Raw genomic sequence first — 129,489 nt, 5'->3', positions numbered from 1 at the left:
TCAAGGCATTTTCGGCAGATTATTCTCTTTTTTTAATATATGAGGGCCACTCTTGTTTTTTTTAAACATGCATGCCTTTATACTTCAAACGGACAAATACATTTAATTAAAACAAATATGACAGTTGCCCAGATGTGGTGTAATTTGTACGACAAACGAACAATTTTATCTCTAATTCATAATTTTTTTTTTTTTTTTTTAAATACCATGTATTTTACATAAATGGATCTCATCCTGTGTTTTATATAGTTGGAAAATAAAGGTACAATTATGATTACGAACTGCTACTAAAGAATAATTAAAAAATGTATCACCATGTAATCATGTAAGCAGCACAACTGTTTATAACACTGATAATAATAAGAAAGGTGTGGATGAAAATTCCGCAAAATTTAATTTAATTTGATAAAATAACAAGTTTGTAAATAAATCAAAACATTAGTTGTGGGAGCAAAGATTTCCTTTTAATAAAAATAATTTAAAAAAGTTAATTTCTGCCCTTGCCTCCACTAAAGCTAAAATGTATAGGACCACTAGGGGGCAATATTGTATTAGCTTTCAATGTAAGTGACCTCACAAACGAGTCATGTGGTTATCAGCCCTAGAGTCAGTGCAAGTTGCTTTCAGTTTAGACAGCTCAAACATTTTAGTCTAGGACTAGGATTTTAGTCTAGGACACAGCCTTGGCTGTGAAACTGGGCAATAGTGATGAAATATAAATAAAATAAAACAGTCATATAACAGTCAATAAAACAGTCAATTTTAATAGAACAGTCAGCAATGAAACACTGACAAACTAAACACTGCAGTCTTCACAGAAGAAGTCTGAAGAATGTTTAACTTTTAAACCACAACTATGCTTTTCTCATGTACACAGACCAATCTCTGGTGAATCCCCACAAATGAACAGTCTGGCTATTCACCATGCAGATCCGCAGGCTCTCTCCAGAACACCATTAGTGTCCTATTTAAGCATTAAAATCATTAGGATTATTTCCTGCTTAAGGGACATTAGAGTGTAATTGCTCTGGTCTGACTGAGCTTGTTAGCTAAATAATATAAGCCTGACTTCCTTCTGGTGCCGCCCGGGGAGAAAATGTTTGAAGAGTGATTTTACATTTACACACATTGCCAGAAGTAGGTCCATTACATCATGCCACATGAGTCACTGAGACGCCACTGACCCAGAACTCCTGGACTGAGGATCAAACCAGCGGTGGGTACTGGGCATTCACATATTATTAATATACAGTTAAATACAAACACACAGTTAATACAAAGCTAGAGGTGTAGAAAGGGTAGAACTCATTGAAATGTATTGATTTTGTATTCCTTATTTGTCTTCAAAACCTGCTGAACAGCCTGATCAAATCCCTAATGACGCCCTAGGTAGGTTATCAGTTTATAAAAGGAGGACAAAATATGTCTTGCGTTGTGGCTACAAGTTGCATACAGTAAATACAGCTTCCTTTAAAGTGTCATGAAAGCCCAGTTTTATCACTGGTTGTTCACACCGTCACTTGTATCTGATGGCATCAAATTTCTCAAACCTTGTTGCTTTCGCTCTTATTTTGGAAAAGCACTTTCAACTTTTATTGTGTCTGACTGGCTCGTGAGCTTTATACTTCTATTTCTGTCCACAGTCTAAAGTGAAAATGATATCTGTAAAAATCAAATAAATCTTTTAAAATTCAGCAAATAATCAAGCAGCACAAAAATGACAATAAATAAATAAAAAATCAGCATGATTGTGTCAGAATGATTTCTGAAGGATCATGTGACACTGAAGACTGAAAATTCTGCTTTTCAATCACAGGAAAAATATATTTAAAAATATATTAAAACAGAAAACAGTTCAGTTTTAAATTGTAATAATAGTTCACAATATTACTGTATTTGTATTGTTGATCAAATAAATCCAGTCTTAGTAAGCATGAGACTCATAAAACATAAAAAATTCTTACCGACCCCTGTATGTGATCTTGATGCATAAATCATTATGCATTAATAGGAAATATTTATACTTATTTATAACTTTTTATTGTATGTATCTGTGTGTTATAATGATGTGTGTCTTCAAATGAACAGATTTCTCACAAAGTTCTTGACATTTTCAGCCCTTTATGAGTTAGCATAACACACTTTTAGCTAACAATACAAGTGTACTCAATTTAACGCTTTTAAATGCATAAATTAATTTCATAGAATGGGAAAAAAATTAGTTTAAAAAAGAGTTTCCGTATAGTTATTCAGCAGCTATAATTATACATCAAATATTGACGTGGCTGACTGAGAAAAGCCCTGTCTTCCTGATGCACAACATGAAATCTGAGGCCACGTCATGTGATCTTGATTTACAAAGGGACTTCCTTTGCGCATGTGAGGATGGATATTGTCACAGTTCCTCCTCTTCTCCACCTCTTCCTCTAGAGCCGTAACATTCCTTTGCTGACGAGCTGAAACTTGCATGACATGACACTAATAGTACTAAGAACTGTGTGGGAGTATATGTGGGTGTCTTGTTTGTTAAACAGATTGGCCCGTATGAAAATGATGTCCTTATCAGGGTTGACGCATTCCCTGGAGAAACATGAGCTAGCCAAAACAAACAGAGAGAAAGTCAAAGGGATTGGTGCATGTTTTGCATATATATAGTAGTTAATTTGATTATAATACTTGGAGACACATGCAAATACTCACTGCAATATGCAAATATGGTCCAATTATCTCTCCTTTCCTGAGCTCTTTTGGCCTTTCGTCACTTTTTTTCCTTTTCTTTTTTCTTTCTTCTAGTCTAAAGTAATGGACTGGAAATCACAGAGAGCATATTTGCACTCTGCTTTTACATTTTAATTCACTGGGACAGAGCAGTTTGTGACTCAGGTTGCTAATAGGGGTGTGAAAGCAAATTTACTTTGTGCTTGTTTCTGGGGAAGTGAAAATCACATGAAGTACGGACAGTCACCTCTGTCCCATTTATGTCCTCATAAAACAGAGTAAGCAAGACAGTGCGATAAATCAGCTATGGTGATCACCAGTGGAAATGAAGAGATGAGACATGGTGATTTAGGGGCAGCGCTGGGCTTTTTTCTCTCCCTGGATGCCAGCCTGGACTCACTTGTGTCAAAACGCATGTAAAGGTAGGATGGCACATCCCTAAATGGGTCATTGAACTGGGACAGTGTGGAATATTTGCATTCGAGATCAACCTAACTACAGATTCACATAAATAAGACTTATGCTTATGAGAGGCTTAATAGTTTGGGGTGCAAACTTTTTGGTTGTTGAATTGTGGAACAAAAAGCTTTTATTGCTGATCCTACACCATGATTAGAAATTGTATTATTCATCAAACGTTTACAGTCGAGAAGGTTTACAGTCAGTGCGATAGCATAAGTAAAAGTTAATTATCGCTAAATAAACAGTGACAGATCAAGAACAAGACAACACAGCAACATTATTACAGTAATATTAATTCTGAAGTGGTGCAAGCTTATTTCCTACACAATCTATAACTGAGAGACAAGATGGTGCCAGTTGCATTGAGTTAATGACGAATCATAAATGTATTGGATTATTATTGGACTATTTGGATTAATACAGGAGAAAATCTGTATTAAATCCATTAATCTGATAAAGGTGTGTTTTATCAACTTTTTCAATGCAATAGCATTCACTCAAAGACATTAACTCTGTCCCCGACAACTTTTTTTTAAAAGTTGCCAGCCACTGCCAGGATTTTTAATCATTTTGATGGCCCCCAGAATAATTGGTAGTAGGCTATGAATATCTGAACATCAAAAAGAGAGATCTGTTTTTTTTTTTGTTTTTTTTTGTGTAAAGCTAGCTGCATGCATTCTTTTTTATCAACACTTGAATGTGGGTAAGTTTCATAAAAAAACTCACTAATGTAATTAACTTTAGCGCCATCTGCTGGACAGGCAGTTCATTTTAATGGAAAATTAAAATTGTGTTAAATGGCTATTACTTGGCAATTATTAGTGATATTTTGAACAAAAGTAGAAAAAAATCGTGTTTTTTCCAAAGGCTGCAACGTTAATAAGTCCTAATGCTTTTGTCGTTGTTTCTGCAAATTTTTTGCCTGTTTTGATCCAGAGATTCTCTAATGTAATATGCGTAATGGCGTCCACTAGGCTATCGTATAACAGGGAAAACACGGAAAGCCGGAAAGTCAAGGTGCGTGTCCACTGGCACGAAGCGAGCGTTTTCAATTCACTCCTTTGGAAGTCGAGCTTCGCGCTCGCGCAGTGCATTGTGGGATTTACAGCGGACCGGAGAAAGCGTTGAGAGCGACCGAGAGCGTCAAAATGATTGGTCAGTTCTCTACTTTATGCATATATCAAGCGAAAAACGCGGTCGCCAGCCAATCGCTGAGCTTTTAAATATGCAGATTGTTTATATTGGATTGTTAAATATTTTATTTTTGGATGTGTTCATTGTGATTATATTGGCTGGGTTTATAAAATTAAAAGGATATCTGCTTGGTGCATTTGGAAACAAATTTATGCTTGTCCATTTCTAAATGTAATCGCGTGATTCTAAATTATATTGTCCGTGTTAAAAAAAACACATAGACAACACACTCGCAACAGATACCCCCCAAAGCGGAGGCGTTAGCGTTGCCAGCAGCACTGATCTGAGTTTTGCCGCTGTAGTGGAAACGCACCGTAATGCTGCGTTCCCACCGAACGCGAATTGAGTGTCTGGAGCGAGTGCTTTCCATGTTAAGTCAATGTAAAGACGCGTTGACGCAGGTCCTGTGGCGCGATGGATGTGATTTCGCCTCATTCGCGCGAAAGAGGCGAATTGAACGTCTTGAGTTATTTGGTACTTTTTGTGCATTTGAAGCGAATTCCCGTCTGACTCCCGAGTTGAAAAATCTGAACTTTGGCGTCTGTTTGCGCCGCGTTAACCAATCAGGAGCCTGCTTGCTGCTGTCACGTGGTGAAGTGACGTGAAACGGGGGCAGGCCCGTCCGGAGTCACTCATTCAACATGGAGGAACGACTGACTCAGAGCGGTATGTGACTCTGGCCCTGTCCCAAATGACACACTTCATGTGCACTTTCGGTCTTGTGGACTTAAAATGGCTGCCGCGTGCGCGTGTCCGTTAAGTCCGTGAGACCGCAGGGCGTCCCATTTGTCATTTTAGCTCTCAGAAGGGTGCTCGCGTGCTGCGGTCGATTTGCGCCCTCGATGCGCACTTTTGCCGAGCCTGCACTAATGCGCACTCCGCAGCAGACTTCTTCCCGACAGTCAAAGTGGTGTTACTTCACGAAAGTGCAGACTCAGAGGAAGACCGCGAGTGCTTAGGGTGCCATTTGGGACAGGGCCTAAGTCAATGAATGCTCGATAAACATCAGCCATCTTGCAAACAGACAACAGCCTAGCACTTGCCCCTCCCACAAGAAGCAAATTTTGCCTCGTACCACCCGTGTGACCTACTGCTGCAGGTTCATTTCGCCGTTGATAGTGTTGCCATTGAAACGCATAAATTGAGTCATGAACCGCTCTGAGTATAACTTCAGGGATTTCCATCTCTTCGAAATTACAGTAGTTGTGTGAACACTGCATAAGCTCACAACAAAACAACTTTGGTGCAGGAGGAACTGTAAAAGGTCAGATGGCTGCTGTTTGTTTGTGGCGCTCGGGTGACTGACTTCTGTCTGGTGACTGTGATGTCTGCGCGAGTACCACGCGTTGAGGTATGGAAATAAATATGCTGACAGGCAGGTAGGACATCGAACCATTGCATTCGGACCAAATGCAGTGATTGGACGAACATTTTATGGTCCTATGCCTTCCACAGATTATATATTTACAAATAAATACATTTAGACCACTTAACTTATGATTGCTATCAGGATGTGAAGAGACTTTCAACCAGCATAAGAAAAAAAAATCTGGAACAAATGACCCATACTCTGCCTTTAAAGTCGGCAAGAAACGGACATTGTGATCGTCTTTTCTTCCTTTTTGTGACGTATACGAGTGATTGTTGCGATCTCACTTGAGTGACAGGTTGCTGGAGAGGTGAGATTATTGTCCTTCCCTCAAACCAATGTACACACAGCCTAATCAGAGAAGAGATGTTGTTGCCAGGGGGAGGAGATCACGGCACATTGATTTTTCAAAAATAATAATGTACACAAATAAATAATTTATTTGTAAACTCCACAATATTCTATAAAAAATAAGAACTGTCCATTTTGATTTCGTGGTCATTAAGTAATAGCCATTTAACTCTAATTTTCCATTAAAATAAACTGCCTGTCCAGCAGATGGCGCTAAAGTTAATTACATTAATGAGCTGTGGAAAGCCTAGTATAGCAAGCTCCATAAAAAAGAAAACGTTGAGCACCACAGGTTTCCATCAACAGGCTTTAATGTGACTATTAAAAATTAGATATTGTTCTAAAACTTATATAACCAAGGATATATACACCCAAAACAATGACAAACTGAGCCTCAACCCCCTTTGAAGTGTAACAAGCCATTGGCTGACAGTAAATGGGCTGAAAAACATTTGAGGCCTGACTCACACTGTGTGTGAATAAATCACCCACTGAGCACAGCAAAACATGGGAATGTTCATTTTAGCGGACAGTACTGTGTGTCTGCCGATAATAATTTCTTTCAGATTTCCAACTTACAATCTAAATCTACAATTTAACCTATAAAAGAATGGGTAGAATTAATAATCCAAATTAATAATATTCAACCCCCATTGCAATTCAGGTTTATTGGCAAAATTTACAGACTTTCAGCTGTTTGCAATGAACAAATCAAACAAAAGTAATTGAAATCGCTCAACACAACAAGTGTTTCAAGTGGTTTTCCCAAATTCAACTGAAAATCTATTTTCAATGACTTCTGTAGTCTCAAAATTATTCGACACCCCTGAATAGAATCTCTCACAAAAACACATCATAAAAGAACACATGAAATATCAGAACTGGCTAGGTTTGTTGAGTGTCACGTTTTACTGCTTGTTATATGACTAAGTCAAAAGAACGGTCCAAAAATTTAAGAGAAGATATAATCGCCCTTTACAAACAAGGAACCGGATACAAAAAGATAGCGAAGGCACTAAATGTTCCCAGAGACACCGTTGAAAACATAGTTCGCAAGTTAAAAGTTAAATGAACAGTGTTACACTTCCTGAACGGGGCAGAACGGCTGCAACCAGTTTTTTGAAAGGTTCAGAAAAACCCATGAGTGACTGCAAAAGACCTGCAGCAGACTTGGTGGCAACAGGCTCTGAGGTTTCAGCTTGCACAGTAAGGAGCGTACTAAAAGTAGATGGTTTTCATGCCAGAACTGCAAGATGTACACCACTACTAGTACTGACCCAAAAGCACAAGAAACGTCAGCTCCAATTTGCTCAAAATCACATATATATAAGCCACAGGAGTCTGGGGATTCTGTTCTGTGGAGTGATGAAACAAAACTGGAACTTTTCGGTCCTGTGAATGAGCGCTATGTCTTCAGTAAGAAGAATGAAGCATATCCCGAAAAGAACAGTCTGTCTACAGTTAAGCATGGTGGTGCTCAGTGATGCTCTGGAGCGGCTTTGCATCCTCTGGCACTGGAAACATGCAGTGTGTGGAAGGCAAGATGGATTAATTTTTGTATTTCAGGAAATCCTAGGAGAAAACATCATGCCGTCAGTGAGGAAGCTGAAGATTGGGCATCATTGGACCTTCCAACAGGACAATGATCCCAAGCATACCTCAAATTCCACCAAGGTTTGGCTGCAGAAGAAATCCTGGAAGATTCTGCAGTGGCGATCGCAGAACCCCATAGAAAATCTCTGGTGGGATTTAAAGAAAGCGGTTGCAGCACGCAAACCCAAGAATATTACGGAACCGCAGGCCATTGCTCATGAGGAATGGGCTAAGGTTCCTCAGAAACGCTGCCAGAAGCTGGTGTCTGGTTATACATCTAATTTGCAGCAGGTTATAACAGCAAAATGGTGATCTACTATAGTACTAAAGATGCTTGCCATGAAGTGGTTGAATAATTTTGAGACTACAGAAGTCATTAAAAGTTGCATTTTCAGTAGAATTTGGGGAAACAACTTGAATGTGTTGTGTTGAGCTATTGTTATTGCTATTGCTTTTGTTTGATTTGTTCATTGCAAACAGCTAAAAGTCTGTATTTTGCCAATAAACCTGATTTGCAATGGGGGGTTGAATAATTTTGATTACAACTGCTGCATTAGGGAATTATTTGCAATCTTTGCAGGTGACATCAACTAATTTGATCCCCTGCTTAACAAAAATTTATGCTTGGTTTATTTAAGCTTTTTATACTCCTTTAAAATGAAAAAAGGGAGTGTTGCTAAATTACATTAAGAAAAATAAAATAAGTAGCCTACAAACCAGATATAAGATGATGACAAAAATAAAATCTATCATATAAAGCTACTTGATGTCATTTTACTTATAGAGTGAAATCATTGGGGAATCATGGATTGGTAACGCATTATTGAATCACATTATAGAATCACCTTTATAGATAGAGTCACAATTCTTCTATTAAACCAGCTAAACTTTGTTATCTTTTCATTTTCTTCAAAAAATATAAAAAGTAGAGGCTCAAGAGGCACTGGGGAGATAGACAAAGCCTGAAAGAATTGCCCAAAGCCTGTTTGAAACCATTGCACTTTAAAACCTTAAATGTCTTCTAGCCATTTTTAATAAGAGCCTCGGTTTGTGAGGAGTGGGATAAAATCCCTGAATACATTTAGGACACTTGTGCATCTCTCTGTCCATTTTCTTTCTGGTGGGGGAAGGGGTAATGTGCTCTTTCCTTTCTTCTTTAATGACATCTTTTACTTGATAATCCCTTTATGCAGAGGAGCTTTTGAAACCCAGTGGAGAAGAGGGTCATGGGGTGGTCCTTTACCATTAGCACAGAATTAATTAATTGACAATCTAAGAAAAAACGGCTTTCTGTTCAGATGTGAAGCGAGACGAATATGATGAGGTCTGATTTCCATGAGCTCACTTTCTTTTTACTTATTTATTTTATTATATTTTTTGGCTCAGAGACATAGCACTCACTGTATGAGGGATCATCTCTGTGTAGTCAAGCAGAAGAGCATCAGATATGCAGGTCAGGGTTATCCCTAGGCCAATAATGTAGAAAAAGACAGACAACAGTAAACATAATGAACATCTGATGGGACAAAACAAACAATTTAGACTGATTAATTTATGCAAATGTCACATTTAAGATACACAAAACAAAGTCTCATGTTAGAGCCAAAAAGTCAATATGTGATCCTGGACCACAAAACCAGCCATAAGTCGCAGGGGTATATTTGTGGCTATAGCCAACAAAACATTGTATGGGTCAAAATTATCGATTTTTCTTATACGTCAGAAATCATTAGGATATTAAGTAAAGATCATGTTCCATGAAGAATTTCCTACCTTAAGTATATAAAAAATATATTGTTTTTTTGAGTGAATGCAGCACAATCGCTAACAGAAATGGACTACTTTAAAGGCTATTTTCTCAATACTTTTTCAAATAGCTTTATCTCTGCCAAATATTGTCCTATCCTAACAATCCATACATCGATGGAAAGCTTATTTATTCAGCTTTCAGGTGATGTATAAATCTCAATAACCCTATTCTGGAGTAAATCTGGAAGATTTTCAAAGGACAAACATGATTTACTCTTTGAAACACCTGATGGTACTGGCACTGCCTTATAAAGAGTTTTTTTTATTATCAAATTAGCCTTTACGTGCAGTCTCTATATCAGATAATATGGCTATCTGAATGAAGCCTCCCACTTGAGAGTAAAAGCATGATATCAGGATGCAATACCCCCTATCTCAGAGGGAAAGGGAAATGTCTATTTTTTTTTTAGATACCCTGCTACTGAATAAACGGGTATTTTTGCCCATCACAGAGACAGAATGACACATAATATAATCAAATATCCTCTCACAGACAGGGCTATGAATGGATGAATCTTCTAACACATGCATGAAGTTCTCACATCTTTTCCATTGCGATTATTATGGATTCCCTTGCTAATGGACAGGCACTTTACTTTACCCCAGTATCCTCATCTGCAGTGATTGCAAAGGTGATTGACTAAAAATGGATGTAATTCCCAATGATTTCGATATCAAGCTCTCAATGCATTATGCAGGAATCAACAGTACGGCAATTTTGGTCGCCTAGATTCTATGAATATATCCATGTACAAAAAGAGGATGAATGTTTTCTACACTAGCTTATTCCAATGCAGTTTCTATTCTGGAAGAAGGTTCATTTTAAGTTTAGCTCTAAAAATAATGAACACCTCATGCAGCTCTCTGTATTTCTGAATTCTTCAAAATGTGTCAAGTATAGCAACAGAGACAGCATTAAGTTCAAAGATTTGATCTATAACGTAGAGACGCAGAGTGACAATGTGAGTAACAGACCCCAGAAATGGTTTTTCCCTTGAGCCTAGTACTGCAAAATTCAGGAACAGAATATTGAAAATAAAGACTATTCATAACCATAAGCATGAAAAGAAGATCACTGACACCAGTGAAGGCTATCCTGAAGCACTGGCAAGTCTGTTCTCATTTAATTGGATATGAATTGTTAATATCATTTTGGTGAAGGTGAGCTTGGGAGCAAAATGGTGAAAGGATTTCGTCAATATTGCATGTCAGGTCTCAAGAGGTTAAAAGAATGAAAGAAACTCAATGAATTAGGGAACAAGTGATGGAGCCCTTCACAACCTCTATATGAAAGGGACAGAACGTATAGTCTGTTTTTGCAAAATACTTGTATTCAACATTTTAAACGGTGAACAATAATAAGTGTGAACAATGCACAATAAATCATGCTTTAGGTGTTATGTGCTAGACATACTCATTAATAAAATGCCATAGGTGAACATGCTAAAACAAGGATAAAACAACAGTTTTGCTCTGGGCAGAGTTACAATGCATGAAATACACTAATTAGTACAGTGCTGAAATTAATTATTACGATATAAGTCAACAGGGCCTTAACATCTATAATTCAAAACTAGAACATTAAAGTCTCCATTTTAATCAAACAAAATACAAATTTGCCTTTTTGCCAAATTTGTTGTCAAAAGTACGATTCAGTAACAGTGGATGTATATATGCATACACGTTTGGAATACTTCATACTGATTGGTCAGTTGCTCGTCTGTGGACGCTCTCTCGTTTCACAGAAACACTGGTGCCATCTTGCCGTTAGTAATTGATTTGTAGTGAAATTGAGATCAGACTTCAGAATTATTGTTACTACAATGTTCAACTAGTTTGCTGATTGCTTTGTACATTTGTAATTAAAAAGAAAGTATACATGTAAAATTATAAAAAATTTAACTCCAATCAATATTTCATGTCCACATATTTATTTATTTGGCAAGTAGACATGTAAGGAGCTGGATAAATGTACAGTCCGTCAGTCAGTCATTATTACAAAATATACTTCAGTGTTTGAATCTACACTGTTATAACTAAATACATAGAAATATACTTTTACACTCAGGTGCATTGTTCCCAAATAACAATAAAAGTGTTTTAATAGGGACATTAATTTCAACCTGAAGAGCTTGATTATTATTTTTAAATGAATTCACAGAATAAGTAGTTTGTAAAGGGTCCCCTGAAGGGAATTATTGGCTGTTGTGATCTGTGTTGCTGCAAATAGCAATGCTTGGGACTGCGGGTAAGAACAGCATGAAAACCTCGATCCTTAGATTTCTGCACCTAATGAAGAATTCATGAATGTAGCCACTGAAGCAGGACAGAAGTCAAGTGTAAGAACACACTGCCATCTCAGAGGCTGAGCACTTATTCTCAGTCTATTATCACACATGGGCTCTGATCTACTTTCTATCGAGCTCAAGTTCCTCATCTCGTATGACTTTGACCCCACTGAATAATGCAGGAGGTTCTTAGTTATAACCAGAGGTGGACACATACTTTGACCCAGAGACTGCTATATTATCTCAACATCTTCAGACCTGACTGTGTTTGTTTGATCATGTGTATTTATGATATCCCTGTTCTCTTTTTGATCCCTCCCGATTTCTCATGTCATGCCTTGGATAAAGACTGACAGAAATACTCGCTCCATTTCCATAATTCCTCCATTTGTGGGAGAACTACGGCTATTTGGTAGAAAATTGATTTTAAAGGTGCCAGTACTCAGAGGGCAGCTCACAATTTTACTTTGATTCTGTAATGGCCCCCACATACACTATTATACAGACACATCCACTAAGGTTTGCACAGTTTCATGTTCACTTACCCCTCTGTCTTCAAAATCAATACCTTGGCATGCGTGGACTAGGGGACCTTGATATTCTGCTGTTACTTTACGTTCGGTTCGCACCTTTTTCTCACAGCTCCTGGGAAGTCTGGTGGAGTCTGATGATGGTTATTATTTCAGTGCTGAGAAAAATGCAGCCAATCTATTCAACTTCAAGGGCTACAGAAAAAACATGGGTCAGTGACAGAGTGAAATCTTATTTCAGATATTTCAGATATTTACGATTTAAAGATTTAAGATTTAAGATATTTTAGATTTAAAACGCGTGCCAAATTCACTTGTGTTCATGTTGATTAAATATGTTTTTGAAATAACATAATTTTCAATAAAAGTTTACATTTATTTAGATGGACCACTTTAGAAATTCTACTAAATAAGTATGTCAACGAACACTCAGAGAATTAGATGTAGGTGCAAAGTAACTTATAATTAGTCCAATGTCTGAAGTGGACCATCAAAATAAAGTGTTAAACATCAAACATTAGACAAATTAAAATTAAAATGTCATATGGTCTACCAAGTAGAAAGCAATAACATGTTTCTTACACCTCAAATATATGTACGTACGTGTACACATCTATATTATTTTCATTTTTCAAAGTTTTAAATATAGATGGACAGACAGACATAGACAGATGAGTAACTTTACGTGACGGCAAAGACACTAATGTTACAAAATATTTCTATTTCAAATAAATGAAAAACAAATATATATTTTCCAATGTTAAGCAGCACTGTTTTCAACATTAATAATAAGAATTGTTTCTTGAGCATCAAATCAGCATATTAGAATGATATAAATGAATTAGGAGTAATGATGCTGAAAATTCAGCTTTGCCATCACAGGAATAAATTACATTTTAAATGATATAAAAATGTATTTATTTTATATTTTATGAATTATTCATTAATAAATGTCCTTCGCCTTTACCACCATTTTACAACTTAAACTAACCTTACATTTCACAGAAGACAAAATATGTATTCAAGTCATTCAATTTTAATAGATCTAATCTAAAAAAGCATGTCATCAACCCATATACTTCTTGCATATATGCTGCCATTTAAAGTAATAAAATGCACACAATCAACCACACAGCAAGTGAAGAGTAGTGAGTGGTGACACTGACACTGATGCTTGTAATGGCTTACATAGTTCAATCCTGTCTATTGACCCTTTGTCTTTGATTAAGTTCATACACTATAAGAAAATCATCCATCCTTGTGTAATTAGAGAAGATATTGCTAAATACTGAATATGTGGTTACTGTACATTCATAATAAACCTATTAATATTTGCATGTTAAAGAGCGCCGACAGAGGAATCAATAGAAGATGCATCTGCACACCCATTGGCTGTCAAATATCAGCTTGTGAATAATAGCAAGAGAGGCCGAGTGCAAAGCACAGAAGAATAAACCAGACATGATCAGGTCAACACAGGCTGTTTGAATGATCTATCTCTGTACACTCATGCAGTAACATGCATTTTCTGGAAATATCAAATTGTCATTACTCAAAAGCTTATTCACACTGGTCAATGGAAATATCACTTTTCTCATTTATTTATATCTTTCTTGGATTCAGCTCATTTCATTGGGCATTTCAGAGCATGTCCAACATGAAAAAGGACACATAATCAATGTTCCTATGAAATCATGTGTTGGACATGGCATAGTGCGCATCAATAGCTGTATGTGATAATGTATTGCTCTTCGAGTAAGTAAAACAACATGGCTGTAAGAAAGAAATCCTGTGTATAGACGGTTCCAGCATACCCCTTTCCACTGGAAATCGAAGCAAACTGCACAAACTCAAAGCATTTTCATTTCAGCCTGAAAAAAACGCTGTGTTCGTCTAATTGTTGTCTGACTAAAAGGCAGAAAATCTCTCCCGAATGTGGAAGTCTCACCGCCTGAGGCAGCTTCACACAGCTCGCATAGCACACAAGTTATTTAGCTTCTATATCTCTGTTACTCTGTCAAGGCTGATAAACATTGAAAAATGAAGCAATGTTGGCACTTTTATGCCCATCCTCACTTTCGTGAAAGTATGTGTGGTCTCTGATGACTGCAGGTACAGCTATATTTAGAGCTGCACAGATAGACCGCAGGCATCCAGCGCAGTCAATCTAAAGACAGATGTGAGAAAAATCACACCAAGCACGTGTTTTTTAATATTTTTTATGAGAGTTTGCTGTTTTTGTGCTGTGCCATGGTTGGATTATTGACCTGGAGAGTCAAGTTGGTCACATTGTTCTTGGATTAACAAGAATAAGACAATAGACCTAAAGCTAAATGTTCCTAATATTAAAATGATAATAAAATAATTGAATAAAAAGTTTAATGCCTGCTCCTTAGAAGACTTATAAAGGACTCACCCACAACGTTTGTACTATTTTTGGAGACATGAGATGTGAGAGGTTTATTCTTGACCTGTGTATGTGTCTAATGAATATACTGATATCAAATATGCTAAATACTGCTTTCATTCATCCATGCGTATTCTTAAATGTAAGACCACATGCACATTTTCTCCATCACATGATACTAATGTCTCTCAGTGCCCCTTCTGTCAGTGATTTAGAGAAGCCGTTTGACATGCCTGAATATCCCAAACCAGTCATGACTAATGAGCACAATTACCAGTGTCAGAGCTCCGAAGCGCACTGAACTGACTGACACTTTAAGGCTTTAAGCCCATGCTGAGATGAGCCCTGCCCTTTGGGGACGGGTCATTATAATACAGGCGGGACATGAAAAGTAGGGGGGGTCACCCTGTATATGGGAGCTGAGGGAATAGCTGAACCTGTGAACCTATGATCAATTTTAATATTAGTAGGTTGTGTTTCCTCCCACAAACCTGCCATCCCTGCTGGAAAATCCACCTTAAGCTGATAGCTGCGTTTTTGTACATTGTTCACTGGTCTAAACTGGTTATTGCTTGGTCCAAGCTGGTCATGAACTGTCTAAACTGTTCATTAGCTGATTATAACTCGGTAGACCATGTTAGAGAAGTAAAGCAACTGCTGGCTGATGATGATACCGATTCTAGATAGTCAAGCTGTCTTTTAAAACATGGTGACTTGGTTATTAGTCTAAACTGGTCATTGGCTGATCACCCAGTCACCATGTTCTAAAAAAACAACAAAAAACAGCCTAACCAGTTGTTTGTTGCCGGTCTAAGGTGATCTGCCAGTTAATGACCACCTTGTAGCACTTTATGACCACCATAGACCATCTAAGGACCAGTTACAATGTTGTTCCAAAACACAGTTAACATTTTAAAACTGGAACTTACAGCGGTATTCTCATTTTCAGAATAATAATAGCAAAATTCTATATTTCAGGATATGAATTAAGACTTTGAAATTGTAATATACAATTTATAATGGCATTTAGAAAATCAGCGCAGTATATTCTTATTATTTATAGTCAATCATATTATTTAAGTTTTATTTTACATTTGAATCCAATTTTAAAGTTTGGTAGAAAAACACCCACATATTGCCTGCTTGACACTTTCCATTTTCCCTATTTAGATGATTCCTAGCAATGAACGGTTTAATTTTCAAGACTTCTAGATAAGATTGATTTTCACAGAAACACTGATTGACACACAATTTACTTCAGTCATAAGTAATGAACCTCTTTGCCTCTCTGACCTTACTCTTCTTCATCACCATTTCATTCTATCCATGGGGTGGTTGCATTCGGTAATTAGAGAAAATGGGGCTATTATTATCGTTACACCTTGATGAGTACGGACGAAGCGTATGTATTCTCCCGTGCTCTTTCTATCACTCCCGCTCTCATCTCGGAGCTGCAGGGATTAATGCCATGCTGTCGGTATTCTGTTTGGTATTTGGACTGCGTCTGCGTTTACCTGACTAGCATGACGATGCATCTGCTTACTAACATGGGGCTTTAAAAAGAGTTTAAGAGGCCAAGCACAAAACAATTGCTTTTCACCATAGCTGATTCTCATAATATGGCCCTTATTTGACACAGATAATCACATTAGCTCACTTCAATGACAAAACAATTATATTTTTAAGTGCAAACAGCACTGATGCTTGTCTTAGGCTTCATGTTCTATATATAAAAAAAAAACAGAAGAGCTGCTTATTCCCTTCTTATCAATTCAATGTCAGCTTTCATCATGTTCTTGTTTGTAGGGTGGTATAAAAAAAATTGCAGCCCGTTCTCATTACTCATTGCCTTAAAGCGACCGCAACACCATCCTGGCAATCAAAACGCCCATAAACAGCTGCCCATGCATATATACATGCACAACTGTAGGAAAGGAGCAACTAAGACCGTTTCCCCGGGTGCACCGAAGCCCAGGATTTGTTACTATACCCCTGGGCAATCAGCATTGCAAATGGTTGGGGGAGTGTCAACAATAGATGATGGCCAATGCGCCGGTAAGGTCGGCAGATCAATATCTCTTCCATTGATTCACGTGTTTGAGAATGCAAAACAGGTGGCAATCATGGGCGGCTCCTATAAAGCTTGGTGAAAAGCACAATTAAAGGCAGTGGAAATGTTTGGTGAGGGGGTTGGGTTATTCAGATTTACTGAGGCTTTTGTACTGACAGAGTGTTACTAATGTGCAAAGCTATCATGTAAATCTCTTTTGACCTGTAGAAGAGAGAAATAGTACCAAGGCGCTCATTACTGACAGAGCTGCAGCGGGGATGTGATGTGACATTATCAATACCCCATCCCCGTTTTTTTGTGTCGCTTTGTCATATTTGTTTGGGGCTAATTTTAAACAGGTACAGAGCTGAGAGGGTCAGAGAAGAAAGGGCTATTGTATACACACAATTGAAGGCTGACTTGATTTTAATCAGAACTGTTACATTTTATGAAAGCCGAAAGGCGAAAGTACAGACATGGCAAGTGAGAAGGCAAGATGGGATTTCAAATCCTGCATTATTGTCAGATTTTTAGAAATGAATTATAAATGATAAACACACAAAAAAAAATAGCTGCTTTTTTAAAGATTTTTTTTACAATTTCTTAATTAAAATGAGTTAACCAACACAGTTGCAATGCATTTTGTCCTAACTTAATTTTATTGTCTTCGATCCACTTAAAATGTTTGAAATTGAAGTTTATTAATTTGTTTGTGTTGGACTATACATTAATGATTTTCTATTTGCACTGTGCTGCAGAAAGTCTTTAGGCGTACTACATAAATACATGTAAAAACTTTTACGGTTCTTTACTCAAAATCACAGACTTAAATATATTGAAATATACTGATATAACAAAACACTAAAATTATGATAAATTAATTTTGTGTAACCACTTGCCTAAATTTATTTAGTAAAAAATAAATAAAATCAGTTAAATAAACAAATTATTAGTTAATAAATTATTAATTTAATAATTAATTATATTATTAATATAATATTATAAAATAATTCAATTATGTATCATAATTATGTTTTACTTTGTCTTTTTTATTAGCTAATTATTGAACATATTTTAAATAGCTTATTAAATCTAATGTTGTGATTGTCATTATTATAATTATATTTATTAAAGCTGAAGTATAATAAATAACAAATATGATAGGCCTATGGATCATCATCATTTTATAAAATAAAAATTATTCTATACATTTGTAATTGTTACTATTATTATTATTATTATTATTATTATCATCATTATAGGGATCACTTTATAGATTTTATTTAATAAAAAAAATCCCCCAGCTTGAAACTGAAGGTGAAAAAACTCTTACTGTGTTTTCCTCTGTAAGTCTTCAAATGTTCTGTGTCTTATATCTAAAAGAGTGCGGATTGATATTCTGCTTTTGTGACCTGCTTCTCGACTGAGGTCATAATTGCTGACTCAGTTGTACTTTGATCTGACAAGTTAGAAGTGAAAATTACCCTAAGTGACCCATACAGTAATGAAGAAGAAGAAGAAATCCAGTCATAGCCAAAGGTGTTTAGATATCCTGGCTAAATTTTAGTTTTTCAGTTTTTACAAGAATATAACTGAAATTTGCAATTCATCGTGTTTTATATACAACTACATGAACAAATTATAAGCCCTAGTTTTTGTAATTCCATAACGCTTACCTTCCATTGGTATAACTCAGATGATTCATTGTAATCACCCAAGGCCAGTCGCTTCATATTTGCTGGTGCTATTCGTCAATGACTGGGTGAAGGGAAGCGATTAGTGAGATTAATCAACCATATGGTGTTTCAAACATATGTTGAGCCGACATTCTGTTTACCGTTCCCCATCGATCACCTCTACAAATGCAGTGCACAAGTCCTATGACAACCTGCAAGTGTGTGTTCATGAAGACGAAGCCAATAACATGTCGAGGAGAAAATGGGGCTTATAGGGATCTGAGGGGCAGATGGAAAGTTAAGTTCTTTACACAAAAAAATGGCTCAAAGTCTGCGAGTCTGTTTCCTCTCAATTATTTTCAACCCTCCAGTGAATTTAAATTATGTATATTTCTCTACAAAATACCATACACACCTCTCACACACCTAAACAGTTAGGCAGGTGCGTCGGGTGCAGGATAGGGATGTCCAATTATTGAACAAACCGTTCTTTTGAGCCGGTTCTCAGGAAGCGACTGGTCAAGCCGATTCACTATATATTTAACTTAATCGAACTTTAGTTCCAGGTTCAACCAATTGGCGAAGTTTGCAGAGGCTTACAGATGAGTGAGATGAGCGAGTCGACGATACTATGCAAGCCTAAGCCTCAGGCATATGGTCTGAGTCTCTTAGCCTCTGGGCCCGTATTCAAGTGTCCTGGGCCAAGGCCATAGAACGATTCTCGTTCCCTAGTTATAAGCACGGCACGATTGGAGTCCCCAATGCATCTAGTGACACAGTACGAGTGAATCGTATCGGATATTAAGTCATCCAGTTTGAAATGTTGACCAGAAAAATAAGTTTTTCAGATTTTCTAACGCTGTGTTCTCTCTGTATTTAAGATTCTTTGCAGCCTTTAGCTACTGCCTACCAGCAGCCATATCACCCTGTAGCCCAAGACTGGTCGCCCAATGAAGCTAAGCAGGGCTGAGCCTGGTCAGTACCTGGATGGGAGACTCCTGGGAAAACCAGGTTGCTGCTGGTAGAGGTGTTAGTGAGGCCAGTAGCTCACCCTGTGGTCTGTGTGGGTCCTAACTCCCCAGTATAGTGACGGGGACACTATACTGCCAAAAGAGCACCGTCCTTCGGATGAGACGTTAAACCGAGGTCCTGACTCTCTGTGGTCATTAAAAATCCCAGGATGTCCTTCGAAAAAGAGTAGGGGTGTAACCCCAGTGTCCTGGCCAAAATATGCCCAGTGGCCTCTGTCCATCATGGCCTCCTAATCATCCCCATACATTGATTGGCTTCTTCACTGTCTCCTCTCCACCAGTAAGCTGGTGTGTGGTGGGCGTTCTGGCGCAATATGGCTGCCGTCGCGTCATCCAAGTGGATTCTGCACATTGGTGGTGGTTGAGGAGATTCCCCCTTCTATATAAAGCGCTTTGAGGTCTCAGAAAAAGCGCTATATAAATGTAACAAATTATTATTATTATTATTACAACGTGGCGGACACTTTACTGGAAAGTGGAAGCCGAAAGTAATTCACTCCCACTAAACGTTTGTTTTTTTAATTATTGAAGAATTAAGAAATGCTAAGAAATATTTCCTACTAAAGCAAGGCGGTATTTGACTCTGGAAAGTGTATCCATAGCAGGCGGGTGGGACAGCAACATGCCCAGAGCATTATGGGTGTTGAAGTTTTCCTTCCTATTTGGCAAAAGGGTAGACAACAGCCCCCTGAAAAACCGTGAAAACCAAGCAGAATAAATATTATAGGTTAAATGTATTGCTTTCGGCAATCATATTAAAGTTAATGTGGAAGTGTGTTATTTCTGCACCAGCGTCATCAATGGAAATAATCATATCCCAACTGGTTTCCCTAAATGCAAGTGTTTCAATAGTGACTGGTGATTCACTAATATAAAATACTGAATACAAAATGCATGCAGCTTTTGATCATCTGAAATACTAAAATACAAGTGGATGTAGTTGGCTCTCAAATTAGTACTTAAAACATTTTATGTTGCTTTACTATATTTGGCTCTAATGATACTTTGTTCAAGACAACTGCATAATTAAGGGCTGTCATTAATCTCTTGCTTTTGGACACACATCTATTGCAGCGGGACACAACAAAAGGGGAAGCAGTAATTGGCAAAGAAACTGTTGGGATAGTGGCAAACACCCTCGCGTTCTGTCTCTCTGGCTTTGTATGATGTGTGATTAAATCCCTCTTTGTCTCTTCATAGCCTCTCACTCACTCACTCACTCACTCACTGACACACACACTTATACACATGGCCCCGTTCCATAGCAACACAAAATTGAATTAGATCTCCAGGACCCAATCTGAAAATGATTAAAGCTATCTCTGGAAGGCCGGAAATAACATTTTATTCTAACGCACCTGGCACAAGCGCATAATCTCTCTCTTGAATCACAGAGTGAGGAACTAACATTCCCCCCCTCTCAATATCTATGCTTTGTATTAATTAATTTATCGTTCACAGTTTTTATACTTTTCTAGATTTTTCAAAGAGCTTTTTGATTTTTTTTATAAACTAAATGTCAAAAAAGCCTTATGTTTATTAATGACTTCAGAGTCTATCATGAGGGAAAAAGATAAGAAAATGTGTTTTTCCAAGTGCCTGCAATTGCAACAATATTACAGTAGCCTGCCTAACATTAATATACAGAAGTCTTCAGTGGTCCTTTACACTACAAGTGCGAGTCCATAGTGTTATTCGAGAGGTAGGCCTAACAGTTCACACCAAAGGACACAAACTATATACCAAAAGTTTTAATAACCATTCTAATTTGATCATAATATCGAAGTGCACACTGCAAAGAATAATGACACAGATTAACAATATTGTTGTAATCAATTTCAAAATAATATTTTCCAGCTGATGAACAATAAAAACCACAGACAACCAGAATCCATCAAGCTTTAAAAAGGGTTCCACTTTATTTTGAAGTAAAGTTGCACCTAAATGTCTACTAACTCTCATTAGATTGTTAGTAGAGTATTAGTAGACTGGTAGGGTTAGGGTTAGACTGTTGACATGAGTGCAAAGGTACTTATAGGGCCCTATCTTGCACCCAGCGCAATTGACTTTGTACACCGACGTATGTATCATTCCTATTTTGCACCCGCGCACGGCGGACTTTTCCCTCCACAGACGCACGTCGGTTAATTAGGGAATGAACTTGCGCTCCCGGGAGCAGTTCAGCGAAAAGAGGAGGCGTGTTCCGGCGCAAAAGTTCCCTGGTGCTATTTTGCAGTTTGAGAAAACAATTCCGCTACTGACCAGGAAAAACCCAGTCTAAAGACAGTGGCGCGTTGCGCGTTAGTCATATGCTATTGTAAGGGCGGGTGCTTGGCCATAGCTTGTGAACAACGTGCATACACTTTGATTCTCTAATCTGAGCAGTTTTCATTTTTGCAAATCATACATTACTACAAGGAAAAATATTAACACACGAGGGAAATCATTGTTGTGTCCATGAAGATGTGAAAAACATAGGCATAAATCTTACACAATACCCAAATTTTGCCTGTTTAACTGAAGCTAATTTGGGTGGGTTTCTCCCATCATCCCCATACAATGTCACTTCTCTGTGTTTTACGGCCCTGACGAGAACGTCGGTCTCCTCGGCTGTGAACCGCTCCTGGCGTGCGCTGGCAAATCCGCCGTTATAATAGCGATCCGCCATGGAACAAGCGTGCCTGCTCTTAAAGGGAATGTGAGATGACGCTCTGATTGGTTTATTTCACTTTACGCCCAAACCACACCTATGAATAATGAAGCGACTTCAGACAAACACATTTTAGATTTGCGTCGGACGCAAGAGTCATACAGTATATCCCGCCGGTATAATAGCAACAGCGCCAGGGATCCGCCCACAAAGTTACTTGCGTTTTGCGTTTGATACTTGCGTTTCAGAGCGTTACAATAGGGCTCATAGTCTTGTCTGTTGGGGGACCATCACAATAAAGAGTTAGCAGATTTTAAGCAGAGTCTACTCATACTCTGAGTGTTAGTTGACATGTATTGCAATGTTTAAAAGGGACCTGTAGTGTTCTCTATGGTGGTTGATTGATCGGTTATCACTAGAGAGAAGTGTAGTCTGGGTCTGTGAGTCAAGTCTGTTCTGTTATGAAAGTGAAGTGCGCTGATCTTGAGTAAACAATAAGCACAAAGTTAAAGAGAACTCTCTGTTTCCTGGTCTTCTGAGAACCATCAAAACAAAGTGTTACCTAAAGCGGCAGATGACGTCTGTAGCATGTGCTTATGATAAACAGCATTATTGTCTATTAATGTGGATGCTAAATAGTTACCATTATAATTATCCTTCTTTGTATGAACTAGCCTTATCCCAGAAAGATGGATGAAAGTAATATTTAAAATGTTCAGCCATTTTAGAAGCTTTGAAGGATATAATACAAAATCCTTCCTTATAGCCATGAAATACATACATTAATAACAGAAAGAGATTGACAACTGAAGAGATGAGGAATGTTTCTTACTAACAGTGTACCTCCAGTGTAATTTAGCAGTCATCTCAGCTTTGAGGAAATAATGTGAGTGTGACACACACAAATATCAGGGAAAAATGAGAAACTATACCAGACTCAATTATCTTTTGAAGCGATACAGCCACTCCAGGGACTCCAGTCTAGTGTTGGAGCCTCTTAGCAAACTGTCTATATCAATATGACGCCCCTGTTTGTTTCCACTAGTCTTCCATGAATAAAAATTACAGATTTTCATGGACTTCATGCATAATCTTTTATTGGTGCCTTTTCCCTCTATGAATACCTGAAGCCATGTACGTCCTCCTCCTGTAGTGGTTCTCTTTTCAAGCCTCCCTCATGTTTTAAATTGTATGCAGGGGCGAGACAGTGCCTCTCATCCTAGTGTGTGTATTATCCCAGAAGGGCATCAGGCATCCATATCATTACACCATGTACGAGACCACTTTTACATTTTATATTCGCACAAATTCTCTCTGGTGCATAGACTGCAGACGGATGCAAATTAAGGGTACATAGTGTATCTGATTCTTGTCCTCAATGACATTGCTAAAGTGTAAAAGGTTTTTAGAGGCAGTGGCTTTTACGTTTATGAGGGTGCAAGCAACATAGTTTCACCGTTTCCTTCACTCTGAGTTCAAATGAGCTCATCCTGTACCAGATACCTTCTCTTCCTCTATTGTCTCTCTCAATCTCGCTTTATGTAGCTGCTGTGTGCTGACCAGTGGCCGTGCTGTATTAATAGTGGCTGACATGACTTCAGCCTCTTTCCCACAATGCTCTATTTCTGTCACAATTGGTGCTTTCATGCATAACATGATTGCTGCTAACTGATCTTCTTTACACTCTGTTCTATTGGGATTCAGACTGCCATAACACACACACACACGCACACACACACACACACACACACACACACACACACACACACACACACACACACACACACACACACACACACACACACACACACACACACACACACACACACACACAAAACAAGTCATTTTGACCAGCAAGTCTTTTCATACAATACAAAAAAATAAAAAGAGCCGATGCCATTAAAGCTAATTTACTTTTGATATGGATATTTGCTGCATTAACAGCCTAAATCTCTTCTGTTATTGCTGATAGCATTTTAATTAGCTTCTATGTTTCAACTCGTTAAGCTCTGTAGATCAATGATGACTCCTGTTTTGGACCATTTAAGTCAGTATTGCAGTATCAATGGTAGTGGTCAATGGCGCTCTGTTTGTTTTACATCCTTTGTTTTGATTTAACTTGAATTTGTATGCCTCCAGCCATACAATCTGTCAGGTAGGATTAATTCAGGTAAATTAGGACACTTTTTGCCATTGAGATGACTGGGGGAAAATGTTATACAATGTAATAAGTTCTTACATTTTTCTGTGTATCTCACATCAGTAAATATTTCTGTAATTGATAGTGTTTTTTTTTTGTTTTTTTAAGTGATAGGCTATACTATCTATCTCTGGGTAAGATGTTTATTTTATTTTTTTTGGAGAAATTAGGCTAATACTTTTATTCAGCAAGGATGCATTAAATTGTCAAAGTGACAGTATAGACTTTTATATCATTACAAAAAGATATTTCAGCAAAAATATCAGCATTGTAGAATGATTTCTGAAAAATCTTGTGACACTGAAAACTGATGAGAGTAATGATGCTGAAAATTCTGTTTTGCTTTTACAGAAATACATTACATTTTAAGATACAGTATATTCAGTCTTGGTGACCATAAGAGACTTTCTTCAAAAACTTTTTATAAAATGATATATGTACGTATAATATGTGTGTATAAATTTTGGGGTGCGTACAATTTTTATTTTTTTTACGTTAAACTACCAGACTAATTGATCCAGTGCTTCAACAAACGTATCTTAGAACAGAAAACCATTTGCCAAATGAATTCATTACCAACTTGTTCAGACATCCATAATGCCAAGTAATGATGGAGTTGATGCCGCAGATAATCCTAGAGTAATCTGGGACATATTGATTTAGCAAGCGCTTGATAAAAACACAATCAAGTGGGCGGTAGAGTGTGTTCTGCTTGGACAGCTGAGATGGATGTCTTTACGCCCTAATGGCAGATCCCCTGCAGAAATATTAGGCTGATACTTTTTCATCATTTTAATGCATTAATATTATTGATGTTATTTTCAGAGCAAGATTGCTAAATAAGCTGTAGATCAGGGGTGCCACTCACTTTGTTGATTTAACTGTAATAGAGTATGGACATTTTAAAGGGTTAGTTCACCCAAAAATGAAAATTCAAAGAGGTAGTTGCATAGCCTGTCAATTGAGGGACAGAAATCTCAGATTTCATTCAAATATATTCATGTGTGTTCCAAAGATGAACAAAAGTCTTACAGGATTGGAACGACATGGGACATATGATGACGCTTCAAAAAGTTCATAAAGAGAATGTAAAATTAATCCATATGAATCGAGTGGTTTAGTCAAAATTGTCTGAAGAGACAATTGTTTTGTTGGATGGACAAATTGAATTTAGGCTTTTATCTACATATAAACATTGATCAGCAAACATAAACAGAAGCTAAACCGTACGAGCGAGAGCAAACCTCATTGGTTCTTGAGGAAGCTCAAACGTGCTGCATAACACACGAGAATGAACCTCATTGGTTCTCACACGTCAAGCAAACATGCTTGAGCTTCCATTTACCATGACTGATGTGTGTGTTGATGAATGTTTAAATATGTGAAAAAAGCCTATATTAAATATGTTCATCATATAAAGTGATAAACTCTTTAGAAAATGTGGACTTAACAACTCAATTTCTATTAGTTTTATGATCTCTTTATTAACTTTTTGAAGCGACAAAGTGGTACTGTTGCGTAGCTGACAACAGAAATATCTTCATTTGTGTTTTGAAGATGAACAAGTGTTTTGGGGTTGGAACAACAGGGTGAGTAAATGAGGAACTAACCCTTTAAGTATTTTCATGGCATTAATGCAATAATTACAAACAAACTGCACAAACTTGACTTCTTAAATGTAATGTTATAATTGGTATTGCTCATTACTTTACCTTCAGGATACCAATAATGCTTAAAAACACTACAGCACCAGGAGAGCTTGATTTATGAAAAGTCGACTCCATATCTGTTCTCTAAAATGTGCTTATATAACCTGTAAAGATATAAGTGCTAAGTCATTTTCAGTGAGAAAATGATAAGAGAAACCTCATCTGTGAGTGCTAGATAGAAATGATCTGCACTGGATTATCTGCGCTGGAAACAGATATTACATGTAAGAAGGTTATGGATGAATGGCTTGTTCTGGTGAAGGATATTAAATATTTAGCGTTCTGAGCCTGGAAAACCTAAACTACTCCATAAAACAAAATGTTGTGTTTTTTATTCTTAATTGTTACCCAGAACGCTTCATCTTGGGTCTGGATTAATGGTTATGAAAAATGAAAAATCAAATAAATCACAGTATGTGCATGTGTTGTATGTGTGCTTCTGCATGAGTGTGAACACTGTATGGTGTAATTTTCCTGGACTATTCTCTTCTGTACACAGTTACATGTGGATATAGGCCCCCTGGTTCCCATTGAGGCAGGTGAGTAATGTTTTAACATTGGCAATGGACCGATCAACTTTATTGCAGCTGTAAGGTGCTTAGCATTTGTGGGCACTTACTGCTTGCAACATGAATAATGCAAACTGGTTATCATTTTAGTAAAACGTTGTGTGGGAGCACTTCAGATGATTCACGTACTGAAAGAATGTGCAGTCATGGCACAAGATCTGACTGCCTGATGAATACTTGAGAAACTGAAAAGAAAATGGATTTGATCTTTTAGGTTGTATTGTGGCCTATATTCAACTTGTAGGGTTAGAATCTAATCACAAAATAGAGATGCATTCTAATGCAGTTCACACGAAGTATGGAGTAATTGGTGCTCTGCTTTGATAACACACATCATATACATCTAAACTAAACTCAGCAAAAAAGAAATGTCCCCTTTTCAGGATAGTGTGTTTTAAAGATCATTTAGTAAAATCCAGCTTTATAGATCTTTCATGCTTGTTCAATGAACCGTAACCAATTATTTCTCATGAACCTGAAGAACGTCCTTAAGACACTAACAGTTTACAGGTGGTAGACATTTTAGGACACTTAAGAGACCTTTCTACTGACTCAACAGGAGAAAGGTGCCCAGGGAAGCCGATCACCTGTGTGAAAATGCCACAGTCCTGCGGCAGGGAGGCACGAGGACTGCAGATGTGGCCACAGCAATAAACTGCAATATCTGGAGTGTAAGACATCTACAGTAAGACAGTGCTACAGGGAGACAGGAAGGACAGCTGATCGTCCTTGCAGTGTCAAACCACGTGTGACCATATGTCCCCAAAGACTTGTTCGAGGAAAAGTGGAGAAACGTCTCACGGCAAGAACTGGCGAATCGGTTGCAGTTCATGAGGATGAGATGCACTGTAGTACGTAACCCAGCTGGTGTCACACCAGATTCTTTTGAAATGGACCCCTCCCTTTGTTCAGGGACACCATTTCTGTTCTTCAAATATCTGTGAAATTTGTTCAGTTTATGTCTCAGTTGTTGAAGAAATGAAATTTGAGAAAAAAGTCACAATTTTTAGTTCTGTGTTCAAAATTAATTGTAATGTTTTAATAATGTATATGTATAGGCCTAGTAAAAGTACAAAATTATAACATTTTATAATTTTATAGATACACTCTATCCAAAAATATTTTTTTTTGTCTGAATAAATTTTTCAGCATCCTATTGTCAGTGTTGTGGTTGTGTTTAGTTTGTTTCTTCATTGGACTTGTCTTTCCATCGTTATCAGTTCAGTTCATTCACCTGTGTCTAATGATCTGTTCCACCTGTGTTTCTGTGTTTAGTGTTCATCAGTGTCTGTATTTAGTTCCCTCAGTTCAGTTTGTCATTGTATGTTCTCGTCTATAGATAGCCATAGTCAGAGTCATAGTTTCATCGAGTTTGGTGTTTGTAACCCTTCCACCTATATTTGCCTATCTAAGTGATTAGTAAAACGTGTGTATTGAAGTCATTGGCCTCATTGTCTTCTTCAACCGACACCTCACCGTGACAACTATTGAAGAAGTGGTTGGCATTGTGTAAATAAATAAAAAGGCAAATGGTAATAAAAAAAACAAAACAAAAAACATTGCATTACCATATTTGGAACTTATATAAGAGTTCCATTGTTTCACCTTAAAATCATGTTTGTGCTGAAATTTGGACTATATAAGAAGCTTTTGAAATAGATTTAATATAGGCTATTTGCCATTTAATGTTATTCACACTGAACAAAAATCCTTATTTTACAACAGCCAAGTGTGATCAGTAGGCATACACCATATCCCAGAGGACTGAATGAATGTATGATCAATATTAAATGCTTAAAAACATCTCTCAGAAATGTCATGGACAGTTTTTGTATCACATCAGATTTTGTGATGGGATATCAGTACAGTGTTACAGAGATAATAATAAAAAAAAGTAAGTTAAAACGCATCTATTCATCCATTTACAGTCTTAAAATAATGATTTAAGAAGAACTGGACCTCCATCAGTCCTCCTTAAATGTATAAAATAAACAACACTACATCATCTTTCTCCTTCTATATTGACTAGATCATCATTTATTTGTGTGCATGTGAAAATCATTTACGGAGACATCTCATTAAATAAAGAAGAAAAAACTCATAGGGGAGCTCTTCAGAGAGAAAGCAAAGCAAGCCTGCACATGGATCAATGAGAACGATTGGAGTGGTGGAGCAGCAGGGAGGTGTCCATCCTGCTGATCTAAGCACTGTCCACACCAGGACCATCCATCTCTGCTCGGCTGCATCCTAACCCCCTGCTGCTCAACGCATCCTCTAGGAGGTCACAAAGTCCAGTTCCAAAGTTCAAATCAAAAAGCTCAATGCATATTTAATTGAATTTATTCATTATGAATAATTGAAATTCATTTAAAAAGGAATGCAACTTTTTTTGAGACCTATGAAAATAAACATTGGCTGAGGGATACAGGACATAGTCTCTACAGGCTTTAATTTACACTGTTACAGGACGTGTTCTAACATGAACAGCTTTTGTTTTCCTGCTATGATTAGCTGGGAGAAATGTTGGATGTTGACCCAGGATCATGTCCTTCTTGGGTAAATCTTAAGGTATACAATTCAAGATCATTAAGGATGCACCAACATTACAATTGAATTCAAAACCAATAACTATTATCAAGTCATGGCTGACAAATGGCAAATATTAAAATTGATATGATATTCTTTTTTTTTTTTTTTACAGATTACATTTAAGAGTTATTCATTATTTATTCATTTAAGATTAAGAGCTGTCATCTAACACTCACTCATATTAATCTAAATATTAGGGGAGGTGAAGTAGAAGGGAAATATGCATGCATAATTAAATGTTCAGTATATAATATCTGATTTTTGGCTGATTATGATGGGGAAAAAAATGAGGGAAAAGGTGCCACTAGCAAAATTTACTTCAGTAGTACAATAGTTTTGAGTTATCCTCTCCTGACTTTGACCTTTCGGCTCCTGAGTTTGGCATTTTGTACTGTTTTCGAAGTCATTTGTGTTACATGTGCAAGCTCTGGGGCCTATAAACAGTGTTCACTCACAGCCTGTCAGGCAGTTTATTCTAAATGGCACTTGCTTGTTCAGGAGCATATGCCCCATAGCAAGAGGAGAACTTTATGAATGACGGTCTTCTTCATGCAGATTCTGAGTGGGCTGCTTCTCTTTCATATAAACAAACGTGAACAATGTTATTGGAATGAAGTAGCATTTTACTAGTCTAATAGTATGCTGGAACAACCCTTTACCCCATTCAGATCACTTACAATGTATTTTAGCCATTTATGGTTTGGCGTTTGCTGTGTCTGTAAATGTTAAAAGCCTCCCAGATGCGTCACGATTCAAGCTTGTTCAAATTTTACAAGCCATAACTGTCAGAGGCTCAGTTTCAGTGGCAGTATTTCAATGGCTCTTCGGGTGTATCCAGATTGTCTTGGTCCATGTTGGACTCTCTCAAAGGGTGAAAAAGCATTATCTGTCCCAATTGTGACAAAGTGTGAAGAAAGTCTGAAGACTCTCTATTTCTTTAATGGATGAGTTAACTTTGCATGAGTTTGGTATTTTTTTTAAAAGACAAAAAAAAGATCCATTCCAATTAGTGAAAATGTTTTTCTAATTACCTATTATTAGGGGAGATGATCTCACTCAGGAGAAGCTCCATTAAAGAATAAGCAATAAGCATTTCAGAGGTTCTCGTCTATATGAGAGATTTCTCTAATTGCCTGCTGAAAGACAAATATATTGAACTCAAATGATAAATGCCACTGCCAGTCCCTTTCAGAGAGGAGGGATAGTGATTTTTTCTGCTGAATGAGTTATTTCTCCACATCTATGTTAATGGATCTTTTAGGTGGGGAAAAAACAGCAGACTTATTTATCATGGAGTGAGGATGTTGCGTGGACTTGAATGGGTCTCTTCTCTCTCTCTCTCTCTCTCTCTCTCTCTCTCTCTCTCTCTCTCTCTCTCTCTCTCTCTCTCTCTCTCTCTCTCTCTCTCTCTCTCTCTCTCTCTCTCTCTCTATATATATTGCTGCCGTGTTTTACACCATTGCATCCTACGGCGCTTTGCATTGCACTTGAAGTAAGGCCTGGATGGAGCTGCTCCGCCATGGACACCCATTCCATGAAGCTCTCTACACACTGTTCTTGAGCTAATCTGAAGGGAAGGCCACACGAGGTCTGTAGCTATTGACTCTGCAAAAAAGTTGGCGACTTCATGCGCACTGTGCGCTTCAGCATGCGCTCCCACTAGTGGCACTACCACTACCACTACCACATAGCCTACCACTTCATGTCTGAGTTGCTGTGTTGCTTCCACTTTGTTATAATACAACTAACAGTTGACCGTTGAATATTTAGTGATGAGGAAATTTCACGAATGGACTTATTGGACAGGTGGCAACCTCATGGTACCACGCTTGAATTCACTGAGCTCCAGAGAGCGACCCATTCTTTCACAAATGTTTGTAGAAGCGTCTGCATGCCTATAGGTGCTTGATTTTATAAAACTGTGGCCATCAAAGTGATTGGAACGCCTGAATTCACATTTGGAGGGGTGTCCCAAAACTGTTTCCAATTTACTATACATAATTTACTATACTATACTATATATAAATATCTTTATATCACAGATATATAAAGATATAAAATAAAATAATTATATAAAATAAGGTTTTTGTTAATATAAAATATTATTACAATTTTCAGATTTCAGAACACATTTTCTTGGCTATTTGACCAGGTCTCGTCAGACTCCCTCCATGGTTGTGCATGGAATAACCCTCATGTTTACAGATTGTTTGGAGCCGGAGGTTGTACTCCCTAGGGTAAAGTATGCACAGTGTGTCACGTCTTTTCTAGCCCTGCGTGTGTCCCGGTGGACCCTACTTCAAGGACACTGCTCCATCAGCCCTGCTCACAGAAACACCAGCACAACACATTAGCATAATTGGGTGTGAAAATTGCAACTCAAATGCCTGCATCTCCTCCCTCACATTCTCCAACACATCAACCATCAGGAATAAGATCTCAATGTAACTAGCGGAGTAAAGCACACTTGAGGAAGAGCAGGATTGAAATGAAAATCTTCTTTGAGATTTATAAGCAAGCCGTTCATAAGCAAGAGTGTGTATCTGTGTCTTCACTTTGTCAGTGTGTCTGCTAGTGTGTCATTCTGTGGCAAAAATCAGCAAACTGTGGGGAATCTGCAGTCCCAGCAGGAGGCTGTTGAACTGAACAAACCCATGGTGTTATGACAGACTGAAATGAATGTGGACTCGCTTCTGTGGTCATTTACAGAAACGTCCTCATCCTGGAGATATATATAAAGGGGGAAAATGGAAGATAATGACTTGATTTATCATTGATCATTTTAACTTAAAAAATAACTGATGTTTTACAAATGAAATGATACACTTTTCAACTTGCTATTTGTAAAATTAGCAAAGTAAAATCTCATAAGCCTAGAGAAGTCATTTACCCCCTTTGATATTTAGAAGGAAAAATATTGATTACTACCTTGATTATCATTAGATACACATGGAAGCAGCAGTGGTCTTTCCTGTACCATTAAAGGTACTATTATTGAAAAGGTACAAAACTGTTCTTTGAGGAACATTTGTACCACCGTGTACCCTTTTTTCTGAGAGTGTGGATTCCAGAATCCACCCCCTTCACTACCTTAAAGGCCACATATTATGCAAAATTCACTTTTACATGGTGTTTGAACATAAATGTGTGTTGGCAGTGAAAAGGGGCATAATAGGTGCCCTTTAAGTGTATTGGTAAGTTAACATTACATAACCTAATGACATTTATAGGCTACTAAGTTGTAAAATAAACATTCTGTAACACCTGAAACATTGTTTATTATTTTATGGTGTAGTTTACAATTCATTAATTTTATGGTGAATTTTGCCACCCCGTAATACCTTAAACATTGTCAGTATATTTTTTAAAGTGATGTAATTCTATGTGTCAATCCTAGATGGTGATGGAGAAGCCAGAATTTCATAATGTATCTTTTAATGACCATTGTGGAAGTCCTGATTATGTAACAATTTCATTCCATTCTCTAAATCAAGTACTTTGCAATTTAGCATCATTATGTAATATCTCTAATGCCCATGCAGTCAATAATTAAATAAAATGAATAAAAAAGCCAAAAGTACAAATTTCATGATTGCAGTAAAATCAATTTAACACCATAAACATGTGAATTAGTTAGTCTATTCTCTGTCCTCCATTTAACAGGGTTAACTTAACACACAAATCCATCTGGAAGTCGGTGTTGTTGCCATTGGTGATCGTAAACTAGCTTTACTGGCATCTATGATGGATGAAATATTAAATGCAAACATGTAGGCTACATTTAATATGTAACTGCATATAAAACGCAGTTAAATAAGGTAAAACGCAGTGTTTAGAGTGGGATTAGTCTGCCATGTCTTTTTACTGCAGCAAGGGGAAACTGCACACCCCATTACTCATGCTGTTCTTCTACAAGACAGGGACATCAGCTCACATCACTCAGGCTGTGGACTAACACTCAGTAACACCTCTGGACGTTTCTAGCGGCAGGTCTCGTCTCGCCGTGGCCTGTGGTTTAGAATGTGAATTTGATTCTCCTCTCTCATAACTTCTGTGTCAGCCTCATTCTTTCTCCGTGTTTCTATAGATTAATTTCTCATTTTCAATTTTACATATGCTCTTCTCATGCAGTTTTCTCAGATTTTATTAAACATGCTCACGTTCATTTCCAGCCTGCATAATTTCCTGACACCATTTCACTTTCTCTCTCCCTCCACTTTTCTTTCAATCTCAACTGTCCTCAGGACCGGAGCTCATGGTACTACTAACAGAAAGAGGGAGGGGGGAAAACTTTACTTTACTGAACTTTGCTCCATTAAGGTACAGTGATTGTAAATGATCTTCCCAAGTCCACCTGAGTAGCTGAAGCCCTTCCATCTTCAAATAAATGTCTGAATCGGCACTTATTCTTAAACATTTATGGGATATCACCCTAAAGTAAAAGTCCTTTACTTCATCATGTTTTAAACTTACACGACTCTCTGAAGAACTAAAAAGGTGATTTTTGTATGAATTTTCCTCTTTTCCATGAAATGACAATAAATTGGGTCTGGAGCTTTCAAGCTTAAAAAAAAAGACACGAAAATACCATAAACATATCATAAATGTGACTTCTGTTCTGTATTTAAGCATATTCGCTAGTACTCATGTTGAGGCATTGCTAATTTAAGCCAATATGAAACTATAACACAGTTTCAGGATGAGGTGCTTAGGTGCTGTGAGAGTAATTTTCTACACAGTTCATGAATTCTGTGAAACTCCAGGAGTCCTATTAAATAAATGCAGTATTCCCCTCAGCTCGAACACAGCTGCACATGATAGGTTTACACAGCAACTGAATGTCAATATGCCCTAAACATTCTTCTCCACACACACACAGCGAACATAAACGCAATGTAACATGTCTCCTGAGAGTGATATTGCCTGCCATTTCAAGTGTTGCCATAAAACTACTGATGCTACAACATAAACACAACATTGTAAAGCCTTAAGTGAATTTACAGCATGAACACGCACCCTGCCGTGCTGTACCAGGTGTTTATAGCAATCAATCAAGATTACTGACACTGTTAAACAGTGTGACTGCTAGTACTGCGTGTGGACTGTTATGCCAACTGCAAGTGGTTAAGAAGAGCATCCTGTCTCTTTACTGCAGGTTACATTTAGTTTAAATATTAAAGATTTCTTATTATTGCCTAAGACTGAGATTCATGAATATTCAAAGGTTGACTGCACACATAGGCCTTTAAACTATTTTAAAGAGTACAACTGCTAATTACTGCCTCTTAGCAAACACAGATCACATCTTATCCTCTGTCTCACACCTTCCAGACACTAATGAAGCCAGTAATGTTTTCCGCGTATACATTACTGTAACAAGAACAGTTAATTGGATTCTGAAATGGAGCAGACAAACTCTTTCATGATGACTTACACAGTATTACATCAACAAAGCACGATGGCATTTACATTTTATGTGGCAGATCTGTGTGGATTTCAAATCTAAAAGTTAACCTTATTACAGTTAACTGAAAGTATAGAATAATCCCTCTTAAATAATTATTCAGCAACCATTTACTTCTCAAAGCACGTTTGCTGTGACTTCCTGACAAATTCCTTTATTCCGTCTTTCAAGCAGTGTGATTGTTTGCTGTCTTTGTGTGCTAAAAAGATAAATGACCTTCAAAGGCATACATAAATGCCAGCTATAAAAAAACAATAAATGAATGAGTTCCCCTGTTGGGTCCACATCCAGGTTTTTAAACAGGATTTGCTGTTGTTCCAATGGACAGATCATTCATAGAGGCATTGTTGTGTGTGTGTGATGCTAATGCCTTGATTTATTTACAGTTGAGAATTATCTGGTTTCTTCTTGAACTTTTCAGCGTTTATTAAAATTTGTATTCATTTCTTTTTGTTGCTTACCCTGAAGACAACATTGTGTTTTTGTCTGGTCAAAGCGTCTTTGACTTATTTCTCACCAAGTTTTATTTAAAGAAACATTCAAATTGATTTTGAGGTCAAGCACAGACTACAATGTTTATTACAGTTTATTACAGGGGAGTGAATATTTAGCCTGATAACATAATCTGTCATTTTCAGAGGAGGGCAAAGTACACAACTTCCTTACTTGAGTGAAAGTACATTTACAAGTAAAAGTTGTAAAGACCGATTTTCACTTAAGTAAAAGTACATTAGTACTTAATCAAAAGTAAAAAGTAATCCAACGCCAGATTGACATTAATCTCCAATGTCAGACAATATTTGTATTGTGGTTGAAAAGAACAACTACGCAAAGCGACGGAGAATATTAAAAAGTCATTATTAAAGATGACTTTAATAATGACTTTGCCCACCTCTGAAAATGACAGATTATGTTATCAGGCTAAATATTCACTCCCCTGTAATAAACTGTAATAAACATTGTAGTCTGTGCTTGACCTCAAATCCAACAAGGAACACGTGCAGGAGATCACAACCACGCAATGTAAACTAAAGACAACACCGAACAATGAAAAGATGGAACTAAGGGCTTAAATACACTAATTCAGATAACATGGAACAGGTGCATAACTCAAATCAGAAAACATGGCTGCATTTAACTCCACTTTCAGACATGCATCTTCTCTAAGCACTTCCCCTCTGGAAAATCCCCGCCGCCATTTTGAGGTGAGTTTTCAACAAAAAACTGAAAACGTTTTAGCCATTTTTATGACAACAACGTTTTGGGGGCCCGAAAATGCAAGCTTTTGAAAACGGGTTTCAAAGTGCACATTTTAGAAAACGATACCGCTAACGTCACTGTGTAAAAAAAAAAAAAATCTAACAGTCTATAGGTGCATATGTTTCTTTATAAAGTGACATCGCCAACTACTGGCCTGGCATGCATAACACAGCACTTTTATATGTTTCACAGATCCGTGTGAACGAGGATCGTTTTCACAACATTGTCGTCTGTATGTAAACGCATAGGCAAAACTTTTCCGGTTTTACATCACTGTCGTGTATATACAGTACCCTCAAACACAATGGAACTAAACATAACCCTGACAAATGACAATATAGATATGTACTGTATGAAAATAACTACTTTGAAGATAAAAAAAAAAAATTAAAATAGGCTACCCTACTTTATTTTATGAGCTTGAACAGAACTATTTATTTCCTCAGCAACCATAACAATCAATTTTGAACTGTTTCTGTAAATAGTTAGACTTCATAGTGATGTATACAGTTTACTGTCAGCGGAGAGGAAACACAGCCGGATGGTGCAATGCAATTAGTATACCGGTCCAGCCAGCAGCAATCAGCACAACCTAACCTCATTACTGTCTGTGGACTGTGCGATCTGTTTCACTGAGAGGGGAATTAATTACACCAAATTAACCTTGCCGGCAATACGAGACAAATACACAGAATATTCCATATCAATGCACACGAATGAGAACCTTTGGACATATTATACTGCATCCAAAAGCGAGAATTGAAACTGACAGGCAAGAAATATTTGCCTTTCCTGTGTAATGTCAAAGTGAGGAGAAAAACCATGTGAACAAAGTAATTAAACATGCCAGTTCCTAGACAGATGCTGATTATCTCGTAACACCATTATACTGGATTCATCAGTGGTAAATCATATTTCCAATGACTGGCTTTGAAGAGACTTGCATGAGAATAGATATTGGCACTACTGTTTAACCCAGGGGTCAGATTTTTTCATACACACACTGCTATAGTTTATAAGAAAGGGGCTTTGATTAGATTCTCCTATCCAATTACTCTCCATGTCATTATCATTACATCATCCTGCTCTGGACTCAATATAAAGCAGCTTAGCATCATGTGGCCTTTCTATTAGAATGAATTAAGCTTTTATGTAAACCATCTATGAAAACTTCACTTAACAATGGTTTAAAAATAAGTTATCTATGTTTCTAAGGATAGTCCAGACCATATAACATAGGATGTTTTAGTAGAGGTTATACGTCCATAAGCTTTATAATGTCCAGAACATTGTGAAAACAAAATCACAATTCATATTCAATGTTATCATCAAATTATGGCTTACTGTATGGAATTATACAGCATTCTGAAACATTCCGAGTGCTGAATAGTGGCAGTAACTTACACCAGCCATCACATTCTATTAACCTCTTCCTCTCCACAAAGAGTCAGTGTGTCACCTCAATTTAACTCTCTTGAGCTAGATGACCAGTGTCATATTGACCACGACACATACATTCCTCCCCCTAAAACTTGAATGTTATCCAGCCATGAAGTCCCAGACTAAAGGAATTAAAGTCAATCAACCCTTAATATAATGGAAATGCATGTGCCGATATCATGTATTTATAAAGAATGTAATTACAGAAGAGCAAGTAAATTGAAGCAAACAAATCAATTCTAGACTTCATTTAGTCTGTAGTAGTCTGACAGTAAATTAAACTGAGTTATGGGCTGTACCTGAGATGAGAGGGAATGTGGACATCATATGTTTGTCTAGGCTATTTTCTAGGTTCCTCTTTTGCCAAATGTGTGTGTATGCACAGTGCCAAAACATTATAGCGCAAATTTGAGGATAAGTAAAATAGAACATTATGAGGAATTAAGTGCTCCGGCAGTCCACAAAATAAGAAAAAAAGTTAACTAAAATGAAATATATACACACATTTCTATAAATTTCAGGCCACTTGATTATAAATATTATTGAATGTAACTTTTTTCTATTAAAAACTAAGCACTTAAGACAGTATAATTTAGCTTTTTGCCATTTTAAGTGTATTTCAATGGGGAAAAAAGAAAAAGTAAAATCAAAACTTTGAATATTGAATAAAGTGAATTATTGATACATTTAAATTAAACACCAGCATCATAAAGTTATCTAGATTTTACTTTTGAATATTTTATCAAAATTGTCTATACATATAACAGGGTTTGTCTACTTTGGCCTCCTACTTACTCCAAATAAAACAAACAATCATAAGTAATATTTACTTTCAAATTTAGTACAACTTTTTGCTGTAATTGTATGAAAAAATATATTTACAGCATGGATTTCTGTGAATACATCATGTTCTACCTCAATTCAAATCCCTGAACTGAATGTAGAAGGCATTCTCCATCCAATTCTGAATGGTGCACAATCCTGGCCCACATTGCAAATTCAATTCAAACCGCACTAACATGTTTTTGTTGCAACATGCTTTCTTAAATATGTTCAGAAACGGGTATGAAAAAGGCTGGATCAATCCTCATACAGAGCTTGTGGGAAGATACATGCCATTCATAATTCAAGCACTCCTAACCTTCCCATGCATCAAAATCGCTTCTGCTTCATATGAACCGACAGGGCATGAAGAAAAGCGATTGAGATTGTGTGAGCTTGTGTCGCCACACTCTGTGTTGTACAATCCTGTACCAAAGCTATGAGTCAAGTACTGCAGTTGTGGATGTGACGTCCACTGGAACCACTCTAAAAGCAAATGCTCTCATTCCAACCATTATGTTATAGCATGTACTGTATATTTCGTAACACCAGTAATGGATCCTCTTGAAAAAAAGCATTTTCTTTGCATGCTCATAACTCAGAATGAAATGAGACATTTTAATACAGTGGCCTCAAAGAGAATTTGTGCACTTAAGTGACACATAGAAAAATGTCTGAATGTCACTGCATTAGAAACAAAATATCAAGCGAGATCTGAAAAAAATGCTAAAGCTTTTCTTAAGTCTTTCCACTTTTTTTGTAAACCTTTACAATTACATCACAAAGTCATTTTGAATGGGTGTGAAGTCAGTAGCCTCTAAAGGTGACCTATTATGCCAAATTCACTTTTATAAAGTTTTTGGACATATTTATGTGTCCGCCGTGTGTGTACACAGCCACGGTGTAAAAATCCATCCATTGTCTTTTCCCCCATAAATCTGAAATGGTGTCTCAAAATTAATTTTGTAGTAGGTACTGTATTACGCTGCCTTCACTTTAATACACAGATCTAACAAACACATGTGATTTCTTTCCCTGCAGTTCACGTTCACAGATATAACCGACTGTGTTTATGTGAACCTCGTGTTTTTTTGACAGAACCTTGTCAAAAGTGCAATAAGACGTGGAAGAGAACTTAGTTTAATACTCATGGGATTCACCGTCTGAGAGTCAGCTTTCTGTGCGCGTGCCTCAGAAAACCATATATCAGAAGTTTATGCTGAAATGCCTTTAAAACGCATGCAAATAATAAACTTTTGTGATGACGAAGAACAGCAATCTCATGTAAGCTTGACCGTGATAGAGATGATAATCAAAATCAAACAGATGTTTTGTTCGTTTTTGAGTATCTGAGGCACGAGCTGTAAAGGTACAGCATTCTGGATGGGGCAGGGAGCAGCTCATTTGCATTTAAAGATATACACACGAAAAAAGTGTGTTTTGTTGATTGTTTACAGTTTATCGGAAGTTACTCACAGTGTCTTGGGATGTAGGATATAATGCAAATTCTATTTATACATTTGTAATTTTGGTATCAATGTCCAAATACTTTTTGGAGTGACTTTTTGAGGCCACTATACGTCAGAAGCGTATTCATTTCAGGCCCTATAGCTCTCATTGATTCGGATACTGAGAGACCTCAACTGTTTCATTAATTATTTCTCCTTTGCTCTTCAAACCGTTTGCTCATGCTACAGTTGGGCAGCGCATGCAAGACTCACTAAAGCTGTCTTGGCAATTGACAGGCCTGCCCTATGTGAGAGCATGCTGTCTGAGAGACTTGGAGAGCTCAAGGCAGTAGCTGAATCTTTTTAAGGGGAAAGCTGAAAACTCTCTGCTTTTCTCTTCTCTCTTTTCATCGGCACCATCCTCCTTGCAGTGGTTAATTGAGGTGCAGGGGGATGGAGACAGGGGAATCTATTTCAGCACAACATCGGGCAAAAAGGACGGTTGAATGGATCGCCAGCCGTGTCCTGAATGCAAAAGCCTCATGGCTCGGTGGATCGTGGCGGGTAATGGTTGCCTTATCTTCTTAGTCACAGCTCCTATGTGCCCATAAGACTGACTTCTGAGGCAATACAAACGCAAACAAAATGAGACTGGAACTGTTTGGGTCACACTAGTAGGACAGAATCAATGCAGGTACAGCGGCATTTCCACATTGTTCAGGGTCCAGTTGCTTCGACTGACAATGTAAAGATTATAATAAATGCTTCTCGGGATGGATGTCAAAAAGATTGGTAACATGGACCTGGACTAAAGTTTCTTGGCAAAAAACGGGCAAAAAAAGGTCAAATATCACTCACAGCTTCATTGCAAGATACACCCAGTGACCGAGCCATTTACCGGGGATAATGATGACTTAAGAGGAGTCCCAAAATCAATATGGTGTCGAGACAGCCCGAGCGTGAAGGGGACTGAGTGACAGTACACCTATCAGAAGACACAGCTGCTTCAGAAAGCTGTCATTTCTGATCATATATTTACTCGCCCTCATGTCATTTTTGGGTCCTGCACCTTCAAAGTCAGCAACGGTGTACAGGTTCTAATCAAAAACAGCTTCTTGTCATTCAGAGCAGCACTCACAACAGCAAACCTTTATAGATTGTCTTGCTGTGCTAGGCAGCACTAATGCTGTCAGTCTAGAAAATTGCTCATATTGTTACTTTGTTTTTTTAAAGGGGTCATGACTTGGATTTTTTTTATTATTCTATGTTCCTTGAGGTTCACTTATTTGCATTTAATCATTTAGGAGACCCTTTTATCCAAAGCGACTTACAAGTAAGGAGAACAATATAAGCGATCAGGGGTGCGTTTCCCGTACAACTATATAGCTCGCTGCTTAACTACCATAGTATGATGCATCGTTGGAGAAATCAATAGCTTGTCACGACTGTTTCCCCAAACCGTATGTCGCAAAGTATTGTTCAACCACATTGGGTTATGACATCTCGCACGTGGTGGACTAATAACTTATTTTAATGAATCTGTTTGAGATCGAATTAACGCTCGATTTTGTCATATAAGTTACAAACATGGCACCTGAAGACCATTTCAAATTTTTCTCAGTTATTTTGCTTTATTGACAGACTCAAAATTTGGCTCGTTCTTACATAATAGAGCACGTTCGCACATGCGCAGTCTTCAAAAACGGTGCTTTAAATCTCTTGACAAACTAAAAGACGTAAATTACATTTGTATGTATTCTAAATAAATAAACACGGGTTGTACTGAATGTCAGCTTGTTTATTTTGCTAAAGATAAGGATTTATTTAGTCTACATCTCATGTAAACTAGAAACTCTGCTTCTACCACAGCTCGAGAGCTGTCGTTCCAACCACACTAGTTTGCGATGCTGTTTGCGAATGTTAGTTGGAACGATGGTTTCGGGAAACACCAAATCGTTGAACTATGCTGATAACGGCGGAACTTGCGACCATAGTTGGCTAACGATGCTTTCGGGAAACGCACTCCTGACCAGCAAGAGGACAACAGTATAGTTCTGTAACAAGTCTCAGTTAATCTAACACATACACATAGCAAGTTTTTTTTATTTAAATCAGAAAAACTAAACTAAACAAATAGTATTGAATAGAACAGGCAAGTGCTATTAATTGGTCAGGTGCTGACATTTTTTGAAAATGGCTAAAGACATTGAATTGAGATAGGCCGGTCATTCCACCAGTTGGGAACAGTCTAGGAAAAGGTCTGTAATGTTAATAAAGTTAATAAACTTTAAATTATAAATTATTAATGTTAATAAACAAAACAAATATATATGAGGGGAAAAAAAAACTATTTACAGATAAAGCATTACAAAATAATTGACTTACCGTTTGCTATGCTTCTGTCGGATCCAATAGTTGGCTGCTTCATCTTTCAGTTTCTTTGCGAACTCCATTACACTGTTCGGAGCATTTTGTTTGGTAAACGCAAGGGGGTAATCCATCCGCCGGAAACTGAAGCCTCCGCGGGCGCCGCCATTGTAGCAGAACTTCACCTGCTGTTAGCATTCCATTGACTCCCATTCATTTTTGCGTCACTTTGACAGCGAATAACTTTACATCTGAGGCGTCCAAAGACTCCATTTGTCCATTATTTATTTCTAAAGAAACTCGACAATGTATAAAAGGCTCCATTACCTTGTACCTTACGTTATGGCCCCGTAGAAGCCGTTTTTGTAAAAATAGGCTAACGATTGCGTCATAACTCACGCGACTCTCTGTCGCACTGTAGAGAAATTACCGTATAGACCGGCGGAGAAGCTCGCAGGCAATCGGGGGGACGTGGAGGCATTAAGTCTGATAAAGTGAAGGGAGTAGCCCACAGAGAGTGATAAAGTTGATCCTACTGCTAGCTCATGGACAGCTAATGCTCACGCTCTCCGTCTCTGCGAGATTCGGAAGGGAATGATTCAGATTTCTCTCCGCACAGCTACTAGAAGACTGACAGCTGTCAGACACGTTGCTCACGTGTTCAAGCTCAGTTTGAGTCTGCGCAGTTCGCCTGGCGATCAGGAAGTGAGTGCTTCAAATGGGCTTCATTTTTCTCCGTTGAAGTCTATGGGGTCGCTGTGTCCATCTTATATACTGTCTATGGGTAAACGAGGCACAATCGTATAATCCTCCAACGCTACCCAGGACGCCATTAAAATAAACCATCCACTTGTATCCGATACTGGGATCCTTAATTCTTTAGTCTGTACAAAGTTGTAAACAAGTATATTGAACTGTGTGATAAGTGACTAAATGCCAGTGGGTGGGGCCTATGGAGTGATGATGTAAAACTATATGTTGATGTCTTGCTCTGGTCTGGAGGCATTCATATGCATATGCAAATGTATTTGCCTGTGTAATAACAAAACTAGCTGTTTTTGGAGCTTGATTAAATAAATAAAAAAAATTATAATGAGGATGTTTTAAGCTATGAAAATTGCAGGATGTTTAAATGGTTCAAATACCTCTTACTGTACAAAAGATCAAGGCAAATTTGATTCCTCATGTCATTGAAATCAATGGAATGAAAAGTGTAAATACAAACCAAGAATCGAGTGGGAGATAAATGTAAAGTTGTGTATTGTTATTTTTTTTTTAGTAAGTGATGGATTTGTTAACAAATTATCGATTAGCACCAAATATGATTAGGTATGTGTGTGTAACCAGTCCTACTCGACTCGCTCCGAGCGGAGTTGGAACCGAGGTCTCTGGTCTGAGAGGCGGGTGCGCTAACATGAACGCTAAAGACCGCAGCTGCTATCGTGCCTCTTGAGACCAGGGGAGTGAGGTTTACATGCACAGCTCTTACTGGCCTACGTGTGTTACACTGAGTTTTGATACAGCCAATCCGTTCTGTAGGTGAAATAAAGTTAAAGAAAAGCAGTTTAGGGATGCACTCCAAACTAACAAAAGAGCTCATGTCATTGCCAAGGAGGCCAACAACAGAAGAAGAAGAAAATGAGGAAGGAAAAGGCAAATTACTTTCCACATTGTCCTCAACTCCTTTCCTGTCACAGTTTAGCCTTCATTTCCATCTGCCATGTCTTATAAATATAACATGCTTTCAAAGTCTTTGAATAGAAACAAAGACTTCTTTTTGGAAGCAGGAACACGCAGACCCCCTGCAGAGAAAGTTCATTTGAACTTTGGCATGGAAGAGACATTGGACAGCTTCTTAAAACCATAAAACCCTTCTCTCTCTCTCTCTCTTTTTTTTTTTTTTTTTTTACTCATTCCTGGGTTTAGGAGGCTGTGATGCTCTAGACCCTTGGATGGTGACAGACCCTGCAGACTCCTTAGATCCACGGCTCTGTTTGATATCTGAGGCAGAAGTCTGTCTTTTGGCTCCAGGCTCAGAAATTATGCCTTGATTTTATAAAGCCATTACTCCAGGATTTTTGCTAGAATTCTTATTTTAAAGGTGAACTCAGTAGTTTTAAACATAAATAAATGAATACAACTAGATAAAACAACATAAAACGATCCAATCTTTTAGAAAATGTATTCTATTTTACACAGAGCAGGTCAAGGCACTTTACAAAACCAAAAACATGACGTTGAAACAAAATTAGCAATCCTAACTACAGTATATAACAACAAACACAAAATTAAAGACACAATAATTAAAAGACCAAAAATAAAGCCAAGTAATCAGTCCACATGAGCCAGCTGAAACACAAACAAAGCATTTGGGACTGGTAAAGGACGAATGACAACTGAATAAAAAAGAGGATGTGATAAAGAGGAAAGATGAAAAGCAAACGAGATGAACTCGGGACATTCAGCATTCGGATTTGACCTTGTTCTGTCTCACATGGAGCCACGTTTTCCACCTTGAGGATCCCAAGAGCCATTTGAGGGATTTTCTCCCTGCATGTGTCTGTCCAAGCATGTTTATTCCTTGAGGACCCCAGTGGGCTTCAATGTGAGAGCAGCTTTTTCCATTCCAATACGAAAGACATTATCATGGTAAATGGGCTGGAACAAGAAATGGCTCAATGAGGGAATCGTCCGCGGATTTAAAACTGCAAACTCAAAAGCCATCTTCATTTTACAGCAAAGGATGAAGGAAAGCTAAATCAAAGCTGGTGCATGTGCACGTGTTCACGTGTTAAAATATTAATAATGATACATTTGTGTGGATGACACTGCTTCTTTTTTACTTTAATACTATATATTTAAAATAAATGCTGTTCTTTTTAACTTTACGATTCATCACAGAATATTGAATATATATATATATATATATATATATATATATATATATATATATATATATATATATCATGGTTTCCACAAAAAAATATTGAGCAGCACAATAAGAAGAAATTCATTGAGCACAGCATATAAGAAAGGTATCCAAAAAGTAATGCAACACACTATTACGTATTTTTTTCTGTATTTTTGATCAAATAAATGGGCTTGTACGGGTATGAAAACTGGGAAACTTTTCTGCCATGCTTGCCTGTTGCCTGTATTTGCATTGAAGCAACACAAGCTCTTATTGCCATGTTCAGATATGCTGAACATTTCCTTCAGATCTTGACCTGAACGAACTGTACCATTAAAGCAGCTGACAGCTAATTGACACAAACAGTTTGGCAGTGGTCATATGACAAAGTTTAATTAAGATTAAACTTAAAGGGAATCTGCACAAGTACACTGTAAAAAATAATCTGATCAAAAAGTTATGATAACTTATATATGTCATTAACTCAGACATAACATAATGTGTTATGAAATTTCAGCTCAATTGTTTGAGTTTTCAATCTTTCAATTTAGGTTCATAAGTTACTTCAATGAATCACAAATTACAGGTGATTGAATGAACTTGCCATTTTAAATTAAGCGGAGGACAGCTCTTTGCGCATGTGCGGGAGACTACAGACGACGAGGCCACGACAAGCACGTTTTTCGCGCCTGCAAGCAGTCACACTTCAAACTGGTGCCTCATTTTTCCATCAGACAAGACGATCGGGTTGGCGTGAACAACTTCGCTATTGGTAAGTGTTCGTGTTTTGTAGATATTATGAATGTGCGTTGATGAAACCAATAACGCGATTAACGTTACCTTTTGATATGTGCGGCAACTGTGATGTCATTTAAGCGAGGCACATTTCAGCGGCCGTTAATGTTAGCTAGAACACGTTTGCAGTCTTTTAGTTCAGTCAGAGACGGTTGATAAAGCTTCATCTGAGACAATACCAGTTTTCACTGTAAACTGTTGTAGAAAACACCATTTCTGATAGACCGTATGTCAAGGCCAAATAACGTTAAGTTACACTAACGTTACAGTTCAAAAGTTTGGGGTCAGTCAGATTTTTATCTTCTGCTCACCACGGCTGTATTTATTTGATTAAAAATACAAACAAAAACCGTAATATTGTGAAATAGTATTCCAATTTAAAACAGCTGTTTTCTATTTTAATATATTTTAAACTGTAAATTATTCCTGTGATCAAAGCTGAATTTTCAGTCTTCAGTGTCACATGATCCACCAGAAATCCTTCTAATATGATGATTTGATGCTCAAGAAACATTCATGATCATTATCAATGTTGAAAACTGTGTACAATTTTTTTTCAAAATTCTTTGATGAATAGAAAGTTAAAAATAACAGCATTTATCTGAAATCTAAAGCTTTTGTAACATTAAACACCATTCAAAAGTTTGGGGTCATTAAGAATTTTTATTTTATTTTTTGGGGAAATAAATAAATGTATTAATAAAATAAATCAATACTTTTTGACTGTCCAGATCCCCCTGAAGGACTGAGTGATGAAGACATGGAAGAAAAGCGGAGGATGATGGAGGTACATCACACACATGCACATCACACATACCTGTCTAATATTACTGCATACATACCTGCCTATATTATACTAACTACCTACACTTTGCTTTTGTGTCTGTGAAGCCTACTATTTTGTCTTAGTATGTGCCCTTTGTTCTTGTGCAATCAAATTCAGATGGAAGTGCTGAAAAAAGACCCAGATCACCAGCAGATAGATGAGCTGATGTCTGCCACGTTCTCCAAGCGCAGAAAGGAGATCGTAGGGGATCAACCTCTCGTTGGGGATGTCATAGCTAGATGGCCGGCCATGTTCTGTGAGAGACAGGTATAACAATAGACAACACAGCCTAAGATTAATCACTTACCATAATCCAATGACTGGATATCAATGTATGAGATTCTCTCCAGTAAGTACTAGAGAGATGTCTGATACTGTACTGTGGTCCGTTCAGAAATGTTTTTTTTTAGTCCGAATGGTGGCGTGAATGTGCATACAGATAAGTGAGAGGATTGTGTTTAGTTTTACTGAGTGGATGAAAGCCTTTGACAACAGACCACCTTATCTTACTAAATTGTGACTCTATGCTTTGAAAAATATTTTCTCTAATTTCTTAACCTTTTTGTCTTTTTTGTCTCCTCAGGTTCGGGCAGAGTTCAAAAGAGTCGTAAGCACAGACCTTCTTGAGTCGTTCCTCGATGGACTTGATGACCTGACACCAAGACTGCTGGAAGTGTACGAAGCTGCGACCAAGTCGGCAAAGAAGCCTGCACTGAAAGCCATTTTGGACTGTCTGAAGAAAGACGTGAGTAGACGAGCTGAGAATTGTAAAATTGGGCACCAGATGTTCGCAATAAAATCTCAACACTGCTTATTTTTGTCTTGTAGGACACAAACGAAAGGAGAAGGACTGCTGCTCTGCTGGGTCTGCCACACTACCTAAGAGAAGAGCCATCAGACATCATCAGGATGTGTGACGTAAGACCTTTTTCTGTCATGCATAACAGCCCATATACGAACGCACCCACCCACATATACACTTGCGTGCACACACACACCACTCACCTCACTACACCCCACACACACACACACACACACACACACACACACAAACACACACACAACCTTTAACACAGAGCTTGGATTAGATACACTCATGGGTCTTGATAAAGTCCTGTGGCAGCAAAATAGTGATGATGCAGGGAGGGGTGAGGGGCAGAATAGGGATGGGGAGGATGAGGGTTGGGTGGAATAGTGGTGATGGGAGGAGGGAGAGGTAGAACAATGTTGGGGGAGGAGAAAGGGGGGGTAGAATAGGGATGGGGAGAGAACCCAGTGCAACATACACTTAACCCAGATCTGAAAGGACACTGAAGTTTTCACCCTTGCAGTAACCTTGCAACATTGCCCCTACAAACATGCACACTCACAACCAAGACTATTTTATTAGTTTGAAAACAAGGCTTATGATCACTGAGACTTAAGTAGCTTTGCAGAGCATGCACTTCTTGACCCAAACATTCACACAATTTTTTTCTTCTGCTTTTCAAGGCCCATGGTGAGACTCTGACTACAGCCATGGAGGGGATGCAACTTGGCCTGTTGATAGGCTATGAAGGTGAAAACCAGGATGTATTTCCACGTGAGGTCTTCAATGAGGCAGTTGTGGTTGAGGAGACTGTTGTGCTTCACAACTTTAAGGATGTGCCATCCAGCTTTGCCATGCATTTGGGGATCATCTACTGCGTTAACCTTGAGTATCCACGAGCCATGAAGTATTCCTTTGAGTTCCTTCAGAGGGTAGTGATGAAGATCAAACCAGATCAAGCCTCTGCCAGAGTCCACGGCATCCGAAACAAGCTCCTGAGGTACAATTTGTAAACCATGCCCCACCCAAGAATACGATTGGAATTCATTTTTGCTTTGTTTCTGTTGACATGTATCAAGTCTCAAATATTTGAAAACAACCAGCTGCAGTCTGAAGTTTTACACACACACACACACAAACAATCAAACACATACACACACACAAACAAACACACACCACACGCAAAAACAACACAAACACACACACCACACACATACATACATACAAACAAACACACACACAGAAACAGGGTTCATCACAGATTAAGACGATTAATGATTTATAAAAGTATAAATATTGAAATTTAAAATTTAAATGAATCTTTGTGTTGATTAAAATATAACTGATATTAAACTCACCAAAGACAAAGAGTGTTGTGTAAGGAAAAGCTAATGTGTTTAAAGGAAAGTATTTTCTATTGGGTGAATATGAATAGTGTTGTATTGGCTTAACATTGGTTTTAAAAAATTTTTACAAATGTTTTGTACACACACACACACACACACACACACACACACAAAGAAACAAGCACACACAAGCACACCACAAACACACACACCCACATACAAACAAACACCACACATACACATACATACAAACACACACCACAAACAAATACACACAGAAACAGGGTTCATCACAGATTAAGACGATTAATGATTTATAAAAGTAAAATTTAAATGAATCTTTGTGCTGATTAAAATATAAAACAGTTGAAACTGATATTAAACTTACCAGAGACAAAGAGTGTTGTGTAAGGAAAAGCTAATGTGTTTAATGGAAAGTATTTTCTATTGGGTGAATATGAATAGTGTTGTATTGGCTGTATTGGCTTAACATTGGTTTTAATAAAAAAAAAGTTTTGTACACAAGTGTGTGTGTTTATAATTAATTAAGTTAAAACAAGAAATTATTTTAGATCATCTTAACTTGATACCCTAATTCAAAGACATTACTTAATTGAAATTACTAAGTTGAACCCACTAATGGGGATAAGTGAACAGAATGCTCATTAATGAGTTCACTTTATTTTGAACTTGCATAGCAAAGTTGAAACAACAATAATTGTTTAGTCATGTTGACTCGCAGAAGGCAATTCACAGCTTAACAAGACTCAAAATAATGAGTTGAAACAATTCATTAATCCATTTTGTTTTTACTTGAAATTTTGAGGCAGCTGCTTAACTTATGCTTTTAAGTAGAACCAAGTAGATATTTTTTACAGTGTACTCTGTTTGAGGAAGGGAAAACTAAATAGATCGCTCCAGGCTGTCTTCAGAGCAAAGGCTAATTTGCACTGAAATGAGTCAATAAACACATTTCATTTGAGCTGGCAAGGCACGCCAAACAATAAAAATGATATATAGTCTTCTCTCCTGGGATGAGAAAATGTCTATTTCAAACTGTAAAGGCACAAACAGCTTTCTGTGATCTATATGCATCATGTAATCGACCTTTCTGATAGTGAGATATTTTGAGTTTATTGTACAATATTGTTCTTTTGCAGGGTGCTTATAAAGTAGCCCATTTTACTCAGTATATAGTTACTGGCAGCCTAAAAGATCTCTTATTTCACAAAGTGATATACATGTAAAATGAATGGAAATATCCAAGCCCAATCCACACCTCAACTAAAAATTTATTTAAAAACTATTACCACAGGCTAGGCAAGGCTATTCTTAAGTGGGAGCCACGGCAACCGTTGCCATGTATTTGATGGGCACATGCTGCCTCTGATGGGTTTAATGCAATAGGCGTGACAGGCGGCACATTGGCTCCTTACAACAAGGAGCAATTAACCCCGCTACTATTCACCCTTACATTTCAATGTGCCAGTAAAAGAAAGATACCTCACCCTGTCACTGCTATGTGCCAATCAAACTGTATTCACCAATGCATACTCACAGTTTGTACTGTCACTGCAGGAAATAAGCCGTGTTCATTGCAAATGACTTCCCATTGCTTGGTTCACCGCTTCAGCTCCCCAATCAAGTGTCAAGGCGAACTCAATCATCATAGAAGGCAATGCTTTGAGAACGAGCATTCTCGCTGTCCAAAAGATAAATGCATGCAGGAAATATAAGCAACATTAAAATGCGAAACAATACAAAGAAAAGAAAAGAAAAAAAAGAAAAAACAATGGTTATTTGGTTGTGGAAATTAATATAATACATATAATTTCTTCACATTACATAAAAACAGCAGAATTAAAATCCCGTTGAGCCGAAATAGTTAGAATAAACTAGGAGTTTGTTGTTTGTACATTGGCTTTTTTTATTATTCAGTGCATTAATACCAGTTTCACAAATATGCACACTTGGTTATGGTGTGGTTTATATCACCGTTGTCCTGATTTGTCATGCATTCTGTCATGCATTTCAAAGTATTTTCCCATTTATGGTAGTTTTCAATATAAATGAAAGAAGTAGCATTGTGACAGAGGATGGAATTGAAATAGCACGGACTCCACCTCCATTTTGTCCGTTTCCGTTGCACATATTCAGAGGGTGACAGAGAACTCAATCACATTCAGAGCCTGGGGGTTGGACTGTCTGCTTTTGAACCTGCCTTCCCCCATCCATGTATGTAATGAACAGAGAGAGGCAGATACAGAAAGACATGCATAGAAGGTTCTTACTGTAGGAGACCAACAATTGGGGGAACTTTAGGAATGATGGGTGATCAAATTCTCCTGAGATTTCCACGGGGACAGATTCTGTGTGTTCCTAGTCAGCCAATTTGACAGGGTCACTTGGTGACTCTCAGTGACACATTATGACATAAATGACTAGATGTCTTCAGAGAGACTGATTAAAACATCTGGATGAGACCATCTGCTGAGGAGAACAGGAGAGAGCAGGTGGAATAACCCGCCAATGGAATTACTCATAAAGGGAATTTACCCTGTTGGCCTTTAAAGCTATCAGGTCTCTTCGGCGTGGCTAATGATATTCTGTAGACTCACATTGCCCGAGAGCATAAATGAATCACTAAACCCAGTATACCATCATTTATAGTGCTGGAAACCTGACGGAGCTCAATCTGTGGTATGATTAAATTCTCAAATTTGTTTCGGCTCCAGCCATCTGTGTAGAAGCATCTCTTCATCTGCCCTCTTGTGACCAGTAACAATTTAACAAGTCCACAGTGAACGACTGCTTTAATGTCGAGCCGTCATTACTTTACAAAAGTTTGAGGGCGGTAAGATTTGTGTACGTTTTTTGAAAGAACTCTCTTATGCTCACCAATCATTAATATGATTAAAAATAGAGTAAACATTTCACTCATATTGTGGAATATTTAAAATACATTTTCAAATAGAAAACACTTTACTCCTGTGATGGCAAAGCTGAATTTTCAGCATCATTACTCCAGTGTCACATGATCCTTCAGAAATCATATAATATGCTGATTTGGTGTTCTTGAAACATTATTATTATCAATATTTGTATTATTATCAGTGTTAAAAACAATAGTTTTACCATCAACCTTTCCCTCATCTTTCCTTTATATGTACTATCGAACAAAAGGTTTAAACCTTACAATCCGAAATTAAATTTGGAAAATTCATTCCGACTGAGGTGGTTAAATGTGACTTTTTTTATACCGACTGTGCTAATATCTGATTACAAATGGATTATTAGAGTCCATGTAAACACAGTGGCTGCTTAATAATTTTGAGGAAACGGTGATAAAACAATTCCCAGGATTCTTTGATGAATGGAAAGGTCAAAAGAACAGCATTTATTTGAAATAGAAAATCTTTGGAACAAGGTCTTTGATGTGTCCTTGGCAAATAAAAGTATTCATTTCTTTAGACAAAAAATCTTACTTGCCTCAAATGTTTGAATGTTAGTGTTTATTTTCCTATTGAAAATACGAGCTCTGACTAGGTAAACTTGGTAACATGCAACAAATATGTGGAAGCACATACTTTAAAAGTCATCATTTGTTTAGAATGTGTGTTTATTATGTTATTAATTTATAATTAATTAATTTCCCTGTGCAAAATATTTACTTGACCTCTGGACTTTATCAGGAAAAAAACTCAATGATCTTTCAAAAGAAAATACTTTTAAATAAATCAGTAGACAAATGAAATAGCCACATTGCACAAAGAATTATAAAGATGAGACATTCTTTTTATTCATAATTTTATGTTAATGCAAACTAAGGAGTCTATACATGATTTTTAAAAAGGATAAAAAACTGTACAATATAAAGCAGGAACACTGATAAAATGTCATAGACATTAAAAAAAGTCTAAATGCTTGGCAAATCTGTTAAACATAAACTATTAGTAGAAATCACAGACTAACTTATAAAACGAAGAGGAAAAAATTCATTCATTTTACAAAGAACAAATAAAAGATGTCATGCAGCAACTTGGAAAAAAAAAAAGCCTGAGTCTTTTTTCACTCTTTTAAATAAAGAATCATTCAACAGCAACAACAAAAAGAACTCTGTAAAAAAATAGCCACAAATTCTACTTAAAAACTTTTGCAAATCCAAATAATCTCTTCTATTTGTTTCTTTATGAGAAACAGCAGTCACACTTCTCTGCAGAGACACTTTGAGGATTAACATGACAAAAGAAATCATCAAACATCAGAGGCTGAAGAGAAATCACTGGACACAGTGAGGAGAAAGTCCTGTGCTGTGAAGTTGTCAACAGATGATAGCCATTTGTATATTCAAAGTTCATTTTCAGCGAAGAAAGGCATAATCTTTTGAAGTTCAGGTAGATACAGTGGATTTGTTTCGTTAAAAGAAACCAGCTTAATGCTGGATGTTGCATGATCAGAGAAGAACAGACACATGAATACATTACAGTATGATGCATACAGCACACACTGAAATTACAAAGCACAAACTCACTTCGGTTCCATGTCCTGAGAAGTGTTTGAGACGAGCTCTGATTTCTGATCTACCGCCTGCAACGATCAGTTAAAGTAGTAGATCTGGATCCAGGGACAATGACATGTGGTCCGAGAGCCAGTCATTATGCAGAGCAACTGTAACTAAATGAGATAGACGACAATGCCACATCTTCAGCATCTTTATCCAATCAAGTGACGTCACGTCTGTCAGGGGCAAGCACAGTTTTGCATGATGCTGAAGAAACCTTGCATGTTAAAGTCGAACAGGTCTAATCGTGCTAATTTAGATATTAGAAAAGGCAAAAGTATGGGGAGTTTTTTTTCTCAACTTTTTTGTGTTTTTACCTAAAACTATATTTTTTACACACTTTAGCTCTTATAAATACACTATACACCGCACTGCATTGTAAAATACTTTGTTTTTCAAAGTGTACTTGGGAAAGTTGCTCTCAATGCTAGCACCAATCATAAAACAAAGATAATTTTTTTTTTTGGTTTAAGGCACTTCCTGGTAACGTTAATGAAGATCTCAGGACACAATCTTGTTTTTATTCTATTCTGTCTCTTTGTTTCTCAGCATTTCAGGGAGTTTCTAACTATGCATGTTCAATACCTTCACTTGTTGCATTGCTCAAAGCAGGACAGTCTCAAATCAAAGCTAAACAATGTCCAGTTTTGTTGTCCCTTACACCTCCATTTCTTGTTGTCCACTCTGTCCTGGTATCGCCGGCACTGCGATATCGAAGCAGGTCTCCATCATTACACGAGACTTGCATAGGTTGACACAAAACTCCAGGTCTCCTGTGGCCTGAGCTAGAGCCTCCAGGTAGGTCTGCGACTCCTGGTCCAGATCAGGGTCCACATCAACTAAAGAAAAAAAGGGAGAAAAATGTTAACAAAGTTGATATTTTGAAACTTTCAGATTATTAACTAAGGATATGGATGGATGGATGGATGGATGGATGGGTGGATGGGTGGGTGGATGGATGGATGGATGGATGGATGGATGGATGGATGGATGGATTGGTGGGTGGGTGGTTTGATGGATGGATGGATGGATGGATGGATGGATGCATGGATGGATGGATGGATGGATGGATGGATGGATGGATGGATGGATGGATGGATGGATGGATGGATGGATGGATGGATGGATGGATGGATGGATGGATGGATGGATGGATGGATGGATGGATGGATGGGTGGATGGATGGATGGGTGGATGGATGGATGGGTGGGTGGGTGGGTGGATGGATGGATGGGTGGATGGATATGGACATAAATATACTGAGTTTTTGTCACTTTTTGTAACATTTATTCATTGAGTTACTCGTATAACTAATGTAATATTTTAAATTATCTTTATTTAAGAGTTTATTCACATTCATGGAAAATGTGATCAATTCATTTTCTTTTAAATTAAGTCGATTGACAGCCCTAATTAAAACATATAAATATAAAAATCAAACCATCTCTAAAATAAATACTCACAAGGAAGCCACATTACTGTATGACACAATAAGGATGTGACTGTGTGTGCATCCCCACTGACACACCTAGATTGATAGTTTTATCACTCAAGACATAAAGAAACATCTATGCAGGTGATAGTTGGTTGATGTAGGAGATGGGCTTGCAGAAACACCATCCTCATTTTACTGGGCTCTGAAGAGGATCTGATTTATACAGCAGGACAGCCCCAATCATAGCTTTACCCAAGACAGAAGTCACGGATGAATAGTAAACATCACCTGGCCAGTGGGCAGGTAGTGATTGCAAAAGAGAAAAATAATACCTTATTGATTCAAGAACACACACAGGCACGGATATACACTCGCTCTCTCCATGCGCCTGCCATTTTCTCTACATTATTCTTTTATGTCCTGTGATTTCTGTTTACAAAAGTGTGTCTTCTAGCAAAGCAGAGACAGATACTTTGCAGTATCAAGGTTCTTGTATTGGTCCTTTGTAATAGTTGTTATTCTTTTTTATAACTGAAACTGAGGGATGAATACAGAATAAAACAATTGTAGAGAATCAGCAGAGCTTTTTTTAGCTGCTGGCTATGTTCTTTTTCATTCTCAGTAAACAATGCTAAAAACATGATTCAGATTTGATACTGAAAGCCTTTGAATGTGTTTGAGAAAATCCTGAATTACAATAATAAACTGTTTGCTGAATAGTATGCTATGGTGATTCTGGTCATTGTTAACCTGCAGGTTAAATGTAGTAAAGTTCAGAGTTCATTCTTACAGCTAACACCATACAACAGCTTGAGGCTGTCTAGTTTCACACCGTCCATTGGCTGAACATGCATAGGGCACAAAAAACGGAAACAGTTCAGGAGTTTCATCGTCTTCATCTGATTGGTTGAATTCTACAGGATTTCCAGGAGACGTGTTTTGCATTCTTTACCGATCCGCCTGGAAACAAGCCCGCTGTAACGGCCAAAAATCTGTCGTGTTTACAACTATGACAATGATCGCTTATCAGGATCAACTAATCGCTGAATTTTCAATATGTGAATTTCAAGGCATAGACTCTTTACAATACTACCAAGAGTTTTACACTCCAGTCTGTTATTGTAGGGACATCGACATTTCGTGCCCCTAAACATGGCGCTGAACAAAGCGAACTGTGATTGGTTGCTTGACATGTTAGTCACACAGCCTCTGGATGGTCCTTAGCCAAAGAAAGCTGTAACCGATCCTACTCAATCCGCTCGGAGCCGGATTCGAACTGTGGTCTCCGGCGTGGGAGGTGTGCGCTCTAATAAGGAGGCAGAGACCACAGCCTTCAGCGTCAGCCTCTTGTGATCAGGGGAGTGAGGTTTACACGCACAGCTCTTATTGGCCTAGGAAAGTTACACTGCTGGACCTGTCGTCAATCTGAACGTCTGGCTACGAGAGACTTAAGGCTGTCTACACTGGATGTGACTAAGCGAATGTTGCAAATCTATTTGTTCTTTGAGTCAGAAGTACTGTGAGGGCTTGGAGTAAAACAGAATGGGGCATCAGTTTACTGTTGGGGATTGGTTGTGTCGAGTCGCGCCGCTTGTGTCTGGTGTAGACACGTGTTAAGCGTTGAAGGCTGCAGTAAAGGAGAATTACTATAAACCTCAACAAACCTTTTTACAGTTTAGGTTTATGGAGAATTATCTGGAAAGCCAATGTCATCCATCCTTGCAATACATTGTCTCAGGCACCAATTCAAAGTAGTCAATGCTCAAGACATTTCTGTGAATACACCATTACCTCAGCATTTTCTTGTAAATCCACTGGCACTAAGTTCAAACACTTAAATTAAAGTCATAAAGGGAGCCATTAGTCTACACCACATCACTGGGAAACACATGTTGTTTAGGATGCAAGGTAAAATGAATCATTCCTGTCATTGATTCATGCTAGAGCATCACAGTAAAACTGCCAAAAGAAAGTCCTTTTGGCTAAAAGGATGTGCAATTGTGTGAACATGGAGAGTTGCTCATGTACACCACACCAGATTTAGTAAAACAAAAATGTACACACTTTTTTTGTACACACATTTGTTTGTGATAATTTTCATCAGAATTGAACAGCACACAAATTTTAAACACACCATGGTATACTTGACTATCTTCAGTGTCAAATAAATCAGTGGGTTTCAAAACGTGCCGCAAAGACATCACAAGAAAATTAGCATAAGTTAGGCATCAAAGATAACTTCAGATATTAAATGCTTAACATAATTTTAAGTACATCATGTTCATTATTTTTTTAAACAGATACGATTGCACATTTTATTCTATTGCCAGCCCTAGTTAAAAAAAAATAAGTGGGTATAAAAAAGACTGGCCAGCTTAATACAAAGTAAATATTCTCCAGATAACGTCTTAATAATTCGCTTTGGTTTTAGTGCAGTCATAGCATGAAATTCAATCATTTAATTTAGAAAACAACATGTTGTGTTTATATCATGCTTAGATGGGTCTTTATACATAAAATATATATTTGCCATAAAACCTTAACAAGGCGGTCTCTCATAAAATCATAATTTTGGGGTCGTTGCATAAAAAACAATAAAAAAATCCCTAACACATACAATAATACACTTGTGAACTTACATTCTCCCATCCATTTGCCGGGGTCCAGCATGAGACGAGACTTGGCGTCCTCCAACTCCTTTTTCAGCTTCTCGTGCTTTGCTCTTAGCTCCCTGATCTCCTGCTGCCTCTTCTCCAGCATCCTAAGGCGGGCGTTGAAGTACTGCAGACCCTGCAAGTGTGGGACAGCAGTGTGAGTTGTGCACAGTGAACCACAAACCTCGTGTACCTATTTCAAGCACCTGCTAGACTACGTGTGGCCCTCCTCAGGGCCGATTTAAAGTGCAGTGGCTTAAGCTGAATTGATTCAATGCTCGCTAACCTGTACAGAGGATTTAGGTCCTCAGCCTTTTGGTCAGATTAATTAGGGCAAAACTGGAAATAAAATTAGTATCCATGTTAAACACTCACTGTTTTCTTAGATGCATGTCTAAGAAGGGACTTTTAGTCTAAGGGACTAAAAAGTGAGATCAAGTTCAAGAGGAACCGGTTACTGAAAGGTTGAACTACAGGATAGATTCCTCCTGTAATGAGCAGTCTGTCATTGACAGGTGGCCATTATAAAGCAAATGAAGTAAACCAAATTAAAATTAAATAACTTTTTCTTATCTGCAAGTATCTCAGTTACGTGAACTACAGTGAAGAAAAACTCATTCAAGCTGTTGTTACTACTGTATGCCCACAGCAAATAGGATTTAATTTCACGAAACATAAATAAACCTAGCAGTTATACAACCTTCTCCAACCCACACACATACATACAGATTCGCATAAAACAAGAGGGTGAACAGCCTAATTCTTCATGAGCAAACTGCCAAACTCTAATATGCGAGCTGAGATTTTTTTCTTAATTGAAAATAAATCAGAGCACCATTCGACTGAGTTAATGTCTTTTGCTCTCGTCTTCTCCACACAATTGACTGTGTGAACAGGGTTAGAAACTCACAGAGAAACGGTTAATGACCCATGGACACGCTGTGTGGAGTGAGCCATAAAGACCGATCAGGCGGGCCACAGATTGTGGAGCCACACCTCATTCATCACAGACACCCATGAACATTCCCCAATGTGCTCTCTCCTTCTATCTCTCTCGCCATCTCTTCCTTCCTTGGCTAATCTTTCCACTTCTTTTTGCAGTACAGCACCCAGTCATCCTAGTCTAACTAAAGATATCAGTGCAATCTAAAATCAATTAGCCAACATAAGTAATTGTCACAGAGATAAGTTTCATTCCTGACAACTGCACTTGTCACAGGATGTAAGAGAGACATCAGAATTGTTGGTAATGCTCTGATGCTTTTGAGTTCAGCATAAATGAAAAATGTATTTTACTCCATCATTCTGGGAATGTGCCACATTATAGTTTTGTTTTACAAAGAAGAAGTATTATTTAAAAAGTCAGATAAAGGGGAAATATCTACTCCACTTCTATTAGCCTCATAATAACACTTATAGTTATTTGTTAACCAATTGCTTAGCATTGCATGACATAAAACACTTGAAAACATTCACAGTTTTTTATTTCTCTAGACTTTTGGTATATACTTCAGAATTAAAGCAGAATGAGATACAAATAGCATACAAATAGCATCTTACCTCTGCCAACCCTTCTTTCCGTCTCTGAAGACGTTCCACATCATCAATCTCGTACACTTTGATCTCAAAGGGTTCCTTTATAGTACCCCCCAGTGGGGGTAGATCAACCCACTGGCCTGCTGCACCAACCTTCCTGCCCAGAGAAGAGGTGTCTGGCAGAGGAGCTGGAATCAGACGCCGTCGCTGCAGGCCTGGAGGGGTCACACAGGGCAATGCTCTTCATGTGGGCCAAAGACGAACAGCAGACTTTGTGGGCATGCTTTTAAATATGCATGAGGATTTAAAAGGTGATTTTTGAGTAACTGCAGATTACAGCATGGGACGAATGCTTATTAAGACAATATTCTAAAGATGGCTGCACGCTTGTTTCTCTGGCGCATAAGGTTATATCAGACTGCATAATGCACATCACAGAATTTGGACCCAATTGTCCTATCATACTGGATGACCGTAATGTACAAGACATTCTATCAAAATTGTGTGAAACTGTTTTGAGGTTGAAAATATTAAAATAATAATTTGTGTTCCTCTGTATCAAATGTCTAGATAGTTAATGGACAGATACATTAAACGTCTTAACTATAGAAACAGTGAATTGCAGAGACTCACCCTTCTAACTTGTAAAGGCCATCTAATAAATTAATATTGAATTGATCACCAGTACATATTGCCCCAATTGCCTTGACAGTAAAACCTACCATTAGATCTCTTCTTGGGAGATTTTGAGGCCTTTGTTCGACTGGACGTGGACACTCCACTCTCACTCATGGAATCATGGGCAGAAGATGCACTGCCTGTGGTTTCACTGTCCCTGATCATGCTCTCATAGCCACTGCTGCCTCCACTGTGATAAAAAAGTGCAGTGCGCCCCATGGCAGGGGGCAGTTCACCACTAAGTACACTACTGTTGTCACTACCGTGGCCACTACTGTAGCGCTGTGGACGGCGAGGGGCAGTGATTTTGCTGTAAGGAGAGGGTAAACAAGTAGCCAATGGCATTTCGCTGGAAGTTCGGGCATCATTGTTGCCATCTGCTTGGTCAGAGCCCCTGAGGTTTTTCTTGGAGCTACCAACTGCTAATTCACTGACCCGACTGTTAGCTGCACGAACCGCTTGCTTCGTGCCCATAATAGTTCCCCTTCCTTGTTTAACATTGGAGCCTGTGACAGAGCGATTTGGAGGTTTTCCAGTTGGAGGTAGGCTGGTGTTCCGAGCAGCTGTGACGGCAAGGAACTTGGTGGATGAGCTAAGGGCCTTTGAACCAGTACTCGACAAGGACTTTCCTTTGTTGCCATTCCCAACAAGGGTTCTAGGAGTTATACTGGCCTTTATCTGTCCAAGCTTACAAATTCCACTTGTAGATGGAGGGGAAGTAGCAGTTGGTGTAGATATCGAACAGGAAGTCCCAAGTTTTGGTACAATTTTAGCAGATTTGCCAGTGCTACTGATACTGACATTACTGTTCTCCCTCGAGGTCACTGGTCTGGAACCCACTGAGGTTAAACTCTCACACCTTTCAAGGGACATAAGACTACCAAAATGCCTTCCATTGTCTCCTTTAGCACTGTGTGATCTGAGACTAGAAGCTGTCTTCAGGCTAGATGATTTAAAGCTAAAGGATTCCCCTCTAACACGTACATCAAAGTCTTCCTCAGAAACCGATGCTTTGGAGGAAGACAATCTTGTTCCATCCTTACCCACAGGCTTTAAGGCACTAGGAGACAACAAAATTCGTGTTTTCTGGTCGAGGCTTGACTTTCGAACAGGTGGAGCAGGGGGTGACATGCTTCCAGACTTAGGGAGCATACTACACTTCTGTCCATTAGCTCTTTTTCCTAAGGATGAGAATTTCAGGCTACCAGTTGTGTGCGAGGCATCATTACCCCATTTCATCTCAGAGGAGCTATGGGGGACTGAAACCATGCCGAGAGTTGTGGCCCCCCTCTTGAGCTGAGGCATCTTGCTTAGGTCCCCTTTCTTAAAACTGGCCTTCTCACAACCATCCACAACCCTTTGAGATGTGGATGACACATGAATTTTAGAAGGGCGAGGTACACTATTGCTATTCCCACTTGTCTTTCTAGATGGAATCCCACTCATGCCATTTTTTGGTGGTTTACCAACAGAGCTAAACTCAGAATTCCTGGCTGATGTTATCCCACTACTAGTGTGGCTCCATTGTTCATCTATTCTGCTACCTTGGCGTTGTAGCTCATGGGTGTAGCTTTTGCTAGAAGATGCAATTTGGGTGCTCTTCCTAGGGAGTGTAGAAATATATGAGATCTGGGCAGACTGTGAAGTCATGAGTCTATTAGATTTAATTGACTTTGAACCACAGAGGGATGCTTTGGCACTGTCATGAGAAAGAGGGCACTTAGATATGGACAATTTGTCAACAGTTGCAGAATCATAGTCTTGTTCTGAAAAGCAAATTCCACTGTCCCCCAATGAACTATTTGTTCTTTGCTGGGAGAAAGACTCAACTTGTAAACCACCAGGTAAATCCATCATAGAGCTGCTGACCGGTCCCTTGCGCACTCCCTTTGATGAGAGGCTCCTTTCAGTCTCATCACTACTCAGGGTACAAATATTTGTCTTGCAAGACCAGGAGCCGATTGAAGAGTGTGCTGTGGCATGTCTATCTGTAGATTCCTCTTGTGAGTTGGAAGCAGCACCTTGGTTCAGCTGGGACCTGTTTATCTGGCATGTGTAAGCATCAAACTCATCGTTGATGCTGCTGATAATGCTAACAGGCCGTGAGTGAGATGCCAGGGCCTGCAAAGAGCAGTCGCTATTGAAGCTAATGATGCTGGAAGGTCTCCCATTGTCTGGAACCAGGCCAGCAGGCAGCTCTTCAACCACTGTAAACACCAGCTCATCCTCTCCATTGAGCTCCACCGGCTGCTGCAGTGTAACTGTAGTCCTGAAAACATCCCTATCAAGGCACCTGTTCCTCAAAGTAGCACGTAGGTGGCTCACCTCTATAGGACTTCTACTGAGGTGATGGAATCTTTCAGTAACTGGGGAGTCATTTCGTTCTCCCTGTCTTAGGGCTTGCTGGCTCATACCCACTGGAGGTGTCCGTGTGGCTAAGCCAAACTCTGTATTAGGAACTGAGGACTTTGAGATGTTCTGTGAGGACGAGGTATGGGGTTTTTGTATAGGCCCTCTACTAAAGACTTTCTCTCTCACAACAGGCTCTGAATCTTGCCTTAAAGTCATGTTAATTTCAGATGAGGCTCCATGTTGCAGGTGTGCAAGCTTTTGAGGAGGGGACTTGGCATTCCTGGATGATACAGAAGCATCTTCTGACATTTTGTCCGCTCCACTTTTGGTGGCCGTCTGTTGACCTTTATCTTCACTGGTGAAAACAGATGTGCTCTCACTGCCATCAATACACTCAAGCCGTTCTTGTAACTCTGCAAAGGTGTTGCATTTGAGGTGGTCCCCATCAGATTTCGGTCCTTCTTTTACACGCTTCTTGTTTAGGGAGGGAATGATGGGAACAAATGCTGGAGGGCCCTCATTGTCGCTGAGTTCACGGTCAGAGATAGGGGCCCCACCAGGCCCCACATAGATCACTGTATCACATGAGTGCTCACTGCTGGAAGAGTAATCTGGATCACTGGATAACATTGCAGGGTGGTCTGGGTCAAGAGCCACAGTCCGAGGGTGGAAGGGTCTTCGTCTGATATGTTCCTCTTCACAGGAGCTCTCCCCTCCAGAGGAACTTGATGCATACTGAACAAAATAAAATACCACACTGTCTTCAATATATCTTTGCAGACAGTTCATTCACAGCATGCAATAAATTCAGAGAGGCGTCTCTTTAAGAAACATGTTAATATCAGCAAAAGTTAAAAGTGAACAGCAAAGAAGAAGCTAAAAAAGTTGCACAAGTTAGGCATGGAAAGGATTTTTTTTTAGATCTATAAAATATTAATATATTCTGTCAAAACAGCTTAATTGTGGTGAAAATTGCCTGTATGATGAGAAAGGTTACATGCTGTTCTTCGTCTGGAGAAAATGCAATGATTACATTTGTTGATTACATGACATAGGTCACTGAGAAAATTTGCAGTTAAATTATTTCCTTAACATTTGTTTCTCTGACAAAAAAACAAATCATTATTTAAATTGTGAAAGCCATAAAGTAATTTAGGAAAATAACAGTCATGATCTATTGTAGACAATATACACAAGCATACACAAATCATCAATATATCAGTTTGAATTACATACCTTGGATTTCTTCTTTCTCATGCGGTGAATACGGGAGGCAAGCTGCACAGTGGTAAGAGATTCAGCATAATTGGCTGGCGAGTCAGAGATGTGGGCGATCATGGTGGTTCTACAGTTGATGTTGCCCAGAGATTCCCTCAGCAGCATGGTAAGCTTGCTGTCTCTGAATTATACATCAAAAAATCTTCTCGTTAGCCAAAAAGGAAGCTAGGCCTTACAACGTTCTGCCTCTCTCTCTCTCTAAGATCACTGAGAGGTTGTCTTAAAATAGAGGATTATGAATCATACTTAATAAAAGAAATCCCTCCTTTTGATGCTCACTTTCTAGTGACCTGATTTAGAGTGTTTATATTTTATTCTGTTGTGGAGGATGTTATTTTCTGAAGCCACATTTAATTTTTATTTTTTTCTGCTCGTGTATTTCCTATCCCACCTTCCGGTGAATATTTATTAAATCTCTTTCAGCATAAATGTGTTACTCCCCAACCCACATTACTTTCAATATTTCCCACCTCAGTGCAATTCACACTGGCTGCATTCTCTCTTTGCAAAGCTGGCTAATTGGCTTTATTGATCTGAGGGAGTGAGAATGAAACCCTTGTAGATGCAGATCAGGAGGTCTCAGTGGGTGAACAGTGACATATTACAACCTTCAACAGAGATCTATCATATCCCACTATTGGTCTATATTGATAATTGAACCACAAAACACATACCTGTATGGCACATGCTTGGCTCCATTGGCCAAAGCTAGGATGACATTTCCAAGGGCACCCAATGACAGACATTGGCCTCTCCCTCCATCTCGTGTATGGCTCAGATCAGACTCACAACTGCCTAAGTCCAAAAGATGCAGACGGCTACGACTTCCAGACACTGCAAAGTTAAACACAGCCTGTCAAAACAGAACTTGACTTCGAATGTCAATGTAAAAAACACATAGTTTGACAGTTTACAGGGCATGTCTTTATTCCAAAACCCTAAACATTCCAGAAATATATAAAAAGCGTAGACATCCATGACAAAAACATGAAAAGCTCAATTTTTACACAAAGTAAGACTTCTGTCCCGTTTAAAAGCCATCAGCATTACCAAAATAAAATAGGCAAACAGCTAATGTTGCTACTGTATGTCCGGCCAGAGCGCAACTGTTTTTAAAAAATGTTAACCTATGAATGATTAGTTGTCTCTTTGCATTAAGCTAAGATAGGAGAAAGTATTTTGTTATCAAAAAGGCCACTGGTCACATTGAGGACCTTATGAGATAGCAGTTGGACATAGCATCTTTGCTAAGTGGTGATTAAATATCCTTGGCAGTCCATCAAACAGCAAGCAATAAAAGTAAGTACAGCTAGTTAGATTACAGTCCCATGTAGGTCACTAGACTAAAATTCATTCAGGATCATTACAGGAGATTCATTTATTTCACACGGAGATTCGAGGTCATTAACCTCACGTCGGCAGGATTTACAAAGCCAGCGCTCGGAACTGAAACCCTCTGTGGAGCAGGAATGCAAACGAGCTTCTCATTTCATGCTGAGCTCTATAAACACCTCTGCAGAAGAGACTCCAACCTCATTACATATTAAAATCTATTCTGGCTAGTGTCAATGGCCAGCACCCAGCCCGCAATGCAGTGACGGGAGAGCAATACTAATGATCATGCTAATGTTGACATGCTGATTTGACAGGATGGCTACGCCCAGTAATGAAAATGTGCTAACCCTTCTTGTTAGCATTCTCGTAGAACCGTTATCAGCGGGGCTAAATTGAGGTAACTGATATTCTCTGTGAACACGGGGAGAATGATAATGGAAAAGTCAGGTATCGTCTGCCCTCGGTAACAGTCTTCTCAAAATACTAATGATGCATTAAGATATATGATATGAAATCTTGGACAGTGATAAGAGGGTAAAACTTAATTTGTGAGGTTGAGGTAAATTACCTTTTAGCTAAACAGCCATACTGTAACACCCAGGCCTTAAAATGCTTTTTCTTCAATGTACTCATAGATGTGAAAATGAACACAGTGAGCCATACTTCCTGCTTTGGTGCTCTTCTCCATACGGTACTGGGAAATATGTAGGGTGAAGAGCATGTGAGAATTCCAGCGGTCCTCTTGCTTGCAGTCAGATCTGCTGGTGCTGCGTGCTGCCAGTGCTGCATCCAAGAAGAAAGCCGCCTTCTCTGCAGAGTACGCCCGTAACTCGCTCTGGTTCTGCAGCTGGACATATTTTAAAGTGAGAGTGAGACAGAGATAAAGACAGACAGAAACAACTTGTGAGTAAATTAAATGACTTGAATTTACTGTGCATTACCGTTCAAATGTTTGGGGTCAGTACGTAATTTTTTGTTGTTGAAAAAGTAGAATTTTAAGCAAGTATTTACTATATTGATCAAAACAGACATTAAAAGGACCTTATAATGTTAAATATGTGCTGCTATTTTGAATGTATTCATCAAAGATTCCTGACCCACAAAAATATTAACCAGCACAACTTTTTTTCAACATTGATAAAAATAAGAAATATTTCATGATCATCAAATCAGCAAATTGGAAAAAAAGAATGATGAAAATTCAGCTTTGCTATCAGGATTATATTTAGTTTTAATTTGTATTAAAATAGAAAACAGTTATGTTGTAATAATTATATATAAACAGTTAAACTATAATGATATTTACAATATTATTGTTTTTACTGGTTTTTTTTAAACAAACAACAGCCACGGTGAGAAAAACTGATTTTTAAAATTATTTTTATTATCAACCCCAATCATGTTTATAAAAAAGACATAATGTGGCAATTAAAATCGTTACATTTACACTTTTTTTTTTTAACGAAATCAACTATGCATTCCCAGGGAATCAAACCCATGACCTTGGCATTGCTAGCACAATGCTTTATTATTTGAGCTACAGGAACATTATGCAGACCTACGCGTGCTAAAAACAAGCTCTAATGCACCTGGGATCCACAGACTGGGTCCTCTTTCAGGGAAATTCCTGCTCCCTGACTGTCCTGGGAAGTCCCTTTGGAAAAGTCAGCCAACAGGTCTCTCAGCACCTCCTCCCTACCACAGATTTCCACAGCGGACACACGGATGGAGAATCGTGTGTTGGACTTCTCTTTTCTTTCCTCAATGAGCTTGAAGAGCCAAGATATAGCACAGGGTGCCACTCCTAAGCTCTGCGTAGAGCTGTCCCTGCCGATCATGGTGTAGCTTTTGCCTGTGAGGTAAACAGGTGAACTAGGGTGAGCTGGCATTGTTGATGTAATCAAATTCAAGATTTAGGCACTGAACGTAAATGTGATCAAGACTATACACTACATCATGTTTTGATTGTCTTTACATGGCTATTATTTAGCTAAAAAAGTAATAAAATAAGTGAGCAGCATTTGTCAACACTGTGACATTGTTACCTGATTAACTTAGCTTGACTTAACTACATAATGATATAAGAGCAGGTCTATAATACGATTTGTGTTAAAAGCAATGTGCATGTAAAATGCCCCTGAGCAAATAAAATTAACCCAACAGGATGTTAGTCATGACTCATGAGAGAATATATCACGCTAAAGCAGAGCAAACGAGTAGCCAAGCTAACTATGGGGGATTTAAGCAGCGCGGCGGGAGGCACACAGTTTCTCACAGTGAGGGGCACAGCAATGAAAGTTGAAGAGAGAGAAACTGAGCGCTTTTCAAACACAGAGTGTAAAACGGGGGCACTTTGTGTTCAACAAACTGCTATTACTGCTCAAACACATATACCCTCTCTGCGGTTTCCTCTTTGCTAGGCAATTTAAAGTGCAGCCAAAACATTTGTGTATTTCGCATCACTTTGCCTTTCGCCTTTTTTTTTGAGTAATGGCTACTCCATCTGAAAATGGATTCTGAACAATGCATTTTCTTTCAAAGCATGATGAGTTGTGACAGAGGGAGGTGGGTTATCATAACAATAAAGTTGATAATTGTAAAAAAAAAAAAAAAAAAAAAAAAAAAAAAAATTGGGTCTACTAGTTTTAAGTAGATGTTTACTAACCGAGGTTGGCTTGGCCAAAACAGAAGATGCAGCCATCTGCCCCGTTGACCACAGATTGGATAACCTCTGCCACTGTCCCTGAGCATACCTCTGCCTGATGATACAAACCCAAGTTTAAACATCACATCAAACCGTTTTTCAACCCAGACAGACAGAATGATAGATAGACCGACAAACAGAACGTTACCTAGAATGACAACAGAGAGAATGACTTACAGACACACATATCAATGGGCATTATGACAAACAGACAGACAGACAAAACGAGACAGATAGAATGACAGACAGACAGACAGAGAGACAGATAGACAGACAGACAGACAGACAGACAGAGAGACAGATAGACAGACAGACAGACAGACAGACAGACAGACAGACAGACAGACAGACAGACAGACAGACAAAACAATGGACAGAATGACAGACAAAACGAGACAGATAGACTGATAGAAAGACAGACAGAACGATAGATAGAATGACAGACAGACAGAATAGATATCATGACAGACAAAACGAGACAGAATAATAGAGCGACAGACAGAATGATAGAACTAAAGATGGATAGACTGATAGACAAAATGATAGAAAGATAGAATGACAGATGAGACAGACAGCCAGAACGATTCCCACATCTTGCTTGTCCTTGCAAACTTTCCAAACAGATGCAGAATACAGTAAGGACACAGATGAAGATTTTAAACCTTGGAATTGTGTGTGTGTATTTCGCAGCTTGAGGAAAGCTTTGACAGAGTTGTTGTAAGAACAACCTCTGATGTGTGCTCGCTCAAAGCCTCTTTTGTTCTGAACAATGTGGGGTAGTCATTGATCATCAGACCTGATGTTTCTAGGACAGGAAACCCAAAGACTCCAAACTCCCAGAGAGTTCAGGAGGAAGCAGAGAAAAGAGCTCTGTTATCTTTCCCTCTGAGATCACTTCAGGCGCTGTGGGCTCAGAATGATAACCCCAACTCTCCAACCCAAAGCTTTTATCTCCCTCACAAACCAAGCAAAGCGGAATCGCTCCCTTACGAATGGCTTTGATCTCAGCATGGATGTCCTGCCAGTTGGAAATCAAATCTATGTATATTTTTGCATAAAATGAAATTATAAGTACAGACAGGACCATTGATGAATTCTCTTTGGTATAACTTGCAAAATGCTCGCTTATATTACTCCGATTGTCAAAAATGTATGTATTTATACCCTTTACTGTACCTGTGAAGCATCTTGAGTGAAGACGGCATCAAAGGTAAACATCTTTGGGGCGGTGGCAGAGGTGGAGCGGGTGCAGGCGGGTGGCTCACAGAAGGTCAGCTGTTTCTTATGGCCATCTACCTTGAGAAAGGACATGGATTCTGAGGTGTCTCGTGATCCTTTGGCAGGGCATATCCGCACCATTACTTTCACCTGCAAAGCACACAATTACATTCAAATCATAGTTATATTATTGCATCATTTTATTTGTGACAATTAGCTTGAATTTGCGGCTATACGGCTATAATTGCAACATCCTACCCGCTAATTCTCGCAATTATTGAGTGGTTTGTTGCTAGAACTCTTGCCAAGGGCTCCCCTCATACTGGCAACTTGGAAAGCATGTAATCAGCAGAAGATGAATGCCGAGATTCCCAAAGCCCTTCTGTTCCCATAAGGGAACATCCTGCTGTAAAGTGTGGCTGGATTCACAAAACAGACCTGCCATGTTCTGATCAGACACTTCGAATCAAGATGTAACGGATCATCCAAGCATACATTTTAAGGAGCACAAATGTTTTTAACATTGATGATAATAAGAAATGTTTCTTACAGCACCAAATCAACATAGAAGGATTTCCATAGGATCATGTGACACTGAAAACTGGAGTAATGGCTGCTGGAAATTCAGCTTCGTCATCACAGGAATAAATTACAGTTTAAACTATAAAATAACTGGTATTTTAAATTGTAATCATATTTTACAATAGTACTGTTTTTACTGTGTTTTTAATACAATACTCTAACCGATTGAACAGAAGTGTACTTTAGAAGCATTTGGAAGTCAAAACCTGGAACATGGCACAAAGAACTTGGACAATGACAAACATTCACGAGTGTCCGTCAAAATCAAATCAAAATCAATGTGGTAAAGCTATGGTTATTGTTATGTTGGCCAGTGTACATTTCCATAGGGATACTGTTATGTACCAGTGTTATTTGCAGTCTAAGATAAATGCTTTTGGCTATTACTGTATAAGAAGTCATCTTCCTTATTAAATCAAAAAAATATATTTAGGGGCCATGTCTAATAAAGTAACATGAACTATCTATAATCACTATGAGACACATGATGGACTTAACACACTAAAGTTTCAGAAGGCAGGGTTACTGAAACTTGCATGCAACATCTATAATTTTTTTGGTCTTAAACACAACCAAGTGAACGATAGCAAAATGAAACAACACATTCTGCACGACTGAGGCAGAGCAGTTTATTATTACACATACTCAATGAAGAAATAATGCACTTGACTGTTAGTGTTTCACGGCTTATTTTATAGCCCTGCCACTAGGGACACTTTTAGAGACAGCAACAAACAGCCCCTGAAGTTTACAGTCCTCCACTGAGATAAAGTATTCAATTGGCAGACAATATGGATCTCTGTTTCCTGATCACACTACAGTATGTTCCATACTCATATGACACGTTTGGCATTAAAAAGAGTAAGCTTTCCCCTCCAAGAAATAGATAGAAGATCAGCGTCCTTTTAAAGTCACTTCCCTTCAAGATAAAACAACACTTTCACAACTACAAAATACTTTTACAACAATAAAACACTTTTTCAAGTTGTTAAGACGTGTTTGTCTAGAACCAAAATTTTCATTTAGCCAGCATGAGAATCCAGGTTCATTTCCAACATTAAAATAAAAACTAAATAAATCAAATACAATAAGTACAGTAATTGCAACTGAACCTGACAGCAAGTGATCGCCATGTGTTTAAAAGGAGCAGCTTTGACATTATGATAGAAATTCCTTTTGTGCTTAAATTACGAGGTTCAAGAAACGATTCAATTCAAAAACTTCTTCTTTTTTTTTTGGAAGTTGCAATAAAAATAGAAAAATGGAAAATCAAACAATTCCCTTGAGTGCAAAAGCACCAGTGATTTGTCATTCAGTCATTTCCACACAGATTAACTTCCATTAGCGCTGCCTTCCCACAATCACCTGTTCCACTCTACCTGCCATCCTCTAAGCACTTTGACATTTCCTTCCTCCAAAAATAAAGCAAATGAGAGTGTTCATAGCGATTTCCTTCAAAAGTGCCTCAAAATCAGCAGGCAACACACTTCAACTCAGCGGGGCTTATTAGCAATCACTTCACTGTCTTTTTCTTGATAAACCTCATTAAAAACTTGCAGCTGCCTGCCTTTGGTGTGACTTTAGAAAACTTTAAATTGCCTATTGAGCACATTTTCTAATGCTGTGTATGCACAATACAACACGATCAGGTGCACAATTAAGGGAAGGAAAATGATTTATTTACACTGCAATGGATTTGATGATGTAATAAACTCCTCTTGAGATTTTGAGGAACAAGTCAGGTGACCTCACTGTTTTTAATGAGCGAATCGCCTCCCTGCAGACATGACGCCATAATAAACCTGCACCACCTGCTGGTGTCTATGAGTCAGCGGTCTATTATAGCCGCTAATGCTAAGAACACACATTATCTTCTTACTTTCCCAAAGAGAAGTCGTCTTAAACCAGACTCTAATGGATCCCTTCTCTTTGAATTTATTTAGAGTGCATCACCTGTGCTGGAGGAGGGTCAAACATGGGTCAGCGCAATCTTCCTTGTCTTTTAGACCTCCAGGGGGTGTTAAGGAAAGGAATGAGTTTGTTACCCAAAATAGCAGCAACATGTTGAGATGCTTATGATGCTCTAGAGAGTCCCATGAGAGAATATATATGGAACTGTCAGTTGCATGGCAAGATACAGCAGCATATGTACAGATGTTTCAGAGAAGACAGACAAAAGACACGACCTCAGCTCATAATGGTTAGCAGGTTAATATTAAACAGATGCTCTTTATACAAAGTGACTCAAAGTACACTAATTGCAGTAACTGTTCCCCTGGAGCGACCGGAGATTAAGTGCTTTGCCTAATGGTGTGCTTTAGCATTACAGTGAATATAACTGTCCAGACACTGGGAATTATTTTGTGTTTTTTTTAGGCAAAACAAATGGTCAACTCAACCCTGTATTGTCTGTGAAACTACATGAGGGAGATATAGGAATTCACAATATATATCGGCACCATAACACTCATTGGCGTTTGCCTACATTAGAATTGTTTAACAATTAGGATTGGTTGATATTTAATACATTTAGATTACGTTTGCAGTCATTTAACGCTCACTTTAAAGTTACAGTACATTTTAGTGTAAAAACACTGTTAAATGTAATCTTAAGCAAATTTCAAAAATAAAATAAATTTTCATACTGTACATTAAATTTGTGGGTATATAAGTTGGGATGTCTAAAATTCACGTGAAGAATTTCAAACAATTTATTTGAGTTTTAAGTGTTTTATCTTTTATAAATTCAGACAAAATTGTACAGAAGTTTAATATCTGCCATTTATCGGTTGTCAGCCATTATAATTATCGGCTTAACGTATCAGACATAATTTGAATACTGTGCATCCCTAAGGAAGATTAGTTTTATTAGTTGAATCTACTTCACTGTAATGCTCACAAACAGACGAGTTTTGATACTAAACTTCAGCATTGATACTAAACAACCAGCATGGGGCAGCAGGGATGTCAGTTTACTAATTTTACCCCTGCTATCTTAAAACGGACTTATTTTCTATTGCCTTACAATCCCAAAAGACATTTGTTTTTCATATATTTATAGGGAATCATCAAACACAATGATCCAAGAATGAGAAATCCCGAAATGGCCACTGGACTATCATAAGCATTTCTATACTCAGACTGTCCAGCACTAATAAACAGCTCTATTCTGAGACAGAAATATGTCTTTTATCCAAATGCCCCCTGATGTCATTCTCTGACACTTCTGTTTTCATGCATTGCTTTTCCCACTCCCACGGCCTCTCAGTCACTCTCAGCGAGGAATGCTGTCTGGCATTCTGAAGGAGCTTCTTGGAATTCCAACAGCCTGGGAATCAAGACAACTGGGCCAACCCATGCTGTCACACACAGTCTGCTTTGATGGTAACCCGAGAACAAGCCAAATCGATAAACCCACTGAGAATTCTTGAGCAGAGGGCAGTCAGAGGTTCATACATGATGTCATTTTAATAAAGAAGAAGAAAAATATTCTACAATTATGAAGTATAAGCTTTCATGTTAACATGACTTCTTATTCACTTTGAGATCACAATAATTTTGACAAAATGTTTGGATCATTTTTTATCAATCAAAACTGGTATAGTTGAATGACTTTACTGTACCTTTCCCATCCCGGGGCTGTCCTTAGCCTTTGACCCTGCCCTGAGGAGACATGGGGGTACAGCAGGGGGCGAGAGCTGCAGGGCAGAGCTGAAGCCATCCGTGTAGAAGAACGGCTCTTCTGGGTCAGGCGGGGAAGGAGGAAGCGGCTGAGGCTTCTTCCGTTTGGAGAGGTTCAGCTTCTGGGCAGCCCTAGGAAACAGTGCAAACTAAAAGTTAGGTCAAGGAGTCATGTCCAGAAGGCTCTTTCTGCATTGCTATACAGCTCCATATCTGTCCTCCAACGATTTGAGATGAACACATTTTGAATGGATGAGTTCTTATGTCTATGACAAACCAGCAGCAAAGAACGGCACAGAAAACTACATTTACACACAAGTACTTAAAAGGCTGCATTTATCAAAAACACAGTCAAAACAATAATACTGTGAAATATTATTCCAATTTAAAATAATTGTTTTCTTTAATATATTTTGTAATGTCATTTATTATTGTGCTGGCAAAGCTGAATTGTCCACAGTCAGTGTCACACTAATAACTTATTATTATTATTATTATTATTATAAATTGTTGTAGGCTACTGCTTAGTTTTTTTTCAGTATTCTCAAATAACAGCATTTATTTGAAATAAAAATCTTTTGTAACAATGTAAACATATTACTGTTATTTTTTACTCAATGTAATTCACTGCCTTGCAGAATAACAGTATTGATTTCTTCAATAAATAAATAACTAATCTTACTGACCCCAAACTAAATAAGCAAATGTAAATAGAGAGTGGGATGCAGAAAAACTTGATAGGAAGAAAAGACTAAAGCGTTCCTAAGCTACATGCGTATGGGCATAAGATTGCGGACAACAGGTAGTTAAAATTTGAAGAAGAAAAAAACTCATAGTTAATGGTTCATAAAGACATAATGTCTTTGTTATTTCTAAAAATGCTACAGTAAATGTTTTATTTTAGGGTTATGGTTAGGATAAAGTAATTATAATTAGCTACATGGCCAAAAGTATGTGGAGACTAGTTTGGCTTTCCAATTAAGTTAAATCTTAATGTTTTACCATGCAATGGCATTCTCCAGAACTGTGTGCTTCCAAAAGATTGTGGAGCGCCCTTCTCCGTATAGAAATGTTTTGAACACATTTGAGATGAATTGGAACAGTGAGTCAGACTCCATCACCCAACAAGTGCATCCATGTTCCAACATCTACTGTAGAAAGCCTTCCTAGAGGAGCAAAACCTTTTAGGAAGGACACGATATTGAAAATTAAGTGTTCAACAAGCATTGGTGTGGAGGTGTTAGGCTGTCCAAGTGTTTTTGGTCATACATGGTAATGGTAAAAAGATGCAGGCAACCTATAGCTGTGTGTTTTCCATCTCACATTCATGTCTTTATGCCTGCTAGCATGAGGCTGAAGGGCTTGAGTAGAAAAGATTGAGCTCATTAAATGCCTCACTCTTCCTCACATCCTTTCTCTCTCTCTCTCTCTCTCTCTCTTCCTCCAGCTCCTTCACCACTGCCTCTTCAGGGGTGAAAAATCACACAGAACACTGTGTAATTACAGTCTCCATGAAGGACACAAGAGGAGGCCCCCACAGGAAATGTGTATGTGCTATGCATTATAAGGTGTGAGTGGATGTGTGTGCAAACCATAGACTGTAAAAAAAGGTGCAAACACATAAATTACAGAAAGAAATTATCACCGAGCATCATCACCCATGTGTTTAAATAGGGAATAAAGCACTATTAAGTAAGCATTTTGGGGGTTTTGGAAAAAATGTAATGCTAATAAATACCTTGACAGCCGTAAAACTTTGCATATATTTTATATTTTAGACTTCTAGACTTCTAAAATTGCTATTTTACTGAATATTTAAAACACAGTATTTAGTCTGGATGTCCTGTAAAGAGCACATTCAGGGCTTTTCGGAGATATCATGTTTCAACATGACAACAACTTCAGCTTGGTCTTTAAAAATGACTGACATTCATTTAGTGATCAAATTTCGCACTCTTATGGAAATGTGATCATATTTTGTAATTATCCTTTAAAACTAACTAATTTTCAAATTGTTTGTCATAAGTCAACATCTCAGGAAAATGTTATGGGGTTTCTAATGTTTTCTCTTGTTTTCATACATGTCCACTGTAATGGACACCAGGACTTAAATCTTGTTCATAAGGCATTTTGAGCAACAAAACAGGTGAATAGGAAAATAAATTATATAAAAATATTCCTATGAAATATTAGATATTATTATGAAATTGTTGCCAAGTATTACTCATTTTTATTACACTTCTTCTTTCATCACATGTTGCCCCAAGCACAAATTAATATGCAAATTAGATACAGTGTAGCCTATAGATACATTGTATTGAATGGGACTACCTATTTACAGCCATTTTACATAATGCATAAAGTAAAATGGTATATCAATTTATTCAGTTATATCTTTCATAACAGTTGAGAATCATCTTTATACAAAGTTTGGTAAAAAAATAATAATAATACTGAAACCTGAAATTCGATTGGTGAATGAAAAAATTCTCATTGTTTTTGCCTATACATGCCATTTTATGTCTTCTTTTTTTTTTTTTTTTTTTTTTTTAAGTCCTGGTGTCCATGACTGTGGACATAGCATAACATATGAATAAAATATAATTTTTCAAAAAAGAAATTTTTCCCTCCATTTGTTTATTATGCTCTAAACAAAATTATTAATAATCAAGAAATGAACAAATGAAAATAGTTTATATAAAATAAAATAAAACATAATATTAATATAAAATAAAAAATATTCACCAAAGCAAATTTTTATTCTCACTTGGCACTTGTCGAGTGTTAATTTTGGACACTGGGTGTGCATGAGGCAGATAGACTGAGAGTGAAAAAGGAGAGCTTGTAATAGGGGGCATAAGAGGTTGGAAAAAAATACTTGAATGAGAGGAGGAGGGTTTTATTAATATTAAACCCATATGGAGACAAAGCCTCTTTTTTTGCCTCCTCCTCCACACACCTCACCTATTCACACACACACTCACACACACACATACAGCGCCTCCTCTAACATAAAGAGGAGACCCACGCCCACACGTAGGGCAGAGAGCCGCATTCACAGCGTCTGGCTGCACGACAAATGCTTTACAAGCTCCTTATGAAGCACAACACAGTCACACACACAAAAGATTGAGATATCAGGAAGCGAACAGAGGTGAGTAACCAGAGTGGGAGAAAAGTATCATGGTAGAGTGAGCTCCGATACGCTAGGCTGGGCTTTATCCAGATGCACCCACCTGTTAAATCTCCCTTTTCTGCCCAGCAGTGAGCAGTCTCCCTCTGGATTTGCTATCGCTGCCAGTTTTACTGCAGGTGAGGTTTTAGGGTTGCAACTGAGAGCAATGCACTGTGGTTACTAAAGCACTTTTACAACCTTAATGATGCATACTTAGGTCTTGAACAATGAAGCAACACATAAGAGGGAAATGTGCCTCCTGTCATTCCAAACCATGTGAATTTCTTTCTTATATAGAATTTTAAAAAATACGTTTTTACTCAGTTGTTTTGGCAATACAGTGAACATCACTGAGGTTTAGTGTTGTTTTGGTATAGATAAAAGCAACTAAAGCATTCTCAAATATTTGTTATTTTGTGTTTTGCAGAAGAAAGAAGGTCATACAGGTTTAAAAAGACAGAAACCCTGGGAATCAAACCCACATCCTTGGGCCAGTTAAACTGCACAACACATGTAACGGTAAACGAACAACTCAAAAGAGTCCATTATACTTACAGTTCTCTCCAATCCATTATCTCAGTTCAGAGGTCATACCAGCACAGCAGTGAGAAAAGCAGCTTTTTAACTTGTTCATTCCAGATCCTGGTAAGAGCACTCCACGGCTCCCGGCACATGTGAGAGCAAGGCGGGGCGGGTGCGGAAGGCGCGCTGGAGACGGGGGGCTAGAGGTGTCTGCTGGAGGACGGGGCAATGTGATTACTGTCACTGTCATCAGGGGTCCATTTCATGCAAATTCCCAGACGAGGAAGTGGGTACAGGTGCGGCGAGATGAGAGTGGCAAGTAGCAGATGTCAGAAACGTTCATGATGACCCCCAAAACTTTTCTGCGGAACGGACGGGTAGGTAGCGCTCCTGCAGTGAAGCATTTTCCACCACACGCTAATTCCACAGAGCGCGTCACCAATGGTTGACTTCTCAAAGTTTAGCTCTTCCGTTCACCTGTCGGAAACTGATGTGTTCGTAACCCAAAACCGATCAACTTTTCATCTGTCTTTTCCACTTCCCTCCAAGGTAGCCCTCACTTCACATCTGCATCGAGGCTGGGCGGGGGCACATCGTCCCTCTCTGCTGCGCTCCTTTCCTCCACTCTTTTGCATTCCTCTCTGCCACTAGCCCATTGACAGAACTCCCAGGGAGGACAGTGGAAAAGGCAAATCCCCTGGGATGAGGGGAAAAAAGAGTCGATTCCTGCTTCTGCTGTTGCTGGGAAACCCTGGCAGAAGTCCAACGGTCCTCTCCGTCTACTCTCCGCGTCTCTCCCTCAATCTGGTGAGTCGCTCTCACCTTCTCCCTCTCGCTTTGCTGCACTCGCTCTCTCCCTCTCCTCTCCTCAGCCCAGCCCCCTTTCCATTCCCCTCCCAGACACAGTGTCAGTACACAGCTGCTGTGCAAAGCGCCACTGATAGGCAGCATGCTCCACACACACTTGTCTGCGCACGCACACACACACATACACATTCTCTCTTTCAATCACACGAACACTCTTCGCTGACGTGCAAACCATGCACTTTCACACACACTGGCATGAATACTTCATGAGTGCCGAGGAGCCCCCTTTCCTCATTCTGCTGGACTTCAAAGAGACTGAGTTAGTGTGTGTGAAACAGAAGCAAGGAAACGGTATAATAAGCGTCTTCCTGCTCTTACACGTGTCAGTCCGTTTCCTATTATTTACATAACAAAAAGAGACCAAAGAGCTTAGATGAAACCTATTACAGATGATACAGAAAATCTGTAATCTAATCTGTACTTCTAAATCCATTTTTGCCATTCAGTGAAAGTCAATGGGGTCCGAAACAACTTGACTAAACTAAACAAAACTAAACAAAATAGAGACATTGTCAAAATATCTACTTTTGTGTCCCACCGAAGAAATAAAATCATATAGATTTGGAATTAAATGAGGGTGACTGAATTGTTATTTTTGGGTGAACTGTTCTTTTTAGGAAGGTGATTAGCAGAATACAAATAAGGGCTGGTTAGATGGATGGATGGCAGCACTGATGGATAAATCAATGGCGCAGGATAAAACAAACAGGTGTGCTGCGAGATGTTAATGAGGACATTAGCCCGCAAGCAAAGCTACAGACCTCCACTGGTTCACTAATAGTCAGAAAACAATACTGTTAACTATTAACTATGCAGGCCCAGCCTTTAGGTGCTTGGGGAAAATAAGAGTGCCAATTAACATGTAATATTTATGTGTGTGTGTGTGTTCGGGATGATGAATTGGTGAATGAGGTGGACTGAAAGAAGAGAGATGTTCTGTTCCAGCAGAGAGTATGACATATGGCCTTGCAGGACTTGGTCTGATAGCTTTGTCCAATAGTAGATTCACCTGCTCGGAGTCGCCATTCCCTCAACAATATGTAATATGGCCATTGGTCAAGCTGACAATGCAATAATAACTCTGTGTTTGTAGGTGGGCCAGAGTTTGTTTTTTGAGTGCTTAATATTTTTTTTGTGGAAACTGTGAAAGTCAAAAGAACAGCATTTTTTTTTAAACAGAAATCTTTTGTACTATTATACATCTTTACTGCCACTTTTGATCACTTCTGCTGAATAAAAGTATTCATTTCTTTCTCAACTGATCCCTAACTTTTGAACAATAGAGTACATGCATTAAAATAGTAAAAAAAGGTCAATTTTGAGTGTCTTCTTGCCCACTGGAGTCTCGTCGATTTACGTCAAACAAAAGCCAACTTTGCAACCTGGTCAATAGCTGAGACAGCCTTTAGGTTACTTAAGGACAATTTGTCACCAACCTCTATAATCCCCTTACAGCCTGTCTTGAAGCTCATTATGTGACTAGACATATAACACATCTTCATTTCCCACACTTCATTCCTCTCCTTTATTCTATTCACTTTAGTCTCCTTGGATCAGTCAACTGACCAAGAAAATCCTAAGCAAACCATGGCAGCAGATTAATCTAAAACTCTGACCACTGAAAAATCAGAGGTGTAAAGCAGTCAGAGGTTTCTGTAAAGCAGTCAGAGGTTTCTGTAAAGCAGTCAGAGACTTCTGTAAAGCAGTCAGAGGCTTCTGTAAAGCAGTCAGAGGTTTCTGCCACTGAACAAGAATAGGCAAGAAGCCTTGTTGACCCTTAGTCTGAGTGGGAAAATCAAGCTTTTTGCTATGAGTTATATTTCAAACATCAAATTCTGTCATGAAACTCTAGATGGCACAGGCTGATGGGTCCTTAACGCAACCTGATGATATTTACATTGTTAACTATATGGCACAAACTGATTGATTCCCGTTGCATCTGCAGCCAATGAGCTTGCTGCTCAACATTTAAATATCTGGTTAGCGTTCACCATAGCAGTTTACAGCGTGCTTTCAAAGTTCCTCTGAGACCCTCCACCTTCCCCAGCTCCACCTTCCCCAGCTCCACCTGTATATATCTGCTATGGGTCATTTTATATATGCTATTTGTGCAAGCAGTGTGTGTTACATGCTCACCGCAGCACAATGGACTATGTATTGGCAGTAGCACGTCCCTGTATTTACTCTGCAGCAGCAATAATATACAATAACACCAATAATAAACAGCAGCAGCGTAGCAGATCTATTTTGCCAAAACCAAAAACATTAACATTGTCATATCCATTACTATGCAAAAAACATATTTTGAGTTGTCATTATAGATGTATGTATAACAAATTCCCACACCGAATCAATGAAAGGCAAGTTGACGTTGAAAAGAAGTTTCAAATGACTGAGAATTTGGGCAGTTGTCACTATATGGACTGAAAAGCTGCTGTTAAACTGAAGAATACTGCTGAAGACCTCCAGCAAAAATGACCCGAGCTCTACAAATTAAAACAGAACAAATTAAATATAGTCACAGACAAGTTATCTTCGTCTTAGTTTGTTCATGTTAATTCAAAATGCATTCACAAATGTTAACATATAACTTGTGATTTTGAATGCATTAGTAAATGTTGATAAATTAATTTGAAAAGAGATCAATAAATGCTGTTCATTATTAGTTCATGTTAACCAATGTTAATGTGACTTTTCTACATTACATTCTACAAAAAAAAGATCAACTTAAAGTACTTTTTTGAATAAAATTAAAAATAAACTGAAAAACCAACATGGTATCTGTAACTCTGTAAAACATGTTGGTGGCATTGGAATTTAACATACGACTTCACGGTGTTTGGTATTTCCTCACAATGCATTTGTTTCCTTTAAATCTCAGTGAATATACTCAATCTCTTAAATTATGAAAACAAAAGTCCTCCTCAGTCATGACATGCAGGTTCTTTTTCATTTCAACTATATTCCCTTGGTTGGAATCAGCATGAAGCCACTGATTCATATATGAAACACCATTGAGAGCTTTCAATGCCTATGGCTAGAAAAAGATCAGCTTAAAGGGCACTGGGGCTCAATAATTGCTGTGAAATCTAAATGGTGTACCCAAAACACCACGACATCACTCAACACATTTTACTTCTTCCCGGCACCTGTGTTACCTGCTGAGCCACCATGTTCTCACTCATTCAGCTCTTTGTCTTAATGTTGTATGGCAGCTGCTTTGAGCTCTTGTCATTATCGACTTCTGCTTCATGAATTGTGCGCTGCGACCTTGTCCTGAGGTACACGAAAACCTTTGTCATGTAGTGCCAGGGGGCATTACCTCCACAAATTATGGGGCAGCTCTTTAACACAATGCTCGCACATCTGGGTTTGTTGGTGACTATTAGCACATACTTATTTTGATTCAGCCTAGCAGAATATATTCTGATTCTGTTTGCTGGCAGAGGATGAATACAACAAAGATAAAGTTGAAGCCACTAGAAACCGATTCCAATCAAACATTTACATTTAATATTGTGGCTAACAACAGGTTGAGCTGTTGGAGACATCAGGAGCTACTGGGGCTCAGCTGCTTCAAGGACATGGCAGCTCTACTGATCGAAACCCTGAATCCCCCGTTTCCCCCTCAGACATAATATGGAGAAGGGGGAGTTCAGTCTGTGGGGTGGAGGCACAACCCCCTTTCATTTTCAAAGGAATACTGCCCGACTGGAAAACATCAAATAGTCCAGCTCAGAGACTCGAGGATCGGCACTGTCAATATCTGCCTGCCATGTGTCCTTTATTGTTTTTCCTCCCGTCTTTTTCTACCCTTTTGAATGACAATGAATAGCTACAGTATGCATGAAAAAAAAAAAACTCTTGAAAGGAGGTTAAAATGCAAAAGAAGAGGTGGTTAAAAATGAAAAGCAGGTAATCTCTAGTGATCTTATTAGCATTCATCTATGATGGCAGGGGGTGTGAAATGAGAGAGGCAGGATTAAGGGGATGCCTCAAAATCATTAGAGGGCATACAAAGTGGGGAGACAGGTAAAGAGTTACAGAGATATAATAGGCTCAATTTAAAAATAATTTTGAGATTTGAAATATAAAACAGAGAGATGAACAATCAGACTGTTGTTTATTTTAAAGGGACTAACGAAAGAAAATTATCAATTTTAATGAAAGTTACATTTTGGACCCCATTGAATTACATTGTGTGAACAAAAATATTCTTTAAATATCTTCTTTTATATATTTTTTTTATAATTTTCTCTCTTTTTTTGTGAACCATAACAACAAATTGTGTCTTCAGACTAAAGCACTGCAATTTTTAGGCAACAAAAATATAAGTACTTAATACTTAATATAGTTATTTAAGATCTAATTATATTTCTTCAGAATGTGTTTTCCTTTATGCACAGACTGTGAAACTGTTTTCCGTGCAAATAAATAAAATCAGAATCGATTCACCAAGTTATTTCAACATGGGCGCCCCCATACAGATTGCTAAAGTCAACAGATTTAACTAATAGACCTACCAATCTCTGTAAAAATAAATTAATAATAATAATACTGCCATCTTTCTAAAATAATTTTTAACCCCCTAAAATATGCCTCCATATCTCAGGTGAAAATTGTCATTTTTGACCCCCTTGACAAAATACTGAATTACTCAATAGATGTACATTCATTACATGTAATATTTTGTCTTTCATCACTATTTATGTTTGTCTTTCTTCAGAAAAAAATATTAACAAAATAAAAAATTTGAGAGGGGAAGTTCCCGAAATGTGGTTGATGGAATGACCCTACGGTGTCCCACTCCATCAAAAACAAAACATATTTTATTAAGTTATTGATATGATTGGAGTCTTCATCTCCTATGAGAGGTCCATGATTTTACTTTTTTTTTTCAAAAGTACTGTTGATTTTTGTCAAAATGTTTTTATGAGGAAAAGTTAAAGGGAGTGTACCTTTAAATAAAACGAAACTACTTAGTGTCTGTCTGTCTGTCTGTCTGTCTGTCTGTCTGTCTGTCTGTCTCTCTCTCCTGTTTCCTGAGTGTCACTGTTCCACACACTTGCAGACTGATGTTTAATTACCACATGCCTTGCCTATACATACAAATACACTCACACACATCTGTGCGAGTACAGCGCTGACAGGCAGCGTTAGTGCTCAAAGCACCTGAGAATATTCTCTCTGTAAATAGCATTTTAAACAGACTTCATGTCATGAGCTACTTACTGTGCTGAAACGAGGGATGAGGAAGGAGTGAGGGAGCCAGACAAAACACGGCTAGAGGAACAAGGATGACAGGGAGTGATTGTAGAGAGAATTGAGCGAATGAGAAACAAAAATAGAGTGATGGGGGAAAAGAGAGAGAGAGAATGCAAGGTCTTTCTCATCAGACTTTTACAATTACTTATTCTGCTCCATCTCTCTGCAAACAAACTGGGTCATGGGCTGAAACTTTGGCACAGAATAATCAACACAGTCAGCCAGACCAGGGACACGGCTGTATGCCAAACAACAAAACACACACAACCTGAGGAACAAAAGCCACCACATGACCTGCACACTGATACTCTATACAAAACGTCCTCGTCAGTAACATTATGAGAGACAAGAATGAGGTGTCTATGTGAGTTCATAAAAGTAATTGCATACTAGTGATGCCAAATCTCTCAGCAAACAGTCCTAGCAGAGTTTCTGTTCTGGTAGGTGGACAGCTTTGAAAAACTGTTATATGCTAATAATAAAATACAGCTAACCACATAATCAAGCACCATTAGGGTAGTAAATAAAATAGGCTTAACCTTTAAAATGAGGGAGAACACTTTAATGTCAAAGGCCACAATGTTAGTGTACATTATTTTACTGCTAATTCATCTGTCACTTGGAAGAAGCTAGCCAAATTAGTCAAAACTACACATGAAAATTTTAAATGTGATATTTGTGATATTTTTTTTGTTGGAAAGTTCATATAAAAGTAATGTAAATAAACATTAATGTTTGATTTTAATATAAATAAAAACAGCTTAGTCCACATAATGGTCCAATAAATAACACAATCAATATACAGTAAAACAAAAATACATGCAACTTGATGCAGACATGTTAGTCTTGTGTGATAGACTGTTCATTTAAATCCCAACCGACTATACACATATTGCAACTTTTTTTTTTAGCAAAATGGCAGCTGACTAACCAGCAATCACTGTGCATTTTTGTACACCATGTGTACTTCCTTTTATTGAGGAAAAAAGTTGAACTTAGACAACTGATGAAAACATATTCGTTAACACTTTATTTTGATGGTGCCTTTTGAACATTCTGTTGACTATAAGTAACTTTGCAACATGTTAACTAACTGTCATTAGAGTATTAGTAGACTGCCTTCTAAATAACTGCTAACTCTTTATTGTGATGCTCCCCCAACACACATTCTACTGACTAGTAACTTTGCAACTAAATGTCAACTTAGTCTAACACTAACCCTACCAGTCTCTACTAACTCTACTAACCAATACTCTACTAACAATCTAATGAGAGTCAGTAAACATGTAGGTGCAACTTTACTTCCCATTCAGTTAGTCACTTTCAACGTTACGTCGATACTGACGTATTGGGGTCTCGGCTGGGAGCGTCTCTGTTCCCTTCTTCTTTTTAAAGGTTCTTGAAAGTTCACTTGGCTCAAAAAACAGATGATAAGCATAATACAAATTGATAAACAAAACAGAAAGAATGAGAAGTGTGGAGACTAGTAGTAAACAATGTCAGTTCATACTACAGACGCTTTGTATTTATACTGCTATGCTGCAGTAAGTCTTGTTACACTGGATTTTGTGTTGAAGCTCCAATGCACCATCAAAAATGTACAAATAAGCTTTTGTTTTTAGGAAGTTTTGCTGGCTATAACTTTTCCTAAACACGATAAGCCGACACATTAGTGCATATAGTATCACACAGAGAGAGGTTATTGTCACACCTAAAAGCTTTTGTTAAAAGCAGGTTACAGGACTTGTTAAAAGCAGAAATGCGTGTTCAGCCACATCAACATGATGCATTCCCAACCCCTGCATTCATTACCAGCACTTTCCTTCAATGCAAACAGGTGTCGTCTCTGTTGTTCCCTGACGATTACGCATTTCAGCACAGCAGTCTGCAGGACAATAATGCGAAGCATGACTTCAGCAGATAATACACACTCAGCGTGCCGATGAAAGCCCATGAAAAAAGCACATGAGAGAGGCCCTCAGTCACAAAGCAACATCAAAGCCGGGGAGAGACGGTCCCCATCTACGCCATGGAGAAGCCACTCTGCTTTTATCTGTAAATCTTTAAAGGCGAGATTACAGCTGGCCTTCAGTCGTAAAAACCCACTTGTTCCTGGTACTTGCTTTTTGCAAACCTCTGCACAATTCAGCATCATGCATGATGTGAAGTATATCACACACAATAAATGACACATATATGTTTGCTATAAAACATAGCACTGATCTGCTTTATCCAGTCGTGATTCTTTAAGGTCACAGGGCTGCTGATTGCAAGAGATAAGTGTAAAAATACCTCCATCACAAAAGCTGAGTGTTTACCTCTTCACTTAAGGTTATGCTGCGCTATATCAGAAAATAAAAAACAACTTTATACCTGAAACCTCCAAGGCAAATGAGTGAGAGTGTGTCTATATATGTTCTTACACCTCCTAGCGTGTTTACTAGACTGAGACTTTTAAAAAGATGAGAGGAAGGGATTCTGTCACAACAGTCCTCCTTGATCTGTATCTGTAAGGGAAACAACTGGGGTTAAAGGTCACTGAAGCTGCAGTATGCCTCTCCAGTGGGCTCTCTTGCTGCATTGAAAACCTTGATCCGCACAGATACAAGGCTTGGATGGCCCAATAGGAGCGCATTAGAAATATATGCTCTATATGGGTCATTCTCAAAAATGTTGCCTTTCCGACTAAATGAATAACTTTTAAATGAATACATTTTAAAAAATGGTGGGAAAAGAAAATTTTTTCTTACTCTGAAATGTGATCTTCAAAGAATTCTTCCCTAACTTTTTGTATTTTTAAAGTTTAACATTGATATCAATGAAATTAAATCAATGCATCACATTGATGGACAAACATTATTTAGATGGATGGATGGATGTCTGGATGGATGTCTGGATGGATGGATGGATGGATGGATGGATGGATGGATGGATGGATGGATGTCTGGATGGATGTCTGGATGGATGTCTGGATGGATGGATGGATGGATGGATGGATGGATGGATGGATGGATGGATGGATGGATGGATGGATGGATGGATGGATGGATCTAGGTTAGTTTAGAGAAATGTTTGTCATCTTATTTTGAGAATGACCCATTTAAAGGAGTATAGTCATGCAAACTTACTGGTTGATGGGTGCTGATCCCATCACATCATTCCTCCCCAAAATGACAACTGAGAATTTGTTTTTCCCCAAGCAGGCATTTCCATGTCATTTTTAACTTCATTTCTTAATATCCATGACACAACTGCCACATTTACAGTTTATATATATATTTATTTTTTTATTATTATTATTTATTTTTTTCATATCATCTATGATCCCATTCTGTTGTAGGCCTAAGTACAAACAATCGGTAAGCTAATAATTCAAAAACGGAACTATATAAATATTCTGCTTCAGTTTTACCAAAACATGCCTTTAATAAAGAAAAAAGCAACAGGGGTTCCTAAATTATATGTTTCTGATCACCTCTCTACCTCCTTTCTCGTAATTATTTCGCCTTTTCTGCCTCTCTTTCATTCACAATTGTGCAACCATGGCAACTTGCTTTTAAAGATGCTGTGCAAGGTGTGAGCTCCAGGTGGAAGTCAAGGCCAGGGAGAGGACACGACTTCTACGCCTGACATTTGAGCTGCTCTGACTCGTATAATTGAGCAAAGCATGAAAAACATTTTGCCATGAATATGCATATTTTGCCACAGGCAGTCTAAGCAATATTCAAAATGTCTATTTGTCAGTCGTTCCTCATTTACATAATGACACGTTCTTTCTTTCACAGGATTTTGGACTGACTGAGTGCACTCACAAATCACTGCCAAAACCTTATTTATCAGCCACTGTGTGCACTGGGCATAAAAAAGACAGACGTGCTTTTGCTGACAGTGCATACTAATTCACTAGATTCGGGTCAACTCAAATGGAAAAAGATTATCAGTAATACCTAATGATGTGCACAGAAGCACAGGTCATACAGTGATCAGTGTCTAAAATCAATGGCATGACTAACTTAATGGCCCCGGCAAACCCCCTGGGGTGATGTCTGTCAGTCATTTACAGAAGGTGGTGAGCTAGGGATGAGGCGCTCCGCTGTCAATAGGCTAATTGTATGCAGTGTCACATAGCTATTAGTGTCTCACACCTCTAAGCATCTCATTCTATTCCCAGACATTCGGCCATGAACACAAATTCCTGTTTGTGTTTATCAGGTGAACCGCTGTCGCTTGTTCCTTTGTCTTTTTTGTTGACCAAAATAATGATGACAAATAGAGACAGAATTCTGTATATCTATATCCTTATTCATGCTCCCCAGTGCACCTAAGAACCTGCCTCTGTGTTTTGTCAATACATTGATGTACATTTAGTGGGGACTGAGAGCAAATTTAATTTAAACCTACTAATAAACAGAACGTTTTCGAATTTTGACACAAAAATGTAAGATTCTGCACTATTTCTACAGCACTAATCCAATAACCAAACTTGACTATGAGAAGTTATTTGTTCATACGGTCAGATGTTCTTGCTTCCATTGAAGTACAAGATGCTCTTTGTATCATTTAAAGAATTAAAAATAATGAATTCAATATTTTAATTCATTCAATAATTAATTAAACTCAAACTGAAATTGAAATAAAAAACTTTCCAAAAAGTTTCTAAATTGTAATTTTAAATTGTACTAAATCAGAAAAAATATGTGTGGACCTCTTTAGAGAGAGAGTTCAATGCACACATTTCTCTAAAACTAATAGAATGTCATCTAAATGTTACACTAAACCATCAATCCTCAAGAACAATTTTGGCAAACAATTTGTCTGCTACACTGCGATTAACTATTATCCCTGCGGATACATGGACAATCCAGCTTTGAGACCTCTGCCATTTGGATTTTGCACTCTCTCTGACTGTTAAGCCTGAGCATTGATCGATGACATTTCAACACATTAGGCCGGACTGCCCTCAACATCACGGCAGTCTCCACGGGTGCTGAGAAAGCATTGCTGTGACGTGACTGCCAGAGGCAATGGAGGATTCTGGGTCCTTGCGAGCGAGGGCCTGATGGGACTAAGACATTGAAACTGGGATCCACCGAGCACGATTAGCTGAATTGATGGCTGTGCACTGCGTACAGGCTTTTCAGCTTACCTGAGGAAGAATGAGGCTGCTGAGCTGGTTTGAGGTGTGGGTGGGATGGCTGGCTGGTCATGCTGGGTCGGTTTATGTCCTGGAGAAACCAAGGGTACAGCACTGGCCTGACTGGACCTGGAGGCTACAGTTGCCAAACTGTCCTTCTCTATGGTAGGACTCTGTTGGGGGGAGGGGAATACTATTAGAATGACAAAACTGTGTAGTAAATGTTGCTTTAAAGTCATCATGGAAAGGAAGTTGAGATTAGTGTTTTCTGCTTTATTGTGACGTATATCCGAGTGAAACAGCTTCACGAATAAGAAAAAATGTAGGGCAGGACTTCCTTTTGTCCAACGATTGGATGGAATTGATTAGATCGTTTGTGAGTGACAGGTTGCCCTGCCGTCGCGCCAGTAACACATCATCAGAGAAGAAATGGCGGCGCAGGAGGAAGGATAACTTATTTTGATTAAAGACTACGAGGGCATATGAAATTTAAAAAAATTATGCGCACAGATAAATAATTTATAATAAATAGTATACTGCAATATTCCCACCCCCCCCAAAAAAACTGTTCCTTTTGATTTCATGGTGACTTTAAAAAAAAAAAATATATATATATATATATATATTATCATTTTCTCACCCTCATGTTGTCCCAAACCATCCCGATCTCATGAAAGTGCGTATCTATGTGACAAATATTATTTATTGTGCCATTTATATGCCAAAAATAGTTTTTGTGTGCATATGATACACACTTTATGGCGTGTAATATGCACTCCCCACCCTTAATCCTACCCAAGGGTTTTCAGTGTGTAGCATACGCACGCAAAAAACATGTTTGCCGTATAACTGGTACGAGAAATGAAATTCGTGGTATAGATACAAACTTTCATGAGATCGTGTTGCCCAAACCTGTATGCAAAAACGTGTAGCCTACACAAAAAACACCACCACATTTTTCAAAATGTCTTATTTTATGTTCCACAGAATAAAAACACAAGTAAATGACTACAGAATATATATTATTATTTTTTTGGGTGAACTATGACAAAATATGAGATAAGGATGAGAAGTATGACAAAAATGATGATCGATCCAAACGAACCATCAAGTAAGGTCTCTGTGGGGAAAACATGAGATATGGAGATATGAGTTATGGAGCAGACCGCAGTAGAAGGAAGTAGAAGGAAGTAGAAGGAAGTAGAATGTTTTGACAACTTTTTATTTGTCAGACTTTTTGAACAATTAACTTCATAACTTTATTCAGAACTTTGTAGATGTTTTACATCCATCCTGAATAGTTTGGTTTGTTCCAAAATTAATCAAAATCAGCCACAATTCTAGTGTGATACGCCGTCATGGAGAATTTGTTTTGAAAATATATTTTTTTCCAATGATAACAAAAAAAGTATTTAGCTACTTATAATCATTCCACTTTCCTGTTGATTGCCACTGCTCTAGTTTCCACCAGATGAACTCTGCAGCCATGGCATGATGCTGTCTGGAGGAGAGTACAGTAGGTTGCTGAAGAGTGTGCTTTTGCTCTACACTCAGTCTTAGGCTAACAGGATTACAAACACATTCCAAAAGATCACAAGCACAGCCTGCTGTAAAGTAATGAAATCCTGTGGGAAACTTCGCAAATACTGGTGTCAAAAATACAAGGCCTACTCGTGCAGAAGTAATATGAAAGCAGCCAAGCAGCCCATGAACTATACATGGGGCCATTTCTCAGTCATACTAATAAATATAACAAAGCCATTTTCTCTTTATAACAGCTAGAACACCTTGCTTTATGGGTATTGGTGTTAGGCTATTGGCTGAGGGAAACCAGTAAGTTCAAATGCCGAAGAAAAACACTAGATATTTGTGCTCATGAGCAAGACACTCCAGGAACTATTCTTGAGGAGTTTAATAAGTATCAAATGCACCTGCTATCGGTTATAATATAAGACTAGCTAGTGAGCTTTCACATAGAGACACATTAATCTTCCCAATTCCTCTTAAGGTACAGGGGCCAAACATACAGACAAGTGTCTTTCAATCCCCCTTATTCTTTTAAGCCCAGTCATTTTAAGATAACTGCAATAAATATTGGTATATTTGCAAAATGCTGTCGTTATCTACACACATTCAAGTTGCTTGAAAGTTGAACTTGTATGATTTTAAACACAAACAGAATTATTATGAAAATGTCAAAGCTGCTCTTTTCATACTGTCACAACTGTGTGGTAGAACAGACACAACGAGGAAGATGAAGATTCAAAACGGTCTTTTATAGCATCCAAACAGGGTAGACGGGTAAACTCAAGAGTAGCATTGACGTGACATAGATGAGAACAAACAACCAAACACTGAAACCCCAAGAACTTAAAGACTAACCAGGTGAACTAATGAAGACACAGCTGAACTAATCATGATCAGTAACCATAGTGGCTAAAGGGTGGCGGGAAACTAGAACAATGGAAGCATGTGACTGAAGATAAACAAACTAAAGGTCCAAACATAAAAAAAACCTGACACATACACAGTCTACAAATCTAAATATATGGCAACTGTTGGCACAAGAAATACACAGTAAAAAAAAAAACTATAACAATGTTTCAGGTTCTCTTACGTAGAGTTCTCTCGTACTGCGTCGAAGAACGCTACGGGAAAGATATTTCTTTGTCGAGATTGAAGCCAGATTGAAAAGCACAGCCTATGCGAGGCCAGGACGCTGACCAATGAGGACGCTTCGCGCCCTTCTGCGTCACCTCCCGCCCAAACAGGCGTGGCCTAGGCCTATAAATACGAGCATAGCTGTCTAACACGCCGATTTTCTTAAATTCACGAAGCTGCACGCATCGCTGGATTGGATTCGAGCCGCCACAGCCGTTTGGAACAAGCACCTCAGCAGGACGCGCCTCTTACCTGAAGCCGCTGGTCATCGCCGCCTTCAGCCGCCGTTCCCTGCTGCGCTTCTCCGGCGTGGAATATCCTTTACATTATGTATGTGTGTTTTGTGTGTGTGTTCGCCGTCGCGTCACACAGTTTTTCCACACTAAAAGAGCCGAGCGTCTTTTTCAAGATGTCTCGCACCTCCTGTGGCTCGTGTAGAGCCCCGCTCAGCGACGGGGACCACGTGCTTGTGTTTCCTGCCTGTGAGTATCACGCAGCTTCAGCTCTCGTCGATGGCGGCTGCCATCACTGTGATTTGATGCCTACGGTGACTCTGCGGACTCGCCTGGCGTTCATTTACTGAAGCTGCACCCTTTTCCGCCCGCTGTAGTGCCGCGCCGTGAAAAGCGCCGTGCTCAGCGGAGCCCGGAACCTCCCTTCACCACGAGATGCTCGCCGCTGCTGCCGCTAGCTTCTCCGCCCGCTTCGCTCGACTCTCTGACCGACGGACAAGGGCCGCTGTGTGCCGCCGCGTCCGTCATGGATGAGGAAGATGAAGCCGTGTCTGTGAAGGACGACTGCTGTTCTCTCCTCGCTTCGGGTAGCGAGGGATGGGCGAGCTCCGAGGATCTCCCCTCCCCCGCCGCTCGTGAGCGTCGACGGAGAAAGACCAGCATCGATGCGCTTACCGGCTGGATGGCTGCTTTTCTGCAGAGGAACGTACGTTACCGTCCTCACGACCCGCGCCTTTTTCTTCCTGTATTCACGAGGAAATCGCGGAGTCCCGGAAAGCCCCGTTTTCAGCCAGGATGCGCATTTCTGCTTCGAGGAAAGCTACAGTGTTAAAATCCCGCCGCGGCCGGATTTCACTAAAATGTCTCGCTCGCACAGTCCCAACATTTGCGACCGTGCCAGTGTATTTTGCAGTCACCAAATCGGCATCAATGCCCGTTTGCCTGCACACAGACGCCGTTTTCACGACGCCCCAGGTAAATCTGAAAATGTATTTACTGGTGTCCCGGCCACGGCCGATGGTGTAATGTGTGTATCCGTAATGCCCACGACCTAGTGCCCATTCGTACACACAAGCACAGCCCTACACAATACAGGGCTTGCACACATAAAATCGACCCGTGTCGGTTGTGCTTCACATGTAAGTTAGTGAACGTGCCCGCTTTTCAGTGCCCACAATCACTACACACTGCATGTCCCGTGGTTTCTGTAAAAACGAAACGAATGCACGGTCAGTCGGTTCTGATAGACAGTACTCTCTGTGCTACACGGTGTCCCGGCCACAGCCGATGATGTAATGTGTGTATCCGTAATGCCCACGACCTAGTGCCCATTCGTACACACAAGCACAGCCCTACACATACAGGGTTTGCACACATAAATCGACTCATTTCGATTGTGCATTATATGTAGTGAGCGTGCCCGTTTTCAAGCGCCCACAATCACTACAAACTACATGTCACACGGTTTCTATGAAACGAAACCAATGCACGGTCAGTCAGTTCTAATAGACAGTACTTCCCAGTGCTATAAATGTACCCGCGTTCACGCACCCACATTTATTCTCAAACATGCCGAGCCGTACGGGGCTCGCACCGCGCGCTCTCTCTTTCACCTGAGAGAGCTGAGAGCGCGCGCGGGCTGCCCGCTCGATTAAGCGCGCCCCCGCATCACGCTGCAATGGCGCCCATGTTACAGCACACGACTGCTCTCGTGTCGCCGCCATTTCGCGACCAGAGCCCGGTTTTTCAACCCGTGCAAGCACAGCCCTGAACAACGCAGGGTCTGCACACATAAAATCGGCTCATGCCGATTGTGTTTTACATGTAGTGAGCGTGACCCACTGCCAAGTGCCCACAACCACTACACACTGCACGTTCCGCGGTTTTCTGTAAAAACGAAACTAACGAACGGTCAGTCAGTACACAAAAACAGTGTTCCCGGTGTTATAAATGTGCCCGCCACCAAGCGCCCACGTTTATTCACAAACATCACGAGCCCTACGGGACTCGTCCCGCGCGCTCTCTCTCGACACAGAGAGCTGAGCGCGCGCGGGATGCATACTATGTTAAACATGCCCCCCGCCTCACACGCCACGGTGTCCATGTCACAGCACACGGTTGCTCTCGTGTCGCCGCCATTTCGCGACCAGGGCCCAGATTACATTCAACCCCTAGTCACACGTGCAGATGCATGGGAATGACTTCCCGGGGTCTCAGAATGGGTGCTAGAGACTATAAAAAGAGGCTATTCGCTACAGTTTCATCGACGCCCTCCCCGTTTCACGGAGAAAGTCGAAACTACGGTGAAAACAGAAGTAGCACATCTACTTCGAGCCGAAATAGCGAAGCTATTGAGCAAAGGGGCCATAGAGCCTTTATCTCAAGCTCAGAGCGAAGGGGGTCTGTATAGCAGATATTTTCTGGAACCGAAAAAGACGGGGGTCTCAGACCCATTTTAGATCTCAGGCATCTGAACAAAGCGCTGACAAAGCGAAAGTTCAGAATGCTCACGACCAGAGCTTTCCTCGCGCAGATTCGCCGAGGAGACTGGTTTATGGCAATAGATCTGAAAGACGCGTATTTTCATACAAATTGCGTCACGTCACAGGCGATTTTTGAGATTCGCCTTCGGGGGCCAGGCATATCAGTACACAGTCCTGCCATTCGGCCTGTCTCTAGCACCTCGTACATTTACAGTGTGCATGGACGCGGCGCTGGCACCTCTGAGACTCCGCGGCATTCGAATTCTGAATTATTTGGACGATTGGCTGATTCTAGCTCAATCACCTTCAGAACGCATCCGCCACAAGACCCTAATTCTCGATCACCTCGAGTGCTTAGGTCTGAGAGTCAATTGGGAGAAAAGTTCACTGTTTCCCAGTCAAAGGATCTCCTTTTTAGGACTGGATCTGAACTCACTGTCTATGACAGCACAGCTGTCATCACAGCGCAGGCAAAATACCCTGCAAATGGCGAAATCCTTCCTCAGCGGCCACATAGTGCCACTCAGGAGATTTCAGAAAATGCTGGGCCTCATGGCCTCAGCCTCAACAGTGCTGCAGTTGGGCCTGCTGCGCATGCGCCCACTACAGTTCTGGTTGAGAGCGCGCGTACCGCGCCGAGCATGGTTACACGGTCGTTATCGCCTCAAGGTCACTCAGGAATGCATTTCAGCCCTGACACCATGGAGAGCGTCAGACTGGTACCGGTCAGGTGTAAGCCTGGGGACTTCCTCGAGCCTGAAGGTGGTGTCCACGGACGCGTCCACCTCAGGCTGGGGAGCACTGCTCGACGGCAGTCCGCTCTTTGGCCAGTGGTCAGAGCGAGCCGAACTACCGCACATAAACTGCCTGGAAATGATGGCAGTGGACTTTGCGCTGAGGCGCTTCTGTCCCCGGATAAAAGGACACCACGTCCTGGTCCGCTCGGACAACATGTCGGTAGTAGCCTACATAAACCGCCAGGGTGGCGTGAGATCCCGGAACCTATTCAGGTTAGCGGAACGCATACTGGTGTGGGCCCAGCACAACCTGCGCTCGTTAAGAGCAATGCACGTGCCAGGCCACTTGAACGTAGGCCCGGACAGACTCTCACGGAACAACGTTCCTACGGGAGAGTGGTCCCTACACACACAGACAGTGCGTCTGCTGTGGAAAACGTTCGGCAGAGCGGAAATAGACCTGTTTGCAAACCAGGAAAACGCTCATTGCCCAGAATTCTTTTCGAAGAGCGCGAACGCGCTGGCCAGAGTCTGGCCCCGCCGCCCGCTCTATGCTTTTCCTCCTGTCTCACTCCTGCCTCAAGTGCTGGAGCGTATCAAGGAGAGCGGATGCTCAGTACTGCTAGTTGCTCCATTCTGGACGAATCAGACCTGGTTCCCAGCTTTGATGCGACTGAAAAGTACTGCCCCGTGGCCGATTCCAGTGAGGAGAGACCTCCTCTCACAGGCCAAGGGCTCGATTCTGCATCCTCACCCCGAGCTTTGGTCCCTACACGTATGGGCCATAATCGGGTACCCGCTAACCTCCCAAGAGGAGTGTTAGACACGATCGAACAAGCTAGGGCTCCGTCTACTAGACGGCTCTACGCTTCCAAATGGTCGGTGTTCTCTGGATGGTGTTCAGATCAAGGTCTGTCACCACTTCAGTGTGGAGAACCGGAGATTCTCTCCTTCTTGCAAGAGCTATTGGATAAGGGAAGAACCCCATCCACGCTCAAAGTCTATGTGGCTGCCATATCAGCGTTCGTTAATCCAACGCTTGGCCGTTCACTAGGCAGGAACGACCTGGTGGTCCGCTTCCTGAGAGGCGCCAGGAGGTTAAACCCTCCAAGGCCTCCTTCAGTCCCCGTTTGGGACCTTTCTACAGTGTTGAACGCTATGAAAGGGGCCCCTTTCGAGCCTATTCACTCAGTTGACATGAAACACCTGTCTCTCAAGACCGTGTTTCTTTTGGCTCTCGCTTCAGTGAAGCGTGTGGGAGACTTGCAAGCGCTCTCAGTGAGAGCTTCTTGTATGGAGTTCGGGCCAAACGACTCTATAGTCGTATTGAAACCGAAGCATGGGTACGTGCCTAAGTCCCTCAACACACCGTTCAGGGCTCAGGTCATCTCCCTGTCGGCCATGCCGGCCTCAGAGGACGGAAATAGCTCCCTTTGCCCGGTCAGGGCATTAAGAGCTTACGTGTCCCGCTCCGCTGTTTTTCGACAGACGGAGCAGCTCTTTGTTTCGTTCAGCGGGCACTCCAAGGGACGAGCCGCAACGAAACAGAGTCTATCTCGATGGGTAGTGGACGCCATTGCGCTAGCCTACGCATCTAGAGGCTTGGAATGCCCTTTGGGCATCAGAGCACATTCCACGAGAGGCATGGCCTCTTCATGGGCTTGGTATAGCGGAATCTCGTTACATGATATCTGTATGGCGGCAGGCTGGGCCTCCCCGTCTACATTTATTAGGTTCTATAACCTAGAGGTTCCTGCGTTGCAGGCTAAACTGCTCTCGGTCTAGAAGACTATGTATAAGTGTTCCTGCCCCGCGCTGCGGCCCAGGTCACTTCAATGGTAATATGTACAAGTGCTCCTGCCCCGCGCTGCGGCCCAGGTCACTTCAATGCCTAATATGTATAAGTGTTCCTGCCCCGCGCTGCGGCCCAGGTCACTTCAATGTTTAAGCATCACTCACTGACAATGTGTCCCATGAGCATGCTATTACCCTTCATATATATCTATATTTACATATATATGCTATTATGCCTTAAGAGGCACTACTATAAGGGATGATGCTATTTTAGCCGCTCTCCCTATACTTCTTGGGGTAGGCGCTTGTATACCAGGGCGCGCGCGCCCTTAGGTGTCTGTGTCGATCCAAGAACACGCACGGCGGTTTGCATAGGGTTCCCGTAGCGTTCTTCGACGCAGTACGAGAGAACTCTACGTAAGAGAACGTACTCGGTTACTAACGTAACCTCGGTTCTCTCTAGGAGAGGGAACGAGTACTGCGTCTCATGCCGTGCGTGTCCACGCTGCGTCGCTTCATTGACGAAAATCGGCGTGTTAGACAGCTATGCTCGTATTTATAGGCCTAGGCCACGCCTGTTTGGGCGGGAGGTGACGCAGAAGGGCGCGAAGCGTCCTCATTGGTCAGCGTCCTGGCCTCGCATAGGCTGTGCTTTTCTGGCAGAGCAGCCAATGGGTGAGCTGTATTGCTCCGCCTAGGTTGTATGCTTCAGAAAAGCGTTTTACAATATTACAAAATTAAGGATTAATTTTTGGCTTCAATCTCGACAAAGAAATATCTTTCCCGTAGCGTTCTTCGACGCAGTACTCGTTCCCTCTCCTAGAGAGAACCGAGGTTACGTTAGTAACCGAGTACGATTTAAGGAATGACATATTGGTGCCTGCATATTTTACAACTTAAGACAAGAACAAAATTATCTATATAAACTTCTGGGAATGTCATTTTACTGTTTTTAACCATGTTAATTCCTTTTTAATGGCAGTATTTTACAGTAAAATTACACATACAGTACAGTAGGCTAATGTCACTTTAAACCATGTCCTTTCACCATATATGGTAAAAATTGTTTTACTGTAGTACATTTTTTAAAGTGTACAATTTGAGTTCCCAGGCATGCTAAATTAAAAACTGTAGCACTTGTCTAACAAATCTTAAACTTTCACGATGAACCAATGAGTTTCTAAATAGTTTCTTTGGTCATGTGTTATTTCGCCTAGGGCACCAACCCACCTATTTTCTTATTTAAAAAAATAAATAAATAAATAAATAGGTGCATGCTGCCCCTGTAACTAATACAGATCTGGCAGCCCCATATATACATGCGTGATGAAGTTTTAATTAGAATTTTTCCAACTAAAAGAAAAGACAGAAAGTAGAATTTGACAGCACAAGCATATACACATGTACTCATGGATTGAGGAAATGAGAAGGCATGAGTAGGAACAACAGAATCTGGGAAACTGGAGTAGCTGTGATCTGCTGACAGCTTGATGTTGAGATAACGAGCACAGAAACATCTCTAGCACACACGTGCAGGATCTTCAGCTCCAGAGAGACCCAGCGTGGCTGTGCTAATCTACCTCCCTTCACTCCAGCCGTAATTACAGTCATGTCAGGGGCCACAATTAGAGCCCGAAGGATGCCGAAAGAGACGCTTGGAGATCAGAATGGACAGGCTATATTCATTTAAACTAACTATACTGTACAAAAAAAGGTGTACAAACTAAAAATAAAAAAATGAGGGCAACATGGTTGCATGATTTTTTTTTTTTTTTTTTTTTTGTCAAATTCAATCATTTAAAGGTGCAATAGGTGATTCTCTACAGAAATATTTTTTGCTATACAGGTTGAAAGTCTCCTCATATCCTGATAGCAATAACTATATTCGTCTAAACGTATTTATTTGTATAAATATATATCATATGTGGAAGGCATAGGACCATAAAATGTTTGTTCAATCATTTAATTCAGTCCGAATGAAATTATACCATGTGTTGTGTATTTTAAACTTTCTAATTATCAAAGAATCCTGAATTTTTTTTATCACGGTTTCCACAAAAATATGAACAATATTAATAATAAAATATTAATATTAATAATAATAATAACAAGAAATGTTTCTTGAGCACCAGCAAATTAGAATGATTTCTGAAGTGCATTCTGGGAAGAAGACAAATAGGATTCAACTAAACCATTGTTGACAGTGTAAGCTATATTGAACTCCAAAATTGTATAAATGACTTTCTTTGCATGTTGGTTCGACTTCGTAATATCGTAATAGAAGAGCTGCGTTTAGATGATTACTTGTGTTGCAGAAAAACAAGTTAATAAAATTTGTTTATTATTTTAGCATTATTTACAGTGCTCGCCTTTAGAATAACTTTAACAGTGCTTGGAGAATTGTTTGGACACTTCAGCCAGCGAGAAAAAAGGAGGCTCATTCATCAAATCATCAACAAATCTGAGTTTTGTATAACAGCCATGACCATCCATTTCAGTTTATATCAAATCAAGGTAAATTAAATAATGACCTTCCCCTGTAGTCAACATTTCAATACAGAGCTTTTTACTTTATTGTGCAACATTGCTCGTTCTCTCTCTCGCTCGTTCCTTCTCTCTCTCTCTCACACACACACACACACACGCACGCACATGCACACGCACATGCACACACACACGCACACAAGTGTGTTGGATGGGCACAGCTGTGTTCCAATAAAACCCAGCAGCAGATGGAGCTCAGTGACAGCAAAGAGGTCACATTGGACTTTAACTTTGACATTTATAGAGCATTCACTAGCACAAGTGGTGACAGGAGAGAGCAGCCCCTCTGAAACGCTATTAATTATCAGTCTATATTAAATGTTGTCAGACGACAGCAATCTGCTAGCCACGAAAACAATTTATAAACCCTTAAACCCCCGCTACCAAATCAAACATAACCAGATCACATTATTATTAAAAGTCACTGTAAGTAATGAGTGTTTCTCCACTGCAGGACAGGACAGGAAAAGAAATGAAATTGTTAAATTTGGTCTGCTGTTTTTAAAAGCTGCAGAGGAGGCCCTTAACGTCCTTCACAGGATGAGACCACTGCCAAGTTAAAACAGGGCAGCAAGTGCAGTCTAGCAGACAACCATCCCAGATGGACGTCAGGTGGCATTTTTTCACACCAGGTGAGACTGCAGTCCCATCTGTTGACAATTTGCACTTTTGGCTCCCTCCACACATTCAAATTCATTCAAAGCGTGTGCGGGGCTCCTCAAGGCCTTAAAAGAGCCCTGCTGCCAGAGAAGGCCCATTAGTGGGCTGCGGGTGGCACTTAGGCCTGAGGACAAGCAATGAGGCCCGTCCTACACTACAGAAACACACGGGCTGGATGCCTCTGGCTCCCTCCAAGCTGATATTATACTAAGTGGGATGTATGGATAAAAGATATGACTTTCCATCCCATTTTCCTGACGCAGCTTTGCGGTTTGCTAAAGGTGTATTATAGGCTATGGTCTGAAAATATACAATACAAAACAGCAGAAATACACCTTTAGGAATAAAAAAAAGGACAAAACACTTTGTCAAAGAAAGTGCTCTATTGAAATTCATGGCACAATGTCTTTGTCTACAAGGGTGGAAATGTTCTCCAGGGTGCTAACAGCCTTGTGTTTCTGTGTGGTTTGGATGTGCTGTGACTTTCAAGGTCTAATTGCTTTTTATACCGTGTGAGATGAGGGGGAAGACAGCATCCATTGTGTTCCTTTGACACAGGGCCAGCCAGCTTTTCTTTACAGCAATATTCTGTATTATGCAGAGGTGTTACAGGAGGACTACCGAATGCACACTTGTTGCCATTGGAATTCATTCCGACAAACACGATGGCGGGGAACCCATCTTCCGTCAAGAACAATTGCATGTTATACTCACAGCTCACTAACAATATTTATTTGTTTTATATTTTTGAAACAATATTTTATATCCAAGATGTTTCAACCTGAGGGTCCAGTCATTGTAATCGTGACTGGATATAAAAACATGAAGGACTTCAGGGGGTTGTAACATTGCTAAGCTTGATAAACTTGCATGCGTCCATAACTTATAAAGCTTTATGATGCATAAAGCTCAGGAAAACACTAACCACCACAACATTGACTATACAGACAACACACTATTTCACACTACAAATAAATACATTTTTTTTTGCTTTTGCATCTCCTTCCCGAGCGCCTATATCACTACACTACAACTGTGACAATGATCACAGTTACAAAACCTGGTTTAGAACTAATCTATTGTGAAATTGACTGGTCAGATTCTATGCTTACATGCAGGCAAGGTTACTCTGTCCAATCAAGACTTTATGACTTGAATGCTGCATTTCCATGGAAACCTTGACATTCCGAGCTATCATTGACGAGAGAAGGATGTGAACTCACCAGCTCATCTGCGTCCTTTTACCATAACTCTCATACATGTTTCCGTCCTTCAGAACGTGCATAAAACTAGGGGTAACTCACATTCACAGAGCTTAAGTTTTTTTAATCTTATTCATCTCTCTAAGCATCAGCCATGACAAATGGCTCATCTGTGACAATGGGGTCACAGCGAGCCATCCAAATGCCCATCAAATTGCATTCCATATCAAGATGACTTAATGCTCAATCTCCTGACGGGAAGGTCAAGTAGAACCAAGAAGGCCAATACGAGACAAGCAGCGGCTAATCTACCTGATAATAATGTCTGGCTAATGCTAAGTCACTCAGCACACAAACATATCAACGGTGACATATTAAAATAATTTCATTTGGAGCTTTAATGAGTATATACTGTAGTATTTTATACTGTAGATGTGGAAGAAATTTTGTCCTTTTTGACTTTCTGATGTGCCACACATTTTTACTGCATGCAAAATCAATTAAGATGTTCATGATAACCTTGAACCAACTCGTAGAAAAGCATTTCATAAGCTGAAAACATCAATAATATATGTTTACAGTTTTACCATTCTGTTTGATTAAGTCACCTTAAGTCAGAACACTACCATCTAGTTGAGACTACCATCAAAAAGTTGATATCTTATTCTCTTTGAGAAGGGTACTTGAGTCTTGTCTTAACAGCCTGATCCTCGGCCCTGAACTGGACATGAGCTCCATAATGGCATATAGTCACATAAACCCTGCGATGAGGGACTCCTTTATATAAGCTAATACATAACTCTGCTCAAGGTAAAACCATAAACCAAATCACTAGGCCATAATCACAAAGATTTGTATATCTGCAATGCAACCATGATGTGTTGTGGCCCCAAAGGGCCTCAGCAGAAACTGTCCTTTGTGAAATGGACACAAGGACCACCAGAGACGTTCTCAGTAAACTTCTTACAGGAGTTTTAGATTGTTCAGTTAATTTTGCTCAGATCATGATATCGAACATAAGTAACAATTTTTTTAAATTAAATAACATTCCTGAAATGTTCCAGAATCCTGATTTTTTTTTTATACATTTAAAAAAATATTAAGCAGCACAACTGTTTTCAATATTAATACCGGTAGTAGTAAGAAGTGTTTTTGAGCACCAAATCAGCATATTATAATGATTTTTAAAGGATCATGTGACTGAAAACTAGAGTAAAGACTGCTGTTTTTTTTTTTTACAATATTGCTGTTTTTACTGTATTTTTGTTCAAAATAGCATTGACTTCTTCAACATTTAAAAATCTTACCAACCTACGAAGTATGAAGGGTAAAAAAAAGTCAAAGTAAGAATTTTAAGAAGCCTCTGCCAAATACTTGCATTATAGCAAATCAGACAGAACTAAAGGGACTATTGAATAATTTTTAGGCCTACATCATTGATGCTACATAATTAATATTCATGAGCCTGTTTCATTGATTTAAAAATCCCACTTTTCAGATTATTTCAACACTCACGGGGCCTCATTTATAACCGTTGCGTACGCACAAAACAGGCCCTGAAAGAGGCGTACGCCCGAACATGACGGGAAAATGTGCTCACCTGCACGCAAACTCTGACCCATGCGTACAAATGTTTTGGAGACGGAGCAGTTTGGCGACACCGATGGAGTGAAATGGCTTTTTGGTCACTTTTAGACAGGACATTTTAAGAAAATTACACATATACAGCAAGATAATTTCACTCTAGCATATCACTTGAACCAAACATCCATCCCTTCTTAAATGTCCGCGCAAGCGAGCGTGTTAGGCCGTTTGGTGAAGCTGACTGCTGTAGCATATCTAACGGCAGATGAAGGAAAACTGTAAATCTTCATTATGAGTCCTAATCATAAATGCTTTTGCACACTTTACCTGTGGCATGCGGTGTTTTAATGTTTTAACTACAGCAAGGATTGCTCAATAGCAGATTGTCTGAGAATTTTTTTTCCGCAGAAATAATTCACAATAAGGCCTGTTTCCATACAAAAATACAAATCAATTAAAAATACTATTTGGCCAGTGTAAAAGATTGAGAAAACTTTCTATGAAATGTATTTTATACTATTTTATGTATGTATTCAAAAACAAGGCAAGGATAAAGGCTACTAAATGATTTTTAGCAATTTAATGTGACGGCACATCCGTATCTCATTTATTCCTAATGTCTTGTACCGTTAAACATGGTATCACATGGATAATTATGCATATGCAAATGATATGCAGATGAGATATGCATAGTAAAACTAGGGGTTGTAAGCTCCATATATGGTTATTTCAGGGTGGAGACGCATGTGCGCACAATCTTCCGCTGACTGGGATTTATAAATGGAGTTTTGCGCAGGTTCTGGCGTACGCACGGTTTTATAAGTCTGAATATTTTTTGGCGTACACCATTTTTGGCTTTCGGGCGCCCGGACACTTTTAGTAAGGATCCTACGCACAGTTTTATAAATGAGACCCCTGATCATGAAAAGGTGAAAATACTTTCCAACCAGCGTTTTTTCAGTGAATAGTTTTTAGCCTCAAAAGTAGAATAATCAGTTTGTACAGCTTCATGAATAATAATTAGTCACGAACCAGTCATGCAATAGCTACTCTTACCAATGACCGAAGATGTTCTGATGCGCTTGTCACACGCCACACTCCCTCCAGGTAGTGTTGTGCATGTAGAGGAAGTGGGGTGACCGTGGCTAAACAGGTTCGTTTGCCACCCACTCTCGCTGCTCCTTCGTGACTCCAGCCCATACCCTGCGGTTGCTCCCTGGACATGGAACCACAAGGATGCCCGGTGAGGTTTTGACTGCTATGTGTTGGCCATTCCCAGGAAGCGTGAGGTGAGATGGCGCTGTGGGATGAAACACGTGGTGGCAGCAGGCCAGAAAGGGGTCCGGGCTGCAGGTCAGGCATGTCCTCGAGCGCCAGCCCCAGGGCGGAGTGCAGTGCCAGGCGCCTCAGGTGGTGAAGGGGGGTTCCACACACTTCACAGCTGCTCTGGGATCCGCAGCCCCGAGGAGGCCATTCCAGAGTCTGGAGCTTGTCAAGGAGGAATGCTGCAAAGCTCGGGTCCTGCAAGAAAAAAAAACATGACAAGTAATTGCAACACAGCTGCTGAATAAATCTTGGTTTTGTTCATGCAGCGTTCTGGTTAAATTAAAAGACTGATTATATTTTCTCAGCTTGTGCATTAATATTCTCTATTCACAAAGCTGGGCTTAATTTATAGTTGATTGGCTTGTCAATCATGTGCAACACAGTATGATGCTGAAAAAGCTTTCAAGTAAGAACCAGTGGCAGCAACAAAGCCCACAAGTTAACATAATACTACAATAACAAGCATTTAACATCCTCTGAACTATTTAAATGAAATGTTTCATGAGGGGAAAAAAATGAATTTTTCATTCCTTTCTTTTCTTTTCCACATAATACAATACTGATATCATAACTAGAGATCTAGAACAACAACAGCGACAATAAATATAAACAGCTGTCTTGTGATATTATTGTTAATAATAATAAAACTGAAATTAAAATAAAGCTAAATAGTCACACATAAATCTATAAATAAAAAAACTAATACAAATCTACAAAAGCTCATAACAAAATTACTAAAAAATAAACCAAAAATAAAATGAAAACTAAACTATGAACCAGCATTAGTTGGTTAAAAGTTCCCTAAATACTTTTAATGGCCCCTATAAAAATATTTAGATGAGGATATATAAATTATGGTGAACTTTATTAAATAAATGTCGCTTCCAAAAGCTGCTCCTTTTAAAAACCATAAAATCAAAGCTCTCTCCATGCAATATTGTGTGTGGCTTGATTTAAGGATTGTAATAATAAGTTTATGCTGACAACACTCTAAGTGTATATTTTGCGGGAGTGAAATGGAGGTCATGGGACAAAGCACCGACCTCAGCAAGACACTATACCATGATTAAGTGCTTTTGTCTGGGACTGGAGGACTTCTACAGCAGGTTCACTCACTAAGGGGGGATACCATTCGACATTGGCATGCCAGATGCCTGCAATCTGCTTCAGCCGGTATGCAGGCAACCGGTCCAACCTGTTAGAGCTGCCTATGGGCATTTTTACATTTATTCGGTTAACAGAATTGGCTAACTTCTTTACAAGGAAGTCCTAAGCCTAGTCCAGAAAACTGATATGATGACTGGGAGTACAGAAAATGCTAATGCTGCTGGCAATGAAAGTGAATTAGTTGTGACTGAATAGAATAGAATAGTTGAAATCTGACTTAAAGGTGTTAAAATATGGCAAAAAGTAATAATAAGAAGAGGAAATAAACAATAATAAATAGCAGAAAATTCCCTGAAATGCATCTAATATCAAATTAAATAAAAAAAATAAATCAAATAACAGCATGCAAAAAAAATAATAATCTATAAAATATTTAAATATAGTTTTTTTTACTTTTTAGTACTGTATGTTAATGGTTTTAATGTGCTCTTTATCTCTATTAGAAGCATGATCATTAAAGGGTTTTGGAGCAGTTCAGGCAACATGTGTCGTCAGAAGCCTTCATGTGTGTACATTTAAACACTGTGAACTGTAAAAATGCAAAATGACAGCTGCAGAATGCAAAATTACCAGATAACACGGATGGAAGCACAAACATGGCGTGTGTTAGTCCATCCACCCACTCAACAGACACAAGCTGCACTTGTTAAGTGCTAGTCACACCACGGTGCTATTGGAGAGGACCTTCCTTTGTATAGAGATTTAAAGCCAGGCTGCCGTCTGCATCCTTTATTGTGTCTGTGGCTTCTGGTGTCCTCCTAGGCAAACACGCAAGTGGTTATTCACGAGTCAGTGCCTTACTATGAGCCCGTGCCCTCTGTGCCCCACCCCACATGTGCTCGCACTGGCCACTGCATTCTCATAGAAGGGACAAAAGGGTGAGGATGAGCAGGCACACTTTGTGATGACAACCATTTTTAAGCCACGATAAAACATTTTCTGATATGCTGAGCAGGGCTGTCACTAGAGTGGAGAAAGATGGTGACTATTCTCGTGGCTCGTCTGCATATTGGAAATGAAATGCCTATTACCATATCTGATTTTCAGCTCCATATGTGTCTCTGTATCAATTCCAGCACGAGTCCTCATCCTTTTGAAGTGCATCTTTAAAACAGCATCTTCTCGACATGTTGACAACAAGAACCAAACTCTTCCAGGCGTGAGCTACGACTACAGTGTTTGAGGGCGGGTCAAAGTAGATGCATTCACGGGAAGCCAATGAAAACCATAGGCTGACAATATGCAAAAGTGTTATTGTTGCATAGGCGTGTAACAGGAATTGAGACTGGAATTGCTGACGACTCGTTTCAACAGTTCAGATACGATTCTTAATTTTTATATTATAATATTTTTATTTGTCATGCGCTTTAATCTTTAAAACTTTACATTCACAAACAGCTATATTACACTCTGCATGAAAGGTAATATTCGAAAACGCACAATAGAGGCAATTTAATAAATAAATAAAAAATGGTTGCGTATGCACATTCAATTCAATGTATTTGTTACATATTGTTTTAAGCAGTTTTACAAAGAAAAACCTTACTAACCTTTACTAACCTTACTTGACAACACTCGCAACCCCAAGCCAAAATGTATACTTGGTTTCCAAGTAATGATGTCCAAATTATCACAATATTATGCTGTATAGATTATTTCCCCCACCTTAACCATCCACCAACAGTGACTTTCTTTTCAAACCTTATAAGGCACAATGGGGAGAGTGAAAGGGATGGAAAATGTAAGATCTACAACTGCACCTGCAATAAATCTGAAAAACTACCTGGTAGGCATTACTGGTGATGGACTACCTTTCCCCGTTCACAAAAATAAATAAATAAAGGCGTATCTTAAACAAAGAGGAGTGTGACATACTGACATACAGTTAAATAAAAGATAGGATCGCGGAGGCTGTCGACTATGATGCAGTGCTAGATATGAGGCTAAGAGAGAACTGAGGCCTTCCTTCGAAGGCTTCATCCATGCTCCACAGAGGAGAAAATTGCTGGTGAATTGCAATTTTCTGTTCGGTTAGGTAACAGACAGATGATGGAGGTACTGAAGGAAAAGGAGGAGAGGAACAGGAAATGGAAGGAAGGCAGGCAAGGAATAAGTAAGGAGCGTTACAGATGTTAGGCGAAATGCAGTGTACATGACAGAACGCAGTATGAGTGACTTACTTACTTAATTGTGACTCATTCCAGTCACAATTCGAGTGACTGGAATGAGTTTGAGAAGATTCATATTATTAAACGTTCTGAACTCAGTCATATGGGCCGTTCGCACACAGAACACTCTTATGTTTAAAAATGTGAGGGGCAGTAGAATGGAAACACCTGGACCCTCTACACATTTAAAAAAAAACTTATTTTAACTGGATGCACAAATAAATATTTATAAAATAAAATAAAATAATTTTACCAAGAAACTTCCCACATTCATACACAATGTGTGATTACAGATGTTTTTATCTGCATTTTACAGCAGCTTTGAAAAAAGTTTCTGAATCCCAAAAATTTTATCTTAATAGTTCAGTCCTAAAAATGTTGCTCATCATGCAAAAAACCCGTAAAAAGCATTTAGATGATGCATCAGTCAAAGACAACCATAAATGTTATCATTCAATAGCTGTGGCAGACACTGTTTTTGACCAACTGCAAAGTCACATGCACAAAATTGTGAGATTTCATAAAGTAGGCAGTGAATGATACATCTATGATAAATTGGATTTAGACGTGTCCTGTGGTCTCCAGCATTCTCAAGCTCATTCTAAGCCACAGTCTCAACAAAAAGGCCAGATATTGCAGCGTCACACTTATAACAGAACCCTGTCTCAGCAAAACGGACAAAAAATATAAACAACACAAGATCTATATACTTTTACCCTGAATCCAATACTTTTTTTGAATGATCACAATAAAGACAATAAGGTTTTTAATTACCTGTGATCCAATAATTCTGGCTGATAAAACTTGACCGGTCCTGTCTCTTGACTACTACAAGTTCTCGTGATCTCTCAAGCCACGGCTTCTGGTATGCAGTCCAACCACAACTGACTGAACTCAGAGACAATTCTACTTACTCGCAAAGCAGTGTTGTAAATCACTTCACACACACAATTGAGAATTATCCTCATAAGCAGCAGCAGACGGAGTGCTTTGTATGCTGGAGGTCGGGGGGAGACTGGATCCTCCTCTATCAGAAGTCTAGAAATGAGCAGATTATTTCAGAAATGCCAAAAAGACCTGATGTTAAACTTCAAAATGATAAGATACCAAGACATTAAAAGACAAGAGAAGATATTCAAAATGTCATGCAAAATGATTTCAACAAAATGCCTTGCTAAAACATCATTTTGAGAGGAGAATATATTGTGCTCTCAAATGCATGAACTCAGTCTGGTGTTTTTTATGAGGTGGAAAGGGAGAAAATGTTTTGAATAATGCACAGTACAAAAATTAAAACAACAAAGTACTATTAAAAATACTGTATTAAAAATTATGAAACTTGATGAGATTATATCAAGGAGTAAAAAGAGGGCTTCCCCCCAGACAACCCTCATTTATTTGCCTCTTTGCATATTCATACCAGCAGTCTTCTCATCCAAACACCTGTGTATCTGTGTATCTCGTCCCAGTGAAACCTTCAATCCCTCAATGGAAGTGTATGTTCTTAAAAAAACTCATTAAAAAACTAATTATGCATGTGTCACAAAATACTTTCAAATAAGAGACTCTAATTAGTAATGCAAATGAATCCTGTCCACAACATGAACTGGCTATACAAGCAACATTAAAGTGTTAGTTCACCCAAAAAAGAAAAATTATGTAATTAATCACTCACTCTCATGTCGTTCCCAACCCGTAAGACTGTCACTCATCTTCTGAACACAAATGAAGATCTTTTTGATGAAACCAGAGAGCTTTCTGTCCCTCCATTGACAGCCTAAGCAACTACCACTTAAAGGTAGTAAGACATAATAAAAGTAATCCATGAGACTCCAGTGGTTTAAGCTCAATTTTAATAAAATTTTGTTGAGCAAAGAGACACTGACAATGCGGCGACAGACAAGACAGAGCAGGTTACTGTTGAGATTAAACAGACTCTCAGCTTCTGTCGATTTTATAATGAAATTCTACCATTCTGGCGCTCTTTTATATGGTGTGATCGCTGTAGCGCCTCAATTTAAGCGACATCTCTTCCTCTTTACCGCTAGTTATAGCATGAAATAAACATGAATGAACATGAACGAAGGTATGTTGAAATTAACAGTACACAACTTACTGAATTGTATCATGTCTCATGTCTCATCAATTTTTAAACCATGGAAAACAGCCGGTAAACAATGTTTGAGAGAGATTTTTTCCCTTGAAAAAAACAAACATGTACTGTACCTGAGATATATCAAAATGAATCGATATTGAATCGCTTTTGAATCATGATCGAATCGAATCGTGATTCCCCCCAATCAAAAACCAATGCACAGAACCAAAACCCCATTCTAAATTCTATTTTTCTTTTTCAATAATCCGTAAAACACTCGAATGTACGTCATAATACAGAAGAAACTGGAGGTCCACAGACCCACAGGCCAGTTCTGACTGAATATCATAAACAATTGCTTTTGCTGTTCTCCAATTCTGGTACTATCTTGCTGTAACTTCTAAAAATTCCAGGACCCCTCCCGAAATCTACTGCAGATTTTCATCAAGGCTTTTTTTTTTTTTTTTTGCCATGTCTTTAGAGTATAGTTTGTCTCTTTGACAGTGAAAGCATTTAAAAACTTCCTTCCCAGTCAGTCATCAGTCTCTGATTGGTCATACGGCACCAATGATACCAAAGATAATGGCGTTGACGGCACAGGCATAATTGACTATGGGATGCAGGAAGAAATTGTAATGATGGCACTTAATAGAGCAATTATGCCCCATTAGGATAACATCTCGCCCAATAATCTCCCATTAACATGAGCAAGCGCAGAGATGATGACAGCATTTGATTACATGTGGGTGGGCCTATATTACACATTCAAGTGACCGTCTATAGAAATGTAATTTTTTATGACTCCCAAAACATTTCTACCAACCTTGTTTGTCTAATTTACATTTAGAAGACTAATTTCATAGAGAATTGTAAACAAACAGGTTATGGCAGAGAGACAAATTATAGCATGCTACTTGAGTAATTTGTTAGCAATTATAGTCTCCCTGGTGGGTAGAATTTATGCCAAAGATTTTTCTTAATTAGTATAATATTGTCACTCACAAATGTTTTCCTGACAATATTACAAAAATTACTGCCGTGTTCATAAATTACTTGTGCGGCAAGGAAAGTTTCTTAAGAAGGGAAAAGGAATAGCATGCCTGCAACTTTGTTTGGAGCAAAGTCACAGAAATGGTCACCGTACATGATCCCACATATATTGTCAAACCATGTAAGTGACAGAATACCAGAGTAGGGATTTAGTTCTGTAAAGGAGAGAGGGATGAAGCAGGAATAAAAAAAAAAACAGCCACTCTTCCACCACAGTGACTTAGCAAAGACTTGTTTATCCTGGGTTTCTCTTGCAATCCAAGTCATCCGTATCAAAGCCGAGTTCCTGTCAACGTAATGAGAGTGTTACGTAACTGACATGACACACACATACATCACTGATGCATTCAAAGGAATGCTGCCTCTGTGTAGGTTATTGCATAATGCGCTTGTTGATATACACACAGGTAAAAGGAGAATGCAAGAAAATCATAAAGATTAGGTAAGAGCTGCCGAAGCAAAGCTACAAGCCATTGGAGCCATTGGTGCCACTTTGATTGTTTCAAACAAACCAAAATCGAGATTGAAAGATTTCTTTCAGCTCTGTGGTCAAATAAAGAGACTTTAGAGGGCTTAATTAACATTACACACAATCCTTCCAGCAGTGATTATGGAGCAAGTATGTCATCCCTTATTGAAAAATGTAGCACTCTCATAAGAATCATTAGTGTCCCACTGATGCATATCAGCCAAGCCAATTAGCCACATGATTAATACAATCATTCCGCAGAATGAGTCATAATATATGAATGGAATAAATTAATTTTTCAGATGGTGCTGAAATAATTTCATACTTTGAACATAAATATTATCCTACTCCCATATGCCTGTTTCTAACTATTTGTATCTTCTGGCCACAAGAGCAGCAAGAGTTTTATGTGTAGAAAATGTTTTTAGGGATGAGAATATAACGACACTTTGAAACCTCACAGAGATTAAATTGGGGAAAAGATTATATCAGCAGTGGTTTTAAGTGTGCTTTTGGTCAAAAAGACATCTTTGATGCAGGATAAAAAGGGAATGTTGACCTGGCTTCCTCTTAAGTGACATTCTTTCAGACACACAGAGCACACTGAATGATATTTGACTGTCAGAATAAACTTGGAGAGTTTATTACTTTCATATGCTAGAGATAGTGTCACACTAGAAAGATGACGTATCTGCATAGTCACAAACATGATGATTTGGAAATTACTTTGCATTAGCCAGTCATAATATTGTCATCATGTTATTAAATCTATACACTCCTTTATAGAAAACCTTCTCAAGACTTCTATATTTAGTTCTTCTGTTCGGTTCTCTGGGTAATCCACTTCTGCCACTGAAGATAAGTGATCAAATTTGAAGAGGCATTACACAAGATTAGCATTAAAAGTGGATGTAAATATAAGCTCAATATTTGTAGGGAATATATATATCTCCCTCCTATATTTCATGACCAGATTTTGTCAAAGTGCTCCAAGTATAGACTATTTAAATGCAGACCAAAAGACTTATTTTATGATTCATTTTAAACTATTTTGCTCTTCGTTTTCATCAATCATGTGCCAAACATATTAAGTGTAATCAACATGCAATTTAGCTTCATTTGTGATGTCCACGTTTTGGTAATGTTTCTGATATATTTATCAGTCTTCACTGGAAATACAGTACATACAGATATAGTCAAAATGAGCTAAAGCAAACACAACATTGTTTTCTTTTGCTGTATTCACATAAATGTGTTTGCAAACAGCTATCAACTCATGTCCTGTTCTCTCAGTGCTGGAAAAAAAAAACTAGCAAGTTTAAAATCTGTTTTCAAAAAATAAAAATGAAAAGGATGGATAACCTAAGAGTATTCCACAACAGCAGGAGACACGATTCAATATTCCATGTCAACAAGGCAGTCAAATTTCCTATTTTAGGTACCTCACCACAGGTTTCTTCTTTTATGAACTTGTTTTTGAGCCAAGAAGGTCAAAGCTGAATATACCAGACCCCCAGTCAACAGAGATCAAATGAACAGTTGCACTCCTCCCTGTGTCCGCCTGTAGTTTCCTGTTTTTACAGGGAATAGACAGTGATGGTACCTCCTTTTAAAGAAAACAGTTATGGCTAAATATTTTTTACTTGTTAAAGCTGTTGTGTCCTCACACACGTTGCTTCTGTTTTCAGCAGGCCGCCAGCTGAGTTTCCTCTCTATGGCTCTCTCATTATCTGTGCGCATTCTGCTAGACTCACGTTCAATTCCATCGGTCTTCAAGAACATTTCCTTCTTATCACCAAGTGTTAGTATGAGAAACTTCTTTATGCAAGGCTCTGCTACATTAACAATAATGCACCAGACCACCTATAAAACTCTGCAGTTTAGAGAAAGCGGTTTAGAAATGTCAATGAGATAATAAACTTCAAGCATTCAGTTATTTTAGATGCTGCAGGTAAATGTCACACTAGGCCCAGTCAAATAAAACCGAAAAGCTGCAAGCTGAATTTCTACTTTAAAAGATTCTTGCAAGTGCAGTAAAAGATAAGTAGCAAAATACTTGACCACAAGAAAGTGGGATTGACCTCAACATTAGAGAAGCAATTAGACTGGTGGTTCTCAACCAGGGGAACGGGGGCCCAATAGGGGGCCTCGGCAAGATCCAACGGGGCCGTATGATCACTTTATTATTAAAATAATATAAATGAATATGCTAAATAATAATCAAGATGGAAAATGAAATAATTTGTTTTGCCATTCAATGACTTTTAATCAAAAACATACAGTTCTTGGAATTTCTGGAATCACAAATTGAATATTTCAAGACTTCCAGTTATTGTTAATAAAATGTGTTCAAATTCAAATTTAGTGTTGAACAATGTGTCAAAAAGGTTGAGAACAACAGAATAAGAGGGAACACTGTTTATAACAATCTCGAAGTAATGTGGGTTAACAACCCATAACACACCACAAATGTTGTTTTATTACAGGTCATTGTAAAGTTATTTGCATTTCTGATTGCACAGGTAATCATAACTGTTTGCTAAATATAATAACTATAGATATACTGTTAAAATTAACTTGGACAGTTGGTTGAAATACTTTGCTAAGTCATCTGTGTGAACTTTAAGATTCATTAAAAAAAAAAAAACTTTGGTTTTTAAAGACATGGCTGAAGATACATTAGTTCTGGGGAAAGCATGTAGCTTTCTTCCCCCTGCAGATGTTGCTTGGTTTCATATTTTGTATCCAATGTATCGAATTAAATGCAGTGAAATTCATACATTTTGTTTGACATTTAGTTAAAACAGTGGATCTACCATTGTACAGCGTTAGTCAGATTTTCAGCCTTTGTGTTTTGTGCACATCTAGATATCAATCTAGAAATCAATACACCAGATTTTCAATGCATGACTTTTTCCTCGAACAGAAAAGTACTATGAAGTCTATAAAACTTTTTAATTATTTCAGACAGTTTCCTTTTGATGACATTCTGACTTTGTACTCTTAGCTTAAACTTAGTCTCAGGTGCGAGAATACAGCTATCTCCTTAACACAGCTGCTTGTGCGTCTCTCAAAACACCAAAATCTCCCATTCCAATCTTCGAGCCATCACTAATGACAACTAATCTGAAAGTGTGACCGCCAGGCAGGCTGTGGCTGAAAAGAGATAAGGCGGTTGAAAGTAAGGCATAGACAACCTGGTTGCATGAAGTCACAACAAGGACAAGCGACTGATGGAAGTGACTTAATCAAAGACGAGTTAACACTCCCACAGCACTAATCACGAGTTCAAAGAAGCCGAAATAACACCAGGAAACTTGTAATGACTTGTCCTGTGTCTGCTTCACTGGACAGCTTGTATCCCTGCTCTACTACAGCACTGGTATCCAGAGCTCATGAGAAGAGAGCCATAACCCTGCAGCTTTATGGCTCCAGTGGCTTTTGAAAATGAGTGTGGCGAGGGTTATAAAGCAGTGAGAACTTAAATATTCCTGCTTTGACAAGGCGTACGGGGCCTCTTTGGGCAAACTGGTGCATAAAACTGTGGTGGTACCGTACGGAAGCATTCTCTTGAGCGTACTTTAACACCGAAGTTACACTGTGAAAGGATAAAGTGTCTAAGCGACTTCCCGCTCTTTGTGCTAAGATTGTACGGTATTTGTCAATGAAGAAAAGCCTTCTTTTTTTTTGTGTGTGTGACATGGGCTTTCAGTTTGTCTTATATGATGCACTTATCTCAGTGCCAGACGATGAAAGTTGATTGAGGTGCCGGCTCAGGGACAGAACTGAATTACGGCTACCAAACCACTGCATTGATCTGTTTCACAGCTCACTTATCCTGTTATTCAATCAATTTCAGTGTGCTTCTATCAGCTTACCTGTCCCAAATACTCGAGCTGATCCAGCCCACCGCACTGTCAGACCCCTATTGCCTCAGGTTAATGACAAACTCTAAAGGACACAGTGACAAACCTCTCTTTCTTAAGTTGGATTTGCACCCGTTTTCTTCACGTCTTCTGAGAACTGATTCGTTCAGGTTTCTTTTAACCATTGGACTTTCTTTTTTTTTCTTTTTTTCATACAGTGTGATCACACTACTTCGTGGTCCATTTTAGTTCATAAACAAAGTTCGGGAGGAGCACGTTCAGATAACCAATCCAATCTACTTGTCATCAAACAATTATGTCTTCCCTAATCAGCATGACAAGAAGCATATACAGTATACATATATCCACTCCACATCCCCGATTCCTCACTCTTGGCTCTTTCTTTTGCAGCCAGGAATAAGGGGGGAGTACTCTGGGTTCGGGCCGAACACCGAGCCTGGAGCCCTCTCCTCGGACAGCACGCCAAATACGCTTTTATTCCATCTGACTTATATGTAAGTGTGAAACGCATACAAATAGAAGAGAGCGATACTCTGACCTCTACTATTTGCGCTGTCAAAACATTGTTTAGCATTTTCTAAACTTGTGCGACTGCATCTTCACTGTGTTGTTATTTTTACATTTTTATTTATTTGTCATTATCAGGTACACACTGAATCTGAACCCACAGAATTATGCGAAGCATATTTGAATAGAAATCGGAACACCTGTCATTAAAAAAATCTCTAAATATTCCATGCAATTTGGGTTTGGTTTCATTCCATATTTTGGATAATTTGATTATGCTTTCAGCTGCCAATAAGATTATATTGTTGTAAATGTAGTATTTTTCGAACATTTCGCCATGTTTAAATCCATTCCGCAGAATTCCACAATTTCATCTGTACCTGCGCATAATCACTTCATGCCAGATGTGCTGATTATGTGCAGTGTTTGTCCTGTGGGGTGGAATGACAACTGTTGGTGACAAACTGGGGATCTTTTAACATGCAGCTCCTCTCATTTGGTGTCTCTCTCACACAGGTGCTGAGGGTTTCCGAACGCAGTGCAATACCCTGATTAGCTCCTGGCTCTGTTCCATAGCCTGGGCGGTTTATAACCCACTCTTCACACATGTTCCCACTCACACATTCACCAGTCATTACGTGTTAGCCGTGAACGAGCACTCTGGTGTGATTAATGCAAATGCAGCATTGATCCGAGGCCTGTGCTCAGCTGCAGGAGTGTAGCCGCTCTTTACCTGCCCTGCCTCTGCGACTACAGAGAGAATCAAAGGTCACTCTCATTAGTTTGCACTCACCAGAGACAAAACTCCATGGTGGCCGGATAAGCATACAAAAATGCCATGGTGGCCAGATATGCTAACATTTCATTAATGTGATTAATGGACATGCAATGCTAAAAAAGTTGAGTGTGTGTTATAGTATCTGTAAATATTAGCACTATCAATTATTTGACACGTTTTTTTTTTTTTTTCACGCCATCAACACATTTTATTTTATTCTGTATGATTTGTGAAAAGTGATAAAATGATCACAGAACCTCAAGTAAGTGGCATAACATGATATATATTATTTAATTTGTGCATGATTTGCATTGATAAATACTGTTCTTTTATAATGGCTGATAAAAATGGTCATCACTGGAATAAATTACAGTTTAGGCCTATATATTAAAACAGAAAACCGTTATTTAAATTGTGATAATATTACTGTTTTTTGATCAAATAAATGCAGGCTTGTTGAGCATAAGAGACTTCTTTCAAAACTTGTGAACAACTATCACAAAAAAAAAAAAAAAGCTGTGGATCATCAAGGTAATGACACCGTCACCGTTCAGTTTAGTTAAGTTTCGTTTTCATGGACTTTCAGTTTGTTTTCATTTGTCAAGAGATTGTAGATTTATATATTAATACACAATCAAATATTTGAATCAACGGACAGCTGCTTTAGATGCTATAAATAAAAAGAAAGATATTTTTGCTCATTCATAGGTGCACAGACAGGCAGACAGATGAGGATGGGTGGATGACTAAGCATTAGCAAATGCAAGAAAGCCTTGTGATTCTTATTCCATCCTTTAGACAGGTTGCTATGACAACCACATCCCATCAGTGTGATGGATTGATCTGTGATGGACAAGTGGTGACCCCTCAGGGCATGACATAATCAGCACAGGATGGAAGGAGGAGAGTGACAGAGACGAGCACGGCGATGATATGTCATCTGGTCACGTTCTGGAGATTACCTATTCACTAGAGTAAATCACACTTTTCCATGTCCAGATTTTGGAAGGAGAAATAGCAGGAAGGAAATGGACCTAAATAATGAACCGCTTCAGTGATGGAGACAACTGAGGATTTGACTGCATGGCAGATCAAGCACTCAGAGTATTTATAAAGGTGTTGCTCACTCATTTCGAGTGGAAAGATACACAGGAGGAAGGAATGTGATGCTCAGAAACAGCTTTAGTCTTTTGCCCTCTATGTATCGCAGTTGGAAAACTAAAAAGAGCACTTGCCGTGCCAAAAGGTCACCTGCTAGCAAGCCAAGGACAAGACGACTGCGAGAATAATCTCATAGAGGGAGGAAGGGTACAGGTATAGGTTCAGGCCTGCAAAAAAAGGAAGCTATATTCCCCTTGGGAAAATACCCCACTTGCTTTCCCCTATAAACTGCGGTCATGCCTGGCAGACTGACTGCTGAGGCAGCAGGGACATGTACAGGTTTAAATTTTCATCACATGGACCAGCACATCATTCCATCTAGTTTATTTCTTTGAGATTGCTTCCCCCCCTCCAGTGAGACCACCGCAGTCCTCTTCTGAGACTTTCCCAGTGAATTTACGGTGAGGTGATTTTCCTTTCGGATGATCCTGGCTGATTGCAGTAATCATCCTTTTTACCTAGAATGCACTGCTCGGTAAGTAGTCCTCTCAGTACCTTCAGTAAATATTGTCAGAGCTGGATGTTCCTATGTTTATACCAGCGTTGAGCACAGGGGGGCAGTCAGACGCTTATACTGTGTCATCTAAAGCTCACAGCTAGGAAAATGTTTATGGGGGATTTTATCAGTAAACGTAAAAGCACAATATGCTAGAAGCCTTTCAATTTAAGTTTTTACTCTGGGATTTTAAGGGATATTCGAAGAACCAGCACTCAGAAATGTCCCATCATGCCTCAGGACAGATTAAAGAAAATCACTGAATGACAGTAAATTGAGAGAGAGAAAAAGGCACAACATGACACATAATTATCACTTGGAAAGCAGATAGATGGAAGAATACATTTGCAGAAAGAAAAGTCATTAGTTTTACAGAAATCATGTGTTTCTCAAGCTTTCAAAATTGCATTATTGCAGTCGTAATGATAAAAACAGCCACATAGACTAGTATTGTGGCAAAGTGATAACCAAAGCCACACCGCAGACTTAATAATACTATGGTTAGTCTTACCACATGACTAATACAGCACACTGTATTAACTGCCTAAACGTTGGCGTGGCACTAACCCAGACATAGAAATAATGTGATGTGACCGCAAATACTGAAAATTGTGATGGCCTGGAGTAATTCAGACTTTTGTTCTTCAGAAATGTTGCTTTTGTTAGGTTTTATGAGAAACATTAAAAATGTGAATACAATTTTCAATGGCTTTTTCAATAAAATTCAGAATTTAAAAAATTGTGCTCACTATTTAAATCTATCAAGTTTCTAGCTTAAACTTCCCAGATATAAATTTTAGATATAGCCTAGATTTAAATTTGTAAATATTTTTCAACTACAAAATATGTTACATGCACCAGTTGGACTTAGAGTGCCCATGATCCTCCCTACTCCTTTACCTCATCATGAACTACATTTCCCATGATCCATTGCCTGAACTCATTATGTTTGTTTACTTCCACCTGTGTCTCAGTATCTTGTTAATGCCTGCCTATTTAAGCCCTTTTCACTCAATCTTTGTGAAGTCTTGTAAGTATTACACTGCATTTCTGAATGCTTTTCCTCTGGTTACCTGTGTTGGTTTTGACTTTCTGCCTGTTTTCCTGGATTTCCTTGTTTTTTGCTTTTCTGCCATGTTGTCTTTTTTTGATTATCTGCATTGTGTTTTGACCTATTGTCAGTTTTATGGATTATGATTCTGGATTACACTAATAAAGCTGCATTTGGATCATCGACCTGTGCTTCAGAGCAGTTTCCAGACAATATACAAAAATGATTGCCAACGCCAATAGATTTTGAAATTTATTTATATTTTTTGTGTAGGTATGTCCTGATATTTTTGGCTGTTTTTATTTTTATGTTTCCAATGTAAATACCTGTATAGTATAATGTCGTAAGCATATTAAAAAAAATACATTTATCTGAATTTTATAACTGGAAATGTATTTTCATGCCCCTTGACGTACACCCTGTAAAAATTCTGGCATCATTTACTCACCCTCAAGTTGTTCCAAACCAGCATAAAAATCTTCAGGGTTAGGAGTTAAAGTGATAGTTATGTGATCATAATGATTTGAACGGAGATAAATCTCTCCATTTATCTCATTTGTTTTCCATTGATGGGTCAGAATGGATTTAGATTGCCATTACACTTTTTCATTTAAACTTTATCTGAGAGATACGACTCCATGAGGAAAACTTATGGAGTCTGGAATTGACAGCATCATTGTGTTCTAAAAGTGTCTTGAGATTCTTTCGTCTTGCTTTTGTTGAACACTCAGCCTTCGCGGGAGTATCTTAAAGCTTAATCTGACTGTCTGGACTCAGACTTGATTGTCTGAGCTGACAAACAATTAAACTCTGTCCGAGACCGCTGAGAAGAGAATGTCCTCGCACATTTTACAGCTTACCCCATCTTATCTGCAGGCTTGTAATTAAGTCTAAGAAAGCAACTATTTCAAGAAAATAGAAGCTTGGATAGACTTCCTCATAGTAGATTTCATGAAGAAAGTGAGATTAGATTGTAGATAGTCTTTTAAGTGAATCCTTAATAAAACTAGATTTTAGATACATTTAAGGAGTGCTGGTCTGGTCTTGGTTTCGCCTTGCTTTACTCTTGCTCTTATCTTGGTCACAACCCCAATAATAGTCTTGGTCTTAACACAAACTAGTCTTTACTCTCAACTACAACACTATTAGATATTTTGCTACACTGAAATCAATAGTTGCAATAAAAATACCTTTCACAGTTCAATTAACTTGTCTGAACAGTCATCTTTAAATACCTATTCAGAATGAGACCATGTTACCTTTCTGATGTACAATTGATATGCAGAATAGGCAATCTAAAATAAATCCCTCTAAAATGTCCTCAGATTTGCTGACTCAATGATCTACAGTATTGGGATGAAACTGTAATGTTCCAGTGCATAAGATTGGGAATGGAAAGAAACCACATTTTTTGTGAGCCAACAAGAAGAGAGCAGGAGTTTCCCAAAACAAGTGTGAATGACTATGCCCAAAACAAACCTTGAAATCTGTTGTGATTGAAAGAGGAGTGACTGGATTGCACACTTCAGCTTTATGAACCAGCAATGCTGTGTTATGGTACTGTCTTACAGTGTTAGCGAAATATGGTCTTTTTATTATTTAATCCCTCCCACCATAAAGAAGCAACACATTCTTTCCAGAGAGAAGATGAAACTAAAATGCTACTGGGATACAGTGTTTTGAAAAGTGCTGCGAACTATTCATCCCTGTGGCTGGTCGAACATAAATATTTAAAAAAAAATGTTTTTTACTATTTCTGTCTTGACAATGTCTTCAGAACGTTGCAAAGTCTAGTTATTTTAAATGTTTTTTTGTTTTGTGGTTAAGTGAATGTTAAGGGAACATTCTATATAATTTTGCAAACATTATGGGAATGTAATGTAACTTTTGAATGTTCTCTAAACATTCGGAAACAAGTAGTAACATTTAAAAAATGTTAGACGAATATACAACTATAACGTTTCAGAACAAATTCTTCATTAAATGATGTATAATGATTTTGTGCAAACGTTTTGAGAACATTAAAAAAGACCAGATAACTTTTTAATGAATGTTCTATTAACTTTACTGGAATAATGTTTGTTCATAACCTTGCCAGACTGTTAGCCAACGTTCTGAGAACATTCCCTGTTATCCGGGAGTTTAAAAGACAAATCTTCAAAAACAGGAGGTCCAACATTTATATGCCCAGTCAACGTGAAGGAATGCACAGCCTCTGGCAATCTGAGGAAATGCATTACCAAGCCAACAGGATCACACTTTCATTGAGTAGTAAAAGTTAGGTGGCTTTAACTTCCTTTTCAGATGCTATCACTTCTACATCTCCTTTTACATGCATTGTACCTAAGAACAATAGCAACCAAGTGCTGCTGTATACAAGCATGGAAACAAGACAATATATATATAAACACCCATAAATAATGATATCACTGCATAACACGATAACAAAGGAAACAAGTGGGTAAAATCTAAAGAACTGTAAGTCAATGACAATGTTTAATCTCCAACTCCAGATATTGAGCTCAGAGGCTTCAATTTAATATTAAATTATTATCTTTATATGTTTACTGGAGATTTTCATTAAGTTTCTGTCATAAACCCAGCTTTCTTGCAGTTTAGTTTGAGCTGATTCTTCATTGAAACGCTAAGGTGGGCTGCAACCTTCTCTTTATGCAGCGTCCGGACAGCTAATATCATCAGAGCGCTCATCACCAATGATAGGCATGACTGCTTACATTCATCTCAGCAGTTCTTCTCTTGAATATAGCCACTCGAAGTGTGTCATCACTCAAGAGTAATGGGACCATAAAATCCTGCTGAGTTGGACGGTTCTATGGTCATTGAAATTTGTTTTACCTGCAATATATCTCGCTATCATCTAAAATAATCATTGTGGACAGTGTGAATGCTGGTGGCGGTGTCAAATACACTAATCTTTTATACTTTTTTTGTCTAGGGGTATTTTAGAATCACTGTGGGCAGATAAGTTTTTTTGTCTTACATTTTCATCTTCAGAGGATCAGTATTATCCTTAATGATAGCGATGTCCAAAGGTGTCCATGGTGTTTTGAACTTGCCATGCATAATAACTAATTACATTTATATGCATATTGTATATTTGAGATGTTTTTGTATTTATATGTGGACTTGGGGTTGGTTAGAAGTATCTTATGCTTACCAAGGATCCATTTATTAGATCAAAAATGGTTCAAATACATTAATACTGTGTAATAGTATTACAGTTATATTACAAATGTACAAACTGTTTTCTATACCTTAATATATTTTAAAATGCCATTTAAAATCTGGATTTTCAGCATCATTACTCCAGTCTTCAGTGTCATATGATCCTTCAGAAACCTTATTTTTAACTGTTGAAAATAGTTGTGCTGCTTAATATTTTATGGAAACTGTGCTAAAATTTTATCAGGATCTTATCAGTTCACTGTGTGTGTGTGTGTGTGTGTGTGTGTGTGTGTGTGTGTGTGTGTGTGTGTGTGTGTGTGTGTGTGTGTGTGTGTGTGTGTGTGTGTGTGTGTGTGTGTGTGTGTGTGTGTGTGTGTGTGTGTGTGTGTGTGTGTGTGTGTGTGTGTGTGTGTGTGTGTGTGTGTGTCAAAATCTGATATGGAAATTCTAGGCTTTTTTAAGTGATAGTTCATCTAAAAATGAAGAATCTTTCATCATATCCTGCCTATCATGCAGCCGTTTCTTTCTTCTGTTGAACACAAAGGAGATATTAGGGAGAATGTCAGTCTCTGTCGCCATTCATTTTCTTTTCAATATGTTTTCCATACAATAAAAGTGAGAGGAGACTGAGACTGCCAATCTGCTGAACATCTTCTTTTGTGTTCCAGTAAAGAAGAAAAGTCAAACAGGTTTGTAACAAAATGAGGGTGAGTAAAGGATGATTGGATGTTATGTTTGGGTTAACTGTCCCTTTAAATGTTTTTTAACTCTCCTAAATTCCTTAATCTGACTGCAGTGGGAACTGTTAGAACTTTTATTGCCTTCAATTATAGTTTAGTCTCCAAAGATTAAAACAATTATTTCTACACCGCTGTCACTGTCTTCATGGTGTAACAGGCCCTGAGATGAATCGCTTTAATGGTTTAGTTGAATGCACAAACCTTCAGAGTTCCTGGCTCGGCCAGCTCGCGCGCCTGCCTGTTCAGTTGGTTCGCAATGATTTGACATCGCTGACACAGGCTTTCCCTCCCGTGCTTCTTCTCGGAATAACTTAACTCCGTTACGGACACTGAACCGGCACCCTCCGGGTTTGGCCGGCTGCCGCATTGCACTTCTTCTGCCGAGTGAATCCTTTTCCTAGGATTGAGTGCTGGACTCTGCACTGATTCATTGCTTGCCGAAACCTCAACGACCTTGTGTGAGAAAAGATCAGAAAAGAATTCAAACTGAGAGATGAATGAAAAGAGGTTGATGGAATAAACTTCATACTGAACTGTAAAATAAAGTTCCTAACTTACTTTTTAAGAACAATCAACTTGGATGTTTAAAGCTGCAGTTCGTAACTTTTGGCGCTCTAGCGGTTAATAAACAGAACTGCATGTGTCTTGCGGAAGAACACTGTAGCCGGATCTACTTCTCTCGGTTTATGTCTATGATGAGACGCAGGTACTGGGCTACTCCGCAGTGGTATGACCAGTACCAGTCTAAAAGAGTCCGAATATAAACACTTATTATAAGTGTACCGTAGTGATTCAGGATAAGACAAAAAACACAATTTGGAAAATGGATTCATGATGTACTCGCTTATCATATAAATTTTGTACATTTTGAACACAAAGAAAGTTACGGACTGCAGCTTTAAGTAATTTCAACTTAAATTGCATTGAACTTACTTTAAAAATTGAGTTGAATCTTGTATAACTTATTAAAAAAAAGTTGCTTAACTTATTTTGATGAGTTAAAGCAATGTAAAAACATATGTTGTCATAACTTATTGATCATATCTTTTTCAGTGTGTAAAAACCAGAAAAAAATACTGTAAGACTCATAATATGGTCCTCACAAAAACATTGTCCTGCTGATAAAAAAGCAAAACAAAACAGGTTAAACCAGCACAAAATATTTTTTTAATAATAGGCTGTCTACCTTTTTATGCAAGTAAATAAAAAGTTAGGACCAGTCTTGAAGAAAAATATTAGAGGACTCAATTTTAAGACTGGTCTATGCAGTTTATGCAACTGGCCACTGGACATACCTGTACAGTACAGTAAGATAGTTGTTCTCCCAGCCTGACCAGCTGAGAAATGCCCAAAGCCTTCTAAAACCAGCCATCAGATCAACCTGGCCAGGCCTAAATTATTTTACTAACGAGTTTATGATCAACGAGAAACCCTTTAGATCATTTAGATATCCTGATGATGACATGGCCTTAGTTGGCATAGAACACAAACCCTCAGGTGATTCTGCATCTGACTCACACTAGGCCATTGAAACATGAAGTCACTCTAGCCAGTTAGAAATTAATGTTGCCAAGACAAAGTAATTAACTATTTGCACAAAAAAGATATGGCAATTTAGCCAGTTTCACTTTATGGCCAACATATTGAAAATGGACAACTTTAAATATCTTGGTACAATTTTGGACTTCCAGGTGAGTTTCTCTGGAAATACAGAGCATGTTTTCAAAAGATGGTCACGGCGACTATCTTCTCAGACAACTCAGCGGCCTTGGTGTTAGTCAGCATATCTTAGAACTTGTGTATAAATCTATTGTTGAGAGTGTTCTAACCTTTCATCTCCATAAGGTCACTTGTAGGTTTAAGAATAAACTTTCTAGAATTGTCTCAATGGCAGGTAAAATAGTTGGTAAGCCCCAGAAGTCCTTAACACAACTTTTCACATAAGGGCAAGGAAGTTCTGAGACCTCCCAATCCCATCCTCTCTTCACCCAGTTTGAGCTCCTAAAATCTGGGAGGCGCTATAGAGTCCCTCTGGCAAATAAAAACGTGTTCCAGAAGTCCTTCATCCCAAATGCCATTCAAATGTATAACTCTGCCAGTGATTGATAAAGTAACAGAAAGTGACATTAACTAGCCTACTTTTATATGTAATGTGGCCAATTGTCTTTGTATTGTTGTATTGCTTATTAGTTTCTCAGTAGTTGTTTTATTGTGTTGGTGAGCCAAAGACAAATTGCCACTCTGGTGGACAATAAAGACATTTAACAAGACCACCAAACACCAAAGTTTTCCTAGATTAAGCATTTTTGCCCCAGTAGGATAAACATTATAAAAAATATTTCATGAATCAAATGTTAAGAATTTACAAAAAAAATAATAATCATTTAATCTGAAAAGTTTCATCATGCTATCATCTCACCGTAAACCTCCTGGAATCTGGTCTGCGTCCTCCACCTTGAACCCAATAATGAGAGTGCATGTTTCTAGCTTTAAATGTCCCCGCGTGTCAGACTCTGATGTGCTCTGATCACTGGGAGATTTGTAAATTATCCATTTCATTGATGTTAGCTGTAATTTAAAACTCTAAAGTTTAGTTTTTCTAAAGTTTAGTTTTCCCAGTCTTGCTAGTTGGCGCGCTTCTCAATCCCATGTTGACGATAAATGAATTACAATCAGGGATCAGTTAGACTGATATTGAGTCACTGAGGGGCGGAGCAGAATCACACACACACACACACACACACACACACACACACACAGCGCGCTCCTGAATCTGATTCATATTGAAGGCGCATCCTTCTCTTGTGAGTAGTGGAGAAATGTAACCTGTTTTAATTCATAATACAGTGGTATAGACAGGTATGTATGTATATACTACAGTGACACGCTTTTTCCATAACTGAGTAAAATTGCCTACTTTTGAAAAACTGTCAAATCGCATTCCTAATTTTCCTAAACTGTAAAAAAAACGTATAATGGGACCGTCATGAGAACTCGCCACGAATATGTGGTTAATTCTCATGAGTTTATTCGAAGTCAATGTTTCTTAATATATTTCTGAAAAATCTATTTATTTTATGTTACATTCAATGTATATTCCAAATAATATGTAGGCCTATTAGGCTACTGGCAACTAATGTGTTTTCCGTTATAATGTTTCTCCTTTTTTTTGTCGCAATGTATTTTGTGTGTGTTTATACAGTGCGCGCTAGGTACACCATCATGTTGTGTGTAATTTCAGTGTGGTGGTCAGCTATTTAATATTACGTTAGCGCCATCACATGGCTATAATCTGCAATGGCATGTCCATAAAACAATCGATTATGGAAGTTTATTTCTTGGTGGAATTGAATATAAAATATTGATATTTTAGGAGAATATAAAACATATTTAACTCCAAAAAAAATTTAAGATAATTATTTTAGACTGCATTTTGAGTATATACATGCGTTTCTTTGTGTTTACCCCACTTCTGTTGTTAAGAAAGTGGTTAAGATGTGAGATGTAACACATGACAGTGGGATAGACACATTTATGGGTCTTTTCGGAGGAGCTGTTCATGGTGCTGAAATATTTTTTTTTAGCATGTTTTTGTTTGAATAAGCTAAGCATTGGTTTAAGTGTGATATTTGACAGCTATGCTTTATATTATAGCTGCTATAATGAAGTTACGAAAACATGCAAACGGACAAGGGGTTATTACCTTCTGTTTTCTCTTCAGATAATGACTGGTCGATCCAAATATTGTATCGGTATCCAAAAGGAGACTGTCAAGTTCCACAGGTGCTTCCCTTTGCTGTACATTCCATGGATCTTGTGTTGAATCACGTAAAGCCATGGGAAACCTCTTGTTTTCATCTGGGGTTTAAAGCCGATTTATAATTACCAAAATAAAAATGAAATCATGTGACAGGCATCAGAATAAGACCAAAGTCGTGTGATTTTTAAAATGACAATGTTGTCTTTCAGATGCTTCAGCTTGTGTTTAACCATCTCCGTCGTTTGCTCGTGCTTACTCCAGACGCGCGGGCACACCTGGAAGTCCAAACAAAATAAGCGTTAACCATGTGGATCACTTCAGAGCTGCGCCGGTGTCCCCGCCTCTCTCTCCCTCTCATTCTTAAATGAGTTGGATGTATTATTGTAATTTCCATGGGGTTAGAATTGTTGCATTATTCCAAATAAATTGATTAGCTAATAAAGAGTTTCACAAAAAATGATAAAATTCACAAATAAAAAGATTAAGATCCACAAATAAATTTAAAGAGTTTCACAAACAATTATAAAATTCACAAATAAATAAAATGAGATTTGCAAATAAAACAAATATTTACAAATGTTTTATTATCACAACTCTGCCTGGCATTTATTTGTGAATCGCTTTCTGTGCGTTTGTAAATCGCTGCACACATTTGTCAATTGCTTCCTGAAGTTCCTGTGCATTTGTAAATCCCCTCACGCATCTGTGGATTTTGATAAATTTGTTACGGCTAACTAAGCCACTGGTATTGGTAACAGGAGTGAGCGAGCAAGTATTTGACACATACAAACTCCATGAACACAGATGTAAGATGCAACAGTGTCTTTCTCTATTGTGCTCTAATGAATAAACATCGCTTCCAATTAGCTTCCTGTGGTGTCTCATTCTAGTTCACAGCTAGGGTTGCCACCTTCAGTGTGGCAAAATAAGGGACACCCATTCACCCCCCCCCCCCCCCCCCCCCCAAAAAAAGCTCAACTTTGACAAAGTCATTTGTATTGTTATAATTGTGATTTCATAATATATAGATATGAATCCAACTAAAAGCTATTGAAAATATGTATTTTAGTCAAAAAGCAAATGGTGTAGCTCTGCAGCCATCTACTAAAGTGATAATTTCTTTACTTTTAAAACAGCATTTTCCAAAAGATGGGCAAAAATCTTACGTTAGAAATGTGGGTCTTTTATAAAGTGAATTTAACTTTTTTTTTTTACTGTTTTTGTTTAAAAAATATTTATTTATATAGCCTAAAGTAAAAAAATATATAATAAATCCTCCTAAAACTATAAATCCTAAAAAAAAACTATTATGTTTCAAAATGACATTTTGTTGAAACAACACAAGTGTGACTTTTTCCCCCCACACTAACATAAAAAACAGATATTATTCAAATTTATTTAATTTTTTTTTGTAGATGTAGAAAGTGTTGTCAACCGTGCAAAGTCTCACATCATTTGGACAAATATAATGTTTTATTTATTTCAGCAAACGTCATTTGCGTGAACAACAGCGCGCTACAAGGGGTTAAAAAACGTGCAGGTTTACAGCGCATGTTCACGAGACTCAGTCGCTATAGAAACAAAGACGCTACTTCACGCAATGAGCTTCTCTACTAAGAAATTGATTTCTTTATATTTGCTATTAGTATTATCCATACTGCAAAATCCTTATGTTTTTATTCAACTATATGTGGGCCTAATGTAAAATACGGGACAAATCGCGTCCCTTATTGATTTGATACGGGACGCATCATCTTACTTGTAAATACGGGACGATTCCGTATTTTAAGGGACGGGTGGCAACCCTATTCACAGCACACACATATTGTCCATTGTTTTAGTGAAACATAATGAAACACGCATTAGCACGTTGCTGCATTGTCAAATACTGTGTGCTCTCATTACCATGCTCATTACCCAGGTGCCCTAGGCTAACATTTCAGAGCGCCACCCAATGGACAAATATAGAATTACACTAAAATGGCTCATACAGCGATTAATAAACTCACAATTCTGAGAAAATGATTTATTATTACTATTAAATATTTTAAAATGTTGGTTATATTATATTAATTGTTACGTATGCTTTATTTCCCATTGAATTTCATGTTTCTCTTTACCAAAGTAACAATCTTTTTAGGCTATTATCTACTTAAAGTATGTTTTGTAGGCCTACATACTGTAAATGCCCAACAATCCTGCCAATAAATATAATTGTTTAATCTGATGTCCATGTAACCTAAGTTGCCTTTTTTATTTCTTTGTTAAATTTAGATGACTGTGGTGGAAGAAGGAAGAAGAGTTTTAGCACTTTGTCCATCTTTTGTATACTTGGTTAAATATGTTGAATGTGTTTCATATTGTGCTATTTTATATCAACAATTGAACAATGAATCGACAAAGACATTTTAGCCATTGTTGACGAACTACAGCGTCCATAGGAAGCCCGAACACAGAAGACCTGACAGCTGGGTGAAAATAACACACTTTCGACTGTTAGCTTACTCTTTGTTGCTTCTTCAGATAAGGCCTGTGGCTTTCTCAAGAGAAGATCTGTAAAATATAGAATGTTGTAAAATATTAGACTTCATTTAGAAATGTTGGTAATAATCAGAAAAGGTATTAACAACATCATCTTCATGAGCCAATGACAGTACACCTAAACCTGAAATACTATCAAATTTTCTTCTGCAAGAACCTTATGCTTGTCAGGCATTGCATTGTTTTTTTATCAACTGCCTTTTTTCTACAGAGTTATCATCTGAAAATTTAACCACTGCAAATGTCTTTGTCTCCACCTATTGAGAGATAACAAGAACAACAGAAATACAAGTAGTAGTAGTCCATCCATCCATCCATCTTCTTCCGCTTATCCGGGGCCGGGTCGCGGGGGAAGCAGTCTAAGCAGAGATGCCCAGACTTCCCTCTCCCTATCCACTTCCTCCAGCTCTTCTAGGGGGGAGACCGAGGCGTTCCCAGGCCAGCCGGGAGACATAGTCTCTCCAGCGTGTCCTAGGTCTTCCCCGGGGTCTTTTCGGCCGCCTGTATCCGGGATCTTGTCCTTTCGGTCATGACCCAAAGCTCATGACCATAGGTGAGAGTAGGAACGTAGATTGACCGGTAAATCGAGAGCTTCGCCTTGCGGCTCAGCTCTTTCTTCACCACGACAGACCGGTACATCGACCGCATTACTGCGGAAGCTGCACCGATCCGTCTGTCAATCTCCCGTTCCATCCTTCCCTCACTCGTGAACAAAACCCCAAGATACTTGAACTCCTCCACTTGAGGCAGGAACTCTCCACCAACCTGAAGTAGGCAAGCCACCTTTTTCCGACTGTTCCGACTAGAATCAGTCGGGGGAAAAAAGTAGTAGTAGTAAAAATCTTTATTTGTCCCTTTGCAGGGCAATTTGAAATTTACATTTACATTTATTCATTTAGCTGACGCTTTTATCCAAAGCGACTTACAATTGCTATATATGTCAGAGGTCGCACGCCTCTGGAGCAACTAGGGGTTAAGTGTCTTGCTCAGGGACACATTGGTGTCTCACAGTGGATTCGAACCCGGGTCTCTCACACCAAAGGCATGTGTCTTATCCATTGCGCCATCACCACCCCGGTGAAATAGCTTCACCTCTGAGGAATAGATACACCTCTAATGTGTCTAATAAATACAGTTAATCAGCTGCATATGATGTGAGTTTTACAGATGGGATTTCTGGAAACATAGGAACACCAAGTCCATTAATCGTTTCCTTAAAGATGACATTAAATGTTCAAAAGATATTGAATATAAAAGTCTTGAAAGACCTCAGTCATGCTTCTCGTGACTGCACAAGGCCTAGTCAGGCAACTATTAATTCTAAGGATACTATGTTTCATTATATAACAGTTTAATACAAGAGACAAATTGTGGACCAAAGGCCTTCAAAGTCTTTAGTAAGTATAAATGGTCCACTCTGTCAAAAGAGTCCAATATCAATTTTATGTTTTTTGGCAACTGCAATAATGTGTCTCAACAAAAATAGGTTGTCGAAAATGTTCCTTTTGGCGATACAGTATGACGGATCATCATGAATTAGTAAACTTGCA

At 38.8% G+C, this 129,489-nt stretch overlaps 2 protein-coding genes across 5 annotated transcripts; one reads left to right on the top strand and one right to left on the bottom strand.

The window, feature by feature from the left end:
- Positions 1-46,527: 46,527 nt before the first annotated feature.
- On the top strand, positions 46,528-48,349 carry LOC307012622 (uncharacterized protein; the record flags this gene model as incomplete). The annotated part of the gene is made up of 4 exons (XM_079639504.1): positions 46,528-46,795; positions 47,112-47,273; positions 47,357-47,446; positions 48,020-48,349. Exons 1-4 carry the CDS (start codon positions 46,613-46,615, stop codon positions 48,347-48,349), a joined length of 765 nt encoding a protein of 254 aa, XP_079495630.1. The 5' UTR covers positions 46,528-46,612.
- A 4,109-nt stretch (positions 48,350-52,458) lies between these two features.
- On the bottom strand, positions 52,459-124,326 carry kif26aa (kinesin family member 26Aa). 4 transcript variants are annotated; one of them, XM_079639170.1, is made up of 15 exons: positions 124,058-124,326; positions 121,840-122,091; positions 102,614-103,078; positions 87,672-87,832; positions 72,639-72,828; positions 68,392-68,583; positions 67,177-67,270; positions 66,101-66,363; positions 65,175-65,358; positions 63,851-64,010; positions 63,135-63,297; positions 59,591-62,633; positions 58,893-59,083; positions 57,318-57,468; positions 52,459-54,082 (listed from the first exon to the last, which is right to left on the bottom strand). In XM_079639170.1, exons 1-15 carry the CDS (start codon positions 124,115-124,117, stop codon positions 53,901-53,903), a joined length of 5,751 nt encoding a protein of 1,916 aa, XP_079495296.1. In that variant the 5' UTR covers positions 124,118-124,326; the 3' UTR covers positions 52,459-53,900. The 4 variants fall into 4 exon arrangements, with proteins under 4 accessions (XP_079495296.1, XP_079495297.1, XP_079495298.1 ...); XM_079639171.1 differs by having other exon boundaries at positions 121,840-122,082; XM_079639172.1 differs by lacking the exons at positions 87,672-87,832; positions 102,614-103,078; positions 121,840-122,091; positions 124,058-124,326 and adding an exon at positions 76,427-76,521.
- Positions 124,327-129,489: the final 5,163 nt, after the last annotated feature.

Source organism: Phoxinus phoxinus (genome assembly GCF_949152265.1).
Source record: "Phoxinus phoxinus genome assembly, chromosome: 16".
In the NCBI taxonomy this organism is placed as follows: domain Eukaryota; kingdom Metazoa; phylum Chordata; class Actinopteri; order Cypriniformes; family Leuciscidae; genus Phoxinus; species Phoxinus phoxinus.
Note: the sequence above shows the minus strand (reverse complement) of the source record. Positions and strands in the feature narration are given on the sequence as shown.

Bases quoted from the DNA above. Each gene is read 5' to 3' on its own strand.
- kif26aa (XM_079639170.1), bottom strand. From the start codon at position 124,117: ATGCACTCTCATTATTGGGTTCAAGGTGGAGGACGCAGACCAGATTCC. The intron at 72,829-87,671 runs GTAAGCTGAAAA...ACTGTTTCCTAG, and splicing joins GCAGCCTCATTCTTCCTCAG to GGCTGCCCAGAAGCTGAACC. The intron at 68,584-72,638 runs GTACAGTAAAGT...TGTGCTTTGCAG, and splicing joins ACAGCCCCGGGATGGGAAAG to GTGAAAGTAATGGTGCGGAT.